Source organism: Hypanus sabinus, chromosome 26 (genome assembly GCF_030144855.1).
Source record: "Hypanus sabinus isolate sHypSab1 chromosome 26, sHypSab1.hap1, whole genome shotgun sequence".
NCBI lineage: Eukaryota > Metazoa > Chordata > Chondrichthyes > Myliobatiformes > Dasyatidae > Hypanus > Hypanus sabinus.
In genome coordinates, this window is record NC_082731.1 from 29977683 (window position 1) to 30120987 (window position 143305).

Genomic DNA, 143305 nt, shown 5'->3' on the forward strand with positions numbered 1-143305 from the left:
GAAGTGATGAACCCCTCCTGTTAGACTAATCATTCTTTTCTAATTCTTTACTTCTCTTCTAATATTTGTATATCTGTGCACTTATAATGTTACTGTCACACTGTAAATTCCTTTGGGATCAATAATGAATCTATCAATATTCTGGTGTTTATCAATGACACAAACTAATCGGAGTTTCCATGTACACAATGTAGGTACGAGACCAGGTCTGACGCTGGAAATCCCATCTACCATCTACAAAGCTGAAGTGAAGGGTCTGATGGAGAAGTCTCCTCATGGTTGGACGAACAACAACAACAACACTCACACCATCCATGACACAACCCACCTGACAGGCACCCCATCCATAACCATTCACTCACTCCACCACTGATGCATAGTAACAGCAGTTTTTACCATGTATGGGGCACACTAAAGCGACTCATCAAAATTTCTTGACAGCATCTTCCAAAGCTTGTCTCTGTAACCTCCCTCCCATCCTCTCCTGCCCAGGCAGTGCCCCCGTCCCTCTCCTTGTACAGATCGAGCGTACATTATGGAGGCTGATAGTGGGCCTCCACAGCTCCCTCTGGTAACAAATTCCACAAATTCACCACTCCCTGGCTAAAGAAATTGAATTGAATTTATTTTATTACTTATGTCCTTCAAATATATGAGAAAAAAATGTCATTATGTTACATCTCTGTTCAAAAGTGCAATGTGTAATTATAGTAATTTACAATGTCTCTGCAACTCTGTTTTAAATGAATGCCCCTCTATCCTGAGGCTGTGCCCGCTTGTCCTAGACTCCCCCACCATAGGAAACATCCTTTCCACATCTACTTTGTCTAGGCCTTTCAATATTCGAAAGGTTTCGATGAGATACCCCCTCATCCTGCTAAATTCCAGCGAGTACAGACCCGAAGCCATCAAACGTTCCTTTCCTTCCCAGAATCATCCTTGTGAAACTCATCTGAACTTTCTCCAATGCCAGCACATCTTTTCCTAGATTAGGAGCCCAAAACTGTTCACAATACTCAAGGTGAGGCATCACTGGTGCCTTATAAAGCCTCAGCATCACATCCCTGCTCTTATATTCCAGGCCTCTTGAAATAAATGCGACCACTGCATTTGCCTTCCTCACCACCGACTCAACCTGCAAGTTAACCTTCAGGTTGTTCTGCACAAAAACTCCCAAGTCCTTTTGCATCTCAGGTTTTTGGAATTTCTCCCTATTTAGAAAATAATCTGCACATTTATTTCTATTACCAAAGTACATGACCATGCACTTTCTTGCCCATTCTCCTAATCTGCCTAAGTCTTTCTGGAGCCTTCTTGTTCCTCAACACTAAACTTCGTATCATCTGCAAATTTGGCCACAAAGCCATCTATTCCACCATCTAAATCATTGATATACAGCATAAGAAGAAGTGGTCCCAACTCCGACCTCTGCAGAACACCACCAGTCACTGGCAACTAACCAGAAAAGGATCTTTTTATTTTCACTCGCTGCCTCCTACCAATCAGCCAATGCTCTAATCATGCTAATAACTTTCCTGGAATACCATGGGCTCTTAACTTGATAAGCAACCTTGTGTGTGGCACCTTGTCATAGGCATCCCCTTATCTATCCTCACATACAAACAAGCTGGATGAATTCAGCAGGTTGGGCAGCATCCGTTAAATTGTGCAGTCAACGTTTCGGGCCGAGACCCTTCGTCAGGACTGAATGTAGATTCATCAGGTCTCGGCCAGAGTCCAATGATTCGTGAAGGATCATTACTAATGCTTCCACAATCTCTACCGCTGCCTCTTTCAGAACTCTAGGATGCAGTTCATCTGGTCTGGGTGACTTATGTACCTTTAAGCCTTTCATTTTTGAGCACCTTCTCCTTTCTCTTCTCTCACACCCTTCAACACCTGACACATTGCTACTGTCTTCCACAATGAACACTGATGCAAAATACTCACTTCGTTCACCTGCCATCCCCATGTCTATTCCCATTATTAATAATCCCCATTATTAATTCTCCAGCCTTATTTTCTAGTGGTCCTATATACACTCTCATCTTTTATTTTTTATATAATTGAGAAAGCTTTTTCTATCCACCTTGATATTGCTTGCTAGCTTGCTTTCATATTTCATCTTTTCCCTCCTAATGATTCCTTTGGTTGCTTTCTGTAGGTTTTTAAAAGCTTCTCAAACCTCTATCTAACAGTAAATTTTTTTGCTTTGTTGTATGCCCTCACGTTTGCTTTTACGTTTGTCAACCACGGTTGTATTATTTTGCCATTTGAGTATTTTGTTATTTCTGGAATACATCTATCCTGCACCTTTTCCCAAAAACTCAAGCCACTGCTGCTCTATCATCCCCGCTAGCATCTCCTTCCAACTTACTTTGACCAATTCCCCTCTCACACCACTGTGATTTCCTTTACTCCACTGAAATACTGCTACGTCAAATTTCAATTTGAACTCAATAATTCACTGTCTCCAAACAGTTCCTTTACCTTAAACTCCCTAATCTCCTCCAGTTCATTACATAATACCCAATCCAGTATAACTGATCCCCTAGTAGGCTCAATGACAACCTGCTGTAAACAGCCATCTCACAAACATTCAAATTTACTCTCTGGAGATCCATTAGCAACCTGATTTTCCCAACCTACCTGCATGTTAAAATCTCCCATGACTATCATAACACTGCCCTTTTGACACACCATTTTTATTTCCATTGTAATCTGTCGTCCACATCCCAGCTACTGTTTGGAGGCCTGACTATAACTGCCATCAGGGTCCTTTTACCCTTGCAGTTTCTTAACTCAACCCACAAGGATTCAACATCTTCCGATCCTAAGGATCCTGTCTTTTCTAATGATTTGATGCCATTTTTTACCAGCAGAGTCACGTCACCCCCTCTGCCTACCTTCCTATCCCTCTGATTCAACGTGTAACCATAGACATTCAGCTCCCAACGACAACCATCCTTCAAGCACGATTCAGTGATGGCCACAACATCATACCTGACAACCTGTAAAATTGCACCAAGATCATCCACCTTATTTCTTATACTCCATGCACTGAGATATAACACGTTGAGTACTGAATTTGCTACCCTTCTTGATTCAGCAACCCTAATGCATTGATACTCATCCGGCTGGCTGCAATTTTGTCCTGTCATCTGCAGGCCCTTCCAGACAGTCTGCACGCTAACTTTGCTTTTTTACCATCCATCCTATCCTGAGTCCCTTCACTCGGTTAAACACGTGCCTGCTGAACCCTGGCACTTCATGTAACTTGACCCCCTGACTTCAACCCACCATGTGAGATCTGAATATCAGGAGCGCAGGTCACCCGGGATCACTGCGTCAACTGAAAGATGGAATAGGTTAGGACTTTATTCCCTCAAGCTTTGCAGAATGAGGTGAATTGATAGAAACAGGCAAAATTATGAAGGGAATAGATAGGGAAATGCAAGCAGGCTTTTTCCACTGAGCTTGGGTGAGACGAGCACGAGAGGTCATAGGTTAAGTGTGAAAGGTGAAAGGGGAGCCTCTTCACCCTCAGGGTGGTGCGAGTGTGGGAAAAGCTGCCAGCAGCAGTGGTGGATGTGGGGTCAATCGCAACATTTAAGAGTGGTTTGGATAGTATGTGCATAGGAGGGGCATGCAGGGCTATGGCTCAGGTGTGACACAATGGAACTGGGCAGAATAATTCAGAACGGACTAGGTGGGCTGAAGTGCTCTCCGACTCTATGACCAGGTCACCTAGGGCAGCTCAGGAGAAGCGGAAGCAGGAGCCACTCTTCAGCGCCCTCTGGGAACCAACCCTACCCCTCCAGTGGCATACCGAGCGCTCTGCACCCAGGAGGACACAAAGAGCCTCAGGCATGGGCTGGATGGACAGTTGCCCTGGATACCTCCAGGCTTGTAGTGGGCACTACTGAGGGGAGGACATCCTGTCCAGGACACCATTCACCCAGTCACCCTTTCACCCTGTAGCAGGATCCCAGTTAACCTCATCATCCCGGATTCTCTGGCTGTTCCTTGCCCTATATCCACGACCTTCCCATTAACAATCTATGCTACCATTCCCTGGTCTTCCCATGTCATTCCTTCTCTGGACTCTGACAGGATCACCACTTAGGCTGGGCTTTTCCAGGTTTCTTTTGCCTCCCAAACGCTGCTGCTCTACAGAGATTGACCAAGAGCAGCGATTCCCACGCTGGGGGGTGAGTGGGGGGTGATACACATTTTAGGGGTTTGAGAATGTTCTTAAACCACTTCCTCTGTACCTCTTATAACCACTTGCAAATACTCACTCTGAGCTCCCTCGTAGTGAGTCTGGTGTAAGCAAATAGAACGGACGGCCACTGCAGCCCTTAGAATCTCATTGCTCTTATTGGATTCAGCTGTGGGCCTGGGGAGAGGACGCTGAGCCTGTTCACTTTCCCAATTTAAATGCCGGCCCAGATCGGGGGCGAGAGCCGATTTCACTCGCTCCCTGCGATCTTCTTGCCTCTCTCTGAGACACCGGAGCCTTTCACTGTTCCACTGTTAAACGCTGGGCCAGATAAAGGGTGTGGGGACGAGAGCTGATTTCCCCCATTCTCTGCGATGGCCATCTCCATGGCACTGAGGCTATGAAGACTGCCCTGGCTGCAGTGCTCTGTGCTGCTAATATGATGAACTGAGAAGTGAGGCTTTGGGCATACTCTGGGCCGCTGCAGGGTTTGCATCTGAGGCCTCAGTTTTGATTCGGAATGCTGTTACAAGATTTGTGCTTTTCTTCTGCCTCTTGCACGTCAGGTGTTGGTCTTTTCTTTTTACTCTTGTTGTTGAATTGGGCTCTTCCAGGTTTCTTGCTCTGTGGCTACCTGTGAGCAAGTAAGCCTCAAGGTTGTATAATTTAAACATTCTTTGATAATAAATGTACTTGAATCTGTTTGTGAATTTGAAGGGCTTTTCAGGGACCACACTGGTGGTGCCTCTCCAATGAGATGCCACTCTGTGTACTTGGTGTCTCGGGAATGTACATCGGGGCAGATCGTCACCACCTGCTAGAAGACGAGCTTTGAGACACGTTGGAGGCCCAGATCCTCAAACACAGATTCGGAGTTCTCCGAGGAGGCTCCTGAGGTCTGGAAAATGCTGCATGTTTTCCAAAGTCTCATCATAAACCTTCACTGTTCAGTGTTGTAATTGTGTAGCAGGACAAGTGGAGAGCGGACCTATGTTTTGGGAATGGTTGCTGCACGACAATTCAGGTATTTCAGTGAAGCTGAATTTGAGTGCGGACTCTGAACGGCATATACAGAAACATAGTCTGTGTATAGTAGCTCACTGCCTGAGGCTGGAGTGACAGTGGTTCTGTGGGTTGCAGGTTCAGGAATTACCCTGTCGTCCTGGGAATCGGCTCCACTGCAGCAGGAGACTCCTGAATTCAGAGGAATTGCATGGACAGCTAGTGGCCATGGGATTCCAGTGACTTTTAAAGGTTTCCTCTGCACCAGACTTTGTCATCATCACCAAGACCAGTGATGTCCTTGACTATCTCTAATTGTCCCTGAGCACAGGATGGAGACACTGCAGTTCAAAGTCAGAATCAGGTTTAATATCATCGGCATACGTTGTGAAATTTGCTAACTTTGTGCTAGCAGTACAACGTAATACATAATAATAGAGAGAAAATAAAACTGTGAATGACAGTATCTATATATTTAATAATTACATTAAATAAGCAGTACAAAAAAAAGGAAATTAAAAAGTAGTGAGTTCGTGTTCATGGGTTCAATGTCCATTCAGAAATCAGATGGCAGAAGGGAAGAATCATTGGGTGTGTGTGACATCAGGCTTCTGGTGGGAATGAGAAGACGGCATGTCCTGGGTGGTGGAGGTCCTTAATGATGGACGCCGCCTTTCTGACGCACCTTCATGGAGTGTATGGACTAAAAGAATAAGCCGAAGCCTTTCCGAGGAAGTATGGCAATACTGTACTGTCATGTGGAAATGGTGTCGAAGACTGTCTTTTCTGATGGGTTATCTGCTTGGTCCTCAAACCAAGAAGGTGCTGTCTGCGTGGAGTTTGCACATTGTCCCTGTGATTGCTCCTGATCCCCGCCATTTCCCAAACATTTATTTATTTACTGAGGTACAGAGTAGAACAGGCCCTTTTGGTCCTTCGAACCGTGTTGCCCAGAAACTCTCAATTTAATCCTACACTAATCCTGGGATAATTTACCTGCCTGTCCCTGTATTACATGAAATTTTATTACATACGCAGTTTAACATCACCAGCATAAGTCATGAAGTTTGTTAAGTTTGCAGCAACAATGCAATGGTCATAGAGAGAAAAACTGACCACAGTGTTTCCTAATTTCGTTTTCTCTCTAGCACCATTGTACTGCTTCTGCAAACTTAACAAATTTCATTACTTATGTTAGCGATATTAACAATATAATGGTAATAAAATATAATCAAACAGGTAGTGCAAGAAAAAGGAAATTAAAAAAAGTAGTGAGGCAGGACTCATGGGTTCAATTTCCATACAGGAATCTGATGGCAGAGAGGAAGAAGCTGTTCTTGAATCACTGAGTGTGTGTCTTCAGGCTCCTGTACCTCCGTCCTGATGGCAGAGGGGAAGAAGCTGTTCTTGAATCACTGAGTGTGTGTCTTCAGGCTCCTGTACCTCCTTCCTGATGGTAGAGGGGAAGAAGCTGTTCCTGAATCGCTGAGTGTGTGTCTTCAGGCTTCTGTACCTCCTTCCTGATGGCAGAGGGGAAGAAGCTGTTCTCAAATCAGTGAGTGTGTGTCTTCAGGCTTCTGTACCTCCTCCCTGATGGCAGAGGGGAAGAAGCTGTTGCTGAATCGCTGAGTGTGTTTCTTCAGGCTCCTGTACCTCCTTCCTGATGGCAGAGGGGAAGAAGCTGTTGCTGAATCGCTGAGTGTGTGTCTTCAGGCTCCTGTACCTCCTCCCTGATGGCAGAGGGGAAGAAGCTGTTCCTGAATCGCTGAGTGTGTGTCTTCAGGCTCCTGTACCTCCTTCCTGACGGTAACAATGAGAAGGGGGCTCATCCTGGGTAATGGAGGTCCTTGATTATGGACGCCACCTTTCGAAGGCACCTTCACAGGATGTATAGACTAAAATGGACCGCAGAATTTTTGAGGCAGTTTAACAATACTGCCACGTGGAAATGGTGTTGAAGACTGTCCTTTCTGTTTGTCCTCAAAGCAAGAAACTGCTGTCTGTGTGGAGTTTGCACACTGTCCCTGTGATTGCTCCTGAATACCCAGTGTGCTTTGGTTTCCCGCCATTTTCCACCAAACATTTATTTGTAACATACGCACTTTTTATCTGCTTTGGCGATGATTGAATTTCACCTGTTGTAGCTCAGGCACCAATGTGAGCTGAGGTCAGTTTGATGGAAAGTATTTGGTTCCTTGTACTAATAACCCGCAGCCACTGGGTGTCAGAGGCATTCTGCTAAATACAGTGGATTCCAGTTAATTGAGACACATCGGGACCAGTATGTTTTAGCCCAGTTAAGCAACTGCCTCAATTAGTTTAAGTTTCATGGAAATGGTTAAAAAGTTATAAATAAAACTACCATTTAACTGATTAAGAACATGTATGTAAATGAAATACTGAACAAATTAGAACATTATCAACACTGCTATAAAACTGTGTATCGACAAATTCTTTCAGTGCACACTGCTGTGTTGGAGGGGCAACATCTCATAATCCAGGCAGCACACTGAAAGTGCTGGAGGGACTCAGCAGGCCAGGCAGCATCTATGGAAAGGAGTAAACAGTTGATGTTTCAGGTTGACTCTTCAACAGCAGTCCTGAGAAAGGGTCTCGGCCCAAAACATTGACTGCACTCTTTTCCATATGTGCTGCCTGGCTTGCTGAGTTCCTCTAGCATTTTGAGTGTGTAGCTTGAATTTCCAGCATCTGCATCTGTGACCTCGTAGTCCATCTGGGTAGCCCCCAACCTGATGACATGGACACAATTTCTCCAACTTCTGGAAATTGGAACTGGAAGAAGATAGCGCCAGCAAATGCTACCAAAGATGACATCCTCAAGATGGGTCACAAAGCAATTCTTTTCACTTCTTTTACATCTGCTTTTTATATCAGATGTGGTTCTGCTACTGTTAGAGCCTGTTACCTCCATTCTGGTGGCTTGCTTTTGGGCCAATCTGGTGCTTTGCAAGAGGGTTCCAAGAGGCTGCAACCATGGAGGCCAGGAAGTCAAGAGACGGGGCATAGGCCCCGGATCAACTCTATCTCTCACCAATTGAAGCGCCAAGGAAGATTGAAATCACGGGCGAGTGAGTGTTCAGTGCTGTCTACCAGACTCTTGCTCGCTGCTGCCAGAGGTATCTGCATGTGTCAGTCTCTTGTTCTCTCTCTCGCTCACTGCTCCTGAGCAGAAGTACTTTCTCTCTCTTTCTCCCTCCCTCCCTCCTCCCACCCCCCTTGATGCTGTCAGCAGATGGTGCCAGAGCACGGTTTAATCAACACAGATTGTAGATTTGGAATCTAATTCAGGTTTATGGTGCATCCTAGTATCTAGTTCGAGTTATGTTCGCTCTTTTTTGTTACAATTGGGCAATTTTTGAATCGGGAACCCTGGAGATAATGAACACAGAACTGAACAGTCCTGAAATATGCCTTTCCATTTTGAGTATTTGTTCATTTTTTTTGTTGCCATTTGCATGATTTTGTGTGTGCGTGGGGGAGTGTTTGATGATTTTCTTTGAACAGTTTGGTTCTATGGTTTATAAAAACTGCAAACAATAAAAGTAAGCAATAGCATTCAGAACTGAGGTTCACAAAAGTGAGTTCACACTGTGATAGTCGCAGGCCACAGCCGCAGTCGGTGCAGAGACAAGTAAACCTCACAGAACAGCGATCTGAACTAGCCTGTGCCTTGCTTCCAGCCTGGACAGCCCATCCTTTTCAAAATGGCCTGGTGCTGAAATCGTCCAGACCTTGCTCTCACACCCAGACCCTGGCAATGCCCTGACCCCTCAATTCAGTCGGTACACAACCTTCCCAATTCGGCTCGGCACTTAAATCAACCAAGCCTCAGGTCTTTCTTCACTCTCAGGCCCCAACTTGGTCCCTGCTGACTCGACTCTGTTCACCTCACCTCAGTTCTGCCAAACTGAATTGCCTCCAAGTTCACTGCAGGAATGGGCGAACATTGGATCATTCCCCACTCTCCGACCCAGACCCCATTGCCTCGGTTCAGCCTGTGCACACCACGCCGCAGCAGTCTTAGACTTTTAGACTTCAGTTGCCCCTGCAGAAGTGCCAGGTTGTAGAGGTGGTTCAAAAGCTCAACTCCTACAGAGAAGTTACAGTCTATTGTCTGCAGTGATCATTTACCAGAAAAAATTTAATTCATGAAGTACTCAGTAATTTTCTTTGTTTTATTTGCCACCGATGCCAGCTTAATTCCTCCACCATTAGTTTGTTGTTACTCCTTTCCACACCTTGTGGCACATCGGGCGGCAACCTTGCCTTTCTTTAGCATTTTTGTCTGTATTTTTTTACGACACTTGACCCAGCACAGATGGAAAGTGTGCAAGGAGCTGGCCGGATTTGAACCCAAACCACTCACCTCGAAGTCCAGTGCAGATGCCCCTCACCACCGGCAGTCTCCATGACTGATGCACCGTGGGTATTGTCTGTCCGGAGTTTTCAAGAATATTTTTCTCTGCAATGTAACCTGAGAAGGTGTTATTTTGCTTTGGTGATGATTACATTCTGCCTGTAGTAGCCCAGATGCTAATTTGAACTGACCTGATGCAGGGATTCAACAGTTTCTTTCCAGCCATCAGTACGACTGAAATCACTGTGTTTCTGCAGCAGATTGTGCGTTGCTCTGGATTCCAGAATCTTCAGTCTCTTGTGTCTGGATTGAAGCTGACTCAATCCAGCAGCGTCTCTGCTTTTTGCAAAGGCTGAGGAAAGTCCATCTCCCACCCCACCATCCTCATCACATTCTACAGGAGTTGTATTGAGAGCATCCTGAGCAACTGTATAACTGCCTGTTCGGAAATTGCACCGTCTCGGATTGCAAGACCCTGCAGCGGATAGTGAGGTCAGCTGCGAAGATCGTTGGGGTCTCTCTTCCTGCCATCACGGACATTTACACTACACGCTGCATCCGAAAAGGAAACAGCATTATGAAAGACCCCATGCACCCCTCATACAATCTCTTCTCCCTCCTGCCGTCTGGGAAAAGGCTCCGAAACATTCGGGCTCTTACGACCAGACTATATAACAGTTTCTTCCCCCAATCTATCAGACTCCTCAATACCCGAAGCCTGGACTGACACCTTGCCCTACAGTCCTGTTTATTATTTATTGTAATGCTGGTACTGTTTTGTGCACTTTATGCAGTCTAGTGTAGGTCTGTAGTCTAGTATAGCTTTCTCTGTGGTTTTTTTTATTACATAGTTCAGTCTAGTTTTTTGTACTGTGTCTTATAAACCATGGTCCTGTAAAACGTTGTCTCATTTTTACTATGCACTGTACCAGCAGTTATGGTCGAAATGATGATAAAAGTTTACTTGACTTGACTGAAGAATTTGGTACCTTGTAGTGACAACTTGCAGCCACTGGGGGTCAGAGGAACACCTCTGAAATAAGGCACTGAGGCTTCAGTCAAACTGGCTGCTGTAATAGCAACTTCAACCAGATTGTGCATTGCTCTGGATTCCAGCATCTACAGTCGCTTGTATCTGGATTGAAGTGAATTTGATGGAAAGTTTGGTACCTCGCAGTGACAACTGCAACCATGGTGGGGAAAGGGGTGGGTCAGAGTGAACAAACCCAAATATTAAAGATTCAATCAATATATGGAGGTGTTCCTCTGACCATGTAGTGAATCTCACAGTGGCTACCCATTTTAATTCTACTTCCCATTCCCAGTCTTACGTTTGCCCAAGGCCTTTGCTATTACGATGATGAGGCATAACTCAGTGTGGTGGAGCAGCACCTCATTCCACCTGGGTCTCCTCCAACCTGCTGACAAGAACATTGATTTCTTCACTTCCCGTCATTTCTACCTTCCTTCCTTACCTCTTTTTCCATTTCCTATTCTGATTATTCTCTCACCCTTCTCTTCTCTGTACCTGCCCATCAACTCCTCTAGTTCTTTTCCTCCTTCCCTTTCTCCAACGGCCCACTGTCCTTTCCTATTAGATTCAGCCCTTTACCTCTTCCACCTATCACCTCCAGCCTTATTCCCTTCTTTCTCTTCTCACCTGCCAGCTTGTACTCCTCCAACCCCCGGGGTTGTTTAAAGCAGGGGGCCCGTTCATAATCTGGCATCTGCTCCCCACTTCCTTTCCAGTTCGAATGAAGAGTTTCGGCCTGAAACATCAACTGTTTATTCCCCTTCACAGCCATCTATAAATTTGCTGTTGGCACAATGTCAGATGGTGACGAGAGGGGTTACAGGAGCAAGATATACCAGTTACTTAGTGATGTTGCACTCAATGTCAGTAAGACCAAAGAGCTGATTGTAGACTTCAAAAAGGGTAGGTTGAGGGAACATAAACCAATATTCATAGAGGGATCAGAAATGGAGCAATTTCAAGTTCCTAGGTGTCAACATCTCTGAGGATCTAACCTGGCTCCAACATATTGATGCAGCTACAAAGAAAGCAAGACAATGGCTATACTTCAGTTTGAGATTAGGTTTGACACCTTAAACACTCGAAAACTTCTATAGATGTACGGTGGAGAGCATTCTGACTGGCTGCATCTCTGTTTGGTATGGGGTGGGGGTGTGCTACAGCACAGGATTGAAAGAAGCTACAGAAAGTTGTAAGATTAGACAGCTCCATCTTGGGTACTAGCCTCTGAAATATCGAAGACATCCTCAAGCGGCGGTGCCTCAGAAGGGCAGCGTCCATCATTAAGGACTCACATCACCCAGGACATGCCCTCTTCTCATTGAAGGAGGTACCGAAGCCTGAAGACACACACTCAACAATTCAGGGACAGCTTCTTTCCCTCTGCATCAGATTTTTAAATGGACATTGAATACATAAAATTACCTCACATTTTTATGTGTTTTGCACTATTTTTAATATAACTACTTAGTATACAAATATATACTTATTGTAACTGATTTACTTTTTTCTATATATTTAATTGGACTGCTATGCCAGTGATATTAAACCTGGTTCTGACCTGCTGAGCTTCTGCAGCGTTTCATGCCTTTCATTCTCGACCAGCTCGTGCGGCGCATGCGCGCTCTCCTCCAATCCCCGCCCTCGCTGGCGTCGCGGCCGCTCTTGCCTGTGGAGGACCGGCAGGAGGACTTGTCTGCGGAGCAACAACCAAACTGTTGGAAAGGACGGCAGCGAAGTTGTCGTTTCGGGTTAAGACGCTGCATCAAGACTATTGGCTGCTTTTGTCTCTATGGCAGTTTAAGGGAGGACCTGTCGCTCTTTCCCTGGAAGGACCATTGTTTACAGCGCAGGACTTTTTTTTCACTCCGGAGGACCAAACGCTCTTTGTGCCGGGAGGACCTTTGTTTTCCTCGGAGGACCAACCGTTATTGTGCCGGGGGGACCATTTTTCAAAGCGGAGGACTGACCGCTATTAACCCGGGAGGACCGTATCGAAGATGGCGGAGAGTGGATCGGAGGAGAAAGAACCGGAGGGCGACGGAGAGCGGAGAGTCCGGGTATCCTGGTTGGAAGTATGGGGGGTGGTGGGGAATGTAGACTTGGTAACGGGGAATATCTGGGGGACCCATTGTCGGAAAGCGGGGAGGGGCTAGTAGATTCTTGACACCCGATATAGGGGATGGGAATCGGGGACGTGTTATTAGGGGGTTAGGAGAAGATAAAGTGGGATATCTCCGCGAAGGTTGTTGGGGAGGGGGGAGATCCCTCGGGGTGTCAAAGTCTCCCTGGATAGAAGGAGACAGTCTCCCCGGGGTGGAGTGTGTGACCGGGAAGTGGGAAGAGAGATCTCGTCCCTCGGGGGTGGAAAGGATTCGGTCCTTAATCTGCCTGTTACGGTTGTTGTGGAGTGGGACCCACTCTGTTTCCTGACGTGGATGGGGCATCGAGGTCTATAGAGCTGGGGTGGGTTTGCTGTCGACAGAAGAAACCTAGGATCCCCGAGGTGGGGAGTGTCCAGGTATCCCCGTGGTAAGGAGGGGGGGATTGAAGGGGTCTGAGGAGATGGAGGAGTCTGCTGGAAGGGGAGGGTGGAGGGTTTGTATGTCCTGGGAGGGATGAGTGGATAGGGCAGAGTTATGTAGTGAAGGGGAGGGAGAGTGGGGTTGGATGAGGGCCTTCCTGGGAGGGATATAGCGGCATTGTTGGGGTGTTTACTCGTAGAGTGGAGTTTTGGGGAGTGAGGTGTAACTCCAGCTTCTCTCTCCCACCCACACACACACAGGAGCTGGTGGATGAGCTTTACACATTCCGGGACCTCTACTTCGAGACTCACGGCATGGAGGAGGCTGGAAATAGGCAGCGAGATCTGGAGGAGCGCATGCAGGCGACTCTGAAGGCCCTACAGGAATTTGAGGGTAGGAAGAGTCCAAGAAACTTCCTCCAACCTCCATCAAACCCTCCCCTAGGAGCACCCTGCCAATCCCTTCTTTTACCCTGCTCTCTCCCGTCACACCCCTTCAGAAAACCCTCAAGCCCTCATCCCCAGCCCCCAGGCGCCAACACTGTATCCCTCTCCTCTCCTAGGGTTACTGCTCTCTCTAAGCTGCAAAGATGCACAGCCGCATAGTAACTGAAATGCTCCCACGTAGAGCCTTTGGTGCCGCGCTATTTTTTTTGACCACGTAGAAGTTTCCTGATCATAGCAATAGCTGGTCTGTGCAGCTGTGAAAAAGAATTAGAGATGCTGCTGAGGAAGCCCCCCCCCCCCCCATCTAACCCTTATGCAGAAACCAATCAATAAATCCTTAACCCTACCCCTCTTTAATTCTCTTTCCCCACCGATTTTGCCCCCTGCCCCACTTGGTTGTTGACTATCGCTGATACTATGAGCAAATTGCTCCCCCACCCCGCCCCACCGTCTCAGTAACTGACCCCTCCTCCCCCCGATCCCAGGTGCCCCACTGTCAATACTGCATATCTATCTCTCCCCATCACTGACCATCTCATCCCTCCCACAGGATGCCCCCAGCGGAAGGCTCACCTGTTGGTGCTGGAGGGCCGGGCGCTCAACGTAATGCCCGAGTACAGCCCACGGGCCGAGCAGCTGCTCTCACGGGCTGTCAAACTAGAGCCAGGGATGATCGAGGCCTGGAACCAGCTGGGAGAGGTGTACTGGAAGAAAGGGGACCTGTCCGCTGCCCATACCTGCTTCACTGGGGCCCTCAACCAGGTTGGAGGGTGAGGGGTCAAGATCGGGGGTTGCAGGGGGAAGATGGAGTGAGGGGAAGGGGTGTTAATCGGAAGGTACGGAGGAGCGGTCGGCAGATCAGGAGGGTTGGGAGTTCAAAGTAAAATTATTATTGAAGTACATATGTCACAATATACAATGCTCAGATTCATTTTCTTGCGGGCATACAAAAAATAGAATCACTGAAAAACTGCACCCAACAGAACGGACAAACAACCAATATGCAAAAGATAACAAACTGCAAATTAATAATAGGCATCTGTTAGTCTCGTGAGACCACGGATTTGCGCCTTGGAGAGTTTCCAGGGCGCAGGCCTGGGCAGGGTTGTATGGGAGACCAGCAGTTGCTCATGCCGCAAGCCTTCCCCTCTCTACCAATGTTGTCCAAGGGAAGGGCATTAGGACCCATACAGCTTGGCACCGGTGTCATCACAGAGCAATGTGTTGTTAAGTGCCTTGCTCAAGGACACCACACTGCAAATACAAAATAATAATAATAAGCAATAAATATTGAGAACATGATGAATCCTTGAAAGTGGATCTATAGGTTGTGGGAACAGTTCAGTGACGGGACAAGTGAAATTATCCCCTCTGGTTCAAGAGCATGATGGTTGAAAGTAGTAACTGTTCCTGGATCTGGTGGTGTGGGTCTAGAGGCTCCTGCACCTGCTTCCTGATGGCAAGCAGTAGTTATTGTGTAGGCCTAAGGAGACCAGGGGAAGGGGCTGGGGCAGATGACTGGGAATGGAGTGGGAGCAGCTCACACAGCGTTTAGTAGTTTAATTCCATCCTCTAACAAAACTGTTTTGAGTTTTGTTATAAGAAGGATATGATCAAACTGAAAAGTGTGCAGAACAAGATTTACAACAATGTTGCCAGGACTCTCTTGAGACAGGTAGGATTTCCTCCTGGGAGCGTAGATATCTCGGGGATCTGCTTGAGATGTATAAAATCATGGGGCAGCAGTGGGCTTGGATAGGGTGAGTAGTCTTTTTACTCCCCAAGGTTGGAAATCAATAACTGGAGGACATTGCTTAAGGACAAGTTTTTTTTTACACAGAGCTGGGAAGTAGTTGCCATAGGAAGTGATTGAAACAGCTACTTCAGTTACATTTAAGAAGTTATGCGGACAGTACAAGGATCGTGAGTTTAGAGGCATTGGTCAGGCAATATTTGGAGTATTGTGAGCAGTCTTGTGCCCCTTCTCTGAAGAAAAAGTGTTCGAGCATTGGACAGGGTCCACAGGAGGTTCACGAGAATGATTCTGGGAATGTAGGGGTTAATGTATGTGGAGAGTTTGGTGGCTCTGGGTCTGTACTCGCTGTTCAAGAGTGAGAGGGGATCTTCTTGAAAGTCTTGTATAGAGTAGACCTAGAGAGGATGTTTCCTCTATGCGAGACTAGGACCAGATGACACAGCCTTAAATACGTCCATTTGGAACTGAGATGAGAAGGAATTTCTTTAGCCAGAGGGTGGTGAATCTGTGAAATTCATTGCCACAGATGGCTGTTGAGGCCAAGTTATTTGGTATATATAAAGCAGAAGTTGATAGGTACTTAATCTGTAAGGGTGTGAAAAGTTACAGGGAGAAGATAGGAGAATGGGGTTTGAAAGGGAAAATAAATCAGCCATGATCAAATGGTGGAGCAGACTCAATGGCCAAATGGCCTAATTCTGCTCCTATGTCTTATGGTCTGATATGGGCCAAGTGTTGGGAAACTGGATGTATTTGAATATGAATCTGGGTCGGCATGGACAGAAATGGGCCTAAGGCCATGCTCCTCTGCTGTACTGTCTGTCCCATGTTCTGGGAACTAGGTGAGATACCAGGCAGGTTTCGTCTCTGACCAGAGAGGAAACCTGCCTGGCCACGTGGAATCAATCCCACTGCTTGGACAGGTCCCTCAACCTCCCTGCGGACTGAACTGGCCTCCTGGATGAGCTTAACCTTCTCATGAACTATGTATGTGGGGGGAAAGGGCTTCCTATAGGTTTTGGTGCTGTGCTACATCCCATCCTGACTTTGGTGGAAGAGGAGGGCTGCTGAGGGTCTGGGGTAGAACAAGATTTGTGAGGGATGGGTACAGTGGGAGTTTGTAGATGGGTTAGAGCAGAGGTGGGGAGGAGGGATTTGGGAGGGGTCCATATTTACTGTGGCTCCACCTGGCATGTCCCACCCCCACCCCACAGTGCAAGAACAAGGTGTCTCTGCGAAACCTGTCGATAGTCCTGAGGCATCTGCCAGCTCAGGAAGAGGACGGCACCAAGAATGTCCTGGCCAGCGTGGAGCAGGCGAAGGTGGCGGTGCAGATGGACGTCACTGATGGAACCTCCTGGTGTGAGTGTGACCTGCCTGCTGTGAGGGGTGGGGGAGCGATAAGGGAGCATTATGGAAAGGAGGAAGGGAAGGATTGCCATGGGTGGGAGGAGAAGTAGTGAAGGAGCCCCACAGAGGGGTTGGGGGAGGGTAGGGAGGAAGGGGATGCCGGTTTCTCCCATGTCCGGCTGTGAGGGTGTTAACCCGTCCCCCTCCACCCACCCACCATGCTCAGCTACAGTAACATCTCTCTTTCCCCTCAAACAGACATCCTGGGCAATGCTTACCTGTCACTGTTCTTCCTCACTGGGCAGAGTGAGCGGGTCAGTCAGCAGGCACTGGGTGCCTACGCTCAGGCGGTGAGTATCACTAGACGGGGATGTGGTAGGGCCATTGGTGTGACTGAGTTGTGCAACAGGAGTCAAAGGATGTTCAGGAGTGAAGGGGCTGGGGTAAGATTGGAGGTTTGGGGTTGGGTGGGGTGACAGGTTCAGGGGCTGGTTTGGGACGGGAGGTCAGTCAAGATGGGATCGTAGAAGGTCATGGGGGTTTTGTGATTGAGGACGGGGTTCAGAGGGTCAGGGGAAGGTTGGGGTGACGAGGGGGATCGCGGTGACATGATTGGAGAATGATGCTCAGAATTAGAGTTCAAGGTGTTGGGAAGTTAAGTGACGGGGTTAAGAGGTTGGGACATGTCAGGGACTGGGTTGGGGTTGGAGATGGGATTAGTGTCTGGGTCAGGCACTGGGTTCAGAAGGCTGGAGAAGTAGGGTCTGGTGATGGGATTGAGTGGGGTTTTGGTTCACTTGAGGGGAAGAGGGTGGGATTCTAGAGAAGGGCCTGTGATGTCAGGATGGTGTTGGGAAGGTGGGAGAAGACAGTGTGACCTAACTATCTGTCTGTCTCTCTCCAGGAGAAGGTTGACACGGCCTCCCGCAACAACCCAGACCTCCAGCTCAACAGGTCCACGGTGAGTCCACCCTCACTCATCCATGGGGTGGGTATAAAAGTTCACTGAGAAGGGCTCCTGAAACATTGGGTCTTACCCCGGTAGGGTGAGGGTGGCTCTCTGAATGTGATGGAGTTGAGGGTGTTTGCGGGATTGTTTCTGAGGGTGGATCCCAAGAGGCTGGAAGTGATGCAGGGGGTGGAATACACTAATCCTTGGGATATGCCGGAGAGGATGGGATGGGGGCACAAGGGATGTTGGGATGAGTGGGGTGGGGATTGTGGGGAATGGGACTTCTGAGCAGACGAGGATCCTAGGGCAGCAGAAGGTGCCTGCAGACACCGGCTTCTGCTTTAATCCCTGACCTCAGCCAGTTCCTCTGACCCCTGTTCCCTCAAAACTCCCAGCTTCACAGGTACGAGGAGAGGTACCAAACAGCGTTGGAAGGATTTGCTCGGGCTGCTGCCCTTGACCCTGCCTCCCCAGAAGCTTCACACCGCCATCAACAGCTGCTCTCCTTCCTGGACCGGGTCAGCACCATGGTGCAGCAAAAGGTGAAGTGGGGGAAGAACGTGGGAAGCTGGGTGGGGGAGACTGACTCATGGGAGAGGGGAGGGGAGCAGGGGGGTGGTCTACATGTCCCAATAGCCATCGGTTCTTGGGTTCCTTGAGCAGGTGTATGTTCTAGGACAGTTCATGAGGACAAATGAGCATGTGGTGTGAGTGTTCTCTGGTTCCAGGGGAAGCTGAAGACAAAGAGACTGAATGCCATGGTGTCCAGCCTGGTGAACCGGGAACTGCCACAGCACCAGGGCCGTTCCTACTCCAGCCCAAGTGGGCAGCCGCTCTCGCTTAGCCTGCGGCCTCTCTCCGCTCTCCGCCCCGGGCCCAACCCTGGGTTGGTGGTACTGGGCAAGGTGGTCTTCAGCCTCACAACCGATGACAAAGTACCCTTGTAAGTACAAGGTACAGGAGGTGTGGGGGAACCACTGGGCAGGTCTGGAGAATGGATCCAAGTTACCCCAGTTGAAGCGGGTCAAGTTAACAGGAGAGTTAGGGCCTGGTTACCAGGGACAGGCAGGACTTTGAATGGGGCTTTGTTACCAGGGTAGATGTGGTTACTCAGGTCCTCAGTTACCAGAGAGAGTGGGGCCTTGAATACCAGGACAGATGGAGAAGGAGGTGTGGCCTTGGATCCTGGGAAGAGGGAGTGTAATAACTGGGTCCGGTGTGGCCTTAGTTACCAGGGAGAGGTGTCATCTTGTTACCCAAGGCACTGGTTACCAGGGGGTGGGAGAGAGGATGGATCTTGGTTACTGGGGGGGGGGAAGGGTGAGGGAGAGGATGGATCTTGGTTACCGGAGGCGGGGGTGGGGAGAGGATGGATCTTGGTTACCGGGGGGGTGGGGAGAGGATGGATCTTGGTTACCGGGGGGGTGGGGAGAGGATGGATCTTGGTTACCGGGGGGGTGTGGGGAGAGGATGGATCTTGGTTACCGGAGGCGGGGGTGGGGAGAGGATGGATCTTGGTTACCGGGGGGGTGGGGAGAGGATGGATCTTGGTTACCGGGGGGGTGTGGGGAGAGGATGGATCTTGGTTACCGGGGGCGGGGGGGGGGGGGAGGATGGATCTTGGTTACCGGGGGCGGGGGGGAGAGGATGGATCTTGGTTACCGGGGGGGTGTGGGGAGAGGATGGATCTTGGTTACCGGAGGCGGGGGTGGGGAGAGGATGGATCTTGGTTACCGGGGGGGGGTGGGGAGAGGATGGATCTTGGTTACCGGGGGGGTGGGGAGAGGATGGATCTTGGTTACCGGGGGGGTGTGGGGAGAGGATGGATCTTGGTTACCGGGGGCGGGGGGGGGGAGGATGGATCTTGGTTACCGAGGGCGGGGGGGAGAGGATGGATCTTGGTTACCAGGGGGTGAGGGAGAGGATGGATCTTGGTTACCGGGGGTGGGGGGAGAGGATGGATCTTGGTTACCAGGAGGGTGGGGGAGAGGATGGATCTTGGTTACCAGGAGGGTGGGGAGAGATGGATCTTGGTTACCGGAGGGGGGGTGGGGAGAGGATGGATCTTGGTTACCGGGGGGGTGGGGAGAGGATGGATCTTGGTTACCGGGGGCGGGGGGGGGAGGATGGATCTTGGTTACCGGGGGTGGGGGGAGAGGATGGATCTTGGTTACCAGGAGGGTGGGGGAGAGGATGGATCTTGGTTACCAGGAGGGTGGGGAGAGATGGATCTTGGTTACCGGAGGGGGGGTGGGGAGAGGATGGATCTTGGTTACCGGGGGGGTGGGGAGAGGATGGATCTTGGTTACCGGGGGGGTGGGGAGAGGATGGATCTTGGTTACCGGGGGTGGGGGGAGAGGATGGATCTTGGTTACCAGGAGGGTGGGGGAGAGGATGGATCTTGGTTACCAGGAGGGTGGGGAGAGATGGATCTTGGTTACCGGAGGGGGGGTGGGGAGAGGATGGATCTTGGTTACCGGGGGGGTGGGGAGAGGATGGATCTTGGTTACCGGGGGCGGGGGGGGGGGAGGATGGATCTTGGTTACCGGGGGCGGGGGGAGAGGATGGATCTTGGTTACCAGGGGGTGAGGGAGAGGATGGATCTTGGTTACCGGGGGTGGGGGGAGAGGATGGATCTTGGTTACCGGGGGCGGGGGGGGGAAGGATGGATCTTGGTTACCGGGGGCGGGGGGGAGAGGATGGATCTTGGTTACCGGGGGGGGGGGGGTGAGGGAGAGGATGGATCTTGGTTACCAGGGGGGTGGGGAGAGGATGGATCTTGGTTAACGGGGGTGGGGGGAGAGGATGGATCTTGGTTACTGGGGGGGGGGGGGGGAAGGGTGAGGGAGAGGATGGATCTTGGTTACCGGGGGGGGGGGGGGAGAGGATGGATCTTGGTTACCGGGGGTGGGGAGAGGATGGATCTTGGTTACCAGGGGGTGAGGGAGAGGATGGATCTTGGTTACCGGGGGTGGGGGGAGAGGATGGATCTTGGTTACCAGGGGGGTGGGGAGAGGATGGATCTTGGTTACCGGGAGTGGGGGGAGAGGATGGATCTTGGTTACCGGGAGTGGGGGGAGAGGATGGATCTTGGTTACCAGGAGGGTGGGGGAGAGGATGGATCTTGGTTACCAGGAGGGTGGGGAGAGGGTGGATCTTGGTTACCAGGGGGGTGGGGAGAGGATGGATCTTGGTTACCGGAGGGGGGGTGCGGAGAGGATGGATCTTGGTTACCGGGGGGGTGGGGAGAGGATGGATCTTGGTTACCGGGGGGGGTGGGGAGAGGATGGATCTTGGTTACCGGGGGGGGTGGGGAGAGGATGGATCTTGGTTACCGGGGGCGGGGGGGGGGGGGAGGATGGATCTTGGTTACCGGGGGCGGGGGGAGAGGATGGATCTTGGTTACCGGGGGGGGGGGTGAGGGAGAGGATGGATCTTGGTTACCAGGGGGGTGGGGAGAGGATGGATCTTGGTTAACGGGGGTGGGGGGAGAGGATGGATCTTGGTTACCAGGTGGTGAGGGAGAGGATGGATCTTGGTTACCAGGGGGCGAGGGAGAGGATGGATCTTGGTTACTGGGGAGGGGGAAGGGTGAGGGAGAGGATGGATCTTGGTTACCGGGGGGGGGGGGGGGGGAGAGGATGGATCTTGGTTACCGGGGGGGTGTGGGGAGAGGATGGATCTTGGTTACCGGAGGCGGGGGTGGGGAGAGGATGGATCTTGGTTACCAGGGGCGGGGGGGGGGGAGGATGGATCTTGGTTACCGGGGGCGGGGGGAGAGGATGGATCTTGGTTACCAGGAGGGTGGGGAGAGGGTGGATCTTGGTTACCGGGGGGTGGGGGGTGAGGGAGAGGATTGGTCTTGGTTACTGGGGGCCCTGATGTACTGTTGACTGCCACCACCACTCAACCCACTTTCCCTGTTTCTGACTGGCACCTCCTTTGTCCTAAGTACCTTTGGTCTGTTGGATGGTGAGGGGACCTGCGTGGCAGTGATGGTGTACAACATAGCAGAGAGCTGGGCGGTGCTGATCGGAGACACGGTGGCCATTCCCCAACCTCTATTCAAGGAGCATCGACTGGAGCATCGGGGCAAGGTGAGTGTGAGAGCAGGGTGTGACCCAGGGCAAAGAGCACAACCCATGACGGTGTCTCGAAATGGATTGTGGCAAAATCTATACCCAAACCAGCACTGACACCTCTCTCTCCTGCACCCAGAACTCAAACCCTACACCCCTCAACTCCAAACCCCCACCCCCTCAAACCCCCTTTCCTTACCACTAATCCTCAACCCCTTCTTCTCCCCTACTTCCCATTTTCCCCTACCTGCCTCCCTCCCCCCATCCACCCTCCCTCTACCCCAGGCCTGACCTCTTTCCCTTCACCCCACAGAAGTTTGCCTTCAACAGTGTCCGTGTGGAGACCCCGCTGGTGCTGATGGTGAATGGCAAGAAGCAGAGTGCCAGCTGCCAGGCCGCTGCCATCGTCGCCTACAGAGACCCTGCAGCAAGTGAGGAGAGGTTCACCTGAGTCCAGACAGCAATTTGCTCCCCGCATCCTGGCACCCATGGAGTTAACATTACTGTTTGTGCTTCCCGTGGGATCGCTGGCCGACTACCCATGGGATGGGGGGAGAACCATTTACAAAGCTGTAAATTACCACATTCTCACTGTAATAAACTGTTTACAGGAGGCAGTAATTTGCATCTCTGGATGTAATAGTTTACAGGAGGCAGTAATTTGCACCTCTCACTGTAATAAACCGTTTACAAGAGGCAGTAATTCGCACCTCTCACTGTAAGAAAAAGCTGTAATTCGGCCTCACTGTAATAAACCACTTACAGGAGGTTGTAATTTGCACCTCTCGATGTAATAAACCACATTATAAAGTGTAAATCATCATTCTCGCTGTAATAAACAGCCTACAGGAGGCTGTAATTGCCACACTCGCTGTAATAAACCACTTACAGGAGGTTGTAATTCACCCTTCTCAATATAATAAACCATTTACAGGAGGCTGTAATCACCCCTCACTGTAATAAATCGCTTATAGGAAGCTGTAATTTGCCTTCTCAACGTAATAAACCACTTACAGAAGGTCATAATCACCACACTCGCTGTAATAAAGCACTTACAGGAGGTAATTCACCCCTCTCTGTAATAAACTGCTTACAGGAAGTTTTAACAACTACACTCGCTGTAATAAATCACTTACATGAAGTTGTAATCACCCCTCTCACTGTAATAAACCGCTTACAGGAGACTGTAAAATAGCACTCACTGCAATAAAATAATTACAGGAGACTGTAATTTACCACTCTTGATGCAATAAACCTCTCACAGGAGGCTGTAAATTGCTGCACTCTCCATGTAATAAACTATGTAATAGGCTGTAAATCGCCATACCTAATGTAATAAACTGCGTTACACGTAGCCCATTCACCAAGATGCCAGATGCCCTGCCTGGGAACCTTCATGATCCCCTCCAAAGCCCTCGACTGTTCCCACAAATCTCTTGCCTTCCCCAACCCTCGAAGCTTATGCCTTCACATCCTCTTGGTTTAACCCCCTTCACAAAAAAGCTCTCCTCCCAGGATGATGGGTGAGCTTGGGGTGTGGTGCAGTCATGTTGAACACACAGGTTATAAAGTGCCCACAACAGACTGAAGAAATCCCAGCGACTACTTTATTCAGGGTAACATTGTGGAAAGACAAAGCAGGATGTAGGGTCTACTGTTGAACTCCCAGCAATGGAATGCATTTTCCTTTCTCCTCCCATCCCCATCTCCCCACCTCCCCCCACTTCATCCCCTCTCATCCCCACTCCCCCCTAATGTCACATCCTCTTCATTCTGAAGGAGCTGCTGGTTGCAGCGAGGGTGGGGGGCTGGTGCTGCTCCCGGTCCCGCTCGTCACCAGGAGAGAAGCTGAAGAAACTGCCGGCACCTTCTGGAGCCGGCGAGCTGAAGAAGGAGGGTCGGAGGCGGAAGTCGCCTTCAGCTGAGGGCCTCCGACCCGGGGAGTCTGCCGGCAGCATCTTGTTCAGACCGCTTGAGGCTGAGGTGGGGAGGGTGGAGGAGAGAACCAATGGTCAGTTGGAGGTCCCCGCCAGGGCTACTCACCTAACCTCACCACCGCCAACCCCTACCCCTTCCCTTTCTTCCTCACTCACCTGATCTCTGACCCCACACCCCAATGCTGACCTTGACCCTGCCTCTGTATCTGCCAGTTCTCCCAAAACCTTGACCTTAGCTCTCTCACCTTCACCCCCCCTCCCCATCTCACACACCCAACCTGTCTCTGATCTCAGTAGCCAATGGGCCCTAAACCGACCCACAGCCAACCTTACCCATTCTCTGTCTCTCAGCCCAATTCCAGCCATTCTCAACACTCTTCCCTGCTTCCTTGGAGGGCTATACCTCCTGACCCTCACAAATTTCTTCAGAAATAGGAAAAAACTATCCAGACGCAGCACGGCTTGGTGGTGACTGCAAGAAACTGGACACAGCTCAACATGTCACCAGCCTCTCCTGCATGAAATGGACTCCATGCCCTACCAGTGAGTGCCAACCATGGTACCTAAACTTCCTAAGTTTGGCCCATACCCCTTCAAGCCCTCTCCTCCATGCACCCCTCCGAGTGCTTCTGCAATTATACTATTGTCTCTGCCTCAACTCAACCACAATCTCTGGCAGCTCGTTCCTTATACCTAAAGGTTGCCCCTCAGTTTCCTTTTAAATATTCCACCTGCTGCTCTAAACTTCTGCCCACCGGGTAGGGACTCCCCTACCTCGGGGGAAAAGATGTAACCATCCACTTTATCTACACCTCTCATAATTCTAAACACTTCTACAAGGTCACCCTGCGTTCTCTTGCATTCCAAGGACTAAAGACCTCACCTGGCCAACCTCTCCCTATAACTCAGGTCCTCTAATCCTGGCAACTTCCTCATAAATCTCAAACATGAGAAGATCTACAAATGCTGGAAATCCACCTCAACACGAACAAAATACTAGAGGAACTCAGCAAATCAGGTAGCATCTATGGAAAAGAGTAAACAGTTGATGCTTCAAGCCGAGACCCTTCATCAGAACTAAAGAAGGGTCCCAGCCCAAAACATTGATGGTTTATTTATTTCCATAGATGCTGCCTGGCCTGCTGAGTTCCTCCAGCATTTCGTGCCTGTTTCCTCATAAATCTTTCCTGTACTATTTACAGTTTAACCACACCTCTCTTAAGTTAACAAATTTCTTGACACCTGCCAGTGATAATAAACCTGACTCTGATTCTTATAACAGGGTGACCAAAACTACACATTTCTCTAGAGAAAGTTGTAGAAAATTGCAAATGTTACTCCACTCTTCAAGAAGGGAGAGAGGCGGAAGAAAGGAAACTACAGGCCAGTTAATCTGACCTCAGTGGTTGGGAAGATGTTGAAATTGATTATTAAAGATGAGTCTCGGGGTACTAGAGGCACATGATAAAATAGGCCGTAGTCAGCATAGTTGTCTGATAAATCCATTGGAATTTGAAGAAGTAACAAGCAGGATAGAAAAAAGAGAATTGGTTCATGTTATGTACTTGGATTTTCAGAAGGCTTTTGACAAGGTGCCACACATGAGGCTGCTTAACGAGCTATAAGCCGATAGTATTACAGGAACGATTCTAGCATGGATAAAGCAGTGGCTGACTGGCAGGAGGCAAAGAGTGGGAAGAAAGGGAGCCTTTCTGGTTGGCTGCTGGTGACTAGTGGTGTTCCACACAGATCTGTGTTGGGACTGATTCTTTTTAAGTTTAATGTTAAATCATTTGTATGATGGAATATCTGATGGCTTTGTTGCAAAGTTTGCAGACGATATGAAAATAGCTGGAGGGGCAGGTAGTTTTGAAGAACTAGAGGCTACAGAAGGATTTAAGACAGGAGAATAGGCAAAGAAATGGAAGATGGAGTAGTGTTGGGAAGTATATGGTCATGCACTTTGGTAGAAAAAAATGAAAGGGCTGACTATTTTCTAAATGGAGAGAAATTACAAAACTGAGACACAAAAGGGACTTGGGTGGATTCACTGAAGGTTAATTTGCAGGTTGACTAGTGAGGAAGGTAAATGCAATATTAGCATTAATTTCAAGAGGACTACAATATAAAATAAAGGAGGTAATGTTGAAACTTTATAAAGCAGTGGTGAGGCCACACTTGGAGTATTGTGAGCAGGTTTGGGACCCTTATCTTAGAAGGGATGTGCTGAAACTAGAGAGGGTTCAAAAGAGGTTCACAAATATGATTCCAGAATTGAATGGCTTGCTATATGAAGTTCGTCTGATGGCCTTGGGCCTATATTCACTAAAATTCAGATGAATGAGGGGTGACCTCATTGAGACCTATGGATTGGTAAATGACCTTGATAAGAGTGGATGTGGAAAAGATATTTCCTATGGTGGGAGAGTCTAAGATCAAAGGACACAGCCTTAGAATAGGACATCCTTTTAGTACAGAGATGAGGAATTTCTTTAGCCAAGGGTGGTGAATCTGTGGAATTATTTGCCACAGGTGGCTGTGGAGGCCAAGTCTTTACACATATGTAAGGCAAAGGTTGATAGATTCATGATTGGTCAAGGCATGAAGAGATATGTGGAGAAGGCAAGAGATTGGGGCTGAGAGGAAAATTGGATCAGCCATGAAAAAATGGCAGAGCAAAGTTGATGAGCCAAATGGCCCAATTCTTCTCCTGAATCTAATGGCCTAACCAATTTACACAACTGGCACATAATTTCTGAACTCCTGTACTCAGTGTCCTGACTGATGAAGGACAGCATGGGCTGAACACCTTCTTCACTACCCTGTCACAACAAACTAAGCAATCGTATTCCTGGGTGGTTCAGTTGCAATGCACTCCTTAGCGCACTACCATTCATAGTACAAGTCCTCCGCTAGTATGACTTTCCAAAGTACATGTGCTCACACTAATCCAAATTGAACTATATTTGCTATTCCTGAGCCCATGTCTCCTACAGTTCAATCCCCCTGTAATCTATGACAATCCTCTTCACTACAAACATCTTCCAATTTTGTGTCATCTACAAACTTATTGACCATGACTTGTGCATTTGCATCCAAATTAAATAACACCAACCCTTGCAAAACATCACTAGTTAGTTACAGCTTTAATTCTGAGGAACAACTTTCAACCAACACCCAACCTCTGAGCCAATTTTGAATCCATCTGGCATCTGCACCAGAAAGGGAGGGACCTTCCTGTAGCGACCCATTTCAATTCCACTTCCAGTTCCCATTTCTACATGTCAGTCCATGGCCTCCTTTACTGCCGCAATGAGACCACACTCAGGTTGGAGGAACAAGACCTTATATTCCGTTTGGGTAGCCTCCAACCTGATGGCATAAACATCGATTTTTTTTGAACTTCCAGTAATTGCCCTCCCCCCTTCACCTTTTCCCATTCTTGTTTCCCTTTCACACCTCTTTTACCTGTCCATTACCTCCCTCTGGTGCTCCTGCCCCTTCCCTTTATTCTGCCATCTACCCTCGCCTATCAGATTCTGGCTCCTCCAGCCCTTTATATCTTTCACCAATTTCCCAGCTCTTTCCTTCCCATAAGGAACCTACCACCTTGTACTCCTTCCTCCCCTCCCCTACCTTCTTACTTTGACTTCTCCTCGTCCTTTCCAGTCCTGATGAAGGGTCTTGGCCAGAAACATCAACTGTTTACTCTTTTCCATAGATTCTGCCTGGCCTGCTGAGTTCCTCCAGTTTTGAATCCATGTAACTAGCTCTCCTTGGATTCCATGGGACAAAACCTTGCAGACCAACCTACCTTGTGAGACCTTGTTGAAGTCCGAAATAAACAACATCCACTGCCCCATCCTGATCTACCCTTTTGGTTACCTCTTCAAAAAAAATTAGCAGATCGTCTAGTATGGATTCCTTGGTAAAATAGTCAGAATAATCAAAGACCCTATTCATCCTAGACAGCTGTCAGGCAAAAGCTATTAAGCCTGAAAGCGCATACCACTGGGCTCAGGGACAGCTCCTACCTTGCTGTTGTAAGGCACTTGAACAGTCCTCTGATACAATAAGGTGAACTCTTGACCTCACAAATTACCTTGCTGTGGCCCTAGCATCTTAGTGTCTGCCTGATTTGCACTTTCACTGTAAGTACCAGTCACACAGCACGGAAATAGGCCCCTCAGCCCAATTGTTCTGTGCTGAACAAGATTATCCATAAGATAACTCCACTTCCCGTATCTTATCTCTCTAAACCTTCCCACACACTCATACTTGTTAATTTATCTGACTGAACCACTTCCTATGGCAGCTCATTCCATATTCTGACCGCCTTCTGGGTGAAAAAGTTGCTTCTTGGGTTCCTATTAAATCTTTCCCCTCACTTTAAACCTGTCTCCTCTAGTTCTTGATACCCCTCCCCTAGGGGGTAAAAGACTGTGTGCATTCACCCTGCTTGTGCCCCTCATGATTTTATATGATTACCCCTCATGCTCCAAGGAACAAATTAGCAACCTCTTTCCATAATTCAGTCCCTCAAGTCATGGCAACATCCTTGCGGACTTCAGGAAGGGTAAGACAAAGGAACACATACTGATCTTCATGGAGGGATCAGAAGTGGAGAGAGTGAGCAGTGTAGAGTTCCTGAGTGTCAAGATCTCTGAGGATCTAACCTGGTCCCAACATATTGACGTAGTTATAAAGAAAGCAATGAGTTTGGAGAGATTTGGCATGTCAACAAATACACTCAAAAACTTCTATAGTTGTACGTGGAGAGCATTCTGACAGGCCGCATCACTGTCTGGGGAATACTGCACAGGACCAAAAGAAGGTTGTAAATCTAGTCAGCTCCATCTTGGGTACCAGCCTACAAAGTACCCAGGGCATCTTCAGGGAGCAGTGTCTCAGTAAGACAGCATCCATTATTAAGGACCTCCAGCACCCAGAGCATGCCCTTTTCTCACTGTTACCATCAGGTAAGAGGTAGAGAAGCCTGAAGGCACACACTCAGCAACTCAGAAACAGCTTCTTCCCCTCTGCCATCCGATTCCTACATAGACAATGAACCCTTGGACACTACCTCACTTTTTTTAATCTTCAGTATTTCTGTTTTTTGCCCATTTTTAATATATTCAATATATGTGTACTGTAATTGATTTACCTGTGTATTTATTATTTTTATTTTATTTATTATTTTGTTCTCTGCTAGATTACGTACTGCATTGAACTGCTGCTGCTAAGTTTACAAATTTCACGTCACATGCCGGTGAAAGTAAACCTGATTCTGATTCTGCAGTCTTCCCAGCGTACTGACATCTTTCCTATAGCAGGGTGACCAAAACTGAACACAATATAACAAATGTGACCTCGCCAACATCTTGTATAACTAACACGTAACATCCCAACTTCTGTACTCAGTAACACACACAAAATGTTGGAGGAACTCAGCAGGCCAGGCAGCATCTGTGGAAGTGAAAAAACAGTTGACACTTTGGCCCAAGACCCTTCATCAGGACTGGAAAGGAAAAGGAAAGAAGCCAGAATGAAAAGGTTGAGTGAGGGGAAGGAGGACAGGTAGAAGGTGAAAGTGAAGCCAAGTGGACAGGAAAGGTGAAAGACTGGAGAGGAAGGAGTCTGATAGGAGAGTTATCCATAGGAGAAAGGAAAGGAGGAAGGGAGGCAGGTGAGGTTACAGAGTGGGTAATAGAGGAAGGAAATTTTTTAAACAGAACGAGAAATCTATGTTAATGTAAGGTTCCGCTTCTCCACCCTGAGGGTGGCCTCATCTTGATACAAGAAGAGGCCATGGACCAACATGTCGGAACAGGGATGGAATGGAAATCTATTCACTGCACTGAACGATGAGAGCCTGGATGCCAGAAAACTTCTTCACCAGCCTGTCTACCCATAACCTCACTTCAGGAAACTGTACCTGGACCCCTGGGTCCTCTATTCTACAACACTCCCCAGGGCCCTGTTTTCACTGTGAATGTCTTACCCTCATGAGTGTTCACAAAAAGCAACACTTTGTGCTAATCCAAAATGATTCTCCATTTGCCATTCTTCAATCCACTTGCCCTCCTGATAATCAGTTTCAATCTTTTTAACAGTAATCTACAAATTTACCAACCTTGCCTTGTATGTTCACATCCCAATAACAAGCACTAAGCCTAACACTGCATTTATTCTACATACCGCTACTGCCTTTTCTTTCTACTGCATTTTGAAATGGACACCAATACAAATCTAAGCTTTTCACCGTGCCTTGACACATGTGACAATATTAGAACCAAATCCAACACCATTTGCAAACTCACATTATCCAAATCTCGCCGTCAATCCTGGCCCTCTCCTGATCACTCCTTTCCAACCTCCTCCTGCCCACATCCTAACCCAACCCCACTCTCTGTCTCCCCGATAGTCCACTGACATTCCCATTATGTACTGAATATGCCCCCCTTCACCAATGACCATCACGTTCCTTCTGACACCCCCTCCCACAGACTCCACTCTTCCTCCTCCCCCCCCATGTCATGAAACCTGCCCAAAAGATATGGTCAATACAAGAGGGGTTAATTTTAAGCTAAATGTTGGGAAGTGTAGGAGGATGTCCAAGGTAGATTGTTTTTTTTCACACTGAGTGCGGTGGGTGTGTGGAATGTATTACTGGGGTGGTGGCAAAGAAGGATACTTTAAGGGCATTTAAGAGACTCTTAATGAGAGTTATGTAAGAGACAAGGGCTCGCTTGAATCGTGGAGTAGGTTAAAAGGTGGCATTATTGTAGGCTGAAGGGCCTGTACTTTTCTAGGTTCTACTTAGGGAGGGACGAGGCGGACACTGGGAGGTGTGGGACGGAGGGGGGTAGTTTGCTACCTGTGGGCAGGCTGTAGGCCATTCCGGGCATGGCAGTGGGCTCCCCCTCCCCTGCCATGGCTATACTGCGGAGCCGCAGGCTGTCGTAGAGGCCCTGCAGCCTCTGGTACTGCCGGTTCCGCTCCATCAGCTTCTCCGACATCTCACTGTACTTCTTCTTGTACTCGTCCAACAGCTTCTTCAGGGAGCTGACCTCACTGCGGCTGTTGCTCACCTCCATGTCCTTGCCCTGGATCTGCTGGGTGTACATCTTCTCCATCTGCCTCAGGCGGCCCTCCGCCTTGCTGTAGGCGTACTCCTGATACATGCGTTCCTGGTGAATCTGAAGGAATTGGGCGGAGAAGAGTATTAGAACCCAGGAGATTCCCACACGTCACATACCCAGGGGGTCCCACTACTTCCCCCCAAGGGATTTTCCAACCGCTTTTTCCGGGTACTAGGACCCAACTCCTGTGGTCCGATACCAGAGCCAAAGGTGACTTTCCCACACTACTTACCCCAGTTAGTGAAGACGGGGCTAACTGTCCCCATCCTTGGCATCTCCCCCTCCACCCCCGGTTCCAGACCCGACGCCTCAAACATGCACCCTCTCTCCTCCCAGACCTCGATTTCCACCCCCACCTCACCCACAGACTAGTGTCCCCCAACTTCCAGATCCCACCTGTGACCCCAGACCTGGTAGGTCCAGAAGGCGAGGGCCCGGGATGCAATATCGAGGATGATCTCGGGCCGCAGCCCCGCCAGCACCATTGCCTTGTACTCTTCAGTCGGACTGAGCTCGGTGCGCACAATGTCCAGTTTGCCAGCCAGCGCGCTCTTGCAGGCAGGGCAGAGGGCAGGCGAGCGGCTGAACTCGCCACTGCCGTGCTGGTCACAGAAGACGTGCGAGCAGGCGGTGACCCAGGCGAAGCCTGAGAGGCGGGCCCGGCAACGGCTGAAGTTACACAACAACACGTCCTCGCACATGGCCATGGCAGCGCCGGAAAAAAAGGGCGGGAGGACCGGCCGGCCTCACGGCGCAGGCGCATCGCGGGAGGGCTCAATCGCCGCGTGCGGGCGCTGGGAAACGCGCAGGCGCGGCGCGGGAGGACCACCCGGCGAACAAACGGCAGTCGCGACCCCGAGCCCACGCGCAGGCGCGGATGGTCCAACCCAAACCGCGAGCGCAAGGCGGGAGGACTAGCCCGAGCGGACGATCGCGCGCGCAGCGATGAGCGCGTGACGCGCGCGCTCAACGGCCCGGCGGAGGCAACGGTGCCGCACTTCCACCCCGGTGTCCCCCTTGCTTCACCCCGGCAGGGGCGCCGTGGCTCCAACCCCCTCCGCTGAAAAACATCCCAAAACCATTCGGCTCACAATGTTTGCTGATCTTGACGCCAATTCTAAAAAGCTCCTAAAAAGTGTTATCTACAACCCCATCCCCATTTATTTAGATTCCTAAACCATTTTAAAAGCTTCTTATACTCCCGGCTTCCACTACCATAACTGTTAACCCATTTCAAACACCAGCCACCCTCTGCATAAAAAGAACTTGCCCCTCATGTTACCTCCCCTCAGCCTTACAAACATGCCCTCTGGTCTTTGCCATCTCTACCCTGGGGTTGGAACATGCCCAGCAAGATCTGTTACCAATAATTATCTGGACAAACTGTAGCACTGTGTGACACCTCACATTATGGATCACCTATCAATAAACAGGTACCTTGACAAAAAAAAGGGAAATATTGTAATTTAGGGAATTAAAAAAAGCCACAAAGATAACTACAGATGTTGAAAGTATTAAATGAAAACCTCAAAATCCTCAGCAAATCTGTCTGAAATAAACGTTCTGCCCGGACGATACCTGATCTAAGTATTTACAGGATTTTCTACCTTTTATATAATACATATAGAATTAGAGTCATAGAGAGGTACCGCATAGAAATACATATAGAATTAGAGTCATAGAGAGGTACCGCATAGAAACAGGCCATAAGACCCATCTAGACTATGCCAAAATTATTTGAATTGTCTTCTCCCATCGACCTGCCCTCCATACCCCTACTATCCTTGTGCCTATCCAAACTTCTCAAACATTAAAATCAAATTAGTTTGTCCCACTTGTGGGAGCTCATTCTACACTCTCACGTCCCTCTGAGTGAAGAAGTTTCCCCTCATGTTCTCCTTAAACTTCTCCCCTTTCACCCTAACCCATGAACTCTGGTTATAATCCCACCAAATATTGAAAAAAGGAAAGGTCAAGGGAATTGTGCTGTGTATAACCAGGCCATGTAACTGCTTATATTCTGTCCATACCCTCATCTTGCTCTCTTCCCTAAAAGTCAGGATACTGTTGTCAGGGGAGAGCTCACTGAAATGGGAGAGTGTGTGTGGGGTGGGGGGTAAGATGTGCTTAGTGATAGCATCCCACTGGAGATGGTGGAAAATTGGATGGTGCTGGAAACAGAGGTTCGAGAGGTGGGGAGCTCCATCCCTGTCATTATGGCAAGAGATTGTGGTGAAAGTAGATGTGAGGGAGTTGTTGGAGGTGTTTGCGACAGCAGAATAGATTGAGGACATCTTTGTCGAGTTGATTTATCTGATTTGCTTTCTGACGCATCTGTCCATGTTCTCCACTACTGCCACGACAAGGCTGAACTCGGGTTGGAAGAGCAACAGTTCACGTTCCATCTGGTTGGCCTTCAACCTGATGGGACAAACATCGAGTTCTCCAACTTCCAGCAATTTCTCTCCCTCCCTCCCATTTCCCATCCTGGATACTCTCTTGCCACACGGTCCTGCTGCCCACCTGGAGCCACTGACATGGGTCACCCACCCACAGAGGTTGGGGGGGGGGAGGAGGGGAGTGGCTGACATGGTCTTCGTGAACGGGGGGGGGGGGGGTGGGGAGGGACCTACCACCCACAGGGAACCTGCATTATGTGGGTGCCAATACCATCCTCTATCTCAGACCTTCTATTTTGAGGAAGGTGAGGACCCAGTCTTCCGAGCAAAAATGGGCATTTAAGTGCTTTGTGGAGAAGGACAACCCTGCCACTGCACCTATATTAGTTGCGAATTAGTTTCAAGCAACTTTCATGTTTATAAACAAATGATAGCTGATGCTGTTATAACAAATAAGGGAATAATATTTATTTCAATATTAGCATTGACGTGATCATTCTGTATTTGTATTTTTCAGATTCTTTTGTCAATGAAATATTTACCAATTTTTATGGATGCACCTATCTAGGTGCATCACGTTTGGTATGGCAATTGTTCTGCCAGTGACTGTGAGAAATTGCAGAGAGCTCACTCACACATCGCTGTAGCTAGCCTCCCGTGTATGGACTCTGTCTAAACTTTTCGCTGCTTCTGTAAAGCCGCTAGCTTAATCATAAACCCCACCCACCCTAAATATTCTGTCATCTTCCCACCTCCCATCGGTCAGAAGACACACAAAAATGTGAAGGTACGTACCACAAAGCTCAAGGACAGCTTCTGCCCACTGTTATCAGGCTATTGGACGGTTCCCTCAAACCATAAGATTGGCCCTTGACATCACAATTACCATGTCATAGCCCTTGCACCTTAATGTCTGCCTGCACGATATTTTCTCTGGTTATTCTGCATTCTGCTATTGTTTTCCCTCATGCACTGTGCAATAAGGATTTGCATGACCAGTGTGGAAGCCACATTTTCCACTGCAAACACGAAGAAATCTGCAGATGCTGGAAATTCAAACAGCACACACAAAATGCTGGTGGAACACAGCAGGCCAGGCGGCATCTATAAGGAGAAGCACTGTCAACGTTTCGGGCCGAGACCCTTCGTCAGGACTAACTGAAAGGAGAGATACTAAGAGATTTGAAAGTAGTGGGGGGAGGGGGAAATGCGAAATGATCGGACTGCACCTCGAAGCATGTGACAATGCTAAACCAATTCAAATGTTTTGAAATGAAAAATCCACGGGAATGAGTGCAGATAACGTTCACCGATAGTGGGAAGTCACGAATCCTCCCCGCTGCAGCCCAGTCCTCCCACATGACGGGTACTGGTCCTCCCAATGACGGGCATCTGCAGCCCGGTCCTCCTGCTGAGGGTGAGATCGGGACATGTCGGTCCTCCCCCTTGACGCGGAGGGAAGGGGTCGCTGCAACCCGGTCCTCCCAGTGACGAGACTATGACGTCCTCCCACCCGGTGGGGGCGCTGCAAAGCGTCAGCTGCAGCGTCGCGTCAGACGGCAACTCTTGCGGACGGTGGAGGTGGCGCTGCCAGTCGGAAGCACGTTGCCGGCGAGGGAGGCCGCGCGGCACTGGGCACCGGGGAGGGTAAAGCAGGGGGACAGCGGAGAAGGAGGCGAGGGGCGGCTGTGGCGACCGAGGCGACGGAGCGGCGATGGCCGAGGTGCTGGAGAAGATCCTGAACAATCTGCTGGAGCCCGACACGGCGCTCATCCAGCAGGTGAGGTGGGGTTGGGGGGAGCGGAGCACCACCCGGAGATGGGAGGGGGAGCCGGAGCTGAGTACGGGCTGCGATCAGGGGAGGAGAAGGGTGACGGGCCGGGACCCGGTTCGAGCGGTTCCCTCAACGTTGGAGCGGAGCTGCCTAACTGTCAAGCGGCGCTCGCGCGCCTTCAAACGGCCGCGCGCGCGCTTTGCGGGAGGGGGAGGGGCCTGCCGGCAGCGGGGCAATCATAATGAGGGGGCGTGGCCTGGTGACTGGAGGGTGCAATCATAATCAGGGGCGGGGCGAGAGTGATTTACATGCGGGGGCGTGGCCTGGTGACTGGAGGGTGCAATCATAATCAGGGGCGGGGCGAGAGTGATTTACATGCGGGGGCGTGGCCTGGTGACGAGGGTGCAATCATAATCAGGGGCGGGGCGAGAGTGATTTACATGCGGGGGCGTGGCCTGGTGACCGGAGGGTGCAATCATAATCAGGGGCGGGGCGAGAGTGATTTACATGCGGGGGCGTGGCTTGGGGACTGTTAATGGAAGACACCTTAAACAGTCCCGGTGTGATTAGGAGTGTGTTCATCAGTGTTGTTGTAAGACCACAAAATATAGGAGCAGAATTAGGCCATTTGGTCCATCAAGTCTGCTCTGTCATTTCATCATGGCTGATCCAGTTTTCTTCTGAGCCCCAATTACCAGTCTTCTCCTTACATCCCTTCTTGCCATGACCAATCAAGAACCTATCAACCTCTACCTTAAATATACACAAAGACTTGGCCTCCACAGCTGAATATGGCAAAGCTCATTCACCACTCCCTAACTAAAGAAATTCCTCTTCATCTGTGTTTAGAATTTAAGTCAAGACCCCCACCACCAATGCTGTTTTCTCACAGCTGCCATCAGGTAGAAGGTATAGGTGCCTCAGGACTCATACTACCAGGTTCAAGAACGGTTACTGTCCCCTTAACCATCAGGCTCTTGAACCATGGAAAGGTTAGGGAGGAGATTTACAGGATGTTGCCTGGATTGGGGAGCACGCCTTATGAGAATAGGTTGAGTGAACGCGGCCTTTTCTCCTTGGAGTGATGGAGGATGGGAGGTGGCCTGATAGAGGTGTATAAGACAATGACAAGCATTGATCGTGTGGATAGTCAGAGGCTTTTTCCCAGGGCAGATATGACTAACACAAGAGGGCACATTTTTAAGGTGCTTGGTAGTAGGTTCAGAGGGGATGTCAGGGGTATGTGTTTTACGCAGAGAATCGTGAGTGTGTGGAATGGGCTGCCAGTGACGGTGGTGGAGGCAGATACGATAGGGTCTTTTAAGATACTCCTGGATAGGTATATGGAGCTTAGAAAAATAGAGAGCTGTGGGTAACCTTAGGTAACTTCTAAGGTAAGGACATGTTCGGCACAGCTTTGTGGGCCGAAGGGCCTGTATTGTGCTGTAGGCTTTCTAAAAAGGGATAATTACACTCATCTTTTGAGATGTTCCCACAACTAGTGATCTCACTTTAAGGACTCTATTGTATTATTTCTTGTTCTCATTATTTATTACTATTTATATTTGCATTTGTAGTTTGTTGTCTTCTATGCTTTTGCTCTTTCATTGATCCGGTTTACAGTTGCTATTTACTGAGTATTCCTGCAGAAAAAAGAATCTCAGGGCTGTATGTGGTGTTATGTATGTAGTCTTATAATAAATTACAATTTGAACTTTGAAGAGTCCCAGTGTCTGACGGGTGAGCTCTAATGATTTTGACAGAGGTGAAAAACACAAAGCTGGGATTTGAGGCCGGGAATGTGCAGTGAATGTGGAGTGACAATCATTGAGTGTGTGGCTGCAAATATTCTAATTATCTCCATTTCTGGCCATAGAGAAGAAAGATCTGAGGGCTTTGGGGCATGTAGTTGAGATGAGAGCTGTAGCATCTGCTAATGGAATGTATCAGCTGGTCATTGTCAAGTTTATGGTCAAAAATGCAAGTAGCATCAGATGCACAGCATTCACATGAAAACCATAAAGATAAGTTGGTAAAGAAAGGATGTAACTGGAACAAAAGTAAGGCCCATTGTAGTGCAAAGTGGTCATAGTTTTGCCATACTGTGACAGTGATTAGGGTTGTTCCGGTTGGTTCAAGAACCAAATGATTAACGGTCCATGATGTTGTGTCAATCTTTTAAACAACTCTTTGATCAACCTAACCCTTCCCTCCCACATAACTCTTCATTTTTCCACATGCCCGTGTAAGAGCCTCTTAATGTCCTTATTATATCTGCAGAGTCTCTTAAATGTCCTTATTATATCTGCCTCTACCACCACCCTGGTAGAATGTTTCATGCTTTGTGTAAAGAAAAATCTACTCTGTCATTTCCCCTATGCTTTCCTCCAATCACCTTAAAGTTATGCCCCCTTGTTATTAGCCCTGGGAAAAAGTATTTGCTGCCTACTCTACCTATGCCTTTTACCATCTTATACATCTCTGAGGTTGCCACTCACCCTCCTGCACCACAAAAAGAAAAGCACTGGTTCACTCAAACCTATTCTTATAAGATATGCTCTTTAATCCAAGCAGCATTCTGGTAAGTGTCCTCTGCACCCTCTTCCACATCCTTCCAATAATGAGGTGACCAGAACTGAACATAGTAGCCCAAGGGTGCTGTTACCAGAGTATTTTTTTGAAATAGCTGTTTTTCCTTGAACCTGGAGGTATGGGACTTCAGGCTTCTGTACCTCCTGCCTGAGAAGATGCCATGGCCTGGATGATGGGGATCATGCATATAGATGGTGCTCAGGAGGCTCTGAGGGAACCCGAGATGAAGGGTTGAGAGTGACTTGGAGAGATCAAGAGCCTGGAGTACAGAATGAAGGAGACTGAAAATATTTCTGCATTGGGTGGCTAGGATCCAGAAGGCGAGTAGTAGAGGATAATGTATTTCTACCATTCCAGTATAAGTGGATAGAAGTCTGAAATGAGAGAATGTGATTGCTATGGACTATATACCATAGCCATTCTTGCAATTCTGTATAACAAGTTGGCCTTAATCCACCCTACCTTTGAATTTACTGTGTCATCCACTCTCTAAATCCCTGGTTCAATGAACCACCCAAATCTGCCGTCCTTAGTGACAGTGGTTCCACAGCTTCCATGGAGCACAAGTCCAAAGGTTCACCCACTCTGATGGAAGAAATTCCTGCTGCTTAACATTGATGGGTGACCTGGAGTCTGCAACCTGAGAGCTTTTCAGAAGGAATGCCTCTGTCTCAAGAATGGCTAGTGTGGAGAACTGAGCATCATAGTATTTAGTTCAGTTCAGATGAAAAACACTCTTGCATTTCTATCAAAACTGGGAAAGCAAGGAAGAGGGGGAGGCAGACATGGGCAGTAGAGTGGAATGGTTTATTGTGCTGTGGATCGTGTAAATCTCTTCTTCTCTTGCCCACAGGCCACAGCTCAACTGAAGGATGCATTTAAGGATCCATCAGTGGTCCCTGCTCTCTGCACAATCCTCATAAGTGCACCAAGCCCTCAGGTAAAGAGCTTTGAACCTCTTTGGGCAGAGTTAATGCGGGCATGCTGATTACGGGGCTAAGAGGGTCAAGGATGCAGATTTAAGAGAAATTAGGATATAAAGCAGAAGGGGAAAGCGAATATATTTACAGCAAAACAACTGAGTTGAAAGGTAATTTGGACGAGTCTTGGATGCAGATTGAATAGTAACTTTAAAAAGGGTATTTGTAAATACTTGAAAAGGAAGCAAAAATTGCAGGACTGTAGGAAAAGAGCAAGTGAAAGTACTAGGATTAACTGGATCTCTCTCTCTCTCTCTCCCTTTCGCTTTCTCTCTCTCTCTCTCTCTCTCTCTCTCTCTCTCTCTTTTTCTCTCTTTCTCTCTCTCTTCCTTTCTCATTCTCTTTCACTCCCTCCCCCCACCCTTTCCATGTCTAGCCTACTCTCTCCTTTCTTTCCAGGTGAGTTTATGGGATTGTGGGATTTGGCTGATTTGAGACAGTTTTCTTGGGGCCGTGGGAATGCTAAGACCTTCCCACTGTCAGTTCAATGTGAAGTAAGCCTCCATTGTGGAACCTGCTTTCACCCCTTCTCTGTTTTGTTCCTGGGGCCTTTGCACTTCACTTTCTCTTCAGCTATCAGCAGCTCACCCTTTTCTCCCCCTCCCCTGCTTTAGATCCGCCAGTTTGCCGCAGTACTCGTGAGGAGAAGAGTTGCTAAACACTGGAAGAAGCTCTCAATTGATCTAAAGGAGAAGTATGTGATTGATCTTTTAAATATGATTCAAGTCAGAAGATGCTTAACCTAATATGTAATTTATAAATGAGGGCATGTTTGCCTATCATCTGGGATTGGAGTGGAACAGACCGCCAGAAAGTGTTGGGCTCCAGTCTCTAGGGGAATGGATGTGTCAGGAGTCAGACACTAACCCAAAGTCAAACCCATCCTGAGGCAGAGAGGGCAAAGGGCTCCACTCTTTGGTAAATGGGTGAGTGCACGGGTTCGGTTCCAACCGTCCCCCCCTAGGGGAAACTGCAGACAAAACAGAAGGGGCGCATTAGGGTTAAGGGAGATGGAGGAGGAATTGATGCATGAATAGCTCAGACACTGATCTTTCACCCTGTGGAACATGAGGTCAAATCCAGCTTCAGACATTAAAAATTGTGCTTGTGAAAGGGGATATGTTTTTGGGTGCTGATGCTGTCAGGTAGTGAGAAAGCTGGTGAGATGCCAGGTTTTGCCACACCACCACCATTACACCAGTTCCATTATGTGTGACTGAATGAGTCTGTGTGTCCAACTGAAGGAGGGGTTGCAGGGTCTGAGGAAATGGAAAGAAGTGGAGCGGTTTGGAAACTTAGGACCTTGGTACAAAGTCACTGGAGAAAGGAGGTTCCCAATAAATTAACTTGGTGTGAGATTATCTGAGCTTGGTTTTGTCTAACCAGCAACACAAGATTTTCTGCAGCTGCTGGAAATCCAGAGTTACAAAATGCTGGAGGAACTCAACAGATCAGGCAGCATCTATGAAGAGCAATAGATTTGACGTTACAGGCCAAGACCCTTCACCAAGACTAGAAAGGAAGGGGGAAGAAGCCAGAATAAGGAGTTAAGGGAGGGGAAGGAGTACAAGCAGAAAGGAAGTAGGTGGAGGGAGGTGGGTGGGGGAGGAATGATGAAGTGAGAATCTATGAGGTGATAGGTGGAAAAGGTAAAGGACTGAAGAAGAAAGAGCCTGATAAAAAAAGGGGAGAAATGAAAGGAGGAAGAGGGGCACCTGAGGGAAATGATAGGTAGGTGAGGAGAAGAGAAGGGGTAAGAGGGGTGCCAGAAAAGGAGAGAAGGGGAAGGGGGAGAAATCAATGTACATGCCGTCAGGTTGGAGGCTACCCAGGCAGAATATGAGGTGTTGCTCCTCCAACCTGAAAGTAGCCTCATAGGGGAAACCATGGACCAATATGTCAGAATGAGAATGGGGATTGGAATTAAAATGGTTGGCCTCTAGTAAATCCTCACTGTTGCAGATGAAGTGAAGGTGCTCACCGATGTAGATGAGGCCACACCAGGAGGACCAGATACAGTAGAAGACCCTGAAACACTTGCAGTTGAAGTGTTGCCTCATCTAAGAGGACAGTTGTGGCCCTGAGTGGAGGTGAATGGGCAGGTGAAGCACTTATTCTGCTTGCAGGGTTAAGGAGGGAGATCAGTGGGGTGCGACAAATTTTGAAGGGAATCACAGAGTGAGCGATCCCTGCAGAAAGTGGAAGTGGGGGGGGGAAGTAAAGATATGTTTGGTGCTGGGATTCCATTGAAGATGGCAGAAGTTGCATAGAATGATGTGCTGGATTCAGAAGCTCATGGGGAGCTAGGAAGGAGGAATTCCATCCATATTAAGGTGACTTCTTCCAGTTTCCTTTCCAGTCTGATGAAGGATATCAGTCTAAAATCTTTATTCCCTTTGATAGATGCTGCCTGACCTGTTGTTTCTTCAACATTTTGTATTCACTAACCAGGATCTTCATTACAAAGTTTGTCCTTCTGTTGTCAAAGAACTGGTAGGGGTAGTTAGAGAGTGGCTCGTAACTCAAGCTATTTAAATAAGGAGGATCTGTATTATAGAAAGTTATCTACTGTTTCCAGCTTGCGTCAGTAAACCACGTGCAAGGACAGTGTTAAGGAAGCTTCTCTCATTCTCACTCATGTAGTCCGTACCCTCAGAGTGTGTGGTGGGATGGTATAAAGGGAATTTCACTGTGTCTAACTCCTGGAAGTGTCACCATGTAACCTTAGGGGTGTATGGGAATTTTTGTTTTAACTTGGTATGGCATCCCAGATCTAACAGGTTTTTTCTCTCCCTCTCTCTCCCTATTTTTTGGTCTCCAGTTTGAAGCCGGTGGTTTTGCAGTCTCTCCAGCAGGAACATGAGTAAGTGGACTGATTCTGGAATTAAGTTGACAAATGTGTTGCTCAGGAGGTTGATGGTTGGGTTGAGTTGCTCTCTGATCTTGGCAATCAATTTGCAAACGCTTTGTCACTACAATAGGAGACATCATCAGAGCGCTGTTCACTGGTGTGTCCTCTGAATGCTCGGCTTTTATACACTTACTGTTCAGTTGATTGGTCGTCGCTGATTGGTTACGTGTCAAACTGTGCGTTGTCTGGAATTTTGCCCACATTGGCTTATAAATAGAATTCAAACTATACTGTATCTACCCTTTAATAAGTATTGGGAAACCCACTTGTAAACCACAAAGAGTGAAATGGTGCCACTGAATTGGAAAATACCATAAAATCATGAGACAGAGGTGCAGAATTAGACCATTTGGCCAATTGAGTCTTTCTGCCATTCAATCATGGCTGATCCTTTTCTCCCCTTCTCAGTCCTACTCCCCGGCCTTCTCCCCATAACTTTTGATGCTGTGTCCAATCAAGAACCTATCTATCTCTGCTTTAAATAGACCCAACAATCTGGCCTCCACAGCTGATAATAATTCCACAAATTTACCACCCTCTAAAGAAATTTCTCCATTTCTCTGTTTTAAATGGATGCCTCTTTATCCTGAGGCTGTCCCCTTGTCCTAGACTTCCTCCACCATAGGAAACATCCTTTCCACATCTGTCTGGGCCTTTCAACGTTCGAAAGGTTTCAATGAGATTCCCTCTCATCCTTCTGAATTGCAGCAAGTACAGAAGAGAGTGGCAGTAGTGAGATTGTGAGCAGGCATTGCATTGCAGACAGCAGTGCATTCCTGAGCGCAGCATCGTCCACGTTTTCAACTATACATTTATGTGCTCTATAAAATAAGTGAACTCAATTTATTAAAGTCAACATTCAACACCTGTAACTCAGAAATGGAAAATAATCCAGGCTTTAGTGAGTGGGAAAGCAGCAGAGAGATGTTTCATTGGAGTTCTGGAGAACGGCAATCTTAAGCATTGGTATTAACATGGAATGTGGTATTGAATGTGCCAGTAGAATAGTCAAGTTGAGAAAGGCAGGTTTTAATGGATTGAGACCAGTTCTGGTTCTGCACTCTGTGCCTAACCACTGGGAGTGTGTGATGGGAGCTTAGTCTGTCAAAGAGGTATAGTCTTGATACATCACCACGAGGGAGGTGTGTAGGGAAGTTGAAGCCTGCACTTCCTCACATTCTTTTCATTCCCTTTTCCAGGCACAAGGTTCGGCACGCAGTGGCTCAGTTGGCTGCAATTATCGTCAAGCATGAAACGCCAGAGAAATGGCCACAACTACTTCAGTTTATAACTCAGTGGACTAAGAGCGGCGTTCCAGCAGAGAGAAAGGTATGTGAATGGCTGTGGGAGGTGTAGGTGAGGGGGGGGGCATCACAAGAGTACGCATCAATGGTACAGATGTTGTCAGCTTGAAAATGGTGTGCTGCAGGGAAAGCTACGTTTAAAATGCTCCTTGACAGCCCATATAATATTGAATGGCAGCTTGTTCAATATACATACTGTGTGAAGAGGTTGCCCCTCAGGTCCCTTTCTTAGATGAGGAAATGCAGATGGAATTAAGAGTCTGCCCTAGCAGGGAGAATGGAGTCAATGAGGTAGATGTAGGTAGATGTACTATGGCTACAGTAGTGGACTAGCTGGTAGAGCTCTAACCCATTCTAAACCTTCCCACAGTAACTGGGTATTCAGCAACTTCAAGTCACTAAGTGAATCTGGAATTAATTCTATTCTCAGTAACGGTGACCATAAAAAGACTTAATTTATGTTAAAACCCCATCTGGTCTCCCACCGTCTCTCAGCAAAAGAGAATCTGAAATTCATACCTGCTCCAGCCTATCTGTTCCCCAAACTGTATTGTTGACTTTTCGTTTCAGTTCAGCAGTAACTGGAGAGGGAAAACAAATGTCAGCAGCATTCGAAATCTATGCAGGAATGAATTAAAAGGGGGATGTAATTATTCTGTTTACCATTGTCTTCACAAGGAGGGAAAGGCAGTCCTGGTCCCTTCTGTGAGGGATTGATGCAGGCTGGAGACTAATCTGTCTTTGAAGGTGAGATGAGTCCTGGCTGGATGCAGAATCTCAGTAGAATATTGCACAGCAGTGGGCTCCAGTGCTGACATTTTATCCCCTTTTCTTGCACCGATATTTTTTCTCTCTTTGACAGATTGTGGTTCCTGAAGCAGCCAGAATGATATACAGCTGAAGTGGTTCTGACTGGGGTTTGGTCACACTGAATGTGCATTCACCTGTACATTGAGAATTAAGGGGAATGTTGGAAGCATTAACAGATCAGGAAGGTCTGAGGGAGGATCCTTGACCTGAAATCTTGACCTTGTTTCCCATTCCACAGAATAAGCATTTTCTGTTTTTGGCTCAGATTTCCAGCATCTTTGTTTTCCTGATATACATTAGCCAGAATCAGTTTCAGGTTTATTATCACTGACTTATGTTGTGATACATTTGTTTTATTGCAGCAGTACAGTGCAAGACATAAAAAATTCCCGATGTACAATAAAAAATAAATAGTGCAAAAGAGGTGTAGAGAGGTAGTGTTCATGTGTTAATGGATCATTGAGAAATCTTATGGCAGAGGAAAAGCTGTTCCTACAACATTGAGTTTGCATCTTTAGGCTCCTTTACCTCCTCCCTGAAGGTAGTAATGAGAAGAGGACATGTACCAGAATGTGGGGGTCCCTAACAGTGGATGCCACCTTCTGAAGCACCACTTTTTGAAGATATCCTCAATTTTGGGAAAATTATGCCTGTGATGGAACTGGCTGAGTTGACTGCTTCTGTATGCTATTTAATCTTGTGCATTAGAGCCACCATACCAGCCTGTTATGAAACCAGTCAGAATGCACTCCACTGTACATCTGTAGAATCTTTGCTGACAAATCTCAAACACCTAACAAGGTATAGCCACTGATGTGCCTTCTCTGTGATTACATGAAAATAGATCCTCTGAGATACTGACACCAAGCTGCTCACCCTTTCCACTGCTGATCCCTCAATGCGTATGTTCTCCTGACTTCCCCCTCCTGAAGTCCACAGTCAAGTCCTCTGTCGTGCTGCTGTTGAAGATGAATAAAGAGAGTGAAAGGCTAGACTGAGAAAACCTACCTTCCTTTGATGCCAGAAAGGAGGGTTATGGTATCTACAGCCAGAAGACCTAGCCTGGTTAGGTGTTGAGACTTCAGGCATTGAGGTGGGGGGAAGGGATGTGTGTTTGCATCATGTCACTGGAGTGACCTTTCTAGCAAAGTTCTGATTAGCAGGCCAGTAACCAGTGCATCTCCTGCCTGTTCTCTTCCTCAGGTTGGGATGCTACTGCTGAGCACCGTGGTTGATATCAGCACCGAGTCCTTCAAGCGTCACTTCCGCGAGCTGATGCGGCTCTTCCACCAGACCCTGGAGGATCATGACAACCCACTGGTTGTCTTCTACACCATTCAGACCCTAACCACGGTGGTGTCGTACATGGGGACCGATGAGATGGTGAGTGTGGGCTAGGTGCTCTCCACTAGGTGAAGCAGCTTCCCACGCAGAAGACCCTGCACTGGCAGTTACAGTGAGGTTTAGTGTTTCTGTACCTATTGAACGTGTGTCAGTGCTATTGTTAGCAATAGGCGTAAGGGATCAAGCGACACTTAGTGGGCTCAATGGTCTTTTCGGTGAAATTGCCGCACAGAATGAGCCTGTCTAGTTTCTGTTGATCTGATGCTGCAAATTGTATATTTCTTTCTATTTCAACAACATGGTTAGTGTCTGTTGGTGATGAGCGGTTTTGGAGACCTGCCATCTCACTCCCATCACTCCCCAGCTGTGGGAGGGGACACTGTCAGTGTGTGAGGCAATTTGACAAGGTTGTTTATTTTCCTTCTGCAGAACATGATGCGTCCCATGATCCCAAAGCTGTTGATTGCCATTCAAATCCTCATACAGCACAATCAGGTGAGTCAAACCGTGAGAGAATGGCTGGCTGCAAGTTCCTCCTGGCTTGTTAAGTATTGAACTGCAACTTGCGTGAATCCTTTAAATGACCCTTTTGTCTCCCCTTACCAGTTTTGCATGCTTAATAAGAGCACTGGAATCTTAGCATAATATAGCACAAAAACAGGACCTTCAGCCCAACTAGCCCGTGCCAATTAACTAGTCCATCCCATCTACACCATGTCAATTTGCTTACATTTGGCTTGTATCCCACTAAACCTTTCCTATCTATGTATCTGTCCAAGAGTCTTTCATATATTGTTATTGTGCCTACCTCAAACACTTATTCTGGCAGTTGGTCCCACATATTCACCACCCTCTGAGTTCCCAGGTCCCTTTTACATCTTTTCCCTCTCACCTTAAGCTGTGCCCTGTAGTGTTTGATTTCCCTTCCCTGGGAAAAAGGAACGACAATCAAGAAGATGTATCAAGAACATAACCAGCCTCAGGTTATCCACATGCATTTTGCTTGCTTTTGTTCTTGCAGGGCCTGAATCCTTCTCTTGGCCATTCGGCTGATAGTCCTGCCAACATCATCCTAGATTTCCTGACCAGAGATGCATAGTCCCAACTGCATTCCATTCCCCTACACCTCTCTGGCTTGGGATCTGCTGCACTATTGTTGGGATGAGTGTTGTCTGAGGGTGGGTTGAGGGAGTCTTCAGCCATGAATTATCCACCTTCCTGAATGTGATTGCCAATTTAGGTGTCTGATTTCATTTGAGGCTTGGCTGCAGTTCTGAATATTTAAGCAGTATTTTGCTTCCTGGAACGATGTGCTGTGAACAATAGTACTTCTGGTGCTGGGAGTACTATTAAATCTGCACACTTAACAGCGAAACGGGTATTTGGAGAATGGATGTCTGATCTTTGTGGGATGTTGGATTAAAGAGTAAAATTGTTAGTTTTCTCATTGTTTAACTTTTCCTACGCTTGTTTGTATTTAATCACTTTTATACATGTACTGTAATTCATTGTTCAGTGAATTTTTCAGAGATTGCTGATTGTATTTTTCTAGAAGTTTCTCTGCAGCAGGTGTCACACCACTGATTGGCTCTTGCATAGATTATTCTTACTGGAATAAAACTATAAAACTTGGAAACAGAATTAGGCCATTCGGCCCAAGAGTCTGCTCCACCCTTCCATCATGATTGATTTATTATCTCTCTTAACCCCACTCTCCTGCCTTCTCCCCATAAACTTTGACACTCTTACTAATCAATCTCGGCTTTAAGTATACCCACTGATGACCTCCACATCCATTTGTGGTAATGAATTCCACAGATTCTCTACCTTCTGTCTAAAGAAATTCCTCCTCATCTCCCTTTGAAAGGGATGTCCTTCTATTCTGAGGCTGTGCTCTCTGGTCCTAGACTCCACCACTAAAGGAAACATCCTCTCTACATCCACTCTATCCAGACCTTTCAATATTTAATAGGCTTCAGTAAGATCCCTCTCATTCTTCTAAACTCCCATTGAGTACAGCTCCAGAGCCATCAAACACTAATAATATGTTCATTCTTTCATTCCCAGAATTATTCTTGTGAACCTGCCCTGGACCATCTCCAAACCCAGCACAACAGCTCACAATTCTCCCAAGTGCAGTCTGACCAATGCCTTATAAAGATTCAGTATTATATTTTTGCTTTTATATTCAAGTCCTCTCAGAATGAATGCTAACATTGCATTAGCCTTCCTTACCACCAATTCAACCTCCAAGTTACCTTTAGGGATTTTGTACATAGATTCCCAAGTCCCTTTTCACATCCGATTTTTGAGTTCTCTCCCTTTTTAGAAAATAGTCCATGCCTTTATTCATTCTACTGAAGTTCATGAGCATGTGCTTCCCTTCATCTGCCATTTATTTGCCCATTCTCAGTTGTGTGTAAGTCATTCTGCACTTCCAACTTCCTCAACACTACCTGTCTCTCTACTTACCTTTGTATCATCTACAAACTTGGCCACAACACCATCGATTTCATCATCCAAACCATTCAACTATAATGCGAAAAGTGTTTCCAACATCGACCCCTGTGGAGCACCACAGGTCGTTGGCAGCCAACCAGAAAATGCCCCCTTTATTCCCAGTCAGTCAATCTTCTATCTACGGTAGTATCTTTTCCTGCAAAACCATGGGCTCTTATCCTGTTTAGCAACTCATGTACGGCACCTTGTCAAAGGGCTTCTGAAAATCCAAGTACACAACATCCACTGAGTCTCCTTTGTCTATCCTGCCTGGTATTTCCTAAAGAACTACAACAGATTTGTCAAATAAGATTTTCCTTAAGGAAACCATGCTGACAATGGCCTATTTTATCAAGTGCACCAAATACCTGAAACTTTATACTTAATAATCTTTCCAACCACTGAAGTCAGGCTCACTAGGTCTATAATTTCCTCTCTTGTCTCCCTCCCTTCTTAAAGAATGGAGTGCCACTTGCAGTTTTCCAGTCCTCCTGTACCATTCCTGAAATTAGTGATTCTTGAAAGATTATTACTAATGCCTTATTGCAGGAATCACCCCTTGTAATATTGATCAGTGAGACACAGAGAGGATCTAATTACTGACAAGTACCTTTATTATCTCAATGGAAGAGCACACCAACTAAATTTTCCTGACCTGCCACGAGCAGTCAAAGAACCGAAAATATAATACCAGTCAAAAAGGAGTTTCTGTTGCTGGCCACATGTTCTTCGCAGTCCCGTTTGAATCTCCACGTGACCTTGGGGCATCTCACATCCGCCATAGTTGTCCTACAGAGTTACCGCCTCCAGAACACTTGAAGCATCTGCTTTTATATTAACTTCTTAACAATTCAAATATTGCATTCTAGTGTCATTGGCTTTAGGTCGTGTGACTGGCCTTTTACACCTTTTTGTTGGTTCTACTCCAGGCCAGTTTCCAATTATTGCACCCTTCTCAGCAAGTGACAATCAGTAATTTATGGCTCTATGTTCTCAATCAGCAACCAGCTTGAATTATGCAGAATGGATTCAGACCCCAACAGTTAAAAACTTGCATGTTAGTTATATCCAACCAAAGAACACCTCACACATAACTTCTTTTTTTTAAATTTTTTTTATTAGTTTTTCAAAACATTTTACAAATTAAAAACCCCAAATCCCAATGAGGAACATTAAAACAGTGCAAAATTAAGCATACAATAACAATATGTTACAAAGGAAGAGAATTTAGCAAAAAAAAAGCACCTAAATTAAAGACGTAAGCTTAGTGTCCTCCCCAAGCCCCACAACACAAGAAAAAACAACAGCAACTCCAGACCAACCACAACACAATATAGAGAGTATAAGTCAGGACAGCCAAGCTCCCAGACTGTGAATACACTCAGCAACAGAGGATAATAATGCCTTCTACCAGAAAAAAAAGGAGCTGAAAGCAAGGGACCGAAGAGGAAAAAAAACCCTAGTCAAGAGGAAGGTTATGAAAGTACTCGATAAAAGGTCCCCAGACCTTATGGAACTTTAGATCCAAATTGAGAACTGAATAATGAATTTTTTCAAGGTCCATTCAGACCATGATGTCGTTAAGCCATTGAGCATGAGTGGGCGGGGCTGCATCTCTCCATCTGAGGAGGATCAAGCGTCTAGCCAGGAGAGAGGCAAAGGATAATATTGGGCATTTGGTCGGACCCAGACATAAATCTGTCTCGCCCCAAAAACCGAACAGAGCAATTAAGGGGTTTGGTTCTAGGTGCTGATTCAGAATACACGATAACGTAGTGAAGGCATCTTTCCAGAATTTCTCCAAGCTAGGACAGAACCAGTACATATGGATGAGAGAGGCCACGCCCCTCTTGCATTTATCACAGAGCGGACTAACGCTAGGGTAGAATCGAAATGGTTTAGATTTAGACATATGGGCTCTATGAACAATCAAACTGTAAAAGGCAGTGGCGAGCACAAGAGAGGTTGAGTTAACCGATTTGAGAACTGAATCCTGAATCCTAGCTCTCCTCAGATGATGAGATATTTAAATCCTGCTCCCAGGCCATTTTGATTTTATCCATGGGGGCCCGTCGTAAGGCCGCTAGTTTATCTCGGATGATTGATATTAAGCCTTTACCTAGTGGATTCATGGAAAGAAATAGGTCCATAGCATTTTTCGCAGGCATTTCAGGGAAGTTAGGAATTAAAGGAGCAATAAAGTGTCGGATTTGGAGATATCTGAAAAAATGAGCATTGGGCAGGTTGAACTTAACAGAGAGCTGCTGAAAGGAAGTGAAGCGATTATCAATGAAAAGATCTTCAAAATGTCTAATGCCCTTCCTATACCTAACCTGGAATGCTGAATCATATGTAGTAGGTAAAAAAAGGTGATTATGAGCAACAGGGCTGGAAACGGAAAACCCCTGGAAACCATAGCATTTCCTGATCTGAGCCCATATACGCAAAGTGTGTCTAACAAGAGGATTAGCTATTGATCTGGGCAGACTACTAGGGAGTGCAGAGCCAAGAAGTGCAGAGATAGATAACTCTCTAATGGAGCTTAGCTCCATTGCCACCCAGTTAGGGCATTTGGGTTGGCCATGGAAGAAAGACCAGAAGGTAGCACAACGTATATCAGCTGCCCAATAATATAAACGAAAGTTAGGTAAAGCCATGCCACCCTCTTTTTTAGATTTTTGGAGATGGATTTTATTAATTCTAGAGCGCTTATTCTGCCACAGATATGACAAAATAATAGAGTCTAAGGAATCAAAAAAAGATTTAGGAATAAAAATTGGGATAGATTGAAATAGGTATAAAAATTTGGGGAGAACATACATTTTAAAAACATTAATACGACCTACCAAAGACATAGATAGAGGTGACCATTGTACCAGACTCTGTTTTATAGCATATGAAAGGTTGGCAAAGTTTTCACGAAAGAGATCTTTAAACTTCCTTGTGACTGTAATTCCAAGATAAGTAAATTGATTATGGACTACTTTAAAAGGGAGATCATGAAATGTTAGTTCTTGTGCTTCTTTATTAATTGGGAGAAGTTCACTCTTATGTAAATTAAGTTTATAGCCAGAGATCTGGCTAAACTGGTCAAGAAGTGAAAACATTAGAGGTAAGGATGTAGACGGATTTGAGAAAAAGAGTAATAAGTCATCAGCATAGAGAGAAACTTTATGCTCAACACCCCTTCTCCAAATCCCAGTCAATTCAGGGCAGTTTCGAAATGCTATCGTCAGAGGTTCCATAGCCAAATCAAAAAGAAAGGGACTTAAGAGGCATCCCTGGCGGGTGCCACGTTTGAAATTAAATACTTGGGATTTCTGAAAATTGGTTAAAAAAATTGGACACAGGTACAGCAATTGGATCCAAGAGATGAAACTTTGGCCAAGGTCAAATTTTTCTAAAACTGCAAAAAGGTAGTTCCCACGTAACTACTTAATTTGGAAATGATCCCTAGTTCAGCAGATTCCCTGAGGCATCAATGTATCAACCTTAAAACACTGATCAAGCTAAGCGACTTCAGCTCAAAGTGAAGAACAGAGTCTCTTCATAAAATGGCAGCCTCCATCTCCTCCCTCATGGCAAGAACAAAGGTCTGTCTGCTTCCCCTGTCCTTGATACATTCAAATTCACTGATTTGCGTACTGTCGTTCTTTCTGGCCAGCAGCCTCCACAATCTCTTCAGCTACCTCTTTCTGAATCTGGGGTATAGTCCAGCTGGTCCAGGTGACTTATCTACCTTCAGACCTTTCAGCTTCCTCAACACTTTCTCCTGAGTAATTTTGTCGTGGTTTCTCATGCCCCACAAATGACCAGGAGACGCAGAAGATTCTTCAAGAAGGGTTAAACTTTAATTTGCAAATCAAAGCTGAGACAGTCGGTGAGCTAGTCGCTGATTGCCCACCGATCCTTGGACATAGCATGTTTTATAGCAATCTCCTGGTTTAGTTGTATTAACATACCCAATCTGTCTACAATTGTGTATCACACATACATCCGCCACTATTGTTTCTACCCATTGACTTAATCATGTTCTAATCTACATCTCTTAGCTACCTCTCATTAACACCCCATTGTCTTCCACATTCTTAAGATTTCATTCTACTGAATTGGATACATGCATAGCAAATAGCAAGTTTCAAAGCTGACTACATAGTTTTGGTTACACAGCAAACAATCTCAACTTTTATACTCCAATATATCCCCCCTTTGAGACCCAGAGGGCCTCACACAGAGAAAAGACTAAGAGTCTGCGTACAAAAGCCCCAATAAACTCAAGCACTTATTCCCAAATCTCGCAAATCATGCACCAATCTCCACTTAGATTTATCTGCTTTTAAGACCGGCAGCAACGGGATATTGCATGGACTGTTTGTTCTTTTAAGCACTCCTATTTCAAGCAACCCCTGCACTGTCGATGCTATTCCCTCTTCTGCTTCTGGTCTTAGACGGTATTGGGGTCTCCTGGGTGGAATTGCTCCCCTTTTCAGCCTTATTTCCACCGGACTAGCTGATTTTATTTTCCCTACGTCCGTGTCATACTGTGACCACAGAATAGATGTCAACTCATCTAACCTATATTTCTGCTGGCCTCTTTCCTTTCCCAGCAAGGGCAGGTGTGGTTAGGGAGTTATTTCGACCTCTCTCACTGTCCCTACCATATCTACACTTACCATTATTTTAATGCAATTGTTGTCTTCTGATATCCACACCTCTGGCGTGATTTTCCTCCACACTGTTATGGTTTCAGCACTCTTAACTCAGGGTCCTAAGTCTTTAGACTGATATCCCTTGTTTATCAACAACGTTACGTGTGGCACAGCCTCCAGTATCCTGTACCATTTTTCTAAAAAGGTGTTCCACTTAACTTGTAAAGCTGCCCCTTGCTTTCCAATTATCACAGCCTCCCCTTCCAGGTGCTGTTGGCTGCATGCCTCCAGGTGCCATCTCTACTCTAACTCCCTGTTCTGAGTCTCGTCAAAAATCACTGTACAATGTAGCTCAGATTTGGGCATTACAGCCCAGGGTAATATAGCCTGCACGCCCTTTTTCCATTTCTCCCAGGTTTCCTGAATCTGATCTGCGATGTCTCCTATCCAAAAGACATTAGCCTTCTTGACTTCTCGCACTATCAATTGAGCCCCTGCTCTTTCGACACTCAGCCCATTTCTGGTGCATTCTAATTTTAATTCTAGTTTCAATAAGGCATCTCTGCCTTACAAATTAATCGGAGTTCCTTTAAATACTAGCACCGGCAAAACAATTCCTTTATTTCCCATTCTCAACTGCACTGGAGCCGTGCACTGTGTAACTGTGTTTTCCCTGAGAACCCTAGCGTCTTAATAAACTTTCCTGACATGGGAAGGTGAAGGGCATACTGTGGCTGTACACAAGTGTACGTGGCTCCAGTATCTATCATCATTGGTGTCAGTTGCCCTTCTAAAATAACCTGAACAATGGGTTCCTCATCTGCCTCCCTTGTTATCATTGGGTAATGTCCCTTCCCACTCGAGTTCTCGGGGCACCCCTAATACCTTGCATAGGGGTTCACAGGTCCGCTTGGGCCTGTGGGGGCTGGTCCTTGGCTAAACTTTAGTTCCCTTCTTATCGGTTCCTGCTGGTGTGTGACAGGCCATGGTGTAAACGGACAATCTCTTCTCATGTGACCTGGCTGATTACAACCCCAGCACAGTCTCTCTACCTATCTTTCCTCCTGTTTCCTCACTGGTCCCCTCTGCCCATAGCTCCTCTGTCCCCCTCTTTGGGACTTCCAGTCCTGTCTGGGTTGCTTGAATTCAGTCTGTTCCTGATAGGGCATTTGTGGGAATGCTCCTCCAAAGACGATTATTGGCATGGGGTTTACCAGCCCTTGTCTTACAGTATGATCGGTTCCCTCCATATAGCAGTGCTTCATCCAGTTCGATGGCTGTACTCGGACTGGTGGCTGCTGGCAGCATCTTTTTGCTTTTCTCTTTTTCCTTCTTTTTAAGTTCTTCGAGCTGCATTTGTATTAACTTTCTTTGCACCTCTTCCTGCTGCTCAGCCAACCTTTGTTTGTCTTTCCGGTATTTCTCAACCGCATGGACTACGTGGTCTCTAAATTCTTGTGCGGTCATTGACGTCAGCCCAACCACTTACTCCAGTTTGGATTTTACTTGCGGAGGCATTGCATCCAAAATGCTATGTCGGAACAGTGTGGTGATAAATAAGCTATTTTCCACCGCTTGCTCAGTCTCCAGTCTCCACCTTTTCAACCGGTTTTCTACGTAGGCTGCTGGGTTATCAGTGTGTCCCAGTGGATCCCCTTTTAAGGCTTTGGGGTCCACTTTGGGTGGATAAAGCTTTCTGAGGGTCTGCCATACCCTGTGCCTCACTCTGTCAAACCCATCTCCATCAGTTCTCGGGTCGTTCGAGTTTACTATGCCAGCCATTTCCATTAGTTCGTTAAATTTGGAGGTTCCCATCAACCTTATCAATAGTGCCTTCAAATCTCCCATAGCCAATAATCGTCCCGCCGCTTCTTCTTCAAAGGCTCTAATTCATCTCCCTGTTCCTTCATGTAGATTGGACAGAGTGTTTTTCAGCCCTTGTAGGTCCTGGGATCCCCAAGGGATGTACTGCACTTGTCCTGATCCTTCAATTAACAACGGCATCATTCTTCCTCCTTCTTCCCACCTGCCCTGGCTCTCCTCCTCGCCTGACTCCCCATCTGTCTCAGGGTATGTCTTTACTGCCTCCCACACAAATTTCTCCGGGGTCCTCTTCTTCCCTCAGTCTCCTTGTGGAGTCCTTCCTTTCTGTCTTGATTCAATACTTGGTTGGCCCCTGGAGTATTTTTCGCACCTCCTCTGGCAATCCTCACTCAGTAACTTATCTGGCGCTCTCTCTACTTCCACAAGTCGCTCCCCTACCGCCTCCTTCTGCTCTTCTAGGCTTCTGCCTCCTACCTCTTCCCCACAAATTCTCGCATCCTCTCTCTCTCCACTTAACTCTTGCTCCTCCAATGAGTCACCTTCTCTTTCTTCCTGTCCGTGTCTGTACACCTGTGGCAGGGACTCCTCATGATCCTTACTCGTGCTTGATTCCCTTCTCTCTTGTGTTTCTTCAAGACTCTCATCTCCTATCTTTTTTCCACTTCCTTTTGAATGCCTCATCTCTTCCTGCCCTGATGAGCCACTTTCTTTTCTAGTCTGTTTATTTCTATGGTATAACCGATACTCCTCATACTCCTTTTCCTCTCTCAAGTATTTCATCTGTTCAATCTCTTCTTTCATTTCTCTCTTTGCCTGTTCCACCTTTATCCTTTCTGCCTGTATCTTCTTCCATATCGCCGCTTTTTCCTTCTCGTATTGTCTTTTTTTCCTCCTCATTATCCCAAACTTGTACTTCTCCCTGCATGATTACTGTTCCCGTCAGCAGGGGGCACTGTTTAGGGGTTCCTTCCTCATTATAGGGAGGGGGCTTTTCTGTTTCTTTTGCATCCAGGTACGGAGCTGAAGCCAGCTTCTCACCGTACCTTCCTCTCTCTAACCGGCTGTTTCTCCAGCTCCTTAGTGTCTTCTTCGCTTGTAATCAATATTCTACCTGTCCTCCTCAGCTTTTCTCCCTCCGTTCTGAAGAGTTTTAGCACTTCCATTTCTCGTTCTCTTTTTTGCCCTCTTTTCTTAGATTTATCTTTTGGTTTGTAATTTTTAATTGGTCCCTCCATTTCTTCGCACAAGCTTACATCAAACGTTCCTTCTCTTGGCCACTTTGTGACCAGGTTTTTGGTTCTTTTTTCCCATTTTTCTGAAGTTTTTGTGATCTCATATTTATTTATCGGGAATTTTTTGCTCAGAATCTCTACTGCCTTTCTTTTACCTGTCATGTTGTTCTCTCTTTTTAAGGTATTTCAGAGATTCACAGTTAGTTTACAGGATAATATTATTTACTCTAATTCTATGCCTGGTCTGTCGTCTATCTACCAGCGCTTTAAACTATATATTGGACTGTCCTTGTTTCTGTAACCCCCTGGGTCACCTCAGGCTCGCTCAGCTTGTTCTTGTCTAGGGGGAGCAGCCTTCGGCCCCGCCAAACTGGGTAATCAGCTGGTGTGGATGCTGTGTGATGTCCCTACCTCGCCCAAAAACAGACAGTACACCATAAGCGATTAAATGAGTACAATTTATAAAGGTTACTATAACTAAGTGATTAATAATGATACAGTATATATGAAGAGAAAAAAATAAAGAAAAGGCGCCAAACTTGTCAAAGTCCAAACCAATTCTTGCACAACCGTTGGAGCTCAATTACTGAAGTCTTCTGGCCACCATTCGATCCACTCCGAACTCCTCGACTCGCAGCTCAGGACCCTCCGAGTGGTCAACCAAGCACATCTAGCTTCATCCTCCGTCCTCGGAGTACTTCCTGGCCTCGGACCCCCGCTTGGGGTCTGTTCCTCGCCCAGCTTACAGCATTGCGTCCTCTCTCTCGACCCCCTCGCGCCAATCTGCCCAAAAGCCCGTCAACAAAAGCTTACAGACTCAGAAGAAAGAACATTAATCCCCATTTGGTTTACAAAATACCATTCTCGTTATCAGTAAATTTTAACCCAAACAAGCTTCCAGCACTCTCTCGCAACAAAGGAGCATTTCTGCTTTTAACAAAACAAAGAAGCCATTTTGATTACATACGCAGTAACAAAGAGAAAAAGAAGAAACCCCCTTTACATTTCCTATTCTGTTCTTCCCATACAGACCTCTATTCAGAGCGGTATCCACAGAACTTGCTCTTTGCACCTCGTCCATTCAGACCTTTATCTGACCCTTAAGGCGGTATCCACAAGGATTTTCTCTATTTTCCCTTTCCCTGCCCGTTCAGACCTTCGTTTTATACGAAGCAGTATCCACACAGATTTACCAACACCACATGGAATTTTTCTTAACTTCTTATTATCTTATTTGTACTTACCCTCACTGCAGTTTTCTTGATCAATCCTCTGAGCCTCCTGTTAACCCCCAATTTTGCCAGATTCTTTGGACCGGAGAGACACTTCGGCAGTGGTTCCACACTTCTGAGACTCCAAGACTTCCCCAAAACCAACAGAATTCTTAGTCCAAGTTGTCGCAAAAAGTGCTTACCTTTTGTTTGGGTGCACCCTTAATTCTGTTAGCCTTGTGGGGGTCCCTAGAGGACTGGGAAGCGTCCCCAATCTGCCATTTCCTTTCCGCGGGTCTCTTTCCAGTCCTGTTACAGTCGCCAATTTTGTCGTGGCTTCTCGTGCCCCACAAATGACCAGGAGACGCAGAAGATTCTTCAAGAAGGGTTAAACTTTAATTTGCAAATCAAAGCTGAGACAGTCGGTGAGCTCGTCGCTGATTGCCTACCGATCCTTGGACACGGCATTTTTTATAGCAGTCTCCTGGTTTAGTTGCATTAGCATATCCAATCAGTCTACAGTTGCGTATCACAAGTACATCGCCTCTATCGTTTCTACCCATTGACTTAATCATGTTCTAATCTACATCTCTTAGCTACCTCTCATTAACACACCATTGTCTTCTACATTCTTAAGATTTCATTCTCCTAAATTGGATACATGCATAGCAAATACCAAGTTTCAAATTGACCACATAGTTTTGGTTACACAGCAAACAATCTCAACTTTTATACTCCAATAATATCAACTACACTCACTTCTGCCCCCAACACTAGAATTTTTGGCATACTGGTAATGTCATCCACAGTGAAGACTGCTACAAAATACTTATGTTCATCCCCCATTTCTTTGTCCCCCATTACTACCTCTCCAGCATCATTTTCCAACAGTCCAATATCCACTCTTGCCTCTCTTTCCCTTCCATTATTGCTTTTTTAAATTGCTTTCTGTTGTTTTTTAAAAGCTCCCCAATTTTCTAACATCCCACTAATCTCCCATTTGCTCCTCTATTGAATCCCTTTATCACTACTACACTACATTCCGCGCCCCCCCACCCCACTTCCTTTCTAAAACTCAGTGCCAGAGACCCAGTCGCTGCAGGTTACCCCAACAATTTGTCTTTTACTTTGTTATTTGGCTAATCTGAGCTGGTTTTCAGTATAAACTGACCACAACTTCTCTGTGCTTTGTCTTTTATTTCTTCATTATTATAACACTTAATAAATGACTAACCAGCAAGTTTCATGCCTCATTTTTGACTTCTAAAGAACCTTTGGATCACAAAAGCACCAGGATCTAACGAGGACTAAGTATACTTTAACATTAGGAGGGGAAAGGAGAGAAGGGGGTGGGTGCTCAATCAGATCCAGCAGTTTGTTCCTAAGTAGTGGTGGTCACTGGCATTCTTTGATTACCCTTACCTGTAGGTGGCATTGTTGAGCAGTTTATCAAGAAGCAGAAAGTTATCCCAGCTCGGCTTTCCTCTGCACCTACCACTGCATTATAGGTATACAGTCTTCACTTTGCTTTCTGCCACAACTGCAACTCTCTCCCTCTATTCCTACAGGATCAGGCCAGTGAGGCTATGGAGGTCTTCAATGAGCTGATGGAGAGTGAAGTATCAATCATCGTGCCATATCTGTCCCAGATCGTCCATTTTTGCCTGGAGGTCAGTGCAAGAGCCAGCGGCTGTGAATTTTTGTTGGCTCTGTGCCTCTTCTCAGTCCTTCTTGTCCCACCTTGGGTTATGGTTCCATCGGCTCCAGCAATGTGCAGCATCTCACCCTTCTGCCTATCCATGTCATGTAAACAGTGATCAAACTCTTCTCTAAGGTGAAGTTGGGCTGACAGCAATGTGAACAGTGATCTGAGTGGGCGTGTTTGACAAGCCAGTGTAGAAGCCCGTTGATGCTCCCTGCCAGTGGAATGTTCGATTGGACAGTACAGAGGGAGCTTAAATCTGCTTCACTGGCTCTGAATGGAGCAAGCACCTCTACAACTAGTGCAGTGCCATGGGAACTACAATAATTGGATGCTTGATGAGGGACCATAACCTGATCAAATTTTGTTAGAAGACTCAAAGTGTTTTGATTCATTCTGAAACCAAATCTTAATAAAGAATTAAAAGGTCCTTAATCTAAACAAACCAAACAGCAAAGCTATTAGATCTAAAGTTGTCAAGGTAGACAGAAAAACTGATAAAATATATTACAGTAAGTCAGTGTCAACTAGCATTTTAAAATTAACTGTTTAGTCTATAACAAATATATGTATCTCTTTTATACTGGTGATGCAACAGACAAAGTCGTCCAGCTATGGGAAAAGGGAAATTAAAAATGGTAGTACATCAAAGTAAAAAAAGAACCAAGAAACTGATCAACACAGAGAAAGTGAAATAGGAAAGGATTTGATTGAGAACACAAAAAAGGCTGTAAAAACTTACAGGTATGTAAAAGTGAAAAGATTAGCTGAAGCTAATATGGGTGTCTTACAGGCTGAGGCAGGAGGAAGTCTATCGAAGTAGAAAGGACATTAAACTACACTTTAGTATCTTCCTTCACAGAATCCTCTAAGAACCTCTCTGAAATAGTGCAGAAGAACAGAGCAAGAGAGAGTAAGGGGCTAAATGAAATTACTGTACGATTACACACAAATATCACTATGATGATTATACGCTCTAGTATTAATTGTTTGGTGCAAATAAAGTATAATAATTAGTGCAGTATAATAATAGTCCCTTATGAGAGGCTCATCCAGAAGATTAAGATGCGTGGGTCCATGGTGAATTGGCTATTTGGATTCAGAACTGGCTTGCACATAGAACACAGAGGGTAGTGGTTGAAGGGACCTATTTGAACTGGAGGTCTGTAATTAATGGAGTTGCGCAGGGATCTGTGCTGGGACCTCTGCTGTTTGTAATGTATATAAATGATCTGGGTGAAAATGTAGATGGGTGGATTAGTAAGTTTACAGATGACACCAAGATTGGTGGAATTGAGGATAGTGTAGAAGTCTTGCACAATACAGATCAGTAACAGATATGGTCTAAGAAATGGTATGTAGAATTTAACAGACACAAATGTGAGGTGTTTCCCCTCAGTAAGGCAAATGCAGGAGATAGCAAAACCCTTAACGGTGTTGCTGAACAGTGAGATCTTGTGGTCCAAGTTTATAGCTCCTAAAATGTTGCTGCACAGGTCGATCTGGTAGTTAAATAAGCCTGTAGAATGCGTGCTTTTTGTTTGAGGTATTGAGTTTAGGAGTCAAAAGGATATGTTGCAGCTTTATAAAACTGGTTAGGCCCCGTCTGGAGAATTACATACATTTCTGGTTGTTCCACTGTAGGAAGAGGATGCAGAAGGGGTTTACCAAGATACTGCCTGGGTTAAAGGACACGAGGCTGGATAAACTTGGGTTTCCTCTAGAGTGCTGGAGTCTGAAGGGAGATCTGATAGAGGTTGACATGATGATGTGAGGTGTAGATGGAATGGACTGAGAGTATCTGTTTCCTAGGGTTGAAATGTCTAATACCAGAGGGCATGCATTGAAGGTGAGGGGGTCGGTTCAGAGGGGGTGTGAGGGTAAGGTTTTTCACTCAGAGAGTGCCTGGAATGCTCTTCCTGGTATGGTGGTAGAGGCAAATACATTAGAAGCTTTTAAGAGATGATTGATGTAAGGAAGATGGAGGGATATACAGGTTGTGTAGGTGGGAGGGATTAGTGTTTGGGTGTTTCTTGGTACAACATTGTGGGCCAAATGGTCTGTGTTGTATGATTACAGAAATTAATGGGACTGGCAGCCTATATATCGCCAGGGCATGATTACCTACATCGCAAGGTTTTGAAAGGGGTGGGGACAGCGGTTAGTGGAAGCACTGGTTGTTATGTTCCAAAATTCTGGAGGTACTCGCAATTCCCATGGATTAATCCCATTAATTAAGCAAGGCAAGAGAGAGAAAGAAGGGGTGCTTCAGATCAGTTAGCCTGGCATCAGCTATTGCATGAACTGAGGTAGGTAGAACTGAGCAAGTGGTAAAAGGATATTAAGTAGAGCCAGTGTGGATTATGAAAATTGAACAAGGCTTAACACATCTGTGCAGAGATGGGCAGTTGTATAGGGCCGAATTGGTAATGGAAACCAGTGAATATGGCATATGTGGACTTTCAGAACACCTTGGATAAAAAGAAATGGAACAAAATTTGAGCAGCTGGGACTGGGTAATAAAGGGGCCTAAACTAAGGAATGGTCTAAAAACCAGTGTGTGGGTACAGTAAATTTATTTACCTGTAACATTTTCTGGGATGTCAGGAAATCAGGACTAGTACCATTCGTCTCCTGCTCCAAGACCTTTTATTCACTTGTCTTAATGTCTCCGGAGATAGCACTGGCCACCACAGATGGCAGTTCTACGAGTCTGTGGTGGCCAGTGCTATCGTGTTTGCTGTTGTGTGCTGGGGCAGCAGGCTGAGGGTAGCAGACACCAACAGAATCGACAAACTCATTCGTAAGGCCAGTGATGTTGTGGGGGTGGAACTGGACTCTCTGACGGTGGTGTCTGAAAAGAGGATGCTGTCCATGTTAAATGCCATCTTGGACAATGTCTCCCATCTACTCCATAATGTACTGGTTAGGCACAGGAGTACATTCAGCCAGAGACTCATTCCACCGAGATGTAACACTGAGCATCACAGGAAGTCATTCCTACCTGTGGCCATCAAACTTTACAACTCCTTCCTCGGAGTGTCAGACACCCTGAGCCAATAGGCTGGTCCTGGACTTATTTTTCCACTTGGCATGATTAACTTATTATTATTTAATTATTTATGATTTTATATTGCTATATTTCTTCACTATTCTTGGTGGTGCGGCTGTAACAAAACCCAATTTCCCTCGGGGTCAATAAAGTATGTCTGTCTGTCTGTCCGTTCCATGACTTGGAAATAACTTCTCGTTATTTCCAGAGATCTACCTTGGATGTACTCTGTAAATGTGGCTGTTGCTTACCCATTGGCAATCTGGTTCCCAAGATCTGCCTTATACCTGCTGTGCAAATGTGGCCGTTGCTCAACCATTGGCAGTTTCTGAGGATACTGTTTATTTCTGCTCCACTAGATTGCAGCAAACCCAGTGCTGGGGGACAACCTCCGGGTAAAGGCCCTGTCGTGTGTGAGCTTCCTCATCAAGCTGAAGGCAAAGGTGAGAAGGATTTTGGATATGCAGTGCCTATAACAAGTGTTCACTCCCCTTGGAAGTTTTCATGTTTTATTGTTTTATAAAGTTGAATCACAGATGACTTAATTTGGCTTTTTTGACGCTGATCAAAAGAAAAGACTCTTATGTCAAAGTGAAAACATATTTCTACAAATTGCTCTAAATTTATTACGATTATTAAACACAAAATAATCGATTCCATAATTACTCACCCCTTCAAGTCAGCAATTACAGCCTTGAGACTGTGAGGATAGGTCTCTGTCAGCTTTGCACATCTGGACACAGTAATTTTTTCCCCCATTTGCAAAATTACTCAAGCTCTGTCAGATTGCACAGGGATCATGCGTGAACAGCCCTTTAAGTCCAGCCAAAAATTCTCAGTTGGGTTGAGGTTTGGACTCTGACTTGACCACTCCAGGACATAAACTTTGTTGTTTTTAAGCCATTCCTGTGTAGCTTCAGCTTTATGTTGGGGTCATTTGTTTTCCAGCAAGACAATCTCACAAGTCGCTGTTCTGTTGCAGACTGCATCAGGTTTTCCTCCAGGATTTCCCTGTATTTTGCTGCATTTATTTTACCCTCCACCTTCACAAGCCTTCAAGGGCCTACAGCAGTGAAGCATCCCCACAGTATGATGCAGCCACCATCTCACTTCACAAGTAGGGATGGTGTGTTTTTGATGATGCGCAGTGTCTGGCTTACGCCAAATTTAGTGCTTAGTCTGATGGACAAAAATCTCAATTTTGGCTTCATCAGACCATAGAATCATCTTTCAGCTGACTTCAGAGTCTCCCACATGCCTTCTGGCAAACTCTAGCTGAGATATCCTGTGAGTTACCCCCTCCCCCAACATTGGGTTTCTCTTTGCCACTCTCCCATAAAGTTGCATCTGGTGAAGCATCCAGGGAACAGTTGTTGTATGCACAGTCTCTCCCATCTCTGCCACTGAAACTTGTAACTCCTCCAGAGTTATCATTGTCTCCTGTTGGCCTCCCTCACTAGTCCCCTTCTTGCACAGTCACTCAGTTTTTGAGGATGGCCTGCTCTAGACAGATTTGCAGCTGTGCCATATTATTTCCATTTCTTAACTATACTCCAAGGGATATTCAGTGACTTGGAAATTTTCTTGTATCCATCTCCTGCATACAATAACCTTTTCGCAAAGTTGCTTGGAGTGTTCTTTTGTCTACATGGTGTAGTTTTTGCCAAGATACTGACTCACCAGCAGTTAGACCTTCTTCTTCTGACTTTTAATGGTGGTTGGCACCTCTAACTGGACTGGAATGTGGTGTAGAGAGTGGGGAAATAATACCCCTACTAGTTCTTTATCCAATGAAAACTAAATTACCCCAAAAAAGCCTTATAAACTATAAATAATGAAAAAAAAATTGTGGTCACTTCCATAATTTAAAGTTTTTAAAATGAAAACTATCAATCCCCAAAACTAATAGTGCAGCCTGCAGTTGCTTTCTTTCAACCTTGTATGCTTCACACTGTAAAATATTGTGCTCAACTGTTTCATAATGATGATAAAACCCACACACCCCAGAGTGATGTTTTCCAACATGATACAAGGAATAATTAAGCATGCCCAACTCTAAGTAGAGTCAATATATTCCTTCCCTGGTTTTAATCCCTTCGCCCATCTACCAAACGGTTTTTTGTATTCAGTAAAGGTCTTTCCTTTTATGCCTATTATCCCACATTTTGCCATAATCCCCTAATTCTTAGCCCCACCAGTCCCTTTGCTTCTGAATTGCTAAGTGGAATGTCTATATCCACAGTTTTTTTGGCTAAACAATCAACTTACTCATTCCCTTCAAAACCTCTATATGCAGGGACCCATAAGAAGAGGACATGTAAACCAATACTTTGAATATGAAATAAAGTTTGAAGAGCTTCCAGCAGTAAATCTGACCTACTGCTAGAATGACCTGTTTTAAGACTATCAAAACTGAAAAAGAATCTGAACAAATTACAATTTTGCAAGAACAGATTTCCTCCCCCCACTATAAGCCCAAAATGATGGCAATCAATTCTATTGTGTATACTGATAACTAGTTAATAAGACATTTTCTTTATTGTTACCTGTAATTCAGGCACAAAAACAGCTACACTGACAATCCCAGTTAAATTACCGTTTGATCCATCAATAAAACTAGTTAACATATCACAATAGTTTTCCTTAACATCGGTGAACCAGCAGACTCTCAGGCACATCCAAATCCTTGGACTTCGTAAAATCATGCAACCTAAAATCAACAGAAGTCTTGTAAAAAACCAAAGTGGGATTACCAAAAAAGCTACAGTGGGACATATTGCAGAAACCAGCAAAACCATGTGTGATAAGAACTGAGCCACCCCAAACTAAAAAAACATTCTTCTTGTGATGTTCTTAACAGTCTCCCAACACACTTTTAACAGGGTGATCATTCCTCTGCCCCCCAAGTTAATCCAGTACATTAATATCAACTTCAACCTCCGCAACTGTAAGGGTAATTGTCCCATTTCGGATAGTAAATCCAAAACAGGAGACAACTTTACTATACCACCACAGTCTTGTATCAATGTGTTTGTATCAGATCCATAAGTCACACAGCGATAATCAAGGTCTGATCTAATTGAACAAATATAAATGGTCAACAGAGATTGTCATGTTGCACCACAAGAATATTTAATGCCCCTAGCAGTTGGACCTTCCAGGTATGGGTATATGTTTACTACAATCAATTGAAATACCTTGATCACACCAGATGATCTCCATTAACTAATTATATGACTTCTGAAACCAATTGGTTGCACCAGTGATGATTTGGTGTGTGGTATTAAAGGGGGTGAATAATTATGCAATCAATTATTTTGTGTTTTATATTTGTAACTAATTTAGATCACTTTGTAGAGATCTGTTTTCTTTGACATGTAAGTTTTTTTCTGTCAATCAGTGTCAAAAAAAGTCTAATTGAATCCACCATGATTCACTGTTGTAAAACAAATAACACATGAAAACTTCCAAGGAGGCTGAATACTTTTTATAGGCACCGTAGTTCTATCTTCTTCCATAACTGTTTTAAAACCAATCGAATCACGGTGTCTGTGCTTCCCCCAACAACGTGTTGACCACTTGCTCAGCCTAGTAGTACTATTTCTACAAAAATGGTTTGCCATTGCCTTCTTCTGGGCCGTGTTTTTACAAGTGACCCTAACCATTATTAATATTCTTCAGAAACTGTCTGCCTGGAGTTAGTGGTCACTTGTGATATGTACCAGCTGTTCATATGATCATCCACCACCTGCTCCCGTGGCTTCATGTGACCCTGATCAGGGTGGGGAGGGGGTCTAAGCAGGTGTTACACCTTACCCAGGGGTGGCCTGCAGAGGAAAGAGCACCTTACACCTCCTTTGTTCAGGACATATTTCTATCCTGACACCTCCCCAGATAATATTAAGAAAGTTAAAATCCCTTTGATTATAATCCCATTGTTTCTGTGCCTACCTGGAATAATTACATATTTGTTTCTCTAATTCTCATTGGCTCTTGGTGGAAGAGTATAATCCTATCAAAGTAGTCACCCATTCTTATTTCTGTGGCTGTACTGGATGACCCCTCCCCCACCAGGAATGGCCTATAGTGGTTCTATGATGTTCTTCTTAACCAGTCATATCACTAGCCTTACTTCCATCCACTTGTTCATGCCAGAAGCCTCGATACCCTGGAACATTGGGATGCCCTAGTCTGCCCATCCCTCGACCATGTTTCCATGCTAACAGTAATATCCCTTCCCATGTGCCGATCTTTAACTGCTTTAACTAGCTTTAACTTCTACATTTGTTTCAACTTTCTCATCTGCTACATTACTCCTTGGTTCCCAGACCAGTTTAAACCCTCCCTCGTAGGAGTAGGAAATCTTCTTGCCAAGATATTGGTCTCCCTCCAGTTTAGGTGCAACCTGCCTCTGCTTGACTAATCTGGAGTTTTTTGAGGATGTAACTATGAAAATGGACAAGGGAGAGCCAATGGATGTAGTGCACCTGGACTTCCAGAAAGCTTTTGATAAAGTCCCACATAGGAGATTAATGGGCAAAATTAGGGCACTTGGTATTGGGGGCAGAGTACTGACATGGATTGAAAATTGGCTGGCTGACTGGAAACAAAGAGTAGCGATTAACTGGTCCCTTTCGGAATGGCAGGTTGTGACCAGTGGGGTACCGCAAGGTTCGGTGCTGGGACCGCAGCTGTTTACAATATACATTAATGATTTAGATGAAGGGATTAAAAGTAACATTAGCAAATTTGCTGATGACACAAAGCTGGGTGGCAGTGTGAAATGTCAGGAGGACGTTATGAGAATGCAGGGTGACTTGGACAGGTTGGGTGAGTGGGCACATGTATGGTAGTTGCGGTTTAATGTGGATAAATGTGAAGTTATCCACTTTGGTGGCAAGAACAGGAAGGCAGATTACTATCTAAATGGAGTCAAGTTAGGAAAAGGGGAAGTACAACGAGATCTAGGTGTTCTCGTACATCAGTCAATGAAAGCAAGCATGCAGTGAAGAAAGCTAATGGCATGCTGGCCTTTATAACAAGAGGAATTGAGTATAGGAGTAAAGAGGTCCTTCTGCAGCTGTACAGGGCCCTGATGAGACCCCACCTGGAGTATTGTGTGCAGTTTTCGTCTCCAAATCTGAGGAAGGACATTCTTGCTATTGAGGGAGTGCAGCGTAGGTTCACAAGGTTAATTCCCGGAATGGTGGGACTGTCATATGTTGAAAGATTGGAGCGACTGAGCTTGTATACACTGGAATTTAGAAGGATGAGAGGGGATCTGATTGAGACATATAAAAGACATATTAAGGGATTGGACATGCTGGAGGCAGGGAGCATGTTCCCACTGATGGGTGAGTCCAGAACTAGAGGCCACAGTTTAAGAACAAGGGGTAGGTCATTTAGAACAGAGATGCAGAAAAACTTTTTCCACCACTCTCTGCCCCAGAAGGCAGTGGAGGCAAAGTCTCTGGATACATTCAAGAGGGAGTTAGATAGAGCTCTTATTGATAGCGGGGTCAAGGGATATGGGGAGAGAGCAGGAACGGCGTACTGATTGTGTATGATCAGCCATGATCATAGTGAACGACAGTGCTGGCTAGAAGGGCTGAATGGCCTACCCCTGCACCTACTGTCTATTGTACAGGAGACCCCAGTGATCCAAGTAGCTGAAGCCCTTCCTCGTCCACCAGCTCTTCAGCCAAGTGAAGAGCTGCCCTCCTATCCCTCCCCTCACTAGCATTTAAAGTAGGCAGTAACATTGAGAATGCAACTCTATTTCTTGTATTTTAAATGCCTACCTAATCCCCAAATTTTAGTCTCTTTTCTCAAAATTTTCTACATTCACTCAGAGAGATCTTGATCCTGGCACCAGAGAGGCAGCACACCATCCTGGAGACACACTGGTGGCCAGAGAAATGCCTGTCTGTGCCCCTGTTTCTGGGGTCCTCTGTCACTACCCTTCACCTTGGTCTTTACCCTCCACTGGTGCACAACAGAGCCAGTCCTAGTGCCTTGGCTGTTACTGATTTCTCCCAGAGCCATTCCTCGCAACAGTATCCAAAGCAGTATGCTAGTTAGAGAGGGGAACAGCCACAGGGGCTCCTGCACTATGTGCCTGACCCTCCCAGGGTGGACACATCTATCAGGCTGAATTCACAGTAAGTCCAGTTGCCCTTCCAACTTATCCATGTGGTCTGAAAGAATCTGCAGCTAGGCAAGTTCCTGGAGATGTGGTCATCACGGACGACTCTTCAATGCTTCCTGCTCTCTCACATCTTGAGCAGGAGCCCACTTCTCCACCGACTGCCATTACTGAAGTTAGTGTTTGGATAAAAGAAAGAAAAAGGAAAAACCTAGCCTTAATCACTGCACCTTTCCACTGCTTAATCTTGGTGAAGCCTCGAGCACAGCTGCTCTTCCTGGGCTTGGGTCTGAAGACTCTCCCATTGAGCACCTCAGGCCAGGTTACCACGTTAAAACTCAGTCTGTAACTTTGCTGCCACCCAACAGGCGATCATGAAGCAGAAGCTGCTGCCCAGTATCCTGAATGTGCTATATCCCATCATGTGTGCAGCCCCGCCAGAGGGTGAAATGGATCCCGAGGACCTGGACCTAGATGATGATATTGAGGATGAGGTGGAAGCTCAGACCCCAAAGCACTTTTCAACACAGGTAGGTGGGATGGCAGGATGAAAGGAGATGACAGAGGGGTGTGTCACACACTGCCTGAAGGGAAGTACTGGGGGAAAGAAGCATTACCAAAGGGCCGGGACTGGGAAAAGGATGGTTCTGAAGAGGGGTGACTAGGGTAGGATTACACTGGGGTGGGGGTGCCTTGGGGAATGAATGGGATGGGATTGGAGAAGAGATAGGACAGATGGTGTACTTGGTAAAAGAATTAGTTTTCTTGGAGGTGAGATTGAACTTCATCCAAGTTTAACTCATCTTTCATTCTTGACTCCGTTATCTCTGTAAGCTGATACATATTACCCAACAAGAACAGGCACACAACCTCTTCTGGTGCCTTGAGTGGGATTGTTTTCCAGTAGGATGGTGTTGGATGTCTCAGCCATGCCGGTGGAATGTTTGCTCCCCCTTGTCTCTGATTTTTTTTCCTGAGCTGGTGTTCCGAAGGCATCGGGGAACTTCTTTCCCCATTTTCTGTAACTGCACTCAGATAATGGAACCGTCCTTGCAAACTTACAGCAATAGTGACCCGGGCCAGACTAAGAGGGGTGCTCTGGATCTACCTACAGTTTGAAATGTCCCTCTCCTCTTCCCCAGGTGATCGATATGCTGGCTCTACACTTGCCTCCAGAGAAGCTTTTCTCCCATCTGGTGAGTTCAGCCTGACAATGAGGAGGTACGGGTTAGGAAAGGGCAGCTCGGCATGAGGGATAGTGTGGGTGACAACTCATTCTAGTCACCCTTTGGTCAGAATGGCAGCAGCAGAAGTTGGACAGGACTGGAAGAAACATGGCAAGAGGGGAAGGCTGCTAAAGGAGTGATAGTACAACAAATGATATTTGTTGTACACAGGACCCCGCTGTGGGAAATAGAACAGCACAGTAAAGACCCTTCAGCCCACAATATTGTGCTGATCTACATAAACCAACTCTATAATCAACCTGATATTTCCCTCCTACGTCTCCCATTTTCCATTCCATTTTCATTCACATGTCTAAGAATCACTGAAGTGTCCCTAATGTATCAGCATTTACCACCATCTCCAACAATGTATCCCTACTGTACCTACTGTATCTCTGACATCTCCTCTAAACCTACCTCCACTCACCTTAAAAGTATGTCCTCTGGTATTAGTCATGACCACCCTGATAAAGTCACTGACTGTCCACTCTACTTTTGCCTCTAAGAAACTTTTGCATATCTATCAAGTAACCTTTCATCCTCCTTCACTTCAAAGAGGAAAGCCCTAGCTCGTTCAACCTTCCTTCTAAAGACATGCTCTCCAATCAAGCAACTTCCTGGTAAATCTCTTCTGCACCCTCTCTAAAGCTTCCACATGCTTCCTATAATGAGGCAATCAGAACTGAACACAATATTTCCAAGTACTCCCAAGAATTAGTCCTGATGGGAAACCTTTTTGACTGAGGATGTAGAATGCAGGTGAAAATGGAGAGCTGTTGCCCAGAAAAGATAGTTTGAGGAGGGTCTTGGAGTATGTAGAGGGTCAGCATTCCTCACTTGTGAGATTTAAAGCTGAGCTCCATGTCATGGATTATCAAGGATGCACAGTCCTGGTAAAGGCCAAACAAGTGACAAGATCAGAAACCCAGCAGTGGTTAGTTGGCGGAAGCTGCAAAATGTTGTAACACTCACCCAACAGGCTGGTATATGTCTAGGGGAAAAGGAGATCCAGCCGCTCACCAACCCCACCTCCCGTACATGCAGCTGCTGTGAGAATCAAGTTTATGCCGCGCATACACACGCAATATCAAACACACCAGATACCTTTATGGAATACACTTTAAAGCTTTTACTAAAACTAAAAGAGTACTATGTAATACAGTAGATATGAAGGAAAAGAAAACAGGCGCCAACTTATCAAAGTTCAGTCAGTTTAGTGCACATCGTTGGAGCTCAACCATTGAACCATTCGACCCCTCGTCACTTTCCTCCAACCTCCACAACCTTGCACCTGGGACCACCCCGGTGGTCGACCGAGCAGTGCCGCGCACGTCCACCTTCCTCAGCGTCTTCTTCCCGACTCCCCTGAAATGACCGCGAAAATCCCCAAGCTCCCAGCCTCACAAGACGAAATAACATTCCCCATTGGTTAACAAATGAATACAATCCCCATATCAGCAAGTCTAAAGATAAACAACTGCGAGGAAAGCACTTAGCAGACAAAGAAGCATTCCTACTCTTAACAAAACAAAGAAGCCATTTTGATTAACATACACAGTACATTGTACAATGTGATGGGGACAAATATCTATAGTTGCTGCCTGACCTGCTCCTCCAGCATTTTGTTTGTGTTGATCAAGATTTCCAGCATCTGCACAATCTTTTGTGTTTAATAAATAAACATGCAGTTCATAAGAGGTGAGAAACTGTTTGACAAGAGGATCAAATACTAGTGGTCATAGGATTAAAAAATGTTAGAGAAAGGACGATGGGGAAGATGAGAAACTGTTCCCATTTAAAGTTGTCAGGATTTGAAACTGATTCCATAAAACTTGTTAAAATGAGACTTGGATGGGCACTGGAGGATGAGGACCTTTGAGGACTGATGCAAGAATGTCATCCTCTGAGAACAAGCATGACATCGTTGTCTAGCGCCCACAAGGGTTGAAAGAAGGGGGGTATATATGATTTTTTTTAGGAACATCCAAGTTGGATTCAATCATAATATCTAGGGTTGGAAAGCAAAGTTGGTGGTGACATCCAATCAAATCACATCAGGCCAGTTCCCCCAAATTAAGGGAATGTAATGTGATTTCCTCAAGAAAAGATGTCAAGAGTGTTCCTTAAAAAAAGGGATAACTGTAAACTGTTGGCACAAGTGAGTTGGGCACAAGGGCCAGTTTCTGTGCTGTATTACTCTGACTAAGAGGACAAGGTAGGGAATGCATCAATCGTCTTGGTAAATTTCGTCTTGACAAAGATCTGGTCTTGCATGGGTTTTGTGAATAAAGGACATGGGTCAGAGAGTCAAATACAGGGTAAGGATAATGAGAAGATGAGTACAGGAGAAGACTGTTCAGCCCTCTATTTCCAGTCTATCACTTACCTTGCCTGGCCTAAAATCTATCTGCTGCTTTGTTTTAAAGAGCCCTTGAGTAATAAAGCACAGAAACAGGCCCTTCAGCTCGACTGGTTATTGGGGACCAAGATTTCCATTTTTCCACTTTTGGCCCATATCCCTCTAAATCTTACCTATCCATGTACAAAGCTGTCCAAGTGTCTTTTAAATGTTGTTAATACACCTTTCTCAACCACTTCCCCTGGCAACTCACTCTGTGTGCTGATCACTCTCTGGGTGAAAGAGTAGCTCCTCAGGTTCCTATTAAATCTTTTCCCTCGCACCTTCCTTGATTGGGGAAAAGACTTCCATGATGTTAATACACGTCTACAAGATCAGCTCTCAGTCTCCTAAGCTACAGGAATAAGGTTATAGCCTAGACAACCTCTTCTTGTAACTTAAGTCCTGGCAACATCCTTGTAATTTGTGCTGCACTCTTTCCAGTTGAATCACATTTTTCCTTTAGCTAGGTGACCAAAAACTGAACACAATGGAAGATGTGGGGTTTAAATCTGACCACTCTGTCACTTCAGCAGAGAGCCGTTGGCCATTGTCTGATTGTGAGAGCTGGTCTTGATAATCTTAGACCCCACTCCACTATGGAACTAGCACAGAACCAAGCAGTGTTAATAGGGGCAGGTTAAGGTGGGCCAGCTGTTTGGATTTTCAGTAACACCAATGAGGTCAGTTGCCAGACAAATCTGGAAAGAACTTTATTGACCATGCAAGTCTGTGCAAATAAATCATTACCCTCATTATGGCAGAGCGAGGTGGGTGAATCAGAGATACTCTGAGCCAAAAAGAGAGAGAATAGAATTTGGAGAAATTCACCTGGAAAAGGTAGCAAGTCCCAGTTAAACCATTCTGCTTCCCGTCATTACCCTTCCACAGACCCCATTGATGGAACCAGCGCTGAGGAGTGAGAATCCGTACGAGAGGAAGGCGGGTCTGATGAGTATGGCGGTGTTGGCAGAGGGCTGTGCAGACCACATCCGCCAGAAGTGAGTGCAGCCAGCTTTATCAGTGGTCGAGAGATCTATAGACACCGTGGTAAACACCCGTCAATACTCGCTGTCAGAGCATCTGTAGACTGTTGAGTGAACATACACCATGTGTAAAAGGGTGTTTAGACTGTAGTGTGAACATCTGCCAGTACCTGGTGTAACAGAATACCCGTCAGTACCAAGTATAAGAGCATCTATAGAATGTCGTGTGAAGATTCATTCATCAGTACTTGGTATGAGGGTCTGTAGACTATAGTGTGAACACCCATCAGTAACTGGTATAGCAGGATGTGTAGACTGTAGAGAGAACTCTCGTCAGTACCCAGTGTAACAAGGTGTGGAGACGCCCGTCAACACCCATACCCAGTTTAACAGGGAGTACAGACTGTAGAAATTACACCCATCAATATCCAGTGTAACGGCGTGTAAAGTGTTATGTGAACACCTATCAGTACCCGGTGTAACAGTGTATGTACACTGTAGAGGGAACGTTCATCAATACCCAGTGTAACAGGTGTGAACATGTGTCTGTACCCAGTATAAGAGGGTCTGTAGACTGTAAAGTTAACACACATTAGTACCAATGTAACAGGGTGTTTAGACTGTAGCATGAAAGTATATCATTACTCAGTGTAACAGTGTAGATTGTAATTTTAACACTCTACCCACTATGAGACAGCCATCAATACTTATTATAACACAGTGTTTACATTGTAGTCAGAACACTCATTAGTATCGGTGTAACAGGGTATGCAGACTGTTGTGTGAACATCCGTCAGTACCCAGTGTAACAGGGTCTGCAGACTGTTGTGTGAACATCCGTCAGTACCCAGTGTAACAGGGTCTGCAGACTGTTGTGTGAACATCCGTCAGTACCCAGTGTAACAGGGTCTGCAGACTGTTGTGTGAACATCCGTCAGTACCCAGTGTAACAGGGTCTGCAGACTGTTGTGTGAACATCCGTCAGTACCCAGTGTAACAGGGTCTGCAGACTGTTTTGTGAACAGCTGTCAGTTCTCATTGTAATACATTGTAGTCTGAACACACATCAGTATCTTGTATAAGAGGGTCTGTAGACTGTAGTGTGAATATCTGTCAGTACCATGGTGGTACAGGGTCTGCAGAACACTCAGCAGTACCACAGTGTTACAGGGTCTGTAGACTCTTGTGTAACACTCATCAGTAGCCAGTGTAACACGATCTGCGGATTGTTCTGTGAACACCCATCAGCGCCTGATGTAACTGGTCTACAAACTATAGTGGTAACACCCGAGAGTGCTTGGTGTAACAGGGACAGCGAACTGTAGTGCAAACACTGAACAGACTGTATATAAAGAAATATTTTGCCTCTTCTCACTGGTAGTACAGCTGATGGTCTGTCTCCCTTGGCCTTTCAGACACCTACATCCCATGTTGCAATGCATGTGTCAGGCCCTTGCAGACCAGAGCCAGGTGGTCCGAAACGCAGCACTCTTTGCCCTGGGACAGTTCTCCGAGTTCCTGCAGGTATATCTTTTGGAATGAAATTCCATGTCTCAGTCAGGCAGATGTCAACTGATCATTAATCTTTCCTCTCACTCTTTGTCCTCACACACTCTGTTCTTTTGAGTGGGTAGATGAGTGAGATTTTCTCAGGCTAATGCTGTCTTGCTCTGCCTCCCCGTCCCTTTCCCTTTCTGCATCCTGTCCTTATGTTGTTTCCTCGCCTCTTTTGGTGACCCAGTGAAGCCTGTTCTGCGTAATCCATTGCACGCTGGACGTTTGTTTCACTCTGTGGCAATATGTCCTTCTCACTGCACACCAGAGCAAGCTTTGGAGTGATGTTATTCCTTGCCCTTCAACTTCTGTCTCCTCCATAGCCGGATATCAGTAAATACTCTGAAGAGATCATGCCTCTCCTCCTCAACTACCTCAGCACCATTGACAATTCAAAGGGCGGCCACCTCACCAAGGCCTATTACGCACTGGAAAACTTTGTGGAGAATCTGGGTAAGGTGACTCCTCCTTTCCTTTTTGTTAAAAATACATTTATTGCAACTTATACATCATTGCAATACTAAAACAAGAAAATTGCAGACAAAAACAGCCTAAATTTATATGTTGCCATTTTGATTTAGGATGACATTTATCCACTGCAGTGCTGAACAGTTTATGAACAATTCCATGCTACATGTGGACACTGGAGGTTCCTCCGGGTATGGACATACCGCTGGAAACTTGCTAGGCTGTTAGCCTGGGTGGAGCCCTCCACTGCCTCCCTCCAGAACCCACTGACATTCACCTTGGCCAGTTGCAGGATCAAGTTTACAAGAATATCCTTCTTCCTCCCCCCCCCCCCCCCCCACCAGCCGATCTGGATGACCAGATATTAAGAGGATGGGGCTAAAATGCACCAGGAGGCTGGAGCAGCCCCCATAGTTACGCAAGTAGGGGCTGCAGCCTCACACTCTCATTATAGTTGTGGTACACATCCACACTTTGTTGAGGGAGGTGTGCTGGGTCAGGTCCCTGTGTAGAAGATTGAAGGACATCCTGACACACCTGTGTATGGGAGCTTCTCATCATGTGAAACTGAACCTTGGCAGGTGGAGCAGTCTTCTCCCTGTACAGGAGAACTCTGGTGGAGCCAGTGTTGGAGCCACAGATTGGGGATGGAGGTGGAAGTTTATGGAGCTAGTGAGGCAAATCTACAAAACCCACAAAATACAAAAGCCAAAATTAGAATGTGGAAGGAGTACAAGCTTGAAGGTGATAGGTAAGAGCAAGAAAGGGGGAAGGAAGGTAGGTGGATGGTGGGGAACAGGGGACGAAGTAAAAAACTGGGAGGGGTATAGGTGGAAGAACAGAAGGGCTGAAGGAGAAATCTAATTGGAAAGGACAGTGAACCATGAAAGAAAGGGATGGAAAAGGGGAACCAGAGGGAGGTGATAGGCAGGTGAGGAGAAGGGTTGAATGGGAAATAGAAAAAGAGGGAAGTGGGGAGAGGGAAAAATTACCAGAAGTTAGAGAAATCGATGTTCACTCCAAGTTGGAGGCTACCCAGACAGAAAATGAGGTGTTGCTCCTCTAACCTGAGCATGACCTCACTGTGGCTGTGGAGGATATGTTCAGACATGTCAGACGGTATTGGGAAGTCCATTCTTTGTGGCAGGCAGAGCAAAGGTGCTCGATGTATCAGTCTCCCAATCTACATCAAGGTTCACCGATGCAGAGGAGGCTGCACTGGGTTATTCACTGTGTGATGTAAACAAAATTGCAACATGCAGACATTGGGAATTCTTCAGTGGCTGTGCTGCAAGATAGCCTGCTACAGGCTGCACAGATTCAAATCTGGTGGTACCTTCGACATAGCAAAGGATGTCAGTAGGATGGTAGCACAGGATATTGCGGATGTTGGAATCTGGGGCAATAAATAAACGGCTGCAGGAACTCAGTAGGTCAGGCAGAATCTGTGGACAATATTTCAGGGTGAGACCCTGTGTCAATCCTGAAACATTGACCATTGAGGTGTAGTGTGTGAGATTTAATGTGGTTCAGAGCCTGGGGTGGTGTGTAGGGATCTGTTGTTCAGATCTGGTGTTGTGGAACACTTGGGTGGTAACTAATTGCCTTTTCCTGACATGCCATGCAGGGAAGAAGATTGAGCCATATTTGCCCACACTGATGGACAGGATGCTGATGGCCCTGTGCTCGAGCAGCAGCAGCCGGGTGAAGGAATTGGCCATAAGTGCCATTGGTGCAATTGGTGAGTCTAGTACCTCCCACTCTGCCGCCAAAATACAGTGACTTCTGTCTTCCAGTGCTGCTGACTGTGTGAGAATCATCTCATCAGGCACTGCTTTGCACATCACGGTTATTCAGTTGAATTGTTTCAGTGCTTGTCTATCTCTGATTTTTAAAAAATCTGTATCATCCCATTTCTGAAATTGTTTTCATCCTCAAAGTCTCCTCTTTGTTAAACCCCGTCCATTAACCTCGACTTTCTGGGAAAGACTCAGATGCTTGTTTGCAAATGGAAATTGGTCTCAAATCCCAGTTAGACATCCAAAGCAGCAGTGGTTCCTCCTCTGGGAATCTTGAATACAGTCGAAGCCTGCAGACAGAGCTCAGTGCTTTCCCCAACCCCATTTCCCAAACAGCTGCATCATGCAACGAAGTTTCCCAATGATGTTCATCGCATCAACAGTTGAGCTGCTGCTTTGTACGTTCATTCCTTGTGGTGCAGAGGTAGAATAATATTTCAACCCACCCCCTGCACAGCACAGAAATGCTCAGGTTTTTAGACAGAACTTTAGCTATGACGTCCCCTGTTAACACTTGCCTATTGTTCTTCCCATTCTCCCCACCCCCTTCCCCTTGCATCATCTTTAACACCTCAGCCAGCGCTGCCAAGGAAGCACTGCTCCCATACTTCCAGGCGGTCATTGTCCAGCTGAAAGGATATTTGATCAACACCAGCGAGGAGCTACGCCAGGTCCAAATCCAGTCACTGGGTAAGACTTGTTGCCCCTGTATCGAGAGTAGAGGGATGGGTGTGAGAATGTGACTGAGCTGGGAATCTCTGGCCAGTTACTGGGAATGCTCTGCTATGCTTGTGACAATCATGCAGGTCTTCCACACAGACATGTCTCTACATGGTCTCCTTTACTGCCATGATGAGGCCAAACTCAGGTTGGATGAGCGACTCCTCATATTCTGTCTGGGTAGCCTCCAAACTTATTGCATGAACATTGATTTCTCCTACCTCTGGTAATTCTTTCCCCCCCCCCCCCCGCCCTTTTTCATTTCCATTCTAGGTCTCCTCTCATCCCTTCTCTTCTCACCTACCCATCACCTACTTCTCCTTCCCCTTCTTCCATGGGCCATTGTTCTCTCCTGTAAGATTCCTGCTTCTTCAGCCCTTTACCTCCCACTTACCTTTTTCTAGCTTCTTACTTCATCCTCTCTCACTCACCCACCTTTCTCCCTCACCTGGTCTCATCCATCATATGCCAGCTTGTATTCCTTGCCCTTCTCCCCCCCAACTTCTAATTCTGACTTCTGCCCTCTTTCCAATTCTGATGAAGGGTCTCGGCCAAAACGTTGGCTGTTTATTCCTCTCTGTTGATGCTGCCTGACTTCCCAAGTTCCTTCAGCAGTTTGTGTCTGTTGCTCAAAATTTCCAACATCTACAGAATCTGTGTGTGACTTGCTTCCACACTGAGAACACTTCTGATGTTCTTTGGGTGTGTGTTAAATGTGTTGACCAGGGACTAATCCTTTAGGACTGAAGCTAAGAAAACAACACAGGTCTGAGGGAGCGCTGCACCGCGGGAGGGGCTGTACCGGGGGAGCGCCACACCATCGGGGATACACAGTTCTTGCCCATTGAATGTTTTGTGGGAGCTGAACACTTTGTAAATCTTATGCTGTCCCTTCCTTGGGAGTATGTTATGAGACCTCCTTTACTCCTAATAAGTGCTTTTGCTTTTGCCTGGGAGACAGCAGTGAGGAACAAGAGAGAGAAAACTGACAGTTGTTTATTATTGCAGAAACTTTGGGGGTTCTTGCACGGACCATTGGGAAGGATGTCTTCTTGCCCCTTTCAGAAGAATGCTGCCAGCTTGGCCTGAATCTCATTGACCATGTGGATGATCCTGACCTGCGGCGGTGCACGTAAGTTCACTCCCCATTACCCCTCAGGATCTTGTATATTGCCTTTTAGAAAATCAAACTTTCAAGCAGCACAATCCAGGTCATGATGAGTCATCAATAAGTAAAAGTTAGTTAACAGAGTACCTACAGCATAGTACAAGCCCTTTGGCACACAAAGCTGTGCTGAACATGTCCTTACCATAGAACTAGCTAGGCTTACCAATGGCCCTCTATTTTTCTAAGCTCCATGTACCTATCCAGGAGCCTCTTAAAAGACCCTAACGTTACTGCCTCCACCGCTGCTACTGGCAGCCCATTCCAGGCACTCACCACTCTTGGCGTAAAAAAACTTATCCCTGACATCTCTGTACCTACCTACTCCCCAGCACCTTAAATCTGTGTCCTCTTGCAGCAACCATTTCAGCCCAGGGAAAAAGCCTCTGACTATCCACACGATCAATGCCTCTCATTATCTTGTACACCTCTATCAGGTCGCCCCTCATTGTCCTTCGCTCCAATGAGAAAAGGTCGAGTTCACTCAACCTGTTCTCTTAAGGCATGCCTCCCCAAACTAGGCAACATCCTTGTAAATCTCCACTACCCCCTTTCTATGGTTTCTACGTCCTTCCTGTAGTGAGGCAACCAGAATTGAGCACAGTACTCCAAGTGGGGTCTGACCAGGGTCCTATTTAGCTGCAACATTACCTCTCGGCGCTTAAACTCAATCCCATGATTGATGAAGGCCAAAACACCATTCACTTTCTTAACCACAGAGTCAACCTGCGAGCAGCTTTCAGTGTACTATGGACTCAGACCCTATGATCCCTCTGATCCTCCACACTGCCAAGAGTCTTAGCATTAATACTATATTCTGCCATCATATTTGACGTACCAAAATAAACCACCTCACACTTATCTGGGTTGAACTCCATCTGCCACTTCTCAGCCCAGTTTTCAATGTCCCTCTGTAACCTCTGACAGCCCTCCGTGCTATCCACAACATCTCCAACCTTTGTTTCATCAGCAAATTTACTAACCCATCCCTCCACTTCCTCATCCAGGTCATTTATAAAAATCACGAAGAGTAAGGGTCCCAGAACAGATCCTTGAGGCACTCCACTGGTCACTGACCTCCATGTAGAATATGACCCATCTACAACCACTCTTTGCCTTCTGTGGGCAAGCCAGTTCTGGATCCACAGATCAATGACCCTTTGGATCCCATGCCTTACTTTCTCAATAAGCTTTGCATGGGGTACTTTAGTAAATGCCTTGCTGAAATCTATATACACTACATCTATGGCTCTAGTTTCATCGATGTGTTTAGTCACATCCTCAAGAAATTCAATCAAGCTCGTAAGGCACGACCTGTCTTTGACAAAGCCATGCTGACTATTCCTCATCATATTATGCCTCTCCAAATATTCATAAATCCTGCTTCTCAGGATCTTCTCCATCATCTTACCAACCACTAAAGTAAGACTCACTGGCCTATAATTTCCTGAGCTATCTCTACTCCCTTTCTTGAATAAGGGAACAACATCCGCAACCCTCCAATCCTCCGGAACCTCCCCTGCCCCCATTGATGATGCAAAGATCATCATCAGAGGCTCAGCAATCTCCTCCTCGCTTCCCACAGTAGCCTGGGATACATCCCATCCAGTCCCGGTGACCTATCTAACTTGATGCTTTCCAAAAGCTCCAGCACACCCTATTCCTTAATATCTACATACTCAAGCTTTTCAGTTCACTGCAAGTCATCCTTATAATCGCCAAGATCCTTTTCCATAGTGGATACTGAAGCAAAGTATTCATTAAGTACCTCTGCTATCTCCTCCGGTTCCATACACAATTTTCCACTGTCACACTTGATTGGTCCTACTCTCTCACCTCTTACCCTCTTGCTCTTCACATACTTAATCCAGCTGGCCAAGGCCTTCACATGGCCCCTTCGCATCTAATTTAATTCTTAAGCTCCTGCCTGCTACCCTTATAATCTAGATTTCTAACATTACCTAGTTTTTTAAAATCTTTTGTAGGCTTTTCTTTTCTTCTTGACTAGATTTACAATAGCCTTTGTACACCACAGTTCCTGTACCCTACCATCCTTTCCCTATCTCATTGCAAATATCCTCTGAACATTTACCACATTTCTTCCGTACATTTCTTTTAGAACATTTGTTTCCAATTTATGCTTCCAAGTTCTCATCTCCTCCTCTACCCTTTCTCCCAACAAAATCCCTGGTGATCCAGAAAGCTTCTTCCCTTCCAGGGAGACTATGCCGGGCTTTTCTGGTGCGAGTGGCCCCAGGATCATTGTACCTACCACACGGCCTTGACAGCTTGTTTCTGATTGCAGGTACAGTCTGTTTGCCGCCCTCTCATTGGTAATGGGTCCAAGCATGGCCCCTCACTTGGAGAAGATGACGACAGTGATGTTACTCTCCATCAAATCCACTGAAGGGGTTACGGTAAGGGTCAAAGGTGGGGTGCAATATGATGGGTGTGCCCTTCTTAGTGCTTTGTCGTGGTTGCAATGTGCTTTCTGCTCAGGAATTTTGTCCTTCTAAGATAAAGATTGTCCTTATTTGTCACGTACATTTTAACATATGGTGAAATGTGTCGTTTGCATCAACGACGAACAGTCCGAGGATCTGCTGGGACTACCCTCATGTGTCTCCATGCTTCTAGTGTCAACATTTGCCCACTACTTAATAACCCTAACTCATACATCTTTGGACTGTGAGAGGAAACACAAGTGGTCACGGGGAGAACATACAGATTCTTTACAAACAGTGGCAGGAATTGAACCCTGATCTTACAGCTAGCACTGTAAAGGATTACATTAGCTGCTGCTTTACTTGTTGCTCAGCACTGCACTGAAACGTTTCATCCAATGGTACTGGTTTTCTTCTTGAGATCATCTCCACTGTGGGCCTGTGGGAGACTCCCACCTTCCAACATATTTCCACGGCTTTACTGCCCACAGGGCCTGTTTGAACAGAAGAAAGGAGAGGAGCTTGTGGGCTCCACAGCCCCCAAACACCATACTTCAAGTGGAGGAATATCCCCTCAGTGTTAAGGTCTGACTTCTATTCTGAGACTGTAGTCTCTTGATCACCCACCCAAGGAAAACCTCCTGCCCACATTCACTCTGTGGTGGATCCATCCATCCTCGACATTGGCTTCCCAGCTGAGAGTGACCCTGTTTTAAAATCCTTCTTCCTCTGTTCAAGTACCTTCAGCCCCCTTTCATCCATTACCTATCCAAACTTCAATGTCCAATTGAATCTGCATTCCACCTTCCACTTCACACCAGCCAGTAAGTGAAGAAGCTCCCCCTCAGATTCCTCTTAAATATTTTACTTCCACTTATACACACTATCCTCGTTATATGTGGGGGATACATCCCTCGCAGCCAACACATAATTTGAAAATGCATAATGGGAATAATTATTTAAATGGAGAAAATAGGGATGTGGTCCAGAGGGCTTCCTAAATATGTTTTATCTATACGACACAAAAGCAGTACCACAAAGCAACATTCATATTATATTTCATCAATTTAAGGTAATATTCAACGTAATAAAAAATAGAAAGTTAACATAAAAGGGTGTACAGTACTCACCAACAGTGGCAGATGTTTTCGCTCTGGGAGATGAGTGGTTGTTGTGTCGGGAAGCTTTACATGAATGAGGTGGAGGGTTGTGTGTCGTCAGGATCATCAAGCACAGCAAGGGGTGAAGGAAGACTCACAGAACGCTCAGTACTGCCTTCAGCAGGAGATGACACCGGTTTGAAGAAAGTGGAGAGGGTTGTTTGCTTGGCAGCATTTTGTTTTTTAGCAGAAATTTGCTTGTAGGGAAGAAGGATCAACTGCAGGGAACAACTGAAATGCTGACTCCGTTCTAAACTTGGGTCCATGTCCATCGCCATTTGTGCCAAGTGTCCTGCAGCCTTAAAAAATTCTGCCAGTTGCATCACCGTAAAATCCTTCAACTGCAAATAGACACTTTCTTCATCATTGTTATCATATAACCATATAACAATCACAGCACAGAAACAGGCCATCTCGGCCCTCCTAGTCCGTGCCGAAAGTTATCACCTTCAGTCTGAGTTAAACGCAGAGGGTCATCCATGCTTAATTCTTCATCATGAGAATCCAGGAGTTCTACCATGTCAGCAATGTCGAGATCTGAGAATCCTTCACCACCAGTTTAACAGCTCAGGGCCACACAATCCTGGACAGCTTCAGTGAAGGCAAGAAACCCCTTGAGGGTGTACACACCCTCCGCCCAATTTGACTTCCAGGCTCCATTGAGAGTGGAAGACCTGACCTTTCTCCAGGATTCATCAATGTTGTTGATGGCATGTCTGATATTGAAGGACTTCCACCATTCCCTCACCATTGGTTGCTTGCAGCATCTGAGAGATAGTTCGCTGTAAAAAATACACCTTGAATGTGGATATCACACCTTGGTCAAGCGGTTGAATCAGCGATGTTGTGTTAGGTGGCAGGAAACGCACTGTTATTTTAGGATGAATGCTGTCCAAATGTTTAGGCTGGGCTGGCGCATTCTTGTTAACTGCCCAGTGGACAGGAAGCATATTCTTACTCAAACCCTTAAGAGCACAGGGGTTTAGTGAATGCTAAACTAAGAGAGGCTACATCTTACAGTCTCCGTTGGCATTGGAACACATAAGCAAACTCAACCTTTGCTGCCTTGAAACCTGACGCAGTTTTTTCATCCTTACTTATGTAAGTGCGTTTCGGCATACGCTTCCAAAAAAGCCCAGTCTCATCTGCATTAAACACCTGCTTTGGTGTGATGCCTAACTCAGCTATCATAGCCCGCAACTGCTCAGGGTAGTGTTCAGCAGCTTTGTGGTCAGCACTAGCTTGCTCGCCACGCCCAGCTAAGTTGTGAAGCCTGTGACAATTAACAAACTTAGCAAACCATCCCCTACTTGCATTAAAGCTAACAATATCACTGACACTTCCTCACTAGCCTCTGAACAAAGGCGACCATAAATTTTCAAAGCTTTCACAAGAAGATGATCGGAACTAAGAGTTGTTTTTATCTTTGTTTCATGGTCGATGTACAAACTCAACATTTTCTCCTTTTTTGTCATAATCGGGTTACGCACTTTGGTAACAATCTTTGAAGACACTTGTGATGAATCAACCACTGCACTTTTTATTTTCTCAGCATTTTTCTTTGTGTTTCTGATTGTGAACTCACTCAGGCTGAAGTAGCGTCCCAGAGCTGTGTTATCCTTACCTGACGCCGCCCTGTTTATAATTTCCAACTTTTTTTTAAGAGTCAAAGTGGTTTTCTGCCGCTAGGCTGATGGCCCAGGACTTGACATCAGACGCTTAGAAGGCATAGTTAAATATTTCAAGCACAAAATCACTGCACTGTAGGTAAAACCAACAAAAGTTTAAGAGTGCAAGATCGCACATCCACACATCGCCAAAACCAATGTGAGACTGTGAGGCGTGCACATGTGACTTGTATTGGCAGGAAAGCAGTGCTCCTCGCATAACTGAGTTTTGGACGCATATAAGGAGACGTTGGTAGAAACAGCTTCCTCGCATAACTGTGAATCCACATTGTCCATAAATGCATATAATGAGGATAAGGTGTACTTGTGACTTCTAATTCTAGTCTCACCCAACCTAAGGGGAAGAAGCTTGCAAGTATGCACCCTATATTGTCCCCTCATTATTTTGAATTTAAAAAGAATTTCTCCTCATGTACATTCTGTTTGACAGAAAGATAGCTGCCCAATTTCCACCTTTAGCTGGGAACCTATTCCAAGGCTATCTTCTCATAAATATCTATATAGGTTCAAACCTCATGCACTGCCCTAAATGCTCATGAATCCCTCTTGGCACTGATGTGAGGCGCGTTGACTGTCAGCAGCCTTGTCCTTTTGCAGGCCCATTATGATATTAACAGCAAAACATTCCTGCTGCTGGACGACGACCTTGATGAGGATGAGCCTATCACAGAGGAGGAGGACGAGGACGATGCTGACATCACTGGGTATGTTGGGGCTACCTTTACCAGCTCTTGGTGCTTGGTCATGCCCTGCTTGTGGGAGTACTAGGGGGATGGAGGTGGAAGGGACTAACGCTGGGAGTGGAAAAACTTGCCTGTTAAGAGTGAAGTAGGTGAGAGTGCCATCATAAGGTCTGAGGAGGTGCTCATTTAAGTCCAGCACCACGCTTGCTAAGCTCAGGTTCACCCTGCTGGTTAATGATGAAGATTCTAGTGAGCAGCACCGATGGAAATTGAGGAGGCAGAAAGAAACACAAACTGAAATCGTGGTCATGGGAGGAGCCCCCTCCTTGGGGTAGCTCACAGTTTCTGGCTCCCAAGGGAGAAGAACTCTTCCCCCCTCCCCCAAGGTTGCTGATTTGCCGATATTCAGAGCTACCAGCTCCCCCTTGTGTTTGCCTCTTCTTGGGGTGAGTGGGAAGTAGACCTTTAAAGAGTTACTCAGTCAACAGGTTCTTCACATCACAGAAGTTTAATTCTTCACATCACAATAGTTTGGTTGCAAACTACAAAAGGGATATCTAGCTACTGAAGGAGGAGAACTGTGTGACAGGTTCTGAATCACAGGAGGGGCTGAACAGCATGAGCCTCTCTCTAGAATGGAAGAGGCCAAGGCAAGAGGTTTCGAACCCTCTGAAGCGGCCTGTATTGTTGGGGTAAGAATAAGAAAGCGAGTGAGATGGGAAGGTGCTCACCCCTAGCCACAGTATCAATCAAAGGCTAAATGGTTGCTTCTGCCTCTTCCTATTTCTCTCCCTTATCAGTTTCAGCGTGGAGAACGCCTACCTTGATGAAAAGGAGGACGCCTGTGATGCCCTGGGAGAAATTGCAGTCAACACTGGGTGAGAGCTTCCAAAAGGTCTATATCCCTCCTTCTCAAACACACCGATATTCCCCCAGGGTGTCCACTTCCCCATCCTCTAGTCAGGCTGCACCTGAACACTGCCCTCACACCCAGCAAGCTTGGGGGAGGCCTGGGCAAAGCAGACCCCACCGTGTAACACTGGACCCTCCTCAGGGCAGACGCCTGTGATTTCCATCACCACAGACAAGTTTGTCCCCGTCATTTCCCCCTGCCATTCTGAGCCAGAAACATTGGCTTTCTGGTCGGAATTGCAGACGTTTCAACCTATTCCCCCCTCCCCCCCCCACCACCTTCTGCCCCTTTCCCCTCTCCCTCTCCATGTCTAAAGCAGTTTTGTTTTGCCGTAGGGTTGCCTTTATGCCATATATGGAGTCATGCTTTGAAGAAATCTTCCGAATCACTGATGTAAGTACAATGTTCCCCAGCGCCAGAAGCTACTGCTTCTACAGTGTCCTCCAGCTGTTGCGGTCCTGGACAGGGCAGCTATGATTACCTGTGCAGTTACAAGGGAGATCTTTAATTTAATTTTAAGAACTATGGGCTTCTTCACCACCCCAAGGAGCTGGGCTATGTAACTTAACACCACTGCACTATTAGCTTGGCAACTACATGACATGCTGTCTGTCAGTCAGTCCATTTGGTGGTGGGCGATTCAGTGCAAGATCGACGGCTGGTCTATCTTTGCCAGTTTGCTGATTCTGAGGGCTTCCTTAGTGCAAAATAGCTTCTCTATTTCCTGCATTTAACATAGAAAAATAGAAATTTAAAGCACATTACAGGCCCTTTGGCCCACAATGTTGTGCCGACTATGTAACCTACTCTAGAAACTGCCTAGAATTTCCCTAGCACTTAGCCCTCTATTTTTCTAAGCTCCATGTACCTATCTAAGGGTCTCTTAAAAGACCCTATTGTATACGCCACCAGCAGTGCTTACCCCTGACATCCCCTCGATACCTATTTCCATGCACCTTAAAACTATGCTCCCTCATGTTAGCCGTTTCAGCCCTGGGAAAAAGCCTCTGGCTAGCCACACAATCAATGCCCCTCATCATCTTATACACCTCTATCAGGTCATCTCTCATCCTCCGTTGCTCCAAGGAGGAAAGGCCAAGTACACTCAACCTATTCTCATAAGGTACACCCTCCAATCCAGGCAACACCCTTGTAAATCTCCTCTGCACTCTATATAGTTTCCACATCCTCCCTGCAGTGTGGTGACCAGAACTGAACACATTACTCCAAGTGGGGTCTGACCAAAGTCTTATTTAATATATATAAACTAAACATGTAAGTGCCTAACTTGTTGGAAAGCTGTTTGAGGTGTCTCAAAGTGGTGAAAAGCCGTTCTGGAAATTGATGTGTATTTTGGTTTTGCCTCAGCTTCAGGACAAGGTGAAAGACTAATTCCAAGACATTAATATATTTTGCAGTATCCACATGTCAACGTCAGGAAATCTGCTTACGAAGCCGTTGGCCAGTTCTGCTGCGCCCTTTACAAAGTCGCGCAGGAAAATCCAACTGACCAAAACTTGGAAGGTAACAGTTCCTCCCCCATCTGAGGGTGTTGCAGATGTGGCTGTCATGAAGCTGCTGCTTGGAGTCAGGCTGGGGTTATCAGTGCCATCTGCAGTCAAAGCTTGCCTGCTTGGGTATTTGTTTTCTTAAGTAAGCAGTCTTGTGAAATGAAAGCAAAAACAGCTGAGACAAACAGAGGTAATGTTTTAGGTTGAAACCCTTCTGTTAAGGGTCTTCATTGAAGTGTTAACTTTGGTTTCCCTTGTGGTTTTTCGTGCCCCACAAACGACCAGGAGACGCAGAAGATTCTTCAAGAAGTATTAAACTTTAATTTGCAAATCAAAGCTGAGACAGTCATTGAGCTAGTCGCTGATTGCCTACCGATCGCAATCTCCTGGTTTAGTTGCATTAGCATCTGCAATCGGTCTATAGTTGCGTATCACAAGTACATCCGCCACTATTGTTTCTACCCATTGACTTAATCCTGTTCTAATCTGCATCTCTTAGCTACCTCTCATTAACACAACATTGTCTTCTACATTCTTAAGATTTCATTCTCCTACTAAATTGGGTACATGCATAGCAAATAGCAAACTCAGACTACATAATCTACATCTCTTAGCTTCCTCTTATTAACACACCATTGTCTTCTACATTCAATTGGATATATGCATAGCAAATAGCAAGTTTCAAAGCTGACTACATAGTTTTGGTTACACAGCAAATAATGCAACTTTTATACTTCAATATATTCCCCCTTTGAGACCCAGAGGGACTCACACAGAGAAAGAAGACTAAGAGTCTGCGCACAAAAGCCCCAATAAACTCAAGCGCTTATTCCCAAATCTCGGGTTAAACTATAATTTTCTGCGCCAAGACCTCAAAGTATTCTCTCCCTGTTACCCTGGGCCGCTGAGCCAAAAACCTGTCCCTTTGTACCTGAGACAGGGAAAAAAAACTCAGAAGCCCTTACAATCTACTCCCACACTGTCGTTTTGCTCTTGTTCATCCTGCAGGTGTTGTAGGCTGTAATGATACATTTTCGGTGTTTCTTTCTCCACTAAGCTTGCTTCAGTAATTGCCATGAGCATTGGAAATTGTTTGGTTGCAGCACGCACTACAAGAGATTTAAGACAAGGAAGAAAACAGCACAGCACAAGCACACAGCTCAACAATACAAAACTGACAGTTACTGCCATTTTAGTCAGCCATGCTCCCCATCCTCTGAGTCTACTTTCTAACCAGTCAAATAACTGATGTCCGGACCCTGCATTCTGTTTAACTTCCTTTCTTAGACTTTTCAACTTATACATTGCCTTAGTAACCGATCCTTCTGGACTAGTGTTATTTGGTATAAAAGTACAGCACCTCTCTCCAAACATCACACAAACTCCTCCTTCTTCTGCCAACAGCCAGTCCAATGCTTTCAGTGTTCCATTAATTCTCTCTACCATGCCCTGCGACTGAGGGTGGTATACACATCCAAATCTTTGCTTTATCCTCAGTGCTTGTAGTACCAATTTGACCACTTTCTGGATAAAAGCTGAACCATTGTCTGAGCTAACTTCTGTAGGTATTCCAAACCTTGGGATCACTTCATTTGTCAGAAATTTTACCACTGTCTTTGCCCCTTGATCTCTTGAAGGTACCGCCTCCACCCATCTGCTAAATCGATCAATTACTACCAGCATGTACCTTTTCCCTCTCACTGTCTTTATCATGTCTACGTAATCGATCACTAGATGTTTAAATGGTCCTTCAGGTACAAGAATGTGACCTACTGGGGTTGTAATTCCCTTCCGAACATTATTCTGTGCACATACCTCGCACTGTGAAAAGTCAGTGGACCCAAAGTCCACTGAAGCCTGTAAATAAGGTGACCAAAAACCATCCTTATTTTCTTTATCACTTCCCCCCTTGCACAATGGTCCATCCCATGCATTTCTGAAATCAGAAACGTCAGTAGAGGGGTGGGCGCTACCAACAAACCGTCTTCCATGCTCCACAAGCCTTCCGGGTTCTGCTTGGCCCCCCTTCGTCTCCACATTGTCTGTTCTGCCAAAGTTGCCTTACCTTGTATTTCAATTAGGTCCTCTACCACAGGTTCTGGAGCTAGTCTTACCTGAGGGACAATGACAGCTGATGTACATCCAGACGCTTTTCTGGCTGCCTCATCCACAGCTTGATTTTCCTTTGTTATTACATCATTTCCCTTTGTATGTGCCTGGCATTTTACTATAGCCAATGCTTTAGGTTTAATTATGGCTTTTATTAAGTCTAGAATTTGCTGACACTGTTGTATGGGATCTCCACTGCTTTTTTTTAAAACCACTCTGTTTCCACACTGCCCCGAACAAATGGCATACTCCATGAGCATATGCCGAATCAGTATAGATGTCAACTGTCTCACCTTCCATCATTTCACACGCAGCTGTCAGGGCTTTGATTTCCGCTAGTTGGGCGGAACACGGTTGGGGACAGGACTCCATCCTAATAATCCCTATAACAAGAGCCATCTACAAACAGAACCTTTTTATCTGCATCCTCTAGTGGTTCTGACCGTAAATCTGCTCTCAATTTGGCAAATGCCATCGTCTTCCCTACACAATCATGGGGTTCTCCTTCGTAGCCCAAAGGGACAAAATCGGCTATATTACCGGTAGTGCATCTCTATATAGTTATGTCTGGAAATGTCAATAGCATCTGATACGCTACTATCCTGGCTGGTGTCAGCACAAATTTCCCTCTTTCCAGCAATTCTGCTACTTTGTGGTGTGTGTACAGAGTCACAGGATAGCCCAGGGTTACAGATGATGCCTTTTCATATGCATAGTACAGCACCGCCAATCCCTGATAACAGGGTGGATACCCCTGAGCCACCTCATCTAGTCTCGTACTGTCGTATGCTATCAGCTGCTTTGCTTTTCCTGTGCCTGTCTCTTGTGTTAGAACCGCTGTGACATCACCCTCCTGTCGGTTGGGTACATACAAATGAAAACACTTCTCGTAGTCAGGCAAAGCTAATGCTGGTGCTGACTGCAATTCCTGCTTAATAGTATTGAAAGCTATCTCCGCCTCTCCATTCCACTGTAAGCCGTTCTTCAAATTTGTATGTCCTGCTTCTTTCATTATCTTTCACAAAGGTGCCACAATCTCAGAATATTTTCCTTTCCAATCTCTGTACCCTGCCATTCCCAAAAATGTCATCATCTGCCCTAGAGTCTGGGGTTTTGGGGCCTCAGTTATTGCCTCAATCTGATCTGGTGCTATCGCCTTCACTCCCTTGGATATTACTCTGCCTAAGTATTCCACTTACTGCGTTCAAAATTGTAGTTTCTTTTTGGATACTTTATGTCCTCCGTGCACCAGCTTCTCTAACAGAGTTATAGTGTCCTGCTCACACTGTTCCTTACTGTGGGAGCAAATCAACAGGTCATCACATACTGTAACAATGTACTTTCCAATGGCATGCCCTCTAGGTCTGCCTTCAACACCTGTTTAAACCCTTGCGGCACTCTGGTATAGGTATACTGAGCACCTCTGTAAGTAAATGCAAACTGATACTGACACTGGTCGGCTAGAGGAATGCTGAAGAAAGCCAAACACAAATCAATCACTGAAAAGTAACTTGCTTCTGGTGGAACATAGTTAAAAGCATGTGTGGGTTGGGGACTACCGCTGGCCAGTTCTCTACCACATCATTTACCACTCACAAATCATGCACCAATCTCCATTTAGATTTATCTGCTTTTAAGACCGGCAGCAACGGGGTATTGCATGGACTGTTTGTTCTTTTAAGCACTCCTATTTCAAGCAACCCCTGCACTGTCGATGCTATTCCCTCTTCTGCTTCTGGTCTTAGAGGGTATTGTGGTCTCCTGGGTGGGTTTGCTCCTTCTTTTCAGCCTTATTTCCACCGGACTAGCTGTTTTTATTTTCCCTACGTCCGTGTCATGCTGTGACCACAGAATAGATGGCAACTCATCTAACCTTTTATCCTTCTGCTGGCCTCTTTCCTTTCCCAGCAATGGCATGTGTGGTTGGGGAGTTATTTCGACCTCTCTCACTGTCCCTACCATATCTACACTTACCATTATTTTAATATAATTGTTGTCTTCTGATACCACACCTCTGGCGTGATTTTCCTCCACACTGTTACAGTTTCAGCACTCTTAGCTAAGGGTCCTAAGTCTTTAGACTGATATCCCTTGTTTACCAACAACGTTACGTGGGGCGCAGCCTCTGGTATCCTGTACCATTTTTCTAAAAAGGTGTTCCACTTAACTTGTAAAGCTTCCCCTTGCTTTCCAATTATCACAGCCTCCCCTTCCAGGTGCTGTTGGGTACATGCCTCCAGGTGCCATCTCTCCTCTAACTCCTTGTTCTGAGTCTCGTCAAAAATCACTGTACAATGTAGCTCAGATTTGGGCATTACAGCCCAGGGTAATATAGCCTGCACGCCCTTTTTCCATTTTTCCCAGGTTTCCTGAATCTGATCTGCGATGTCTCCTATCCAAAAGACATAAGCCTTCTTGTCTTCTCGCACTATCAATTGAGCCCCTGCACTTTCCACACTCAGCCCATTTCTGGTGCATTCTAATTTTAATTCTAGTTTCAATAAGGCATCTCTGCCTAACAAATTAATCGGAGTTCCTTTAAATACTAGCACTGGCAAAACAATTCCTTTATTTCCCATTCTCAACTGCATTGGAGCCGTGCACTGTGTCAACTGTGTTTTCCCCGAGAACCCTACCGCCTTAATAAACTTTCCTGACATGGGAAGGTGAAGGGCATACTGTGGCTGTACACAAGTGTACGTGGCTCCAGTATCTATCATCATTGGTGTCAGTTGCCCTTCTAACATAACTTGAACAATGGGTTCCTCGTCTGCCTCCCTTGTTATCATTGGGTAATGTCCCTTCCCACTCGAGTTCTCAGGGCACCCCTAATACCTCGCATAGGGCCTGTGGGGGCTGGTCCTTGGCTAAACTTTAGTTCCCCTCTTATCGGTTCCTGCTGGTGTGTGACAGGCCATGGTGTAAACGGACAATCTCTTCTCATGTGACCTGGCTGAATACATCCCCAGCACAATCTCTCTACCTCTCTTTCCCCCTGTTTCCTCACTGGTCCCCTCTGCCCATAGTTCCTCTGTCCCCCTCTTTGGGACTTCCAGTCCTGTCTGGGCTGTTTGATCTTAGTCTGTTCCTGATAGGGCATTTGTGGGAATGCTCCTCCAAAAACGTTGATTATTGGCATGGGGTTTTCCGACCTTTGTCTTATGTGTATGATCGGTTCCTCCATATAGCGGTGCTTCATCCAGTTCAATGGCTGTACTCTGACTGGTGGTTGCTGGCAGCATCTTTTTGCTTTTTTCTTTTTCCTTCTTTTTGAGTTCTTCGAGCTGCATTTGTATTAACTTTCTTTGCACCTCTTCCTGCTGCTCAGCCAACCTTTGTTTGTCTTTCCGGTATTTCTCAACCGCATGGACTACGTGGTCTCTAAATTCTTGTGCGGTCATTGACGTCAGCCCAACCACTTCCTCCAGTTTGGATTTTACTTGCGGAGGCATTGCATCCAAAATGCTACGTCGAAACAGTGTGGTGATAAATAAGCTATTTTCCACCTCTTGCTCAGTCTCCAGTATCCATCTTTTCAACTGGTTTTCTACGTAGGCTGCTGGGTTTTCAGTGTCTCCCAGTGGATCCCCCTTTAAGGCTTTGGGGTCCACTTTGGGTGGATAAAGCTTCCTGAGGGCCTGCCATAGCCTCTGCCTCACTCTGTCAAACCCATCTCCATCAGTTCTTGGGTCGTTCAAGTTTACTATGCCAGCCAATTCCATTAGTTCATTAAATTTGGTTCCCATCAACCTTATCAATAGTGCCTTCAAATCTACCATAGCCAATAATCGTCCCACTGTTTCTTCTTCAAAGGCTCTAAATCCATTTCCCTGCTCCTTCGTGTAGATTGGACAGAGTGTTTTTCAGCCCTTCTAGGTCCTGGGATCACCAAGGGATATACTGCACTTGTCCTGATCCTTTAACTAACAACGGCATCATTCTTCCTCCTTCTTCCCACCTGGCTCTCCTCCTCGACTGACTCCCCATCTGTTTCGGGGTATGTCTTTACTGCCTCCCACACAAATTTCTCCGTGGTCCTCTTCTTCCCTCGGTCTCCCTGTGGAGTCCTTCCTTTCTGTCTTGATTCAATACTTGGTTGGCCCCTGGAGAATTTTCTGCATCTCCTCTGGCAATCCCCTCTCAGTAACTTATCTAGCTCTCTCTGTACTTCTGCAAGTCGCTCCCCTACCACCTCCTTCTGCTCTTCTAGGATTCTGCCTCCTACCCCTTCCCCACAAATTTTCGCATCCTCTCTCTCTCCACTTAACTCTTGCTCCTCCAATGAGTCACCTTCTCTTTCTTCCTGTCCGTGTCTGTACACCTGTGGCAGGGACTCCTCATGATCCTTACTCGTGCTTGATTCCCTTCTCTCTTGTGTTTCTCCAAGACTCTCATCTCCTATCTTTTTTCCACTTCCTTTTGAATGCCTCATCTCTTCCTGCCCTGATGAGCCACTTTCTTTTCTAGTCTGTTTATTTCTATGGTACAACTGATGCTCCTCATACTCCTTTTCCTCTCTCAAGTATTTCATCTGTTCAATCTCTTCTTTCATTTCTCTCTTTGCCTGTTCCACCTTTATCCTTTCTGCCTGTATCTCCTTCCATATCGCCGCTTTTCCCTTCTCGTATTGTCTTCTTTCCTCCTCATTATCCCAAACTTGTACTTCTCCCTGCATGATTACTGTTCCCGTCAGCAGGGGGCACTGTTTAGGGGTTCCTTCCTCATTATAGGGAGGGGGCTTTTCTGTTTTCGCATCCGGGTACAGAGCTGAAGCCAGCTTCTCACGGTACCCTCCTCTCTCTCTAACAGGCTTTCTCCAGCACCTTAGTGTCTTCCTCGCTTGTAATCAATATTCTACCTGTCCTCCTCAGCCTTTCTCCTCGTTCTGAAGAGTTTTAGCACTTCCATTTCTCGTTCTCTTTTTTGCCCTCTTAGATTTATCTTTTGGTTTGTAATTTTTAATTAGTGCCTCCATTTCTTCGCACAAGCTTACATCGTATGTTCCTTCTCTTGGCCATTTTGTGACCAAATTTTTGGTTCTCTTTTCCCATTTTTCTGAAGTTTTTGTGATCTCATATTTATTTACCGGGGTTTTTTTGCTCAGAATCTCTACAGCCGTTCCTCTACCTGTCATGTTGTTCTCTCTTTTTAAGGTATTTCAGAGATTCACAGTTCATTTACTGGATAATATTATTTACTCTAATTCTATGCCTAGTCTATCGTCTATCTACCAGCGCTTTAAACTATATATTAGACTGTCCTTGATTCCTATTCTGTTCTGCCCATTCAGAGTGGTATCCACAGAACGTTCTCTTTGCACCTCGTCTATTCAGACCCTTATCTCTTAAGGCGGTATCCACGAGGATTTTCTCTATTTTCCGTTTCCCTGCCCGTTCAGACCTTCGTTTTATACGAAGCAGTATCCACAGGGACTTAACAACACCATGTGGAATTTTTCTTCACTTAACTTCTTATTAGCTTATTTGTACTTATCCTCACTGCAGTGTTCTTGATCAATCCTCTGAGCCTCCTGTTAACCCCCAATTCTGCCAGATTCTTTGGACCGGAGAGACCCTTCAGCAGTGGTTCCACACTACTGAGACTCCAAGACCTCCCCAAAACCAACAGAATTCTTAGTCCAAATTGTCGCAAAAAGCGCTTACCTTTTGTTTGGGTGCACCCTTAATTCTGTTAGCATTGTGGGGGTCCCTAGAGGACTGGGAAGCGTCCCCAATCTGCCATTTCCTTTCCGCTGGTCTCTTTCCGGTCCTGTCACGGTCGCCAATTTTGTCGTGGTTCAATGAGACAGTCATTGAGCTAGTTGCTGATTGCCCTCCGATCCTTGGACATAGCATGTTTTATAGCAATCTCCTGGTTTAGTTGCATTAGCATATCCAATTGGTCTACAGTTGTGTATCACAAGTACATCGCCACTATTGCTTCTACCCATTGACTTAGTCATGTTCTAATCTACATCTCTTAGCTACCTCTCATTAACACACCATTGTCTTCTACATTCTTAAGATTTCATTCTCCTACTAAATTGGATACATGCATAGCAAATAGCAAGTTCAAAGCTGACTACATAGTTTTGATTACACAGCAAAGGCAACTTTTATACTCCAATACTGTCCAAGGCTGACAAGCCCCACCTTCCCAAATCATTGTAATGATACAGCATTAAAGTCGGTGTCAAAACAGTGAGCTGGGGACGACAGGTTTCTGGTGCATTGGAAGAGCAGTGTGATAGTTGGGGTGTTCATTAATGTTAAGAATGGAAAGAATTTCTAAAAGAAGTAAGAAATGCAAATTAATGGTAAACATTAATAAAACATTAGTGGTGTCACTGGGTCTCTCCCTACCACTGATAAGAAGCTCACTGACATTCGTACCCTTACCTGCCTCATACAGAGGAACAATACTGGCTATTCTCTAGTCATGTGGCTAAGGAAGTAACAGATATCTCTGACAAGGCCCCAGAAATCTCATCTCCTTCCTCCTTCAGTATTCTGGGATAAATTAGTCAGGACCTTAATATTTTAGGATACCCAATGCCTCCTCTTGCGTAAATCCACATGATCACAGGGATTCGGCACAAAGAGTGCCAGAGATCAGGACTGAACCTGGGACACTGGAGTGGTGAGGCAGCAACTCAGGTATCCACCTTCATTTAGGATGGTGAGAAAGGAGAGGCTGGGAATGTTCTTCTTCAGCAGGAAGGACCTTGATGAGTAAACAAGGAGATACTGTTGTTTGTGCATTGGAGGGAGTGATGAGCATCGGAAAGACTCAGGGAGGGCATGACGAGGGCTTTTGTGGGCATTGTGGTAGCACCACATGAAAGTCGGGTGGGATCTGACAGCATTGGTTACTTATCAGTGTGGTGGTGTATGAATATCTGAGTATTTCAGGCTCTCACAAAGGGTGAAGTGGCAACCTATGGGAAGATTAAACTTACCTAATCATGCTGAGCTGAGCTAATCTCTCAGCCAACATCTTATCTGGCTGTTGGTTTAATTTGTGTTTATGGGAGCTTGTTGTGAGCAGATAGTATGCCAAGGTTCAAAGCTCATTGCAACAATTGCATTTTGGAGAATTTGCTGTATAATTCTTTTGAAATGTCCTGTGGACATGAGAAGTGCTATGTAAATACAAGACTGTGGCCAGCTGTGACTAGAATGCAGAAGAACCAATGTAAAACTGGAGCATAACCCCCCTCCTCTAAGCCTCTAAGCAAGTTTATTGAATGCAAAATACGTGAATGAACTGTGCTTAGTACAAACATGACACTTGTAGCCATGGTAAACATTATCAACCTATTCCGAATATAAAAAACAACAGGAATGTCCCCACTTTTAGTTGACTCTTGAAACACAGTTGTGTTGTCTTGATCTGCCCCTTATCTCTGCCTATCTGATATGCTGACCTCTACTTTCATGTAAGGTTATTAAAGCCGTCAAGAGGCCACTTCGCCATTTTTCCCAAAGAGCATGCTTTATTTCTATTTCCAATCAGGATCAGGCTCATTATCACTGACTTAATCAACATGACATTTGCTGTTTTGCAGCAGCAGTACAATGCAAAGATATAACATTGCTGTAAATAACAGAAATAAATAAAAAGTGCACTGAAAAAGAATAACGAGGTTGTACCACCTTTTCAGTGAAAAGGTTGGAGCCCCGTGCAGGAAACCCACATGCAGAGACAGACGCAGACCATCACTCCTGGCAGCAGTGATGAGTGAGTAGCACTCTGTCCTTCGACTGAGCCAAAACCAAGTCCCCATCTGCAAGTGGAATACTGAAGGACCTGCAGCCTCGGAGAGCAGTGAAAGTGCTGCTTGGTACCTTGAGGCTAATAATCATCTCGTAAGACACAATTAAAGCATGTTGGGTTTCTTCACATTGCCATTTGTGGGAGCTTGCTGTGCAGTTCTGGCTACTGAGGTTCTCTACATAGAGCGTGTGTAATGTGCAGGAGGTAGATCATTGGCTGTAACGCACATGTTCAATGAGCTGTATAGAAGCAGGTCTTTACACGGCATACTGAACTTCCCCTATGGGCGTCCTATTTCTGTAGAGCAAGTGTTGGCCACTGGCTTTTGTCCAAGAGTGTAACCAAGTCTTGACCTAATGCAGCCGTTTGTGCCGGAACTGTGATGCTGGCCCGTCCCATACTTCAGTTTCCTCTCAGCAGGCTCATCCTGAATCCTCTCAGTCTGGATCTCGCCTGCCACCCTTTTCCTCCTCCGATTCTTCAGTGCGTTACCTTCAAGCTCATGGATCCATTCCAAATTTCCAGTATTTTCCATTGTCCCCTACTGTTCCAAGCAATACTTCCAACCATTCAGCACAATTGTATTAGGCAACAGCAAGAAAAACCTTTCAGCCTAACTTGCTACTGTAGGGCCTTTTTAAAGAAAACAATTTAATTAGTTCCATCATCACATTTGCCAGTACCCCAGAGCCTTGCATAGTTTTTCTCATCTATTTAATCAATTTCCTTTTGAAAAACTGAATTCTGCTCCAATCTTCTATCTAGGCACCAAATCATAGCAATTTGCTTTGCTCCTGCTCTCTGTGTGTCTCTTGCCAAGAGAGACCATTTCACCTTGTTACTCTATCCAAACCCTCCAACAAGTATTCTCTTTAAGTTTTCTGCAGTAAAGAAACAACCTGAGCATCACCAGCCTCCCACATATCTCTTCCTGTAAAATCTCCTCTGAGCTTTCCCCAGGACCTTGTCCTCTTTCCTAAAGCCAATGCCCACAGACGGACTGAGTTCTCAGAGTGGGACCCCACAATGACTTACAATAATCTGACTTTTGTACTTGAAAGCTAAGGATTTTTCCTTTTCATTTCCTTTGGAGACGTATACACCAGGATTTCCTTGATATCAGTTCCTCCTGTGCTCACCTCTGCTCTTGTTCCCTTTCTGTGAGCATTGGATCAGCGCAGCTTCCATTTTTTTATATACAACAGTATCGCAACAAAAACATACACAGAGGGTTCCAGTTAATTGAAACATATCCAGACCAGTACATTTTGGCCCAATTAAGCAGCAGCCCAATGAGGCAAAGTTTCATGGAAATTGTTAAAAAGATATAAAAAGACAAGCTAGCATTTAACTGTGAGAAATTATGAATTTAATTGAAATACAGAGCAAAGTAGAATACTGCCAATACTATGACACTATAAAAGTGTATATTAGTTCCTAATAGTTATCGACAGAGGAATTCATCCAATGTATGCTGCAATGTTTTATTGCATGACTTAAATAAACAAAATCAGCAGAGAACAAGAAAGCTAGTGAAGATTATGGACAGCCTTCATACAATACTTTCAACAATTACTACTTGCTGCAAATCTTTATTTTCATTGTAACGTTCAAGGTGATTGTCGATAGCTTCAAATTCTTCATAGTTCCTAACCTGGTGAAGTAATGAAATTGTTTCTTCACTTTCACTTCTGGCCATTTCTGGCATCTCCAAGCCTGAATGCTTGAAACCGCAGTGAGCAAAACAGTTCTGAGTTGCCTTACTGCTTATTTCAATGTTCTATGTTCTCGTCAACTATGTGACAAAAGTCATTACTTTTTGAACATAAACATATGCAACTGACATCATTTAAAAACTCTTTGCTCTAAGCATGGTGTAGTGTTTAAAAGCCACACAATTGCACGCAGTCATCGCTAGTTAGAAATTGTTCAGCAGCAGTTTCCTGCCCCAATTAAACAAAGGGAATCCTGGCTATTTCCTTAATTAATTTTTGTTCTTTCAGAATTGTCCCAAATAAGTGATTGCTCTGATTAACCAATGGCCCATTTAACCAGAATCTAGTGTATACAATATTCAAGGCTATAAAGCATACTTTTTACAGTTTTAAATTAAAATATCAATATTACTCTCTACAACAGACTTGGGCCCCTGTGGGTCCCTCTGTTCCCAAAAATCCCTCATTGTACCTGTGGATACCACCTGCTCCTTCTCCAGGGACACCCAAGCCCAGACGTATCCCCAGAAGAGGGGGGCAGACAGTCGACTCAGGCAGAGTCCTTGACCACTAGACCTGTGAACGGCCACATGGCCAGGACCAGATACAAACCAAACAGAAGATTACCCCGAGCGACCCCGCTGCCCCCCACCCCCTGCATCGGGTGAACGGGGCTGAAGTGTAGCCAGAACCTGAGGAGAAGCCCCAGCTTCCCATCAACAGTCTGTCATTATAGCTGCCTACTTGTCTGCTAGACAGAAGGTGGTGCTGTCTCCAAGCAGAGCTGCAGCCGTGCACCAAGAAGGACTTTGTCCTCACACAGGCATCATGCTGCCTGTTTCTGTGACGTGCAGTTGGTGGGGTGGGGGGTTCCTGGGGTGAAGGACTCCATTTTAATCCCCCCTCCTAATGAAGGACTTTCTATCCTAGTATCTCATATGTACACATTTCACAAATTTTACAGAATCTTCCCAAATTAGACAGTGAACATTCTGGACAGAAGGGGTTGCCCTTCAGTATCTCCAGTTGGATCCCACTTAGCAATGTGGGTTCTTTACTCACAAAAGTCAATTTGTCTCCTTACCTCACTGCGTTCATTCACACCATTCCACTCTCTCTGCCTGCACCTCTGCCATCAAATTTACAGGCTCTGGCTTTCCTTCCTCAGTACTCGTTTCCCTCTCTGTAAACTTGCAGAGTCACACCTTGCTGTCTTAGTACATGTACCACTATCTATAGCTGTACTACTCTCAATGAACTTACACCTAAACTTTACCCGTGCCCCTCTCTGTAAACCTTCCTGTTGTAAAGTTGAAGCCCAGCTGATCCACTGAACCTGCCCACCAACATGTCTTTTCATAGCCATGTAAAATCCTCAGAGAGAGCTATTCTAAAGGGAGAACCTGAGGGAAGAAAGAGATAAAATACTTGACAAAATTCCTCTGTGGCGAAATCTAAGCCAGGCCCCTTAATTCCAATACATTGCAAAATCTCCCTCTTAAAGACAACAAACTTTGCAAATACCTCTCACTTCTCTCTGATAGATCTCCACATCAGTAAGAAGAGCTCAAGGCCAGGACATTTTCCATAGTAAGGCATCTGGGAGAGCTGGTGTCCAAGTGTTTTAATCATTTACTGTTGGTAATTTACTTCTTCCACTGACAGTATTTCCTGCTGCATAATTAAACCATAATCAACAGGTGGCCTTTTAGTTTTGTCTTTTGCCTGCTTATTTAACCCATGAATATCCACTTATTCACTTCATTATAACATTGCTGGTTTGATTTTTGCCACTGATTTCCTGTCTTGTGAAATATGTTCTCTTAATTTTCTTTATAATGGAGAATTAAAACATGAGTAAATAATCAAATGTATTCCTCCTATCTCTCGGTGATTCTCCCTGGTCTCATTCTGAATGCCCTCACTCCATTCAGTATTGCTAAAGCCTGCAAAGATGTTGCTCGATAACTGCCCGGTGTGTGCTCAGAGAGCTCCAGGTCCCATGGTATAGGAGAGCATGTTTCTGGCCTTGTGAGGGACTAGGCTGAGTAGCTCCACACAATAAATAGGAGTGTGAAGGATCTTTGCCTGCATCCTGTCCTCAGATCTCACAGAAGGAGAGAACATACCCATGGTCTGACCAACAGTATTTTCCCCTGGCCAAATTTTGGTCCATCTATCTCCAGCTCCTGCTCGTTAAACATCTTCCTCACCCACCTCTTACCATTTCAGCACACACATTGTGTGTCTTTACTCATTGCAGGTTTCCAGAAGTTACTATCTATGGTATTTCCAAGCTACCTGAAAACCATCCACGAGGAGAAGGACCGGCTGGTGGTCATGACAATCTTAGAATCCATGAACAACGTGCTGAAAAACTGCAAAGGGGATGTGCTGAAGGAGCCAGGCCGCTTGGACGAAATCTGCAAAGCCATCAAGAATGTACTGCAGAAAAAGGTAGGACAAAGCCCCCTGTCTCTCTGCATCCACTCTCAGAGGAAGCACCCAGGAGGTGTGGTCAACATCTCACTATGCTATCCTGTGTCTGGGTTTTCACTGTTTATTCTGTGTCCCTCAGACAACCTGCCAAGATCCAGAAAATGAAGAGACAGAGTCTGATGAAGAGCAGGAGGTAGGTGGACTGGGGTTTTGTTCAAGGCAGTTCAGCTTTCCACATTTTTACAGTCTCTAATTGTTCCTTTTTAAAAACGCTATTAAACCATGTTATTACCAGATCTGCTAACCTGCTAGTAATGCACAGATTGAAAACTAGAGGTATTTACTTCTATCCAATTCGAAGCATAATATCAGAAAAATAATTTGAGTGGTAAAGGGCAACAAGATCTTGGAGCACAGATATAAAAATAGCTGCAGTTTAATATTATCTTATTAGAGAAAGCAAATAGGGCACCATGGTTATTTCTGGAGAGGGTTTATGCTAACTGTATGAACCCATGGTGAGGGTAAAACCCCTCTGCACACTGATTGCAGTTCTGTCTTTGGGTGGTTTGAAAAATACTGTCAGTGGAGAAGCTTGCAGAGGTGGGTATTCTCTCTTTCTAAGACTCCAGCATGGCCTAACTTTGAACTGCAAAGTTCCAATAGTGTTTGTTAGTTTACAGAGAGTGTGTGTGAGCCTGCTAGTTGGAAGATCTAAACCTGATGCCTTCAACACAAGACAGTCAGTAATAAACCCCACTGGGAGTTCAGAAGGAACTGCTTTCTCACAGGGTGTGGCGAATGTGGAACTAGCTCCCACAGGAAATGTTCATGTGGTTATCTTCTAAATGGACAGAAAACCAAAATGGGGGAAACCTCACGTTCATCTGCAACCCTCTGAAGGTGATTAAGACCATGTACATAGATCAAATGTTTTCACGGAGGATGTTTTCAGTTCAGACCAGACTGTTATTGTCTCTCTCATGTGCACAGTGCACCAGTGTCAGAAGCTGCTGGGCACATACCGTGTCATTGTATGGTGCACCCCACTCTCCTGAACATCCTGCCCAGACAGTCCCACCATCTCTTCCTGTCTTCCTTCTCTCTTCCTTCGCATTGGCAGGAGCTTGCCTGCTCAGGCAGGCAGAGTGTTGGAGCCCCTCTGTCAGAAGTGTGTGCTTCATTGGCCAGTCACTGCCCGAAGTTTGGTGCCTTGTGCTCTGTCTGCTTCTGCATAATGCAGAGTCCAGTTGCTCCCCCATTTTCGTGCAGGCGAACAATAAAGTGCAAGATCATAACAAGGTAGATTGTGAGGCGAAGGGTCCATCTTATTGCACAAGAGGTCATTCAACTGTCTGATACTATCCTTCAGCCTGGTGATTTGTGCTTTCAGGCTTTTGCATCTTCTGCCAGATGGGAGGGGAAAAGACAGAACATCAGGGATGGCTGAGGTCTTTGATTATTGAGGTTAAGAAGTGCTGTCCAATTTATTTATAGATGGTTCTCTATGGTTCTATAGGTCAGTGGACTAGGCAGAAAAATAGTTCGGCACAGCCAAAAGGGGCCAAAAGGCCTGTTTCTGTGCTGTAATGTTGTATGATTCTATGAGATGCAGAGCAGAATGTGTATGGGCCTAGATAAAGAGCACAATTCAATGAGCCAAGCCGTGACCATCCCTTTTCCTCTTCCTCCTCTGACTGAACATCTGTTTAATGATCCCATAACTGTTTGAAAGCATGTCTGTGTGGAAAGTGCTATAGGTTAGTGACAAAGGTTGTAGGTGTTATCACTGCCACAACATCTCCTCCACTTTCTCCCATGGTCCACTTTCCTAGTTGATTCCTTCTTCTTCAGCCCTTTACCTCTTCCATCCATCACTCCCAATTTTTAATTTAATTCCATCTACTTACCTTTCCCTCTCCTGGTTTCATCTATCACCTTCTAGATTGTACTCATTTCCTCCCCACCCCCACTTTCTTGATTCTGGCTTCTTCCCCCTTTCCAGTGCTTATGAAAGGTCTTGACACAAAACCTCAACCCTTTATTCATTTCAATAGCTGTTGCCTGACCTGCTGAGTTCCTTCAGCATTTTGTGTGTGTTACTCCGGATTTCTGTTGTTGTGGGTTACCATGTTCAGAAGCACCATCCTGTCCTGTTCCATGCAGTTAAGTAATGGTCAGGACTGGGACTGACAGTGGGACTTAAGTCCAGGTTGATGTACAGTATATGATGTTCCATGGTGGAAGTGGGGAGTTGTGGGCATCAACTGCCTGCTCTTCTCGCCAAAGTCAAAGGTGAACAAATTCCTGAGCGGCAACAAATCAGAGGATCTACCCTAGGCCCAACAGATTAATGCAATCACAAAGAAGGTATGCCAACAGCTCCTCTTCATTAGGAGTTTGAGGGGATTTGGTATGTCAACAAAGATTAGCAAATTTCTACAGGTGTACTGTAGAGAACATTCTGACTGGTTGCATCACCAGCTGGGATGGTGGCTCCAATGCATAGAATCACAACGGGCTTTGGAGGGTTGTAGATTCAGCCAATCCCTCCCCACCATCGAGGACATCTTCAAGAGGTGGTGCCTCAAGAAAGCTTCTGTCACTGAGACCCTCACCATCCGGAGCATGCCCTCTTCTACTACTATCAGGGAGGAGATACAGGAGCCTAAAGTCCCATACTCACCATCTCAGCAGCAACCCATGAACCCATAAACACCACCTCACTATTCCTCTTTTGCACAATTTATTTTTTAACATAGTAATTTTTATGTCTTGAATTGTACTGCTATGACAAAACAAAATTCACCACATATGTCAGTGACAGTAAACTTAATTCTGTATCTGAGGTTGTATGTGGCAGGTTTTATGAAGTAGGCTCTCCATTATACTTCCTTCCTCTCTCACTCCTAGTTATTTGTCAGTGGAAAATATGGAGCCACACTCCTCCTGTGTCCTTGGCAGCCTGAAAGCCTCTGCTCAGCAGATGTTTGGGTCAGGCCGCTTGAGACAGTAGTGGCTCCTGCAGCAGAGCAGCTGGAATCGGCCTGAAGTAGGGGAGAGCCGGACTCAGCATCAGCACACCAACCAGGTTGGTGGGAGGAGTCCGCTGCCTTTCAGAGGGGGATCTCAGTGGTCCTTTCCCCACAGGCAGTGGCGTAGCTGACAGTGACCAGCAACTCAATGACGAGCAGGTATGGCTCAGGCAGGGAAAAGCAGCAGACACCAGAGGGAGATGTGGGGTCGGCCTCCCAAGCTCTGGTACAAGAGAGTAATGGTGAGCTCCATAAGTGCCAGTGATGATCCAGCTGAGCAGTATGTGGAGCTTGTTCACCAGCGGCAGGAGAGGTTGAGTAGTGACTGGCTGGTGCTGAAAGCAGAGAGTGTAGTAGACCTCTGTGGCGATGAGGGCTGGCATCAGGAAAGGCATTGAGGAAAACTGCTTCTCAGGGAGCTCACTTCATTGGGTAGGTGCAGTTTCACTAGTCAGCAGAGGAGGACGTAGCCTGGGGGAAGCAACAAGCCAAGAGTGTCAGATGGGGACCAAAGACTGGGGCAAAAATCAAATAGCTGGGTGAGCTCAGCAGGTCAGGCAGCATCTGCTGAGGCAGACGGAGGGTCAGCGTTTCAGATTGTGGTCTGTCTTGATGCAGGGTCTTGACATCGAGCCATTCCTTTTCTCCACGGAGGCTGCCTGACCTGAGTTCCTCCAGCTGATTGTGTTTAACCCAAAAACTTACAGCGTTGGTGGCAAGGCAGGCATTTATTCTCCCTCCCCTCACTTCCTTCCCCCACACAAATCGCTCTTCTGTTATCTGAAGCTCCCCTGTACACTATTTACTGAATAATCTGTGGATCCACCTCGCAATCTTCTTGCAATTCAGTATTCAGCTCCTCTGCATCAGAGAAACCAGGTGACCGCTTGGTGGACTCCCTCTCTTGATGCCATGTAGAAGACGTTGAACTTCACACAAATTCCAATCCTAAACCATTTTTGGCCTGCTGTGTGGGGTCTAGCTGTCTGCAATAGTTCACGAGCTGCCTTCTTTGCAAGAATGATTAAACTCCACTAACTTTTGTGACTCTGTGTTCTGAGGTGAAGGGATGAAGTTAATGGATGCAGTGTCTTTGGCAGGCCCCTTCTTTTACCCTTTCATGCAGCATCTCCACCTTCAATACTATAATTCAGGCAAACTCAGCATCAAATTCCTTGATCTTGGACTCAACACCTCCCTTTGCAACTGCATCCACAGTCAGTAAAGATAGGCAACAACATCTCCACCATGATTATTCTAAACTGGTGCTCCACAAGGTTGTGTCCTCAGCTGTACACTCATGACTACATGGCCAGATTCTGTTCCAGCTCCATCTACAAGTTTACAGGTGATACCACTAGTGGCCCATATCTCTAACAATGAGTCAGAGTCTAGGAAGAAGATAGAGAGCTTACTGATATGGTGTCGTGACAAACTTTCTTCAATGTCAGCAAAATAGAAGAGCTGGTTATTGTCTTAAGAAAGCTGAGGAGGGGTGCAGGGCATAAGCTCCTGTCCACATCAGTAGTGTTGAGGTTGAGAGCTTCAAGTCCTTAAAAACATCACCAACACCTCAACTTCCTCAGCTGGCTAAAGAAATATGGCATTTCCCTGTTGACCCTTACTAATTTTTATCAATGCATCATGGTTTGGTGTGACAACTGCTCTGCCTGTGACTGCAAGAAACTGTAGAGAGATTTGGATACAACTCAGCACATCACAGAAACCAGCCTCCTCTCCATGGACTCTGTCCATACATCTCACTGCCTCACTAAAGCAGCCAGCATAAATAAAGACCCCAGACATTCCCTCATCTCTCCTCTTACATCTATATTGTCATTGTTTTACCTTGTTCTACTTAAAGTGCACTATGTAATGACTTGATCTGTGTGAAAAGTATGTAAGACAGGCTTGTCACTTTACCTTGGTACTTGTGACAATAATAAACCAATTCCAACACCTATACCCCTTCCTAATTTGAACACTCCAAGGAGCCCCAGTGCCTGTAGCCAGGAACAGCATAAGACTGCCAAGTAAGATGAGAACAGAGCTGTCCTTGATGTACCTGTGACGTAGAGATTATCATGATGAGGTTATAGAGCACTTGGTAACACAGGACAAGATAGGACAAAGTCAGCATGGTTTCCTCAAGGGAAAATCTTGCCTGACAGACCTGTTGGAATTCTTTGAGGAGAGTACAAGTAGAATAGGTAAAGGGGATGCAGTGGGTGTTGTATATTTGGACTTTCAGAAGGCCTTTGATAAGGTACCACACATGAGACTGCTTACCAAGTTAAGAGCCCATCGTATTCCAGGAAAGTTACTGGCATGGTTAGAGCATTGGCTGATTGGTAGGAGGCAGTGAATGGTGTTCTGCAGGGGTCAGTGTTGGGACTGCTTCTTTTTATGATCTACCTCAGTGATTTAGATGATGGAATAGATTACTTTGTTGCTAAGTTTGCAGAGGATACGAAGATTGGTGGAGGGGCAGGTAGTGTTGAGGAAACAGGTAGGCTGCAGAAGGACTTAGACCAATTAGGAGAATGGGCAAGAATGTGGCAAATGAAATACAATGTTGGAAAATGCATAGTCATGCATTTTGGTAGAAGGAATAAATGTGCAGTCTATTTGCTAAATGAAGAGAAAATCCAATAATTTGAAATGTAAAGGGATTTGGGAGTCCTTGTGCAGAACAACCAAAAGATTGAGGAAGGTGGTGAGGAAGGCAAATGCAATGTTAGCATTCATTTCAAGAGATCTAATGTACAAAAGCAGGTATGTGAGGTTTTATAAGACACTAGTGAGGCTTCACCTTGAGTATTGTAAACAGTTTTGTCCTCATCTAAGAGAAGATGTGCTGGCATTGGAGGAGTTCAGAGGAGGTTCACAAGGATGTTTTCGGGAATGAAAGGGTTATCATATGAAGAACGTTTGATGGCTCTGGTTCTGTACTTGCTGGAATTTAGAAGGATGAGGGAGGATATCATTGAAACCTTTTGAAAGTTGAAAGATCCAGATATGGCAGATGTTGAATGGATGTTGCCCATGGTGGGGGAGTCTAGGACAAGAGGGCACAGCCTCAGAATAGAGGGGCATTGAAATTTCTTTAGCCAGAGGGTGGTGAACTTATGGAATTTATTAACACAGGCAGCTGTGGAGGCCAGGTCTTTGGGTGTATTTAAGGCAGAGCTTGCTGTTCTTGATTGGACATGACATCAAAGTTTAAGGCCAGGGAGTGGGGCTGAGGAAGGGATTTAAAAAAAGGATCAGCCATGATTGAATTGCAGAGCAGACTCGATGGGTCAAATGGCCTAATTCTGCTCCTGTGTCTTACGGTCTCTTAATAAGAACAATAATAAGTACCTTATTGATCCCGAGAGCCAGTTTCTTTCGTTACAGCAGTAGCATTTAAAAACACACTTAGCAGTGCGCAGACTTAACCAATAATAAAATACAGAATAATAATATACACAATAATAATGTAAAGAGGAGAAAACAATGGCCTGTCCGCTGACTGGCTGTAAGCATGGAATTCTTTGCGCAAGCCAAATTGTTGACAATCCTCAGTGCTTCAAGGCAGTGTGTCATCTTTAGCAAACCCATACTTAATTGTAATAAACCTGCTAGTTATAAAACTCTTCGGTTACCTAAGCTCTGTGTGGAAGAGAAGCTGAGTCATAACAGGATACAAAGCCAGCCAGCCTTTGATCTTCCTCATGTCTCTCATTGGATGTTGGAAGAGTTCAGGCAGCATGCATTCAGCTGGGTGCCGAGAGCTTTTGAAAGTTTAGCATAGTTTCTGTTCTGCTTCAGGAAGTAGGCAGGCATCTCTGGACTACTTAAGAGCAGGTTTAGCCTGTTAATGCACATGTATGCACAGGCACAGAAGAATTCTGCCTTTGGGATCTGGGGGTGGGCATGCAGCCAGAAACTGGAGAACCTCCTTCCATGTCTGAGAAATTTCGGAAGGAGCAGAATACAAAGTGTCATGACGGAGCATGTGCTTTATTCATTTCTGACCCCTTTCCTCTTCCCCTTCCATTCTCTCAGTAGCATCATGCAGATAGGTTTGCCTCTGAATAGGGATTTTGCCCCTACTATACTCAACCCCTTCCCTTCCCTTGTCCCTTCCTCTGCTCTCCTTTTCTCTCTTCCACCTATTGCTTTGCTGACTGTTTTCTTGTCACTGTTATATAAATAACTTGCCCCTTTTATTGGTTGCTGCTTCCATTACCTCCACCACAACTAAGCCATCTCTGGCTACTCTGTATTTCTAGTCCAACACTGGATCTCCAGTCTCACTTTCTCCTCTAGTGTCTGAGAACATAACCATGTTCTACTTGGTGCTGAAACACCTGGCTGTATCTCACATCCAGTCCCAGGCAAGTTGTTGCCCCTCCAGTCAGACACTGGGAAGAATGGTCATAGAGTCATAGAAAACTACAGTACAGAAACTGACCCTTCAGCCCATCTAGTCTATGCCATACCATTTAAACTTCCTAATCGCATTGTCCTGCACCCGGCCATACCCCTCCCATCCATGTACCTATCCAAACTTATCTTAAATGGTGAAATCAAAATTGCATCCATCACTTGTGCTAGCAGGTCATTCCACACTCTCACCGCCCTCTGAGTGAAGAAGTTTTCTCTCATGTTTCCCTTAAACCTTTTACCTGTCACCCCTAACCCATGACCTCTGGTTGTAGTCCCACCTACCTCTGAGGAAAAAGCCTGCTTACATTTACCATATCTATACCTTTCATAATTTTGTATTCCTCTATCAAATCTCCCTTCAATCTTCTCCATTCCAAGGAGTGATGTCCTAACCTATTCAGTCTTTCCTTATCATCAGGTCCTCCAGTCCAGGCAAAATCCTTGTAAATTTTCTCTACTTTTTCAATTTTATTTACATCTTTCTTATATGTATGTGACCAAAACTGCACACAAAACTCCAAATTAGGCCTCACCAATGTCTTGTGCAATTTCAACTTAACATTCTTTCTCAGGTATTCAATACGTTGATTTTTGAAGGGCCAGTGTGCCAGAAGCTTTCTTTACAACCTGATCTATCTGTGCCACCACTTTCAATGAATTACGTACCTGCATTCCGAGATCCCTCTGTTCAAACACACTTCTCAATGCCATACGTTCACTGTAAGACCTACCCTGGCTGGTTCTACCAAAGTGCAAAATCTTGCACTTGTCTGCATTAAATTCAATCTGCTGTTCTTCAGCCCATTTTTTCAGCTGATTCAGATACAGCTGAAAGCTCTGATAGTCTTCGTCACTGTCCATTGCACCCCAATCTTGGTGTCATCCAAAAATTTGCTGATCCAGTTAACCACATTGTTATCCAGATCGTTGATATAGATGACAAATAACAACGGACCCAGTACTGATCCCTGCAGCACTCCACTTGTCACAGGCCTCTAGTCAGATCTACTACCACTCTCTGGCTTCTCCCAGAAAGACAATGTCTAATTCAATTTACTACCTCATCTTGAATGCCAAGCAACTGAACTTTCTTGACTAACTTATATTGTGGGATCTTGTCAACTATCTTGCTAAATAAAGTCCATGTAGATAACTTTCACTACCTTGCCTTCATCAGCTTTACTGGTAACTTCCTAGAAAAACCCTGTAAGATTGGTTAGACATGACCTACCATGCATAAAGCCCTAATCAATCCCTGTTTATCCAAATACTTACAATATATATCTGGTCCCTTAGAATAGCTTTCAATACTGGTGTCAGGCTCACCAGCCTGTAATTTCCTCGTTTATTCTTAGAGCCTTTCTTAAACAGTGGAACAATGCTAGCTATCCTTCAATCCTCCAGTACCTCACCTGTCACTAAGGATAATTTAAATATCTCTGCGAGAGCCCAGGCAATTTCTGCACTTGCCTCCCCCAGGATCCAAGGGAACCTTGTCAGGTCTTGGTTTTGTGTTCCACCTCCCTGCTCCAGATTGTTCTCTGAGCTGAGGTAGCAGAAAGTCTACCTTGCACCCTTTGGCTACCTCACCTCTCCAGAGAGGTCAGCCCAAAACTGTGGGACTGGGACTTGGAAGCGAAGTTTGAGGGCACTGACCTTGCATTGTAGTGTTCTGGAGAAGAAGTTGCACAGACATTATTTAAAACCAATCCTTCACATTGTTTACTAGCATAGTGTCGATCAGTGAGATGTAGTCAGGGTAAAGACTCCATGCAATAAAACCGACAACAGTCAGTTTTCTTACAGCAAACCAGATAATTACTGAAAACCGCAAAGTCTTCTTATCCTGTGGCTGAATTACAATAAAATCAAATAAATCAAGTCCAAGGCACTCCCAGTGATTTTACAGTCGTAGCACAGACTTAAGTTGGTCTTAGACCCAACTGGTCCATGCTGATCAAGTTGCTGACTGAGCCAGTCCCATTTGCTTACATTTTGCCTATATTGCTCTAATCTTTAAAACCATAAAACTTCAGTCAGACTGCACCGGGAGTACTGTGTGCACCTATGGCCACTCCATTATAGGAAGGATGCAGACATTGTGAAGAGGGAACAGCTATATTAGACGCTATGAGCTATCAGGAAAGATAGGTTGCTCTCTTAGTGTCAGAGGCTAAGATGAAACTTGATAGAGGTTTTAATCTTTTCCCCAGGGTAGAAATGTCAAACACCAAAGGACATGGGTTATAAGGTTAAGGGGAGAAAGTTAAGGGACAAAAGTGAGGGACAAAATAGTGTTCATTGTCTGCAGAGGGTTCCTGGGGTAATACTGGAAGCTAGCAATTTGGTGGTGTTAGAGACTTTTGGATAGACTTATGAATATTAAGGAAATTGAGGGATATGAATGATACCCAGGGGGAGAATTATTCACTATAAATAGGCATCAAGATCAGCACAGTGACCTGTCCTGTACTGTTCCATCCTTTCCTATCCATATTGTTACTCAACCACTTCCTTTAGCAGAGGCCAGAGGCTTACAGGGATGCGGGCCATACGCAGGAAACTGGAACTAGCTGAGTAGATACCATGGTCAGCATGAACTGGTTAGGCAGAAAGGCTTGTATGCAGACAGCATTGTTCTATGACTATAGCCCTACCTGCAACTCCACTTTGAGGGAATGTGTACTTGTTCTCCTAGGTCCCTTTGTATCACTCCTGTTGAAGTGTAGTCAAGATGTTTTGTGTGGGGAGCAAACTTATCTCCTTCAATTCTGTCTTTATTCCTTTTTATTTTTATAGGACCTTGTTCCCTGCAATGTAGGTGATTGATGGTTGACCTGGTGCAGGTATATAAGATCATGAGGGGCATAGACAGGGTGAAAAGACATAGCTTTTCTTTTCCCCCCAGGGAGAGGGTGCTAAAAAGCAAGAGGGCAGAGATTTAAACAAGATTTAAAAGGGACATTGGGGAAGCTTCTTCACGCTGATGGTTGTGCATGTCTGGAAAGAGCTGCCAAAAATAGAGGTTGATGTGGGCACATTAACAACATTAAAAGCCACCTAGGTAAGTAGATGGATAGGAGATGTTTAGAGTGCAGTGGGCGAATGTGGACAGATGGAACTAGCTCACTGGACACACAGTCGTCATGGATGAGTCAGGCCAAAGTGCCTGTTCCCCTTCTGTAAGTCTGCAGTCACTTGCAATAGGGCCAGCACTGTCTTAGGACAGATTTCAGCCAGTCACTTTGTGCTCCTCACATGTTTTCCTGTCTTGCAGGCAGAGTACGACTCCATCCTGCTGGAGTACGCAGGAGAGGGCATTCCCCTACTGGCCACTGCAGTGGGAGGGCAGATCTTCGCCCCATACTTTGCTGGATTCCTGCCCCTACTGCTATGTAAAACGGTAGGTACTGCTTTAGCACGGAAATGCTGGTGGTTGCTCCACCATGATCAAGGGCAGATGTGGTGCAGAGGGGTAGGAAGGTGGCAGATTGGGTGGTGGATGGGGTGCTGAGGGGTAGGAGAATCTGGCAGATTGGCTGGCAGACAGGTGACATGAGAGAGGAGCATTGGCACAGACCAACAGGACCTACTGTTCTTTACAGCCATGAGAGAACTGTAGGTGTCACGGGAGCAGATCTGTGTTCAAATGAACTCCTCTGCCCCTTCCACCCTTCCACCAGCTCTCTTCCCCCCCCCCCCCCCCCCAACATTTCCTAATAAAGGAAATGCGCAAGCCTTGTGGGCTGTGTCTGGGCAGACAGGCACAGTAACCCAGAAAAGAGTTCTGGACTCCTAGATTGGGACCTAGTGTGCCTGAGATCTCTGGTGTTCTCCAAGAAATGGTGGCCATTACCTTCATAAAAATGTAATAAGGTGGAGAGGTTGCAAAAACCATTTTGCTGGGATGAAGGACTCAAGCTATAAGAAAGGCAGGACAGGCAGTGATTGTTTTCCCTTGATTAAAGAAGGCTATAGATAAGGTGGATGGTCACAGTCTTTTTCCCAGGCTAGGTGAGTCTAAAACTGGTCGACACAGTTTTAAGGTGAGAAGGGCGAGATTTAAGGGGTAAGATTGGCCAAAGACCTGAACTGTTGCCCCAACAGATTTGTGGGACTTGAGTTAGAGGGAAGGCCATTGGGCCACTGTCTGGATAATGGACAAGAACCGATCTTGTGTTTCAGAAACCAAGCTGCACCGTGGCCGAGAAATCCTTTGCCATCGGGTCAATTGCTGAGACGGTTCAGGCCTTGGGGCCAGCTACAGTGCAGTTTGTACCCCGTTTGCTGCCAGTGCTTCAGGCTGGAGCCCGCGACACGGACGAGGAGGTGCGCAGCAATTCTGTCTTCGGCATTGGAGTGCTCGCTGAGCAAGCAAAGGAAGCTATATTTGAGTATCCTGGACTTGCAAGAAAATATAAACATTCTCAACATATCCTCTCTCTCTCTCTCTCTCTCTCCCCCCCCCCGCCCCACTCCTTCTCTCCCCTCCCCCTCTCCGTGCCTCTGTCTTCCACTTTGTCTGTTTGTCTCTCCTTTTCCACATCTTAGTTGTGTAGTGTTGATATATGTACACTTCTATTTCTGTCTTTGTGTATGTGTTGCCAGACTCACTGTCGTGAGTCCAGCAGGAGGCTGTCCCTGATAAATGTTGGTGCCTAAGGAGAAGTGGAATGTCAGTTGTCTTTTGTCTTTGGGACCCTGGTTCAGCTCTGCTGTCAGTTCCTTAACACTCATCGTCAGACACTACCCTTCTCTGCTGGGGATCCTGTCATCCACCATTGCCCGAGAACAGAACCAGCGAGTGGTGGACAATGTTTGTGGAGCCGTATCCCGAATGATGATGACCAACCTGGCAGGTGTGCCTGTGGAACAGGTAAGGGAATAACACAGGCCCATGGTTTCCCACACCCCTGTCCCAAACCCATCCCTACTGGAAATGGATCTGAAATCCGGGGAAGATGGGATCTCATGAGGGGCACAGGGAGAGTGCTCTGCATGGTGTGGTATATGGGGATCATGGTGGCAGAATAAGGGACACTGTGGGAAGACATACCAGAGTTAGGTGCGGTTGTGCAATCCAGCAAAATTAAGCCGTTCAGCCATCAAGTCTGCACTGTCTTTCGATCATAGCTGATTTATTTTCCTTCTCAACCCCATTATCCTGTCTTCTCCCCATAACCTTTGACACCCTTACTAATCAAGAACCTATCAAACTCCACTTCAAATAATACCCAGTGACTTGGCCTCTACAGCTGTCTGTGGCAATGAGTTCAACAGATCCACCAACCTTTGGCTAAAGAAATTCCTCATTATCTCTGTTCTGAAGAAATATCATGCTGTTCTGAGGGTGTGACCTCTGGTCCTAGACTGCCCGACTATAGGAAACATTCTGTCTGGTGTTTCAGTATTTGGTAGGTTTCAGTGAGATCCCCCTCATTCTTTTGAACTCTAGTGAGTATAGGTCCAGAGCTATCAAGCACTCCTCATATATTAACCCTTCCATTCCTGGGATCAGTCTTGTGAACCTCTTCAGGACCCTCTCCAAAGCCTTTCATCCTAGAGATTTAGTCTCTTAGGAGAGATGCCGGGGAAGCGAGGCTGAGAGGTTTCATCCAGTGTGTATCAGCCACTGCGAACACCCCAACACTGTCCAGACGGAACATCAACATCGGGGCGCTGCTAATCTCCTCAATGGGAGAACAGGCCGAAGTATGGTGACAGTGCTGTTTGTCTCTGTGTGGTCAAGGATGAGCCCAATCCAGTCAGGCCAGTTGAATTATTGCATCCTCTCCATTTGTGTTGGAAGGTGTTTCCCGTCCTGGTTCGATCTCTGCCGCTGAAAGAAGACCTTGAAGAAAATGTTACAGTCTTTAACTGCATCGCCTTCATGTACAAAAGCAACTCCAGTCAGGTGAGGCAACCAGGGAGTAGGAGGCACTGGACAACTTTGGGGGGAGTACAGGTTCTGCTGAAAATTGGGCCTCACCACACCAGATCCATGCCCACCTACACTAGTACCATTTACAAGCATTCAGTCCCCTTGTCTGCCTGGAGTATATGTAGTGTCTGTTTAAATGCTTCCAAATGTAATAATTCTATCTGATACCACCAGCTCCTCTGGCAGCGAGCCCCAAAATCCTCCTCCCACCTTAAACTTAGGGTGTGTTGTGGGAAGCATGTCTACCTAACAGAACGAAGTGATTGTAGTCGACCGTAGTTTAACACCTCTACCATGTCGGTTAGAAACACTGTTTCCTCTGCCAACTTTATGGATCAGTGAAGTGAAGTCATGGGACGGGGAGGGGGGAGGTAAAGAAGGCCGTTCATTGCTTACTCAATGGCCTGTTTCTTATTTACCTGGCTGATCTTTAGGTTATTCGACATTTGCAGCAGTTACTGACTGTTTTTGCTGAAGTGATTGGTACAGACCAGCTCAAAGAAGGTAAAAACACTTGTGCTTTATTTATGTGGCTGAAAATCTACAACCTGCCAGGACTTGGTATTCACAAACCTACCCATCCATATTCCTCTGTGTGCACCAGCCATTAAAGACATGGAGCTCAGTACTACACAACAGAGGTTCACATGTACCACTGTGAATCTCTGCCGGTCATACATATCATGGTACTTCGGCTATGCAGTCCGCCGTATCAATAATCACTTCATCTCTTCACTTTGTGTCTCTGAAGTGTGCTCAATAAGACACTCTATATTCCTTGGTAATACAATCTCATACACTGTTATAACCTCTGGGCTTCTGGCTTGTATCATCTTATCTATTATTGTCAGCTTCATTTGCACATTAAATATGTACCCACGTCAGTCACACAGCTGCGTGTACCCACGTCGGTCATTCCAGTACTCAGTGTATCCATCACACATTGTGTACCTCCATCAGAAATGCACTGCACTAATGTTTGTCTTTATTTAATACAGAAAGTCAGAACACCTTGGTGATGCTGTTGAAGGATATATCCCAATGCTTCCCCCAGGAACTTCAGAATGCACTGATGGCAATTCCTCAAGAGGCTGCCAAGAAGCTCTCTTGTGTCCTGTCTTCCTGAGGTAAGAAGCTGCCTGAAGCCCTGGTCCAGGCTGCTGGGGATGGAGGGGGGGGGGGGGGTGGTGGTTGTCCACATATCTGGGAGCCCGTTTGTCAGTGAAGGTGAGGCTCTCCTCTGTCACTGATGGAGATGGAGGGATGAGAGGTTCCAACACCTATGAATTGTGGTCTGCTGCCCTGCTTCAGACAACTTTCCAACCTCAGCACCCATGTCACCCCATCGCAGAAACATCCTTCGGTCCAGCTAACTCCACAGTTGAGCAGTGCTGGTTAGTGAGAACATACCTTTGCCTTCCTCCAGTCATGACCTTGGGTTTCACTCTAACACCCCAGTCTGGGAGATTTCAGAGCTCCACCTGTGTGGCACTCTCTGCCCATTGTCCCTCCGACTAACTTGTGCTAACCCCTGATCCTTCCGCAAAAACAGCGCTCTGTCCTTACTGCTCCTCCTACAGCACAGTGCTCTCTTCTCATCACCCCTGCTGCACAGAACTCACTCCTCACTGCTCCTTCCTCTGCACAGCTGTTCACTGGCACTTCCACAGTAAGGTGCTCCTTCCTCACCACCCCTCCCTCAGTGCAGTGTTCACTCCTCACCGCCCCTCCCTCAGCACAATGCTCGCTCCTCACCACCCCTCCTCAGCACCACGTTCCCACCTCACCGCCCCTCCTCAGCATGGCATTCACTCCTCTCCCACAGTGTGGTTTTTCCCTCCTCAGCACCTATCCCAGTGAGCTCCCTCATTACCTCTCTGTCAGCAATGTGCTCCTTCACTGCTCCTCCCATAGCACAACACTCCCTCCTCACCACTCTTCCCACAGTAATGTTCCTGGGTGACTGATGGTGATGTCTGGTCTTCCCCTATCATACCTGGTTATCACCCGCGGGCTGAGCAGAACTACAGCTGATACATCTTGTGCTGAGTGTTCCATCTGTGTGCACTACAACAGACCTAACTCCTTGTTCACCCTCTCTCCCACCACCCTCTCACATCTCTCTGCAGTTTGCTGCTGTTAGGACTGACCTGAGGATGAACAAGCCCAGTATTTCTCTGCAGCCAAAACACTACATTGTCACTGAGTAATCCACTCTGGTGAACCAACATGAGGAGTGGAACTATTTGGACCTCACATGGAAAGCATGAAGGAAATTGGTTGATGCTCCTTTTGGGGAGGTTTTGAACAGACTTTTAACAGTTCCAAAAAACAAGTTGCCAAAGATTCTTGGTCTTTTTTTTTAAACCCCTGCTGCTAAAAAGGGGTGATTTATTTGTTTTCCTGCCAAGGAAGTGTTTCAAGACCAACTTTGTGGAATGAAATTTTCGTGGTTGTGAAAATTTTCTTGAATTCCAATAAATAAAAGCCAAGAAAAGAAGTTGCATTTGGCCCTAATTGTATTATGGGACCCACAAGGTTAATGAGTCCCTTTCCAATTATGGACATTCTATGGAGTAGTATCCTCGTGCCTGTATCTCCCACTTCCTCCCTTCCCTCGCCACTCGTCCTCTGCCTTCTCCCTCCCCTTCCTCTCTGTCTCCCCCCTCCGCCTGCCATCTCCCCCTACGCCCTCCACCCACCAACTCCCCCCTCTGCCCGCCGTCTCCCCTCCCCATCTTCTCCCCCTTTGCAAGCTCCCTCCCCTTCTGCCCTCACGCTCCCACTCGGATTGCTACCTCTCTCTCTCTCTCCTTCCAGCTGCTCCTTCTGCCCCCTCCACCTTCTTCCTTGCCCTTCACTTTCACTCTCTCTGTGCATATATATAGTTATGTGTCTGGGATTCTCTCGATGGTTGTGTGTCTGTTTATCTGTTGGTGTGAGTTTGCGTCTCCTTTATATGTGAGCACATTTGTGAGTGTATACATGAATCTGAGGGCCTGTGTCATGTGTATTTGTCTCCTCTGTTTTTGTACATTTGTGTCTATGTATCAGTATGTTTGTGTGAGGTCTGTGCTTCTGTGTGTGTGGCTCTTGTGTGTTCCGTCTGTATATTTGTCTTTTCTGTGTCTGTGTCTCCATGTTTGCCTCTGTGTGTCTGCCTCTCCCCCTCCCCCTCTCCCTCCCCCTTTTTCTCATTCCCACGTTTCCTTGAATTCGGGACAGGTGACCAAATGGGGAAAGCAAATTGCTGAAGAAATTCTTAAATTCAATGAAATACCGAATCAGATCAAATGTAACTGTCCATTCAGCACAACCTGAAATCTCCCATAGTTATCACTTGCTCTTGGCAAAACACAACCACAATCACCCTCTGTATCAAAGGGGAAAGTGCCAATTAACTTCAGACAGACTAAATACAGCCCCAAACTCCCAACTTCCAATGAATCTCTCTACAATAAAATGACTATGTCATTAGTCAAAAAATTTAATCAGGAATGGTCAATGTGGCATGACCCTAGACTTCCTTACGAGTCTTCCTGAAGCAACACAGATTGGACGAAAGGAATTAACAAACCCCTGATGGATTGGGCTATGTTTAGCATTCTCTGCAGGTTCAGCAGCTCAAGAACAGAGCAGCTGCCTCTCCAAGTACTAACTATTGTAAATCTGTAGAAATCTGAGAGAATCTATTACAAGTTTTTGAGAAGAAAGAGAAGAGAATGCCAGGACCTGGATAGAGGTCTTTATGTCTTTCTTAAGACCATAAGACATAAGAGATGAATGAGGTCATTCGGCCAATCGAGTCTACTCCATTCAATCATGGCTGATTTATTTTCCCTCTCAACCTCATCCTCCCACCTTTTATGCCCCTACTAAAAGGGTCTCAGCCCAAACATGAGGACTGTTTATGTCCACAAGTGTTGTCTGATTTGCTGAGTTCTCCCAGCATTTCCAGCATCTCCATCAAGAGCCTACCAAGCTCTTCTTTAAATATATCCAATGACTTGGCTTCCACAGCCATCTTATGGCAATGAATTCCACAAATTTGCCACCCTCTGGCTAAAGAAATTCCTCCTCATCTCTGCCTTAAAGGAAGATCCTATTCTGAGCAACACACACAAAATGCTGGAGGAACTCAGCAGGCCAGGCAGTATCTAGGGAAAAGAGTACAGTCAACATTTCAGGACAAGATCCTTTATCAGGGATCCTATTCTGCAGCTGTGTTCTCTGGTCCTAGACACTCCCACTATTGAAAACATCCTCTGCACATCCACTCTATCCAGGCCTTTGAGTATTCGGTAGGTTTCAATGAGATCACCCCTCATTCTTCTAAACTCTAGTGTGGTGAGCTTAAGACTGGAGAGTAGCCAATGTAATTCATTGTTTAAGAAAGAACAAACCAGGAAATTACCAAGTGAATGAGCCTGACATCAAAATTGGTCCTCTGGAAGATCAGAACGGAGCTGAAAGAGATGGGGGAGACCTTAAATGGATTTTTGGCATTTGCATTTACTCAGGAGACAGACATAGACTCTATAGATGTGAGGCAATAAAAAAGCAAGGTCATGGGCCCTGTACAGATCAAAGAGGAGGTGTTTGCTGTCTTGAGTCAAATTAGGGTGGATATATACCCAGGGTTTGACATTGACACTGGGAGACTAGTGCAGGGAATTGCAGGGGCCCAAGCAGAGATGTTTGAAACACCTTTAGCCACAGGTGAGGTGCCAGAGGATTGGAAAATAGCTAATGTTCTTCTGTTGTTTAAGAAAGGCTCTAAGAATAAGACAGGAAGTTATAGGCCGGTAAGCCTGACCTCAGTAGCGGGAAAGTTATTGGAGTATTCAAAGGGACCAGATATATATGGATAGACAGCGACTGACTAGGGATAGTAAGTAAGGCTTTGCGCATAGTAGGTCGTATCTAACCAAACTTTTAGAGGTTTTCAAGAAGTTGAAGGCAAGGTAGTAGAAGTTAGCTGCATGGATTTCAGTAACTCCTTTGACAAAGTCCTGTAAGGGACGTTGGTCAAGAAGGTTCAGTCACTTGGCATTCAAGATGAGGCAGTAAATTGGATTGGATATTGGCTTCATGGAAGAAAGCAGAGAGTGGTTGTAGATAGTTGCCTCTGTGACTGGAGGTCTGTGACTAGTGGTGTGCCACAGGGATCAGTACTGGGTCTGCTGTTACTTGTCATCTACTGTACCGTACTGGATGATAATGTGGAAAATGACATCAGCAAATTTTCAGATGACACCAAGATTGGGGGTGTAGCGGACAGCAAAGAAGACTATCAAAGCTTGTAGAGGGATCTGGACCAGCTGGAAAAATGGGCAGATGAAATTTAATGCAGACAGGTGTAAGGTGTTGCACTTTGGGAGGACCAAGTAGAGCAGGTCTTACATGATAGCAGTAGGGGAACATGAGGGGGAACTTCACTCAGAGGGTGATAAGTGTAGAACGAGCTGCCAGCACAAGAGGTGGATGCAGGGTTGATTTCACCATTTAATTGTCCTTTTTGAGGAGATGACAGATATGGTTGGATGAGGATCACGCCAGGGATGTTTTCTACATGGACTTCAGTAAGGCATTTGACAAGTCCCTCATTTTAAGCTGATACAGAAGATTGAGATGCATGCATTCCACAGTAACTTGAAAGGTTGGATTCAGTATTGGTTTGCCCATAGAAGACAGAGAATGATGGTGGAAAGTTTTCCATCCTGGCTGGAGAATCATGACCAATGGAAATCCAAATGGATTGGTGATGTGGCTTCCGTTACTTGTCAGATTATATATATATATATCACTCCACTGGTCACAGGCTTCGAGTTAGAGTGGTAACCACAATCTACAACCACTCTCTGGATTCTCCCACTAAGTTAATGTCGAATCCAATTTATTACCTTGTCCTGAATGCCAGGTGCCTGAACTTTCTGTACCAACCTCACACGGGGACATTGTCAAAGACCTTGCTGAAGTCCATGTAGACAACATCCACTGCCTTTCTTTCATCAACTTTCCTGCTAATCTCATCATAAAGACTCCATAAGATTGGTTAGACACAATCTACCACATACAAAGCAATGTTGACTATCCCTAATCAAGTCACTTTTTATTGTCATTTTGACCATAACTGCTGGTACAGTACACAGTAAAAATGAGACAACATTTTTCAGGACCATGGTGTTACATGACACAGTACATGACTGAACTACGTTAAAAAAAACAACACAGAGGAAGCTACACTAGACTACAGACCCACCCAGGACTGCATAAAGTGCACAAAAACAGTGCAGGCATTACAATAAATAATAAACAGGACAGTAGGGCAAGGTGTCAGATGCGGCCTCATGAGAATCAGGCCCCATCTATGCAAATCCTTACAGTCCATAAGACATATAACATAGGAATGTAATTAGGCAATTCGGCCCATTGAATCTGCTCCACCATTTCATAATAACTGATTTATTATCCCTCTCAACCCATTCTTCTGCCTTCTGTCTGTAACCTTTGACACCCTTACTTATTAAGAACATATGAAACTCTACTTTAAGTATATCCAGTGACTTGGCCTTCACAGCCAATGAATTACTCAGATTCACCACCCTCCAGCTAAAGAAATTCCTCCATCTCTGTCGTAAAGGACGTTCTTGTATCCTGAGGCTAAGCCCTCTGTTCTTAGGCTCCCCCACAAGAAACACACTTTTCATGTAGGCCTTTTAATATTCTATAGTTTTCAATGAAATTCTCCCTTGTTCTTTTAAGTTCCAGCAAGTACAAGCTCAGAGCTATCAAACGCTCCTCATACATTAATTTCATACCCAAGATCATTCTTGTGAACCCTCCTCTGGACTCTCCAATGCTTTCCTTACCACCAACTCAACCTGCAGTAATCATTCAGGGAATCCTGAACAAGGACTCAAGTTCTGATTTCTGAACTTGCTTCCTGTTTAGAAAATAGTCTACGCCTTTATTCCTTCTACATGACCATACACTTTTTTCCATTTGCCACTTCTTTGCCCATTCTCCCAATCTTTCAAAGTTTTTCTACAGACTCCCTGCTTCCTCAACATTACCTGCCACTCCACTCCACCAAGTTTGTATTGTCTGCAAACTTGGTCACAAATGCATCGATTCTGCCATGGAGTCATAGAGAATTACAGCACAGAAACAGGCACTTTGGCCCATCTGGTCCATACTGAACAATTTAAATTGCCTACTTCCACCAATCTGCACCGGGAGCATAACCCTCCATACCCTTACCATCCAAGTCCATGTACCCATCCAAACTCTGCTTACATGTTGAAATCGAGCTTGTATGCATCCTTTGTGCTGGCAGCTTGTTCCACACTCCCTCGACCCTCTGAGTTAAGAAGTTTCCCCTCATGTTCCCCGTAAACTTTTCACCCTTAACACTTGGCCTGTGGTTGTAGTCCCATCCAACCTTCGTGGGAAAAGCCTGTTTGCAATTACCCTATCTCTCCCCCTTATAATTTTGTATACCGCTAAGAAATCTGTTTTCTATGTTCTAAGGAGATTGTGATTCCAAATCATTGACATATAACATGAAAAGAAGCTGTTCCAACACCAACTGCTGCAGAACACCACTAGTCACTGGCAGCCAACCAGGAAAGGTCTCCTTTATTCCCATTCTTTGCCTCCTGCCAGCCAACCAATCTTCTATTCATGCCAGTATCTTTCCTGTAATACTATGGGCTCTGATCTTGTTAAGTAGCCTTGTTTGTCGGCTCCAACATGGGTACTAGCTTCCATAGCATCCAAGACATCTTCAAGGAGTGGTGCCTCAGAAAGGTGGCATCTATTAAGGACCCACATCACTCAGGACATGCCCTCTTCTCATTGTTACTGTTAGGAAGGAGATACAGAAGCCTGAAGGCACACACTCAGCGATTCAGGAACAGCTTTGTCCTCTCTGCCATATGATTTCTAAATGGACATTGAACCCATGAACACTACCTCACATTTTTATTATTTCTGTTTTTAATTTAACTATTTTACATATATATACTCACAGTAATGAATTTTTTTATATTTATATGTATTGCATTGTACTGCTACTGCAAAGTTAACATATTTTATGATATATGCTGTGATATTAAATCTGATCCTGATCCTGATCTTGTCAAAAGCATTCTAAAACTCTAGGTAAACAACATCCACTGACTCTCCTTTGTCTATCCTGCATGTTATTTCCTCAAAGAATTCCAACAGCATTACCAAGCAATATTTCCCCTTAAGGAAACCATGCTGATGTTAGCCTATTTTATCATGTACCTCCAAGTACTCCAAAACCTCATCCTTAATAATGGACTCCATCGTGTTACCACCACGAGAGTCAGGCTAACTAGTCTATAACTTCCTGCTTTTTAACCTCTCTTAAAGAGTGGAGTTTCATTTCCAAGTATCTTCTCCTTAGTAAGACAAACTATATTCAATTCTGCCCCCGATACTGTTGAATTTCTGGTGTACTGTTAGTGTCTTCCACTGATGCAAAGTGCTTATTGAGTTCATTCACCATTTCTTTGTCCCACATTACTACATGCCCAGTATCATTTTCCAGTTGTCCGATATCCACTATCGCCTTTCTTTTACTCTTTATTTTCAGTGGTGCTAGAAAGTTTGTGAACCCTTTAGAATTTTCTCTATTTCTGCATAAATGACCTAAAATGTGAACAGATCTTCACGCAAGTCCTAAAACTAGATAAAAAGAACCCAATGAAACGAATAGCACAAAAAACATACTTTTTCATTTATTTTTTTGAGAGTTATGATACAATATTACATGTATTTGTTGGAAAATGTATGTGAACCTTTGCTTTCAGTAACTGGTGTGACCCCCTTGTTCAACAATAGGTATGTTTAATGTCACAGAAATGTATACAGTATACAACCTGAAATTCTCTTTCTTCACAAACATCCATGAAAACAGAGGAGGGCCCCAAAGAATGAATGACAGTTAAATGTTAAAACCCCAAAGCCCCTCCCACACACAAGCAACAGCAAGGCAATGACCCCAACCCCCACTTCAGCAAAATAAAGGCATCGGCGCACCCCACCAAGCTCTCAATCGTGCGGCAAAGCATCGATAAAGACATAGACTTGCAGTACCCCAAAGACTACTCGTTCAACCGACAATTCAGCAGACCACAGGCTCTCTCTCATAAGGGGAAAAAAAAGGTGTCCCCGTTTCACATCGAGAGGGGAGACTTAACAAAACAACTCTCTGATTTATGGTGTTAAAAGTCTGTCGCATCGCTTTTTCTGAGCTCTGTGCCTCCAGGCACACGGCTAGCAGCAGGCCCGCTGTTTCTGATTTCCTTGTTCTCCCACAACACAGCAATCGGCAGCACCAGCCTTCATTCAGCCCACCTCCAGAGCCATGAAAATCCGGCCCCCTGAAGGCACGCCAGGACTTCAACCAAACGTTTCCGATAACTGTTGATCAGTCCAGCACATTGGCTTGGATGAATTTTAGGCCATTCCTCCTCACAAAGTGCTTCAACTCTGGGATGTTGGTGTACTTCCTTGCATGACATGCTTGCTTCAGGTCCTTCGACAACATTTCTATAGGATTAAGGTTAGGACTTTGACTCGGCCATTCCAAATTTTGGAATTTCTTCTGCTTTAACCAAACTTTGGTAGACTGTTTAAGGTGTGTTTAAGGTTGTTTTCTTGCTGCATAACCCACATTCTCTTGAGCTTCAGTTCACGGACAGATGCACAATTCAGAATTCATAGTTCCATCAATGATGGCAAGCCATCCTGGTCCCGAGGCAGCAAAGCAGGCCCAAGCCATGACACTACCACCACCATGTTTCACAGATGGAATGCGGTTCTTCTGCTGGAATGCAGTGCTTGCTTTTCACCAAACGTAACACTTCCCACTTAAGCCAAAAAGTTCTATTTTTGACTCATCCGTCCACAGAACATTCTTCCAATAGCCTTCTGCCTTATCCACGTGGACTTTAGCAAACTTCAGAGGGGCAGCGATGTTCTTCTTGGAAAGTAGTGGTTTTCTCCTTGCAACCCTGTCGTGCACACCATATTGTTCTGTGTGTGCCTGATGAACACTGACATTAGCCAATGCAAGAGAGGCCTGTAGCTCCTTAAATGTTACCCTGGGTTTTCTTGTGACCTCCCAGAATATTACACGCCTTGCTCTTGGAGTGAATTTTGTTGGCTGACCACTCCTGAGGAGAGTAACAATGGTGTTGAATTTCCTCCATTTGTACACATCTGCCTGACTGTGGATTGGAGGAGCCCAAACTCCTTAGAAATCGTTTTGAATCCTTTTCCAGCCTGGTGAACATCAACAACTTTTTTTCTGTGGTCCTCAGGGATCTCCTTTGATTTGAAGCATGGCACACTTCCAAAAGTCCCTATGGTGAAGATCAGACTTTGATAGTGAAGACTCAGGTTTATGTTCTTTAGATAGGGCAGGGGTTCCCACACTCACAACTGATTGTCATCCCATTGATTGAAACATCTCACTCTAATTTTCCCTTTAAATGAACTGACGATCCCGGAGGTTTACTTACCTGGCTTTCTGCATTAATTAGTCATAAAATGTGGTCTGATCATCTAAGTCACAATAATAGACAGACACAATCTGCTTAAACTAATAACACAAACAATTGTACTTATCACTACTGAGTGCACCACTTAAACATTCACGGTCTAGCTTTGAGAAAGTATGTGAGCCTCCAAGTGAGGTGTTCCAATCAATGGGTTGAGATCGGAGGAGTGGGTTGTAGAGGTGCCCTGCTGTTTAAAAAAAAGAGATGCAAAGTCAGGTTACTGACAGAGCCTGCACTTGACAAGAAAGATCAAGTCAAGTCACTTTTATTGTCATTTTGACCATAACTGCTGGTATAGTACATAGTAAAAATGAGACAACTGTGTTACATGACAGTACAAAAACTAGACTGAACTACATAAAAAACAACACAAAAAAACTACACCAGACTACAGACCTACCCAGGACTGCATAAAGTGCACAAAACAGTGCAGGCATTACAATAAATAATAAGACAATAGGGCAGTAAGGTGTCAGTCCAGGCTCTGGGTATTGAGGAGTCTGATAGCTTGAGGGAAAAAACTGTTTCATAGTCTGGTCGTGAGAGCATCTCTTTATGCCTCGATCAAAACAACTTTCAGAGGACCTTAGAAGAAGAATTGTAGAGATGTTTAAAGCTGGAAAAGGCTAGAAAGCATTTCGAAAGACTGAGTGTTCATCAGTCCACAGTAAGAGAAATTGTCTACAAATGGAGGAAATTCAGTACAATTGCTACTCTTTGTCCTGCAAAGATCACACCAAGAGCACAATGTACAATGCTGAAGGAACATAAGCAATAGGAGCAGGAGTCGGCCATCTGGCCCATTGAGCCTGCTCCACCATTCAATAAGATCATGGCTGATCTGGCCATGGACTCATCTCCACCTACCTGCATTCTCCCATAACCCTTAATTCCCCTACTACGCAAAAATCTATCCAACCTTGTCTTAAATATATTTACTGAGGCAGCCTCCGCTGCTTCATTGGGCAGAGAATTCCACAGATTTACCACTCTCTGGGAAAAGCAGATCCTCCTCATTTCTGTCCTAAATCTACTCCAAATTTTAAGCCCATACCCCCTAGTTCTGGTCTTGCCTACTAGTGGAAACAACTTTCCTGCCTTTATCTTATCTATCCCTTTTATCATTTTATATGTGTCTATAAGATCTCTTATTCTTCTGAATTCCAGCAAGTACAGTCCCAGGCGACTCAATCTTTCCTCATAGTCTAACCCCCTCATCTCTGGAATCAACCTCCAAAGCCAGAGTAAGGAGACCAGAACTGCATGCAGTACTCCAGGTGCGGCCTCACCAGTACTCTGTACAGTTGCAGCATAACCTCCCTGTTTTTAAATTGAATCCCTCTAACAATGAAGGCCAACATTCCCTTTGCCTTCTTGATAGCCTGCTGCACCTGCAAACTAATCTTTTGTGATTCGTGCACAAGCACTCCCAAGTCCCTCTGCACAGCAGCATGCTGCAATTATTTTACCACTTAAATGATAATCTGTTCTTTAATTTTTCCTTCAAAAATGGATGACCTCACATTTACCAACATTGTATTCCTTCTAACAGACCCTTGCCCATTCACTTAACCTGTCTATACCTCTCTACAGACTCCCCGTATTTTCTGTACAATTTGCTTTTCCACTCAATTTAGTATCATCAGCAAACTTAGATACACTACATTTGGTTCCCTTTTGCAGATCGTAAATGTATATTGTGTACAGTTGTGGGCCCAGCACCGACACCTGCAATACACCGCTCACCACTGATTGACAATCAGAGTAACGCCCACGCATCCCAATTCTCTACTTTCTATTAGTTAACCAATTCTCTATCCATGCTAATACATAGCCACCAACTCTATGCATCCTTATCTTATGGATAAGTCTTTTATGCCTTCTGGAAATCCAAGTAAGTAACATCCACTTGTTCCCTGTGCTCATTATATCCTCAAAGTACTCCAGTAAGTTTGTCAAACAGGACCTGCCTTTGCTGAATCCATGCTGTGTCTGCCTGATGGATCCATTTCTTTCCAGATGCCTCACTATTTCTGCTTAATGATAGCTTGATAGCTTCAAGCTTTTCCCAGCTACAGAGGCTAAACTAACTGGCCTATAGTCACCTGCCTTTTGCCTACCTCCTTTTTTGAACAGTGGTATGACATTCACCATCTTTCATTCTGCTGGACCTGTCCAATGTCCAGAGAATTTTGGTAAATCATCACCAAAGCCTTTACTGTAACTTCTGCTATTTCTTTCAGTTCTTTCATCATGGGATGAATTCCATCAGGACCAGGGGCTTATCTACCTTCAGGCCCACAAGTTTGCCTCATTAGTGATAGCTATAGTATCGAGGTCCTTATCTCCCATCGCATCCACAACATCTCTCTTTGACACGTTAGATACATCTTCCACCGTGAAGATCGGCACAAAACAGTCATTCAAACCTTGGCTGTTTCCTCATCACCCTATATCAATTCCCCCTTCTCATCCTCCAAGGGACCTACATTCACTTTAGCCACCCTTTTTGGTTTTATATAATTATAAAAACTTCTACTATCCATCTTTATATTTTGTGCGTTTATTTTCATAATTTAGCTTCCCTTTCTTTATTGCTCACCTAGTAGCTCTTTCTGCACTGGTTACCTTAGCGTAAAATAATCCAAGGCAACCAGTGCAGTGCCCGCTCAGGGCACCATCGGGGAGTAGTTCCATATCTCTTTAGGAGTCCGGCGGGGCTGCCTCCTCTCCCCCACTCTCCAACGTCTTCCTGGAACGGATCATGAGTGTTGCCCTTGAAGATCATGTGGGCGCAGTCAGCATCGGAGGGAGGAGCATCACAAACCTAAGATTTGCTGACGACATTGATGGACTTGAAGGAAAAGAGGATGAACTGGCCAACCTGGTCAGCCATCTTGACAGAGCCTCCACAAAATTTGGAATGGAAGTAAGTGCCAAGAAAACCAAGCTCATGGCAAATGCCAATGGCGCCATCACAACGGACATCTCAGTCCATGGTCAGAAACTTGAACAGTGCAGCAGTTCAAATACCTGGGGGCAATCATCAGTGACGAAGGATCGAGACCAGAAGTCCTGGCAAAAAGCACACAAACAATGACTGCACTATCCAAACTCAAGACAATATGGAGGGACAGCAACATCACCATGAAGTACAAGATCAGACTCCTGCACGCATTGGTATTCTCCATCTTCCAGTACGCAGGGGAGACATGGACCCTCAAAGCAGAGCTACAGAGGAAGATACAGGCATTGGAAATGAGATGCTATCGCAACATCTTGGGCATCTCAACCTTGGACCACATCACAAACGAGCAGGTCCGCAAGACCATCCAGCACCACATCGGCCCCCGTGAAGACCTTCTCACAATGGTGAAGAAAAGAAAGCTGAGATGGTACGGCCACGTAACAAGATCCTGTGGCCTTGCAAAGACCATCCTACAAGGAACTGTGGAGGGGAAAAGAAGGAGAGGGCAGACAGAGGAAAAGATGGACGGACAACATTAAAGAATGGACAGGGAAAACATTTGCAGTGTCCCAGGCTCTGGCACACAACCGGGACAGATGGAACAGACTGGTGCAAAGCTTGTTGTGACAGCATCCCGACAACTCCAACTGGAGTTAAGGGTGCAAGGAAGGAAGTAGCTCTTTGTTGCTTTTTAAAGATTTACCAATCTCCCATTTTCCCACCACCCTTGGTGACTTTGTATGAATGAGCTTTTAGTTTGATGCCTTCTTTTATTTAGTTAGTAATCCAAGGCTGGCTCTCCCTGCCCTTACTGTCTTTGCATTTAACTGGAATATACTTTTGTTGAGCACCGTGAAAAATCTCTTCGAAAGTCTTCCACTGTTCCTCAACTGTCCCACCATGTAGCCCGTGTTCCCAGTCTACACTCGCCAAATTCTCCTTTGTAGTTTCCATCGTTTAGGCATAATACACTGGCTTTAGATTGAAGTATTGCACCCTCCATTTGTATGAGAAATTCATTCATACTGTGACCAACCTTTCCAAGAGGATTCCTAACTGTAAGATCACCAATTTTACCTGTCTCATTGCACAGGACCAGATCTAAGATAGCACGTTCCCTTGTAGGTTCAGTATCTGTTCAAGAAAGCCATCATGGATGCATTCTGTGAAGTCCTCCTCACGACTGCCTCAACAACTTGATTCACCCAATCTATGTGCAACTCCCCTATGATAACTGCTGTTCCATTCTCACATGCCTCAGATATTTCTCTGTTTATTGCCTGTGCCGCTGTAATGTTACTATTCGGTGGCCGATAGACAGCTTCTACCAGTGATTTTTTCCCCTTTTCTATTCCTAATCTCTATCCAGACGGATTCAACTGTCTGCTCCTTAGATCTTACATCGTCTCTCACTATCGCCCTGATTTCATCTTTAATTCAGAGCGCCACCCCATCTCCCTGACCTTCCCGCCTATCCCTCCGTATTACCTGACATCCTTGGCTATTTAATTCCCAATGCTCTCCACCCTGCAACCACATCTCTGTAATAGCCACTAAATCATACCCCTTTGTACTGATTTGTGCCACAAGTTCACTGACATTTGAATACTACGGGTATTCAAATAAAGTGCCCTTATACTCATTGTGCTTTTAAAATCTTGTAATCTTCTACTCCTTTGCACTTGTCTTTTCTTCACTCCACTCTTTCTTTTCTCTTTTTTATCTTTTGATTTTTCTTTATCTTTATCCACACTTTTCTTTTTCCTTTATCCATGTTTCTCCCATCTGTAGAACCCATCCCCTTACTATTTAGTTTAAAGCCCTATCCACAGCCCTAGTTATGCGACTCACTAGGATCCAGGTCCCATCATGGTTCAGATGGAGCCCATCCTATTGATACAGCTCCCTCCTATCCCAATACTGGAGCCAGTTTCCCATGAATTCAAACCTACTTCTCCCACACCAATCCTTGAGCCATGCATTTAACTCTAATCTTCTTGACAATTTGCACGTGGTTCAGCTAGTAATCCAGAGAATACAACCTTTTTGGTTCTGCTCTTTAATTTAGTCCCTGGCTGCTCAAATTCCCTCAGCAGAACCTCTTTCCTTGTTCTACCTATGTTGTTGGTGTCTTCTCTGCAGGTCAGATAAAATATCCTGAACCCAGGCACCAGGCAGGCAACACAGCCTTTGGGATGGTCTATCCTCATGACAGAGAACTCTGTCTATTCCCTTGACTGTACTATCCCCAGTTACCACCACATTTCTCTTCTTTCCCACCTCTTGAATGGCTTCCTGAACTATGATACCACAGTTAGGTTCATCTTTCCTACAGCCCCCGCTCTCATCCACACAGGGAGCAGGAATCTTGGACCTGTTGGACAAGCTCAAGGGCTGAGGTCCCTCCAGCACTGTCTCTTGGATCCCACTACCCGCCTCACTCATAGTCACACCCTCCTGTCCCTGACCACAGACTGAATTTGAGGCAGCTAATCTAATCGGTGTGACTACCTCCTGACACAGAGAATCCACGTAACACACACTCCCTCTCTCTCTCACACACAGACCCTCTGTCTCCCCCCCTCCCTCTCTCTCCCCCCCTCTCTCCCCTCCCCCTCCCCTCTTCCTCTCTCCCCTCCCCCTCTCTCTCTCCCCTCTCCCTCTCCTTCTCTCTCTCTCTCTCCCCTCTCCCTCTCCTTCTCTCTCTCTCTCTCCCCCCTCTCCCCCTCTACCTCCCTCTCAGATTTCTGAATGGTCAATGAACACTACCACATTGTTCCATTTCATTTCCATGACCCATTTGCTTTGGTATACATTGTTAAATTTTATGCCTTTGTGCTGTTCTGCTGCCACAAACCAATAAATATTCAGAATCAGTTCTATTATCATTGGCACGTGTCGTGAAATTTGTTAACTTCGCAGCAGCAGTACAGTGCAATACTTGATAATAGAGAAAAGAACTGAATTATACCACAGTAAGTATATATTAAATAGTTAAATTAGTGCAAACAAAGTAGAAATGATAAAGTAGTGAGGTAGTGTCCACGGGTTCAATGTCCATTCAGAAATCTATGGCAAGGGAGAATAAGCTGTTTCTGAATCTCTGAGTGTGCACCTTCAGTCTCCTGTACCTCCCTCCTGACGGAAACGATGAGAACAAGGTGTGACCTGGATGTTGGGGGTGATGGATGCCACCTTTTTAAGGCATTGCTTCTCAAAGATGTCCTAGATACTACGGAGATTAGTGCCCATGATGGAGCTGACTAATGTTACAACTTTATGTGGCTCCTTTTGGTCCTGTGCAGTAACCCCCCTCCCCCCACCCCCCATCAGACAGTTAGAATACTCTTCATGCTACATCTGCAGAAATTTGCAAGTATCCTTTGTGAAGTCTCCTCAAACTCCTTATGAAACATAGCCATTGTCATGCCTTCTTTATAGCTGCATCGATACATTGGAACTGGGTTAGTTTCTCAGAGATATCGACACCTAGGAACTTGAAGTTGCTCACTCACTCCACTTCTGATCCCTCAAAGTGGTCTGGTGTGTGTTCCCTCGTCTTACCCTTCCTGAAGTCCACAATCAGCTCCTTGGTCTTACTGACGTTGAGTGCCAAGTTGTTGCTGCGACAACACTCAACTAGCTGGTACATCTCGCTCCAGTATGCCCTCTCGTCGCCAGATGAGATTCTGCCAATGATGGTTGTATCGTCAGGAAATTTATAGATGACATTTGAGCTGTGCCTGGCCACATAGTCATGGGTGTAGGGAGAGTAGAGCAGTGGGCTAAGCACACACCCCACGCCAGTGTTGATCATCAGTGAGTTGGAGATATTATTTCACATATAAGACACTGAAAATTAACCGGGAAAAAAAATTCAACAAGCCATTGGTGAGGCTGCGCTTTAAGTACTATGTGCAGTTTGGTCACCCTGCTACAGGGAAGGTGAGGTTAAGCTAGATGGTTGTTGACTTCAGGAGGGCACGGAGCGACCACTCCCCGCTGAACATCGACGGCTCCTCGGTAGAGATCGTTAAGAGCACCAAATTTCTTGGTGTTCACCTGGTGGAGAATCTCACCTGGTCCCTCAACACCAGCTCCATAGCAAAGAAAGTCCAGCAGCGTCTCTACTTTCTGCAAAGGCTGAGAAAAGTCCATCTCCCACCACCCCCCCCCCCCCATCCTCATCATATCATCATATTTTACAGAGGATGTATCAAGAGCATCCTGAGCAGCTGCATCACTGCCTGGTTCGGAAATTGCACCATCTCGGATCGCAACACCCTGCAGCAGATAGTGAGGTCAGCTGAGAAGATCATCGGGGTCTCTCTTCCCGCCATTACAGACACATACACTACACGCTGCATCCGCAAAGCAAACAGCATTATGAAGGACCCCACGCACCCCTCATACAAATTCTTCTCCCTCCTGCCGTCTGGGAAAAGGCACCGAAACATTCGGGCTCTCACGACCAGACTGTGTAACAGTTTCTTCCCCCAAACTATCAGACTCCTCAATACCAGAGCCTGGACTGACACCTTACTGCCCTATTGTCTTGTTTATTATTTATTGTAATGCTTGCACTGTTTTGTGCACTTTACGCAGTCCTGGGTAGGTCTGTAGTCTAGTGTTTTTTTTTAACATAGTTCAGTGTAGTTTTTGTACTGTGTCATATAACACTATGGTCCTGAAAAACGTTGTCTCATTTTTACTGTCTACTGTACCAGCAGTTATGGTCAAAATGACAATAAAAAGTGACATGACTTGGGAAAAGATTTACGAGGATGTTGCCTGAGTTAAAGGGGGAGGTTTGCCCAGGTAGGTCTTTATTCTTTGCACTGTAGGAGAAAGGGGAAGCCCTGTAGTGTAGGGGAGTCCAAAACTAGGAGGCATGGGTTCAAGTGAGAGAGAACTGAGGGGCAACCTTTTCATGCAGTGGATCAGAATCGGGTTTATTTTCACCGGCATGTGATGTGAAATTTGTTAACTTCGCAGCAGCAGTTCAATGCAATACATAATATAGAAGAAGAAAAAAAGTAAATCAATTACAGTATATGTACATTGAATTGATTTAAAATCGTGCAAAAAAGCAAGTAATATATATTAAAAAGGTTCAATGTCCATTTAGGAATCGGATGGCAGAGGGGCAGAAGCTGTTCCTGAATCTCTGATTGTGTGCCTTCAGGCATCTGTACCTCCTGTCTGATGGTAACAGTGAGAAAAGGGCATGCCCTGTGTTCTGGGGGTCCTTAATAATGGACGTTGTCTTTCTGAGACACTGCTCCCTAAAGATGTCCTGGGTACTCTATAGGCTAGTACCCAAAATGGAGTCGAACAAGTTTACAACCCTCTGCTGCTTCTTTCGGTCCTTTGCAGTAGCCCCTAGACAGTGATGCAGCCTGTCAGATTACTCTCCACGGTACATCTATAGAAGTTTTTGAGTGTATTTGTTGTCATACCAAATCTCTTCAAACTCCTAATAAAGCATAGACACTGTCTTGCCTTCTTTATAACTGCATCGATATGCTGGGACCAGGTTAGGTCCTCAGAGATCTTGACACCCAGTAACTTGAAGCTGCTCACTCTCTCCGCTTCTGATCCCTCTATGAGGACTGGTTTCTGTTCCTTCGCCTTAGTCTTTCTGAAGTCCACAATCAGCTCTTTTGCCTTACTGACATTGAGTGCCAGGTTGTTGCTGTGACACCACTCCACTAGTTGGCATCTCTCTCTCCTGTACGCCCTCTCGTCACCACCTGAGGTTCTACCAACAATGGTTGTATTGTCAGCAGATTTATAGATGGTATTTGAGCTATGCCTGGCCACACAGTCATGGGTATGGAGAGAGTAGAGCAGTGGGCTAAACACACACCCGAGGTTCACCAGTGTTGATCGTTAGTGAAGAGGATATGTTATCACCAATCCGCTCAGACTTTGGCCTTCCGGTTAGGAAGTTGAGGATCCAATTGCAGAGGGAGATACAGAGGCCCAGGTTCTATAACTTCTCAATCAGGATTGTGGGAATGATGGTACAGTATTAAATGCTGAGCTATAGTTGATGAACAGTATCCTGATGTAGGTATATATGTTTTCCAGGTGGTCTAAGGCCATGTGAAGAGTCATTGAGATTGGGTCTGCCGTTGTCCTATTGTGGCGTTAGGCAAATTGGAATGGGTCCAGGTGCTTGCTGAAGCAGGAGTTCAATCTAGGCTTGACCAACCTCTCAAAGCATTTCATCACTGTCGATGTGAGTGCTACTGGGCAATAGTCACGAAGACAACTCACATTTTTCTCCTTAGGCACTGGAATAATCGTATACCAGTGCAGTGAGAAGTTGAAAATGTCCTTGAATACTCCCGCTAGATGGTTGGCACAGATTTGCAGAGCCTTACCAGGTACTCCATTGAGACCTTCCACCATACGAGGGTTCACCCTCTTTAATGACAGCCTAACGTTGGCCTGTGAGACAGAGATCACAGGGTCACCGGGTGCAGCAGGGATCAGTATTTAAGACAAGCTGCTAGAGGAAGTGGTTGAAACAGGTACAATAACATGATTTATTTTTTTTATTGAAGTTCATCAAACAAACATTTCCATAAGATGTATTTCAGACATTGTACAACAATAACATCATTTAAGAAGCATTTGGACAGGTACTGGAGGAGTGGGACTATTAGCCAAACACAGGGAAAGTTCAAAGTAAATTTGATTATCAAATCATGTATATGTCACAATATACAACCCTGAGATTCATTTTCCTGCGGGCAATCACAAGAAAGAAACACATAGAATCCATGAAAGACTGAACCCAACTGGACAGACAACAACCAATATGCAAAAAGAAATATAAAACTGTGTAAATAGAAAAAGAGAGGAACAATAAATAACAATAATAAATAAACAATGAATATCGAGAGTATGAAATGGAGTCCTAGAAAGTTCAGTGGGAAGAATAGTTCAAAGTTCAAAAGTTAAAGATAAATTTTATTATCGAAATACATATACGTCACCATATTCAACCCTGAGATTCATTTTCTTGTGTGTAGGCTCAATAAATCTATGGAATAACAATCACAGAGTGAATGAAAGACCACCCCCCCAAAATTGGGTGTTCAACCAGGCTGTGCAAACACAAAAAGAAAGAAATAATAACAATAAATAAATGAGCAATAAATACCCAGATCACGAGATGAAGAGTCCTTGAAAGTGAGTCCATAGGTTGTGGGAGCAGTTCAGTGATGGGGCACGTGAGGTTGGCTGAATTTATCCCCTTTGATTCAAGAGCTTGATGGTTGAGGGGTAATAACTTCCTGAACCTGGTGGTGTGGGACCTGAGGGTCCTGTACCTCCTTCCTGATGTTAACAGTAATAAGAGAACATATCCCTGATGATGGTTGATGGTTGCTGCTTTCCTGTGGCAACATTTCATATAGATGTGTTCAATGCTGGGGAGGGCTTTACCTGTGATGGACTGGGCCATATCCACTACTTTTTGTAGGATTTTCTGTTCAAGGGAATTGGTGTTTCCACACCGGCCTGTGATGCAGCCCGTCAATATTCTCTCCACTACAAAAGTTTTTTGAGCTTTTAGATGTTTGCCAGATCTCCGCCAACTCCTAAGGGAATAGAGGCACTGCCCTGCTTTCTTCATAATTTTACTTGGGTACTGGGCCCAGGACAGGTCCTTTGAAATAATAACACCGAGTAACTTAAACTCACAAACTGTCTCCACCTTGATCTTCCAATGAGGACTGGTTCATGGACCTTTGGTTTCCTTCTCATAATCAGCTCCTTGCTCTTGCTGACATGGAGCGAGAGGCTGTTATTGTGGCACCACCCAGCTGGATTTTCAGTCTCCCTTGATTCATCACTGCCTTTGATTCAGCCAGTGACAGTGGCGTCATTGGCAAACTTGAACACGTGTTTAGCCCTACAGTCAGAAGTGTAAAGCGGGTACAGCAGGGGGGCTGGTGGAGATCGTGGACGAGACATTGTACCAATCTAAACCATCTGGGGTCACCAAGTGAGGAAATAAGGAAGTATTGAGGCCCAGGTCTTGATGCTTATTGATTGGTTTTGAGGAGATAATGGTATTGAATGCTGAGCCATAGTAGATTCAGATGTTCCAGGTTTGAGCAAAGATCCAATGACAATGGCATCTCTGTGGTAGGAAATTAGGAGAAAATTCAAATTGCTTCTCAGACAGGAGTTGATATGCTTCGTCACTGCGAATGCCAATGCTACTGGGCAGGTCACCACACTCCTCTGGGGCACACTACCCGATCGAGAAGAACTAAACAACCTTGTTGGTACTGACTTGGTGGGCCAAATGGCCTGTATTGCTGTATATCATTCTGTAACGCTCTGTGGCTCCATGCGCAGCCTGATTGGAATCATAGTTGGCATAGACTCGGCCTGTTCCTGAAGTATACGCCTCTATGTCATTAAACTACAGCTCCCGAAAGGCAAAGCGTAAGTCCAATACGACTACAGCTCCCGGCAGGCAAAGCGCAGGCGTAGAAAGCAGCCAGTCCAAGACGACTATAAATTACAGTAAGGTAAACAAAATGCTGCAGGAGTTCAGCAGATCAGACAGCGACTATGGAGGAAGATAAACAGTTGACATTTTTGAGCCGAGACCCTTCATAGGGATTGGAACGAAAGAAGGCAAAAGGAGGAAGAGGAGATATTAAACTACAAATAGCCTACAGTTCCCGGCAGGCAAAGCGGCTCAAACTCGGCTGAGAGCTTCCGGAGTTCCGCAGAGAAGACAGGCTGTTGGGGCTCGGGGGTGAGTGTGGGGGTGAATGCGAGAGTGAGGATGCGGAAGGGGAGGGCGAGGGTAGTGAGAGGGGGTTGGGGTGTGGGGATGGGAGGCGAGGGGTATGAGGAGAGGTAGGTGAGTTTGGGATTGATAGTAGGAAGGGAGAGGTTGAGGGATGGAGAGGAGAGTGGGATGTTCTGAGGGAGGGGTGAGCAGAGGGTTGTGTGGGTCGGGGTGCAGGTGCAAGTGACTGGGGGGGTATTGAGAGGTTGGAGCTACCCCCACCCTCCCTCAGCTCTCCCTTTGACCACCACTCGCTACCCAACCAGACTCTCATCTTCCCTAGATACATTCCCTTACCCCCCTGACACCCACCCCCAGACCCCTACCCCAATCAGACATCCACTTCCTGGCCCTTTGCCACACAGACCCCCCCCCCACCTCCCTTCCTCGCATCCCCCTGGCTCCTGGTTCCCTTCCCCCTTAGACCCTCCCCCACTCAGACACCCCCACCTCCTTCCCCACTCAGACAACCCCACCTCCTTCCCCACTCAGACACCCCCCACCCCCTTCCCCATTTAGACACACCCACCTCCTTCCCTACTCAGACCCCCCCTTCCCCACTCAGACACCCTCCCACCCCCTCCCCTCAGACAACCTCAGTCCCCTTCCCCACTCTGACACCCCCTCCCTTTCCCCACAGACACCCCACCTCCTTCCCCACTCAGACCCCCTCCCACCCCCTCCCCTCTCAGACAACCCCAGTCCCCTTCCCCACTCAGACACCCCCCAACCACTTTCTCCTCTTTTGGGCTCACCCCAGACCCCTCACCTCCCTGAACATCACCCCACCAGACTACATCCCCTCCTCTACCCCTCTTGCCTCCCCAGGTTCAGATGACCAATGCCCTCCTTATTTCCCTCTCCCTGGCAACCCTCTCCCCCCTCCCTCAGACATCCTCCCTTCCGTCTCAGAAACCTGCTGTTCCCTCCCTCCCTCTTCCTTAGAGACCCTCACGCCCCCTCCCCTGCTCAGACACCCACACACCCCTCTCCTCTCAGACGCCCACCCCCTGCTGAGACGCCCCCCCCCGCCCCTCTCTTCCCTCAGAGAACCCTCAACCCCTCGCCCGTCTCGGACCCGCACTGACATCCTCTCGCTCTCTCTCCCCTCCTGCCCCCAGACGGCCATGCCCATCGAGGTGGAGCGGAAGTTCGCGGTGCGCCCCGACACAGAGCAGCGTTTGGCGGCCCTGGGTGGGCAACGCCTGGGCAGCCGCTCTCTGCTGGACCGCTACTTCGACACTGACGACCTGCGGCTCACGTCGGCGGACCTGTGGCTGCGGAGCCGCGAGGGCCGCTGGCAGCTGAAAAGCCCGGTCGGGGCGGGGCCGCATGCTGGCGGGACCACCCGCTACCGCGAGACCACGTCGGAGGCCGAGATCCTGGCCCTGCTGAGGCCCGTGCTCTCTGCCATCGAGGGCGGCCTGGACCGGCTGGCAGAGACCGGGCACCTGCGGGAGTTCGCCACCATCCGCACCCAGCGGATCTCCTACCGCCTCCCTCAGGGGTTGCTGGTGGACTTGGACCTGGCCGACTTTGGCCACCAGGTGGGCGAGATTGAGGTGGAGGTGGGCACCGAGGACGAGGTGCCCGCGGCCCAGGCCAGGATCGAGGAGATGGCACGCAGCCTGGGTGGGTGATCACCTGAGGGAGCTGGGCTACATTTCCCCCTCATCCACTGAAGTGTTACCCCCCCCCCTCCCCACAGAAACGAGGGGTAGTGTGTTTCCCGGCCTGGGTGGAGGGATGGGGCCATGGAGACAGGATTGGGTGGAGGAGAGGGCTCACAGAGATGAGGAGTGCAGCGGGCAGGGTGTATGATAGAGTAGGGCATGGGGAGAGAGGGGTACTCAATGATGGGTGAGGGAGGGTTTCATGGTGATGGGGTAGGGCGTAGGAGAGGGAGGGTTCCATGGTGATGGGGTAGGGCGTAGGTGAGGGAGGGTTCCATGGTGATGGGGTAGGGCGTAGGAGAGGGAGGCGCTCATTGGGGCAGGTAGGGTACAAGGAAGGGAGGGTTTTATGGTGATGGGAAGGGAAGGAACGGGGGGGGGTTGCAAGTGGATTGAGTGGAGCTGTGGTCCATTGGGTCTCATAATGTCTAGCATGAGAGGACACAGGTTTGAGGTGCTTGGAAGTAGGTACAGAGATGTCGGGTAAGTTCTTTACGCAGAGAGTGGTGAGTGCGTGGAATGGGCTGCTGGCTACGGTGGTGGAGGCGGATATGATAGGGTCTTTTAAGAGACTCCTGGACAGGTACATGGAGCTCAGAAAAATAGAGGGCTATGGGTAACACTAGGTAATTTCTAAGGTAGGGACATGTTCTGTACAGCTTTGTGGGCCGAAGGGCCTGTATTGTGCTGTAGGTTTTCTGTGTTTGATTGGATGGAGCGCTGCTGTATCCATCCACCCCCACAATGCGAAGGGGGTCGTTATGCTGAGGTTTTGACGTGTTCTCTATCCCGTCTCCTTCCTCAGGTCTGGACGGTGAGGAGGTCCTTCCCGGCAAGATGCACATCTTCCTGCAGAAGTTCCGCCCACTTCACTTCCAGAAACTCTTGGATGCCAGAGTCCTGTAGCCGGACTCGGGGAGAGTTGGGAGTGGGGGGGCAGTGTTTTGGGAGCTCAGCATCTCCACTGGGAGCAGCAGGTGATATTTGCCCCGGTGCTGCCCTCGCAAAGCTGCAACCTGTGTTCTGAACCCCCCCCCCCCCCCCCCCACCGTTTCCCCAGGCCCAGAACTTCCGGTGCTGTGCAAGGTGTCGAGGCAGCTGAGGTTGCAGACTCCCCAATGCTCTGGAAATACCCCCCATCCGCCTCCGCAGGGTATGGCGATTTCATCAGACTGGGGCGTCCACCCGACTGCAACCCCCACTCCACCCGGAGCTTCACACAACACTTTCAATGAGTGACTCTGGTTCCGGTAACTTGGCACGTCACAGACAGATGAAATAATGACAGTGATTGATTGCGTGTCTGTACTTTCCCACGGGCAATGTAACTCGATTGTAACGGCACTTTTTCCAGCTGGAGCATACAGCTCCGCTGTAATGAACACAAATGCATCGATGACTAGTCTGTATCTTTTGTGTCATGTTCTTGTTACTGGCTCTCCTGCTGATGGAAACAACCCAACCTCTTCCCCTCCCCTCACCTTCTGTTCCTGCTGAAATACAAGCCCCAGTCTATCTGGTAGGACAGCTTCGTCATCACAGTGAACATGCGTTTGTACTTCGGGCTACCAGCCTGGTACAACACTGATTTTAACTGGTTGATTTGATGACAAACTCTGCCATCTTCACTGCGGATGATGCCTTCAATGTCTAGTCCGGTGCTCCTGTCGTCTGTCCCACCTGATTGGGCAGTGAAATAGAACTGGAGGAGAAGAATTTTAACAAAGATGAAAGTCTCGCTCCAACTAAGAACTGGAATTCAATTGTAAACTAGGTGAAAGAGTGGAAACCTGATTGGTTGGGGACTAACCAATGAGGAGGGACGGATGAGAGGAGTTAAGTATACATGCCACCTGCCTAGACACGCAGAGGCATCATCCCTGCTGAAGATGGCATCGAAACGTTGGTTAAAATCAATACCTGTACCCAGCTGGAAGCCCAAGGAGAGTTTATTTGTCATGTACGAAGGGAAAGCACTCAATCCTTGTCCAGTTTCGTTTTGTAGGTAAGGGGACCAAACTGGCTGTCTGCATGCCTGCACAACTGCAGCTAAACATCCCTAATTTTAAACTCCAACCCCCTTTGAGATGCAGGCCAAACTACGACATGCCTCCCGAATTCCTTCCTGCTAACTTCTGTGATCTGTGGACGGACACACCCAGATCAGAGATCTCTCTGTACTTCACACGCTGGTGGGCTCGGGCAATAAATCTGCTTTGATTCCTCTACCCAACGTTCATGAAAGGGCGGTGCTGAAAGCTCTCGCCACACTGGGGTGCAAAGACTGGGACATTGTGTTGCAGTTGGTAAGGCCGCACCAAAGTTATGTTCAGTTTTGGTCTGCCAGCTGCCGTTACGCTGGAATTTGTGTGGTGGAGACCTACGAGAATGTTGCCAGGACTCGAGGAACGGAGCTACAAGGTCAAGTTTTATTGTCTTATGCACGGGTTACTTGCCACAGCATCACAGACCCAGGGCATCACATGATCCTCATTCACAAAAGAGACAAACATTAATCATAAATCGTTTATAATTTTTACGAGAAAACAAATTGGAGCCAAAGGAAGTCCAGATGAGTGCAAGGTGGTCCCAGTGGTGCTGAATTCCAGTGATCGGGGTCAAAGTAACACACACAAAACACTGGAGGAACTCAGCAGGCCAGGAGAAGGGTCAACAGTTGACGTTTTGGGCCGAAACCTTTCAGCAGGACTGGAGAATAAAAAATATGAGGAGTAGATTTAAAAAGTAGTCTTTTTTTTTCCCTCCGGTCCTGCTGAAGGGTCTCGGCCTGGGACGATCGACGCTGCCTGCCCTGCCGAGGATTTTGTGTGTGTGTCGCTTGGATTTCCAGCATCTGTAGATCTGTCAGTGATCAGCGGCGGTGTGGGAGGTAGCTGGACCTCGGCATCTTGAGCCGGTGCAGCTGTCAGTGGGGGGGAGCTTCTCACCTTCCTGCGCAGTTGAGTCACCATACCAGACCGTGATGCAACCAGTACACGTGCTTTCAACAACACACCTGTAGCCGTGTATAGTCCTACAGAGGGGAGTTTTCACTGCACCTTGGTACAAACCAATTCACCACGTTAGAACACAGAACAGTGCAATACAGCAACAGGCCATTCGGCCCACAATGTTGTACTGACCCAGCTAAAAAGCAAATCAAAATCCCACCTACACAATGTGCATATCCCTCCACCTTCCTCAGACTGATGTGCCTATCTAGACGTCTCTTAAAAGCCTCTAATATATTTGCCTCTACCACCATACCAGGCATCTACGACCCTCTGAGTAAAAAAAATCCCTCTTGAACCTACCCTCTCTGGTAATAGATATTTCAACCCAGGAAACAGATACTCCCTGTCCACTCTATCTCTGCTTCTCAAAATCTTGTAAATCTCCATCAGATCTGCCCTCAGCCACCAACGGTCCAGAAACACAACCCGTTTAAACAGCCTGTCATGATAGCACATGCCCTCTAAACCAGGCAGCAGCCTGGTAAACCTGTTTTGCACCCTCTCCGAAGCCTCAACATCCTTCCTGTAGTAGGGCAACAAGAACCGTACACAATACTCCAGGTGTGACCTAACGTTGAGTTTCCAGGCAGCATCCTCACTTTTGAGTGCAATGCCTTGACTAATAAAAGCAAGCATTCCATAAACGTTGTCAGCCACCTTATTGACCACTGCAGCCAATTTCGAGAGTCTGAACTTGGATCCTAAGATCTCTCTGCACAGCAACACTGTTGAGGACCTTGCCCTGCATTGTATCCTTGCATTTTCCCTCCGGAGGTGTCACACCTCACGTTTATCTGTGTTAAACTCCATCTGCCATTTCCCAGCCCATATCTGCAACAGATCTATATCATGCTGTATTCTTTGCCAGTCTTCTACATTATCCACAACCCCACCAATCTTGGAATCATCCACAAATTTACTAACCCACCTATATGCATTTTCATCCAGATCATTTATATACATTACACACAGCAGAGGCCTCTATAGAACGGGACTAATCATCCTTCGGAGTGTTGGAGGCGAGGGCCACAGATCGGGTGCACGCACTCGTCTTCTTCACCCCCCAGCGTTGGTGAATCAAGAGCAAGAGGGCTCAGGTTTAATGCGAGAGGGCAGAGATTTTACAGGAATCTGAGAGGCAAACTTTCCCCCTCAGACGGTGGTCCGTATTTGGAACAAGCTGCCAGAGGACGTGGTTGAGGCAGGTACATTAACGATGTTTAAAAGACACTTGGGTGGGTGCACAAATAGGAAAGGTGTCAAGGTTCAAGTGTATTTTGTTATGTGTATGTGGAAACACACAGTGAAATGCACTGTTTGTGTTACCAACCAGCAGAAGCTGAGGATGTGCTGGGGGCTGCCCGTAGGTATGCCATGCTTTCCACTGCCAACATTGTAGACCCACACTGCAGGGCAGAAAACAAGCTCCTTTCCTCCCTCCTGTGCACAATACACACAGTCCTTTAACAACACCCCCCACCCCAGCTCCAGACTCCAACGGACAAGGACCAGGGACTGCAGACACCAGGCTTCGACCTCCCCGCCCGAATGACAGAGGTGCACGGGCCTTGGCCACCGATTTGTTCCCGGGCCTCGATCCTCAGCATCGGTCACCAAACTCCGGTCCCGCCCATCTGCAAACCTGGGGATGGGGGTCCACCAGACCTCGGTCCTCCGACTCCAAAGCACACCGGCAACTCTCTGGCCTCGGGAGGAGGGAGGCTCGACTGCGCGGGTCTGCTGGACGACGTCCGACCTCTGACCACGGGTGCCATTCATCTAATGCTGAGCCGAGCTTCAGACTCCAGACTGACCTCGAATTCCCCACAAATCCCAATACCACTCTCTGTACCTATAACAACAATAATCTGAGTTTACAGAGGTGCGGACCAATGGACTAGCTTAGACGGAATCGCAGTTGAGCAGCCTGTTCCTGTAACTTTACAGTTGCCACTTACTCAGACTGTTATATCCCTTGCAGGATCTCAGAGTCTGTGTTACGACAGTTCTCTACCCGGTCTAACGCACTTCCTCCCATCTCGTGGGGTCCTGGTTTACGCAACAGCCTCTAATGTCGTTTAAGAGGCTCTCAGAGAATAGAGTGACATGGGCACAGTGCCAGAAGAAGGGATTAGTTTCATTAGCAGCTTGTTTCTTGGGCTGAATGGCCTGTTCCTGTGCTGTACTCTTGTCTCCTTGCTGGAAACCTAAATACCCTACGTCAATAGGTACACCCCAGTCGACGCTCCCTGCCACTTCATCAGCAGTCTTCTTAGAACCATGCTTATTAACCTTCTCTTCCCCAATCCTTCCCCTTCCTCTCAACCCCACACTCTCTCCCCAATCCCCTGACCCCCGCAAATGCCCCCTGTAATCTTCCACCCTCCCCTCCAGTATTTCCCCATTCTCCATCTACCACCCCCACCTCTCTCGGCTCCTCTGCAAACCCTCCCTCTCTCCCCCTCCCCTTTTCCTCAGTGTCTGGCCCCTCCCCCTCATATCCCCCCAAACCCCCTTCTACCTCTGCCCCACCCCTCTTACTCCCTCCCTTTCTTCCCACATTCCCCTCACTCCCACCTCTCTGCGGTCCCTCTTGCTCCCAGCCTCCCCTCGTCCCATTCGCTCCCTCCCCTTCGTCCCCCTCCGCATCCTCCTCTCTCTCTCTCTCTCTCTCCCTCCCTCCCTTCCTCTTTCTCCCTCCCGCCCTCCCTCTCTTTGGCTTTCTGTTGAACAGGAAGGTGTAGGAGGGGTTTGGACGATGGGTGGGGTGTTGACGTGGGTCAGTCACCCTCTCTCTGTTGGATGCTCCCCTGC

General features: G+C 46.1%; 5 protein-coding genes across 7 annotated transcripts in view; 4 read left to right on the plus strand and 1 right to left on the minus strand.

The window, feature by feature from the left end:
- The first annotated feature begins 12293 nt into the window (after window positions 1-12293).
- ttc5 (tetratricopeptide repeat domain 5) lies at window positions 12294-22360 on the plus strand. 3 transcript variants are annotated; one of them, XM_059950727.1, is made up of 10 exons: window positions 12294-12710; window positions 13421-13553; window positions 14157-14368; window positions 16577-16724; window positions 16971-17062; window positions 17617-17673; window positions 18060-18206; window positions 18393-18607; window positions 21617-21761; window positions 21883-22020. In XM_059950727.1, the coding sequence occupies exons 1-10, from the start codon at window positions 12636-12638 to the stop codon at window positions 21946-21948; spliced, it is 1290 nt and encodes a 429-aa protein (XP_059806710.1). In that variant the 5' UTR covers window positions 12294-12635; the 3' UTR covers window positions 21949-22020. The 3 variants fall into 3 exon arrangements, with proteins under 3 accessions (XP_059806710.1, XP_059806708.1, XP_059806709.1); XM_059950725.1 differs by lacking the exon at window positions 21883-22020 and adding an exon at window positions 22057-22360 and having other exon boundaries at window positions 12296-12710; XM_059950726.1 differs by lacking the exon at window positions 21883-22020 and adding an exon at window positions 22057-22360 and having other exon boundaries at window positions 12297-12695.
- Window positions 22361-22511: 151 nt separating this feature from the next.
- Window positions 22512-31576, minus strand: LOC132381368 (E3 ubiquitin-protein ligase CCNB1IP1). The gene is made up of 3 exons (XM_059950728.1): window positions 31233-31576; window positions 30558-30879; window positions 22512-23721 (listed from the first exon to the last, which is right to left on the minus strand). The coding sequence occupies exons 1-3, from the start codon at window positions 31527-31529 to the stop codon at window positions 23501-23503; spliced, it is 840 nt and encodes a 279-aa protein (XP_059806711.1). The 5' UTR covers window positions 31530-31576; the 3' UTR covers window positions 22512-23500.
- Window positions 31577-34778: 3202 nt separating this feature from the next.
- ipo4 (importin 4) lies at window positions 34779-115914 on the plus strand. The gene is made up of 31 exons (XM_059950729.1): window positions 34779-35001; window positions 38441-38527; window positions 39182-39261; window positions 41389-41430; window positions 42678-42807; window positions 44796-44975; window positions 45366-45431; window positions 57920-58021; window positions 61465-61548; window positions 67619-67780; window positions 68393-68446; window positions 71766-71875; window positions 73276-73384; window positions 73738-73867; window positions 75510-75623; window positions 76258-76371; window positions 77410-77533; window positions 79872-79983; window positions 83456-83562; window positions 84342-84419; window positions 84790-84847; window positions 85873-85978; window positions 99829-100022; window positions 100144-100197; window positions 110751-110876; window positions 111659-111867; window positions 112217-112349; window positions 113283-113387; window positions 113849-113918; window positions 114413-114541; window positions 115544-115914. Exons 1-30 carry the CDS (start codon window positions 34936-34938, stop codon window positions 114538-114540), a joined length of 3234 nt encoding a protein of 1077 aa, XP_059806712.1. The 5' UTR covers window positions 34779-34935; the 3' UTR covers window position 114541; window positions 115544-115914.
- A 19699-nt stretch (window positions 115915-135613) lies between these two features.
- thtpa (thiamine triphosphatase) lies at window positions 135614-138873 on the plus strand. Its single transcript, XM_059950731.1, has 3 exons — window positions 135614-135768; window positions 136926-137436; window positions 138283-138873. Exons 2-3 carry the CDS (start codon window positions 136932-136934, stop codon window positions 138381-138383), a joined length of 606 nt encoding a protein of 201 aa, XP_059806714.1. The 5' UTR covers window positions 135614-135768; window positions 136926-136931; the 3' UTR covers window positions 138384-138873.
- A 4341-nt stretch (window positions 138874-143214) lies between these two features.
- Window positions 143215-143305, plus strand: part of LOC132381370 (CCAAT/enhancer-binding protein epsilon-like) — a 2752-nt gene continuing 2661 nt past the window's right edge. Inside the window, exon 1 of the mRNA XM_059950730.1 lies at window positions 143215-143305. This exon is cut by the window's right edge and continues 1028 nt beyond it. The gene's annotated coding sequence lies outside the window, so the exon portion shown is untranslated.

Bases quoted from the DNA above. Each gene is read 5' to 3' on its own strand.
- ttc5 (XM_059950725.1), top strand. From the start codon at position 12,636: ATGGCGGAGAGTGGATCGGAGGAGAAAGAACCGGAGGGCGACGGAGAG. The intron at 17,674-18,059 runs GTGAGTCCACCC...CAAAACTCCCAG, and splicing joins TCCAGCTCAACAGGTCCACG to CTTCACAGGTACGAGGAGAG. The intron at 18,207-18,392 runs GTGAAGTGGGGG...CTCTGGTTCCAG, and splicing joins GCACCATGGTGCAGCAAAAG to GGGAAGCTGAAGACAAAGAG.
- LOC132381368 (XM_059950728.1), bottom strand. From the start codon at position 31,529: ATGGCCATGTGCGAGGACGTGTTGTTGTGTAACTTCAGCCGTTGCCGG. The intron at 30,880-31,232 runs GTCTGGGGTCAC...CAATTCCTTCAG, and splicing joins TCGCCTTCTGGACCTACCAG to ATTCACCAGGAACGCATGTA. The intron at 23,722-30,557 runs GTAGCAAACTAC...TCCCCACCTCAG, and splicing joins GGCCTACAGCCTGCCCACAG to CCTCAAGCGGTCTGAACAAG.
- ipo4 (XM_059950729.1), top strand. From the start codon at position 34,936: ATGGCCGAGGTGCTGGAGAAGATCCTGAACAATCTGCTGGAGCCCGAC. The intron at 77,534-79,871 runs GTAAGTTCACTC...TTCTGATTGCAG, and splicing joins CCTGACCTGCGGCGGTGCAC to GTACAGTCTGTTTGCCGCCC. The intron at 111,868-112,216 runs GTATCCTGGACT...ACTCATCGTCAG, and splicing joins GCAAAGGAAGCTATATTTGA to ACACTACCCTTCTCTGCTGG.
- thtpa (XM_059950731.1), top strand. From the start codon at position 136,932: ATGCCCATCGAGGTGGAGCGGAAGTTCGCGGTGCGCCCCGACACAGAG. The intron at 137,437-138,282 runs GTGGGTGATCAC...CTCCTTCCTCAG, and splicing joins GGAGATGGCACGCAGCCTGG to GTCTGGACGGTGAGGAGGTC.